General features: G+C 46.2%; 2 protein-coding genes across 3 annotated transcripts in view; one reads left to right on the forward strand and one right to left on the reverse strand.

The window, feature by feature from the left end:
- DOK6 (docking protein 6) overlaps nt 1-13,667 on the forward strand; it is a 471,351-nt gene extending 457,684 nt beyond the window's left edge. Inside the window, exon 8 of the mRNA XM_056131510.1 lies at nt 13,142-13,667. Within this exon, the coding sequence (XP_055987485.1) occupies nt 13,142-13,281 (140 nt within the window). The 3' untranslated portion in view covers nt 13,282-13,667. The remainder of the gene's footprint in view (nt 1-13,141) is intronic.
- Nucleotides 13,668-26,419: 12,752 nt separating this feature from the next.
- CD226 (CD226 molecule) lies at nt 26,420-113,946 on the reverse strand. Of its 2 annotated transcripts, none has more exons than XM_056131542.1 (6): nt 113,845-113,946; nt 113,223-113,561; nt 60,190-60,537; nt 36,508-36,610; nt 31,877-31,928; nt 26,420-26,589 (listed from the first exon to the last, which is right to left on the reverse strand). In XM_056131542.1, exons 1-6 carry the CDS (start codon nt 113,888-113,890, stop codon nt 26,476-26,478), a joined length of 1,002 nt encoding a protein of 333 aa, XP_055987517.1. In that variant the 5' UTR covers nt 113,891-113,946; the 3' UTR covers nt 26,420-26,475. The 2 variants fall into 2 exon arrangements, with proteins under 2 accessions (XP_055987517.1, XP_055987516.1); XM_056131541.1 differs by having other exon boundaries at nt 31,877-31,931.
- Nucleotides 113,947-139,666: the final 25,720 nt, after the last annotated feature.

The following is a 139,666-nucleotide window of genomic DNA, read 5'->3' on the forward strand; positions in this document are numbered from 1 at the left end:
TGTTCTTTTGGCAGACATCTAACAAATGTAATTTAGGTTGTTTTCTCCAACAAAACTTAAAGAAATGGCGAATGGAATTATCAAGATTCGGTCAACAGATAATTTGTAGTGATTAATTCTACATGATTTTTGCCTATGTAAATAAGGAAATTCAAATCCTTTAATACAATATAGTATACTGACTTTTTTCATTAACATAACTAAGTTTTCAATTCTGACATCTAAACCATATTGCATTCAGTTTTATTTTGTACTTGAACCTTATTGAGGTAATTATATTTTCACCCTCACAAATGAGGCTTCTTTTTTTTTTTGCCTCCTTCGGAGGCATATAACAAATTTATTTCATATTACTTTTTTTTTTGGTTTCTTGGGTGTCACACCTGACAATGCATGGGGGTTAACTCCTGGCTCTGCACTTAGGAGTCACTCCTGGCAGTGCTCAGGGGACCACTTGGGATGCTGGGAATCAAACCCGGGTTTGCCGCGTGCAAGGCAAACGCCCTACCCACTGTGCTATCTCTCCAGCCCCTATTTCATATTACTTGGCAAAAAAATATAAATTTAAGAGGATGGAATTGTGATCTTTTTACAAACAAAATATACAAAAATAATACAACATAAGTATAATTTTGAGGAAGGTCAAACACAACAGTCCCTGGGGCTGACTTCAGGCTCTGTGCTAAGCGATCACTCCTGGTTGGTTAGGGTACCACATGGGATGCCGGGATCAAACCTGGGTTGGCTGCATAGAAGGTCAATGGCCTACACGCTCCGACCGCAGATGACAGAATTCCATTTGTGATTTTCAGGATGTTCCCCAGATTTCTGAAAAATCAGTGTGATGAGTTATTGACAGGAAAGCTCTCAGAATGTGAGATACTTATACGCAGAATGATAAGGGGGGAAAATTCAATCTTTTCCAGGTCTAAACACATATCCTCACACTCATTACAGAAGTTAGAGCAAATGAAAGCTATACCGTTATCTATTGCAGAATAAGGTGACTTTTATTATATTAAAACTTGATTCTAAGTTTTAAATAATTTCAGTAACTGTCCTTATATTTAATCTAAGCTCTCTGCAAATTTCCTCTCGTGTAAAATTATTCAGTAACTTCGTGGAACATTTCTGTTGCAGCTCAGATATCTAATTATGCAGGCAAGTCTCATCCTCATAAGAAAGTCAGTGCAGTACTTAATTGGTGGGAGGAGAGATAGTTTGGGTCCCACCTAGCAGTGATCAGGGCTTACACTTCTGGCTCTGTGCTCAGGGGACCATGTGCAGTGTCAGGAAATGTACTGGAATCGCCCATACATCCGCCAAACTCTCTCCTCCGGCCTTAAGTTTTTTAATAGAATTACAGCAAATAAATGTTTTCCCTTTCTCCTGAAGACATCATCTTAGTAACAGTCAACTGATACCTGTTCTTAAACTGACTTGGAGGTTAATGTGAGTTTTCAATAAATTTCAATAAATTTCAATAAATTTAAAAGTGTTTCTCAACCTTCTTCTGAACCGTGACCCCTCCCCCTTTCAGTGTGTTTTTTTTTTTTTGGTGATTCCCTAATCCTACTTGTGGGATCTCCTATGAAATCAAGTCTCCTAGTCTCATGTGATGGCCCCTTGGAATATCCAGGGGGCCCACGGTAGGCCATGGAGCACCTCACTGAGAAACACGGTCTTCGACGCTAGTTACTGCAAAGTCCATGCTGACAATCTTTACTTCTTATGAAAGAAAGTTTCACACTGTTTGCTCCTCTCTTTCTAAAACTGTCTCCTAACACCATGTTCAAAAAGTGGATGCAAAGGTATGGTAGTGTATCATTTTTATTACATTATATTCAAATGTCTGAAACCCTGATATTCCAAGCATAGGGGTTTCACTCAAATGAGAGAAAGAATCCGGAGTTCTGACATCCATCGAGGATCAAGAATCAGGGACGTTGTCTCGTTTGCCAAGGTGTCAAAAATCAGATGGGCTGGTCACGTAATGAGATTTAGAGACGACCGCTGGACTAGAGCTGTTACCAACTGGATTCCACGGGATGTCAAAAGACCGCGTGGCCACCCACCTACCAGATGGTCAGACTTCTTCACCAAGATCATGAACGATCGGTTTGAGGCTCTTCGTGTTCCTAGAGCGAACAGACGCCATTGGGCTACACTAGCACGTGACAGGGACAAATGGAGACGTTACTGGCGCCCGCTTGAGCAAATCGACAATTAACGGGAAGTCAAGTGATTAAGTGATTAAGTCTGAAACCCTTGAAAATAGCAGCAAAATAATTATGGTGCCAAAATTAAATCTCTGAATTTTTGGTATGTTTGTTTGTTTGTTTGTTGGAGAGGGCCCACACCCAGTGATGCTCAAGGATTACTCCTGGCTCTGTGCTCAGGAATCATTCCTGGCTCGGAGGACCCTAAGGGGTGCCGGGGATTGCACCCAGGTTGGCCATGTCCAGGGCAAATGCTTTAACCAAATATCTGAAGTTTTATCAGTAAGTTTTCCTTTCTCTGGTTTTCACATTAGATTGGCCATTTCCTAGAGCCCTTGGTCCTCACAGAATTCTCTTTAGGGCATCCCAATTGAGCACAGGGCCTAAAACCCCTCCCCACCTGCGTCTGCCCAGATTGTAGGTGTGAAGATCCATGCCCAGTCCGCCAGGTTACACTGAGCAGTGCTCCGAGAGTCCAGCCAGTGCTGGGAAGCAAACTTGGGGGTCTCACAAATACCAGGTGTGCGTTCCGCCCCTTCAAGCTGTCTCTTCCCTTCCCCCTCACGGTATTTTTCAATTTAGATGATTCTGTTTTAATAGTTACCATTTTTACTGTTTGCCACAGATTGTTTCTAAACTCATTATTCGGCTGAATTCTGTTCACAGTGAAGAGTTCAGATAAGTTTTGCAAAGAATCTGCAGTTGTAGAAAATTCATTTCCCAGAAAGTAATTAGAATACAAGAGAATTAAATGCAGGCGATAGGACGGAATGCTACATCAACCAGAATAATAGATACATGACATTTTACTTAGAGAGTGTATAAAATGATATTAAAATGTAATTCTGTATGAATCAAATTAAACCATCTTTAAGGCAAATTAAAGTATTATAAACTGAATTATGCCTAGTATTTTTCAGGCTTTGAATGTTGTTACTGGCCCAACAGTCAGACTCTAAGTATATTCTGGCTAGTATTTAAAATTCAAAAGCATTTGCTTTCCCCTTCAATATTTATATTTTTAAATATGTATGTTAATAGTCCACTTGCCAAAGATTCACATTGTTTGGCAGTAAAAATGATGTTTTTACGGTCTTTTTTTAATTGCACTGTCCTCGCATTGTTCATTGATTTGCTCGAGCGGGTACCAGTAACGTCTCACAACAAATTGTGAGACTTGTTGTTACTGTGTTTGGCATATCGAATACATCACAGGTAGCTTGCCAGGCTTTGCTGAGCAGGTGAGATACTCTCGGTAGCTTGCTGGGCTCTCCAAGAGGGGCGGAGGAATCGAACTCAGGTCTGCCAGGCCGGCCGCATGCAAGGCAAATGCCCTACCCACTGTGCTATCGCTCCGGCCCTTTTTAATTGAATAACACTAATTCATAATGGTCTATAAGTTTCAAATTTCTCTACGTACCGGCTATAGAAATTTCCTTGTGTATGTGTGTATGTGTGTGTGTGCACGTGCACATGTTCACAAACACGTATGTGTACACACATATGCGTACAGGTGCATAATCTGGTCTTATTTTGAATATTGTCTTTTATTACCATTAATGTGACAGTGTGGTCCAGTATCTGTATATGACTCAGTATAGATGGTTCAGTCTCTGAATATCACAGTAAGCCCCAAAGTCTAGCTTCCATCCATCTCTGTAGAATTGATCACCCTTCCCCAAACCATCCAGACCCACAGCTGGTCCTGGTGACCGCCAAGCTGTATCTAAGAGTTGTTTTCATTTGCTTTGTTTCTTTATATTCCGAATGAGTGACATCATAGGGTATTTGTCTTTTTCCATTTGATTGACTTCACTTTGATGACTGAACTCTCTAGAGGCACCTATCTAGACAGTCGCCCCAAAATTCCATTATTAAGATGTGTATATATTAGTGAAATGAGAACAAGGGAGAGAGCACAAATGGGAGAAGCAACTCTTTCGCAAGTTAAAATTAGGGTGGTAATTTTTTTTAATTTAATAAGCTTGGAAGGAAAGGTTAAGCAAATCTTAGATCTCTGACAAAGTAAAGAAGCCCAAAAAAAATTAAATAGAGATTATAAAATTATAAGATCAGTACAGCACTTGAACATATTAAAAGATGATCAAGAGCGGAAAAAAGAATAGACATGAAAGTGACAGAGAGAGAAGGAACAGGAAAAAAATATGGAAGGAAAATAACACAACTAAGAAGAAACTCTAATAATAATTCTAAAATATTTTGACTACTGAGACTTGATTTCCTTGATTTAAAAAATCAAATGGTCTTTGAAAAAATACACCAAGATTTTTCAAGCTTCTGAGGAGCAAACATAAAATCCCTGAATTCCAGAGAGAACAGAGTGAACGGATGCATGCCAGAGACTATTGCAAATCCTTTTTTTTCTACCTTGCTTTGGAGCGTGTGAATGTGCTTGTGTGTATGTGTATTTGTGTGTGTATGTGTGTGTACACGTGTGTGTGTGTATACACATGCATGCAGGTGCATAACCTGGTCTTATCACATTTATTATCATTAATGTGATACTCCATTAAGCTACTCTTTTATGTCTTAATGCATTTAATACATGACTATTTTAGTAGAAACCATGTGATCATCACTCCACAGTCCAGGAGCTAAGAAGGAGAGCAGTTAATATGACTTTTCTGATGTCACTCTCCAGTAAAGTAGAAGGGGACAGCTCATACCTGAGGGAAGGAGTCTTCCCTCAGTTCTGTTACCCGTGACACAATAAAGGATCCTAACTGAGGCATGAGCCAAGAGAGATTCACAATGAATCAAAGAGCTGAAGATGCCAAAGGAATTTATGAAACCACAAAGGGAATTTGGAATATTGCAACATTCTTGTGATGAGGATTTATTATCAAGACACAAAAGCCAGAAGCACAGAGATATGACAACACCAAAATTAAATACTGAATGTAGCAAAGGAAATTAAACAAGAATGAGAGGTAATTCACATCCTTCAACTTGGGAAAAAAAATTAATCTAATCTAATATGATCCAGATCTCCTGCATGTTAAGACAGAAAGCACTTGTATGTCTTCTAGGTAGAAATGTAAATCAGAGTGGTACAAACTGACAGTATATCAGTGACATAAAACCATCATGGACAGCTTTCATTTATTTTGAACAGGATGAAGGATGGAAAGTTACATATCATCTGGAATCATCTTGTGCCATCTTAAACCACCTTATATAATTTTACTAACAAGTACAAATATCACCCAGAGAAAGATCAGGAATAGATTCCCTGGGAACAGAAAGTACATCCAGTGCATGATCTAAATCAGTGGTCCCCTGGGCAGGAGAGATAGGACAGCAGAAAGGACATCTTCCTTGCACCAGGCCGACTCAGTGTTGACCCCCGGCACCCTATATGATCCCCTGACCCCCACCGGGAATGATTTCTGAACACAGAGCCAGGAGTTAGCCCTGAGCACCACGAGGTTTGGCCCTAAAATAGATCGATGGAAAGATAGATACCCAGTCCCTAATCCCTTGAATTTGCTGGGTTTTATGGTTTCACCTGTGGATTTCGCGAGGAGATAAGGAGAAAGCAGAGACCCACACAGGGACAGGGGAGATTGTGCTGAGGTCAGGTGCGTGCTTGCTTGAGCCTGGTGTGGATTCGATCCACCTGGCCCCAGAGCACCCGAGTTATGCTCTGGACACCGGTGGCGACCAGTGGCCTTTGAAACTCCTAAGCACCACCAGAGTTCCCCGGCTGGTCTCCGGCACACCCTCCGCCCTAGTGTTGGACCACAGGTCTTTTATTGTCAAGAGTAGCCCCTGGAGCCCCTAAACACTGCTGGGTGCCCCAAACTTATTTTCTGATCAGAACAGTACCCACTTACTTAAGTGTAACTATTTGGAGTGTGACCTCCAGGAGACCAGAGCGGGGAGCACAGAGCCCCCAGGAACTGTGTCCTGGCGAGGAGATGAGATCAGGGAAACCCACAAAGAGCCGGGGGAGACCTGGAGAACCACATCCCCCACCAGGGAGCGAGCCCTCCACAGACCCTGTCTCCCCGCGAGCCTCCAGAAGGCCCTGCCTGTCCCCCACCCCACCCCCCCCAGCACTTCAGAGACCCTTGTCCGTCCCCTCCGCGACCCACGCTGGCCAGCACAGGACAGAACAGTGTCGTGGGGGCAGCCGCAGAGCCCCCAGATCTGCTCTCCTCCTTGGCATTGCTCTTGGCCTTGAAATTTTAGAGGGTCAAACCCAAGAGAGGGGGTCCTGAAAACCACCGTTTCTCTAAGACTCTGCTCTGTTCCAAGAGAGGGGGTGAGTGAGTGGGTGGGATTTGATGAAGGAGAATCAAGCTCTGGTCCAAGGGGCAGCAACCCTGGTTGCCTGAGCACTGCCTGACCCCCCCTGCAGTGCTGTAATCACCTCTCCCCCTCAGGAGAGAGTCCCAGGGGAGGGCCGGCCACTTCCTGGACAGTTGGGCCAGGGCCAATATCTTTTTTTTTTTTTTGGGTTATACCCAGCGATGCACAGGAGTTCCTCCTGGCTCTGCACTCAGGAATCACTCCTGGCAGTGCTTAGGGACCATATGATGCTGGGAATCGAACCCGGGTCAGCTGCATGCAAGGCAAACACCCTACCCACTGTGCTATCGCTCCAGCCCCAGGGCCAAATATCTTGAGGGAACACTTTGGTTTCTCCCCGGACAGAACCTCTGCTCTACTTCTCTCCAGCATCTTCCCTGAATACCTGGCTTCCATTTTGCTTTTGTGAATTAAGCATGTCCGGTCTGATTTTATAGAACCGGGTGAGGCTTTGTCAAGCGCTATCTCTAGGGTGGGGCTTGAGAGGTGGAACCGCCCATAGAACACCTGCTTTGCAGGCAGCTGGCCTGGATTCAGTTCCTGCAGCCCGTCAGCCTCAACAAGGCCACCAGGACTGATCTCTGAGCAGTCAGGAATAAGCCCTGAGCGCTCCGGGTGTGGGCCAAAGCACAAAATAATGATAATATCCCTAGGGTACTAGCATCAGGGCCACGCAGTGATCCCTGCGCAGAGCCAGGAGTAAACCTTGAGCGCCTTTGCATACAGCCCAAAGAACAAAATAATGATACTTTCCCAAGGGTCGTATCATTCCTCCTGAGGCAATTGCATTTTTTGCCCCCACTTGGGTTTTTAATCACTTTGCTATTTAAAAAGAGAATACCCGGTTTTCTCTGCCCTTCAGAAGCCTAACAAACAAGTTAAACACAGAAATTCAAATGAAGTCACTTCCTTGGGCTGTTGGTTCCTACCCGTTTATCAACGTGAGCTTTACTCCATGGGAACCTTCTGGCTTCCTACGGGATCAAGGTCTTCCGGTCTTGCCTGCAGGTTAGAATTGGAGTTGGAAAGGCCAGGAGAGAAGCAGCTAGCAGAGCAGGAAGGAGCAGTGGTCAGCTCTGCACCAGCAACAGTGAACTTAATACTCGAGACAGAGAGGGTAGAGCTGGTGCTCCCTAAGTGCTCCTTACACTGCTGATGATGAAAAGACCACCCAGCGCCCAGCTCTGGCCCTGTCCACATGGCGGTGCCAGGTTCACCCCCTTGTCCCTTGAATTTTTTTTCTCTGGGGACTTGGGTTTTCTCCCAGCTAAAGATGGGCAGGGGAGGGTTGGTGATGTGTCTTGGTGGCCCAGAGGGAGTAGACTCGGGCTGTGTGCTTCTCAGCAGAGAGACAGTCTGTCCAGGTAGAGTCCCACCTTGACCCAAATCTTTGTCAAGGATCAAGGAGGAACACACAGGGTTCCAGCCTCCATAAGCAAATGAATGGCAATTGTTGCATTATTTGAAGAGTTTGGGATCTTTCCGAGCTGGGTCATGTTTACACTGCACTCTAGCTAGAATGGATGGATGAGCCTCTGGCCAAACTGGTTGCCTTGGATATTGTTTCACTCAGTCTATGTCCAAGACTCCTGCAGTTCCTCGGATGCTGCCATTCATTCTCTGGCTTTTCTCCCAGTGCTATGCTCATCTCTGAGCCCGCACCGTGATCGGATCATTCCCTACAGCGTCCATGTCTTTTCTTTTTTTTTTTTTTGGCTTTTTGGGGCACACCCAGCGATGCACAGGGGTTACTCCTGGCTCTGCACTCAGGAATTACTCCTGGCGGTGCTCAGAGGACCATATGGAATGCTGGGAATTGACCCAGGGTCGGCTGTGTGCAAGGCAAACGCCTTGCCCGCTGTGCTATCGCTCCAGCCCCCATCCATGTCTTTCCTAGTTGACCGCTGGTCTGGGCAGTTTATGGGACAACCAGAAAGAGTTCTCTCTAGGGGTCCAGTGAATTCTCCTCTATTGCCCTGTGGTGCTCAAGTTTCCAGGACAGAGATGAGATCTCTAACTTCATCTCAATAAAGCAAATGTCTTCCTATTCAGTTTCTTTGTAGAATGAAATTTTTCTTCTCAGTCTGAGGCTTGGTCTTACCAGGAGGTGAAGTGGAGGGGTGAGCTGGGGAGGGAGTTTATCATATCTCAACCCATCTGTCACTCTCCCCTCACCCCAGATTGTCAAGGCCACCTAAATATCTCAAACACTGTCAAACACTGTCCTCCTGTTGTTAATCAATTTGCTCGAGCGGGCCCAGTAACATCTCCATTGTGAGACTTCTTGTTACTGTGTTTGGTATATTGAATACTCTCGGTAGCTTGCCAGGCTCTCCGAGAGGGGTGGAGGACTCGAACCTGGGCTTGGCCAGGCTGACTGCGTGCAAGGCAAACACCCTACCGCTGTGCTATCGTGTAAATATCTCAGTCGAAAATATTTCAATTAAACAAACATGAACATACAAGGCAGTAGAAAGCAAACTTCTAAAAGATTTTCAAGATAGACTAACAGCCATAAACAACTGTGTTGCTTTTAAATTGAGACATCGGCTAGACCCCCAGGGTCCACATTCATGGAATCTGGAGGGTGATCTGGAGGGAAAGTTTAAGGAGCATTTAAATAGAGTCCTGTGTAGTGGAGTGAAAAAGTTCTGTTCCACCAAGTTTTCAATTTAAGCTACGAAGTTGATTTTTGTTTTGTTTTGTTTTCGTCAACGGTGCCTAGGGGCATAATTCAAATGAATGTTGAGAAAATGCTTAATTATTTCTCCTTTTGTTCTCTTCTCATTGTTGGCAAAATCAAACGGCACTTATTAAGCCTTCATCTGTACAGTTCTGATTGAGGTTATGTTATTTTTGTGATAAGTATTAAATAGCCTCATTTGTGAATCGTCTGTAAAGACATGATTGAGGTGAGGGAAAAAAATCATAATTTCATTTCCAATTAGACTAGAAATTGTTCACAGAGAAAATGAAGAAAGCAATGTTGACCTTGAAGGAAACTAATATTCAAAACCTATCACCGTGAGGGAGGCAGAGCCAGGTGGCTGAAAGAGTCAGGGAACAAAGGAACACCCAGAATAAGGGCCCAGGCAGCGTGGGAGGAAGGGACGAAACGAACACTTACTGGGATCCCACCCTGCCAGCCGTCCTACAAGCTATTGTTTCACTTAATCCTCAGAACCCTTGGAGGAAATGTGTTCGCTCCTTGCAGAAATAAGAGGCACAAAAAGCAATGGTAGGGGCTGGAGCGATAGCACAGCAGATAGGGCGTTTGCCTTGCACGTGGCCAACCCGGGTTCGATTCCCAGCATCCCATAAGGTCCCCCGAGCACCGCCAGGGGTAATTCCTGAGTGCAGAGCCAGGAGTTACCCCTGAGCATCACCGGGAATGACCCAAAAAGAAAATAATAATAATAATAATAATAATAATAATAATAAAGCAATGGTAGAGCAGCAAGGGGTAAAGTAAAATAAAATAAAATAAAAACATTTCCAGTGTACAGGAAGCCCATGGCAACGGTGGTGTCTGCACCCACAACACATACCATACTATGTGTTACGTTTTTATAAAGTTAGTCTCATTGAGTCACTGTGAGATACAGAGGCACAAAGTTGTTCAGGACTGACTTTCAGTCATACAATGTTCCATCACCTGTCCCTTCACTGGGGACGTTTTCCACCAACAAGGTCCCCAGTTTCCTTCCTGAACCCTCAGCCCCTCATTTGACTTCCAAGCATGTTTTCAGTACCGTTAGGGAGTCCAGCTGTTCTAACATCAGTGGCATAACTGAACTTCAACACCAAAGACTCCAGGGTCGAGCCCGTGGACATAGCAAAGATGGCTCAGCACGCTTCAGTCTGAGCACTCCATCCCGAGTCTGAGAATAAGACGTGTACTCCAGCATTACTTTCAGAGTCCAAGTTAGAGAATAAAACCAGACTGACCCAGAACGTAGTCCTAACATTGAAATTTCCAACTGGTTTGTTTACACTGATCAATGCCAGCATCTCCAGAGAGAGGTGCTGCGTCCGGCACTGCGGGGCCGAGCCAGGGGAGGGCCGTCAGGGTGAAATCAGCACTCGAGACACACAGGGCTCCGTCATTCAGGAGATGGCATGAATGCGTGCATTGCATTTATTCAGAGCATAGGTACAGACTTAAGTATGTTTCCACAGCCCACCCAAAAGAAAGGAAAGAGGATGGGACGTGGGAAAGTGGATGGGACAATGAGCAGAGCCATGCACCGTTGGTCAGTCACCTGGTGACCCTTTCGACCTAATGCTACCGGTCGGAGCGGCCTGCTTTGTCACAGTTTTGACATATCCATAGAGACTGTGTTGTTCCTCATACATCATTTACAAATCATTTACAAGGGTACATTTTCCCCAAACTGAAACCACCTGTACTGGGAAGTTGCCCAGCTTTGAGCAGGACAAAGGGGGAATGAAAAATCAAGCATTCTTTTACTTGGTCAGTAGGCAACAGAGAGGAACTGTGAATTATCAAGCTAGCACAGCAGTCGGGAAAGAAAGGCAAAATTGTGTAAGAATGCTTTGTCCCGCATCCGATGACTACCTTAGACCAGTGTCCCCTACTGGAGGCCTCCCAGAAAGACTGTTGAACTATGGCCCTGGGATTCCATTCATGCCTTCTGGTTTTCACACCCATGATCAACCACCTACTACCCCAAACATTCCCCAGAATGAAGGTCCTCTGGCCGGCGAGGGCCTCTCCTGGCGTGTTTCTGGTATGAGTGGCAGGGGGAGCTGCCTGCTTGCTGCTCTTCCTCTGGACCCCACTTCAGCCTCTCTCCCACTGCGCTGCCACTTCCTGGCAGCTCCCAGCCTCACTGGTCCTCGTTGCATCATCCGGGTCCTCCAGGAAAGAGGAGATGCTCTCGGCTGAAATATGGAGCGAATGGGAAAATGCCTCCAAGAGGCTGGAGTAAAGCAAGTGAGCCGAGAGGGAATTTGGAGCTGGCAGGATCAGGAGGCAGCAGCTTTCCCACGCTCCCGCCCCGGAGAGGAAGGGGGCGTCAGGTGTGGAAGTTCAAAGGCAGAAGAACCTGGGAGTGGGAGGAGGGGGGTGGGGGGATCCTCCGAGGCTGTTCTCTGCCTGTACTGAGCCTTTATCAACAAGAGATTCAGATCAACAGCGACTCTGAAATGACTTTCTTATCAGCTAGATTTCATTAAGCATTTTTAATTTTGTTTGGTTTTGGCTGGGGGCACACCCAGCAGTGCTCGGGGGTGACTTCTGGCTCTGCACTCAGGAATCACTCCTGGTGAGGGAGCTCATGGAACCGGGGTGGTGCCGGGGATCAAACCTGGTCAGCCATGTGCAAGGCAGGTACCCTAACATGCTTTAGAATCTCTCCAGACCCTGTTTAGCTTTTTGTTTTCTTTTTCTCTTATTTTTTTTCCTTTGGGTCCCCATCCGGCAGTGCTCAAAGCTTGCTCCTGGTGCTGCACTCAGGGATCGCTCCTAGCAATCTGGGAAGAACAAATGAGGTGGAAAGAATTGAACCTAGGTCAGCTGCTTGGGAGACAAATGCCCCACTCACTGTACGGTTGCTCCAGCCCCCAGCTTTATTTTTAAAAAGTAAATAGACAAGAAATGCCAGCACCTATACTAGCAAGAAAAGATTAAATTGCTTCTAAGGATTATTTTTAAAATTGATAAAGAAAAGAAAGAAGAGAAAGAACGGAGGGGAGGGTAGAGGAGAGGAAAGGAGAAGAGAGGAGAAAAGGGAAGGAGAGAGGAGAGGAGAGGAGAGGAGAGGAGAGGAGAGGAGAGGGGAGGGGAGGGGAGGGGAGGGGAGGGGAGGGGAGGGGAGGGGAGGGGAGGGGAGGGGAGGGGAGGGGAGGGAAGAAAAAGGAGGGGAGAGGAGGTGAGGGAAGGTCTGGGCTGACCCTGAGAAGCTGACTGAAGTCCTAGAAAAAATAAATTCCTCCACATTGTTAGCATTACGACCATGGTTTTAGTAACCTGAATTTTCAATAAGAAAATTTCTCATTTCAAATACGCATATGAACCACCCCAAAACACAGAATTTTCTTAAAGCATGTTGCATGTGATTCCATGTTAGGTCACTTGCATCAGCTTAAAGGTGCATGATTCTGTGTAAGGAGATCCCAGGGTGTGTGCAGTAACACGCCATCAGCCTCAGCCAGAACCTCAGACGTAGCATGGGGTCCTCAAAAAATTGGCTTAAGGGGTCGGAGCAATAGTACAGAGGGGAGGGCGTTTGCCTTGCACGCAGCTGACCCAGGTTCAATCCCTGGCATCCCATATGGTCCCCCAGCACTGCCTGGAGTAATTCCTGAGTGCAGAGCCAGGAGGAACCCCTGTGCATGGCTGGGTGTGACCCAAAAGACAAAAAAAAATTGTCTTAAGATAAATATATGACTTTTTTTGTTTTTTAATCCAAAAAAAGGAGATTTCTGCATTTATTGGGAGCTTAGTATTAAGGATTCTGCCTTGTGGGTTGGTTTTTTTTGTTGGTTTTTTTTTTTTTTCTGCATCCTTTTGCTTGACTGAATCCTTTTCTCAGTACAGCCCTCCTCTGCTTCCTTCTCTGCAGGTCACGGGTTTGGGGCCTCCAAGATGTCACGTGCACAGACGTTTCCCAGCTACACCTCGGAGCAGAGCGAAGAAACCCAACCCACTCTGTCCCGGTCCAGCAGCTACGGGTTCAGCTACAGCTCCAGCCTCATTCAATGACACACAGTCAGTGCTGACCAGAGACAGTCTGCCCTGGATCTGCTTGTGGGGTCACTGCGCCCTCTGCCTCCTGGAAGACCAATTGCAGTAAAAAAAAAAATTGAAAAGGGTCGGGTCTAGCCCCCCTCCCAGGGGAAGGCTTGAAATGACTTCTGCTTCCATGATTCTGTGGCTAAGTCCTTTATTTATTGAATTTCTTCGGGAGAAATCTATGTTTTACAAAAAGTAGAGTCCAAATCGTATGAACAGTTCTTTAAATCCAATTCTTTGGGTGAGAGAGCAGAAGCCCTGGGCTGTGGGAGGGGTGACCCACACTGGTTGGGCCGGTATTGATCCCTTTTTCCATGGCTCCGTCCTCCCGTCTGATGACAGGGTCGAATCTTAGCTGGAACAGAGACCCACCTCTGCTTGGAAGCTTTGGACGGAGACAGAAAAAATCTGGTGAGCTGCATACATGGCATCACAAGGCTCCATATAAATAAGCAAGGGTTTAGGGAACATGACATTTAGAACACACTCATACGCAGGGCCTCGTAGCTCGACTCAGGGTGTGTGTGTACACGTGTGTAGACAAACACAGACATGGATATTACCATATCCATCTCTGTCTTACCAGTATATATCAGTGTTGCTGAGGGTGACAGGATATGCTCACTTAAATTGTCGAATACTGTAATTTGGTGCATTAAAAATTAAGGTTGTTATGTTGAATAGCTATTTTTAAAATAGTGCTGTAAAAAAAAAGGCTTCTTATTAGCAAAAAGTATTTATATCGTCAAGTCTGCTCCTATGCAAATGTAAGGGGAAATGTGAGAAGGGGGAGTTCTTGGAACAAAAAAGAGAAAGAATCAGTACACTGGTCTGTGTCACCTCACCAGCCGTACAGTATTTCTGACTAATGGGACTCTCCATAGGAACTAGTTTCAGAAAGATAAAAATCCATCGAAAGAAAAGCAGCATTTTTGTGCTCAGGAGAAGGTCATCACAAGAGTCCAGAGTTGTAGATATCACCCATTTAAGAGTGGGTTCAGAGGTGCTCCTGGGAGGACCATCATTCAGTGTACACCCAGAATTTCATGGGCTCTCTTTTCCTTTTACTAGACAAGGGCTGGCTGAGACCATCAGAGGAAATGGTCCCATGTAAATGCTTTCATCCCTGACACTAAATGACAGACTTCCGAGTTTTAAAGGGAAGTAGGATTTCCTTGTGAACCAAAAAAGGTTTAGCTAATTTCAGTGAAGGTGAACCGGGAACTTTTGCCCTTAATTTTGGGGTTCACATGGGTAAAAAAATACATTTTGCTCTGCCAGAACTATCTGATGCAGCTGGCCTAAGGCAATCAGCTTTTCAACTCCTCCGAGGTGGATAGGGACAGAGGGCATAAAAGATGAACACCTCATCTTTGTCACATCGAAGAAAAAAAATTAACTTTCAAAAATCAGTCTGTTTTAACGCACTTGTTTTGCTTGATCTGTGAAAATCATATCCCTAGCTTGTGTGTAGATGGACAATTCACTCAGGGGAGTGCCTCTGAATTAAAATGGTTCAGGGGCCTTCCTTGAACATGTCTCACTTAGAGCAACTACCTTGCCTCTTCAAATCTCTCCGATACGTATGAAAATCCCATCAAGATGCTAATCATAAGAGTTAATGTGGCTGCGAAAAATAATTATCTTGAGCTTTCAGGGATAAAAAAGAAAATTACTCAAACTCTCTGCACTGTGAATTCTGCTGACACGGCAGAAGAGGTGTTGAGTGGGTCCAGAGCAGGATGTGGCCTTCTCTGCCACCCCAGCTTCCGGTGTGGAACACCTCAGAATGACTTTTGCACATGGCATTTGCTTCGGAAATGCCATTAGTGAAACTCCCCAGAGCAACTCCAGCTGAGACCACTTAGGCATAAGCTCCCGGTGGGGTCATGTTGGGCGTCAGCCTCTCGCTGGCTCTCTCGGTTGAGCTGTTGCTTAGAGACCACAAGTTTCCACAAGGGACTTATGGGAAAGACCCTCAGGGGTCCTGGTTCTTGTCTCGGCTTTATTCATGTGCCAAGAGCACAGACAGCAAGTCCAGAGAGGCTTCTGCTGACTAGATGAGTTTGCTCTTTTGCCTGCCCGGTAGGAGACAATTGCCGGCACAAAGTTGTTTCACAAACACTATATCGTTGTGTTCTTTATCAGTTAAGGGAACTGAATAAGTATCCCAGATCTGGCATCGTCTTGGGCCAGTTCATTTTGAAAACAATTGGCATTAAAAAGGGTGAACTAAGAGAAATTCCCTTCCCAATTCTGGAACCCAAACACGACCCAATATGAAATCACGCTAAGAAAACATCTCATGGTAGGTTTCTGGAGATTGATGCTAACATCTTCCTCCGACTACGCTTAGAATCGGAACCAAGTCAAAACCACTAAACGATTAAATAAGAAAATCCATGTTAACCTACTATACGTGACATGCGGCAGTGTGTGTTGCAATTAGAATGGCAAGCAGATGAATCTTCCACAAAAACCAAAGAGGAAGGCCACTGTACCCATCTCCTAGATATTTATCAAAACAATTCCAGAGGAACCACTAGTGACCAGAGACAAGATTCAACCCACCGGAGCTCTTGGGATTTTGAGCAAAGTTACCACTACCCTTAGCCAGTCATTTTTCTCCCTTCAGAAATTGTATTATACCGTTGGTATGCACGTGGTATTTTTCACTAGGAGGGAGGCATTATTCTGAACCAAAGACATCTTTTAGACATCTTTAGGGACCCATCCAGATTATCGGGGATGAACAAAGTGTGAGTTACCAGAAGAGATTGGAAGGGAGGAAGGATGAAGAAACCCAATACAAAAAGAAATGGCTCTGCTTCGAGCAGAGAGAGCATCCTGGAGGAACTGCTTGTTTTGCAGAGAGATTCCATGAGACTTATTTTTTATATCCCCAAATTGTTCTTCTGACATTAATTACTACACACATGACCTTTGTATTTAAGATGCTGAAAGATGAAAAATAATTTTAAAAAGGTAATTTTGGATTTACTTTCTGGTAGGGGAAAAGAAGACACATCTTTCACATATTCATTGAATGAATAATGGGCTCTCAGAACGGATTTATTTATGCAGGGTGCAGATATTTATAATTCAACAGGTTCTGGCCACTGCCACAATTTGAACTCAATGAAATATATATATATATATTTACTTATATATTAGGAAAGATACAGTTTGATAGGGCATGTGAAATAAAGTAAGACATATATTCCAAGTAAACCTGAACATTTTCAAATATAATGAGGATTAGCCCTAGTCACTTGTACTCTTTCTGTATCTTCATGGAATAATTGTTTGAAAATAATTTGTTGCCTATGAGATGGGTACCCACTTATATTTCAATCCAATATAGATCAATGGATTGACCCATGTCTTTACTCTGTTAGTGGTTTTGATAGATCCAACTTATTGCATGCTGTATCTTTATCATAAATATTAAAAACATCAAAAAATCGATACCTGTTCCTCATTCTTTGACCAATATCTCAGAAAACTTTCTTTAGAAGTATTATGATCAATTCCCTGGCCTATTTTGGCCATTTGCTAAAATCAGCTATTAATGCTGCAGTGAAAACAAGCTAAACAAATTATATTCTGATTTTTAAAGGAACATTTTTGATTATTATAACAGCACAATGAAGGGAGATGAGATATGCAATATAGCTCGCCTTTGGTATTTTAATACATCATATTTCATGCAAAGTATACTAAAGCCTGTGCAAAGTCCAAGTTATACGTTTTTCTTTAATCTTGCTAATATATCTACTAATACCTTGCCATCAAAATTACTTTAGCAATCATAACATATAATCTCTCAAGCTTGACCTCTCACCATCATAGGAACATGCCACTCCATTTGCATGAATTATTCTCTAAGTGATATGTCCCCACTAATGAATCATGAGCCTATGAAATTCATGGTGTGTCATTTCCCGTGGGAGGGAGAGAGGAGACCAGGAATCGGGAAAGCAATGCTTGAGGTAAAATTGCAGACTGATGAACTGTGTGAAGAAACACAAGGACCCTGATTGCTTAACCTCCTAACCCCAGGCCCATCACAGAAAGAGTCACCTGTCAATGGCTTCACCTGGAACCATGGGAAGAATTTTGAAGTTGTCACTGGCAGGCCATACATCAAGCAGGCTTCCTTAAATTTGGAGAAGATTAGCTGGCATATCGGAATGCTTAGCAAAATCCCCATAGTAAAATGTCTCTTCGGTACCATGAGTATCATTTTTCTATGTAAGTGTCTCTTAGGTGAACTGAGGGTTACCTTTGTGTGTGTACCAGCTCCGTGAATCTCTTACTGTTTGTCCATACCCAGCAGTGCTCAAGGCTTAGTTCTGGCTCTGAGCAAGGGTCAGAGGACCATATGTGGTGCCAGAGATCGAACCCAAGTCATCCGCATGCAAGGCAAGATTCTACCTGCTGTGCTAGCGCTCTGACCCTTTATGAATATTTTTAAAAGATCTGCTCACTATTTTGCTGAAAACCACATTCTTTTTCCTTGAGCCTATGTGTTGGTTGTATCGTGCATCTGATAAGTACAGCTAACTGAAGCATCAGGCCACGGGTAGAGTGTCCTTGATGTATCACGAAAGTTTGGGTGTATTTTCCAGATGGATGGACCGCTGGCTACTCGGGTAGCTACCTGACAGGCCATCCAGAATAAGGTCTCACTTTATGTTCTGCTAAGGAAAACTCTGAAGTCATCGATTTTTTACTTTGTTCAAAGGCAAAGAAATGGTCAGGAATGGATTTGCCTGGTTCCAGGCTTTTGACCCAGAAGCGTTCCCTTGGCCTCATCTGGTCTCCCAGTTACACAGTGGGTGTTCAGAAATACCACGTGGCCCATAATAAATACGCCGTTGTACATTTATGTGTTTCTCCACATAGTTCAGATTTTACTCTACCTCAGCTCATCACAGACTATACGAATAGAGAGGTCTCATGGGACAATTCCTGACTCTTGTGGTAGGTCACAGGCTGGGGGTATGAGTTTTGTCACGAAAATTGTCTTTGTTTCCTGTTGGAAATTCAAATTTACTCATTCTTAAGTGATAAGTCTTAAAAGAAATAGGTGTTTATATTTTGTCTTCCTGCTTAGTCATCCTAATATAGTTATTACTATCATTTAGGGCCTCTTTTACTTGGATGTGCTTTGGGTAAATCATTGATTTGTGTCACAACTTCATTACAGAACATCAGGACTATTTTTTTTTGCATGTCAACAATAAAAAGCTTCCATTTTCAGCTGAAATTTGGGGAATGACTTTTTTTTAATTCACATATCTTAAATACTTTGTAGACAATTGTTCAAATGAACTGAAGTCTAGATAAATAAAACTAAGGTAAAATTACTAATTAATATGAAAAAGACATTTTGCTTATGGTTTTCACTTACTTTTCCCTACCTTAAAACAGAGGAGAGCTACATTGGTACTAAAAATGTCAACTTCTTTGGAATCAGAGCCCAAAAGTACAGCAGGTAGGGTTTTTGGCTGGCACAAGGTTGACCCAGGTTTAATCCTCAGCATCCCATATAGTCCCATGAGCACCACCAGGAGTGATTCCTGAATTCAAAACTAAGAGTAACCCCTGAGTATCTCGTATGTGTCCCCCAAAACAAAATGTCTATTTCTAATAATTCTATTTACTAAGTTTTGTTTGGCTTCATTATTTGTACTTGATCCTAAGTTCATGGGATGGATTTAAGAACGCATATTTACATTTTATAAGGTTACTTGGGTCAGGGTTATGGTCAATACATTCAGCTTGGCTGATTCCTTGCTTCTGAGATAATTTCAGGCTCAGATTGTAAAGTCAAACTCCCTCCAAAGACCCAGAATAGCCCATTAAAGGAGAATTGTGTGCATATTGGAATTTGATTGCTGGCTTTATTCAATGAAGTGGCTTAGAGCCCAATAAAAATCGCTTCTTTCTTGGAGTCCAAAATTTAAAAATCCAAATTCAGGGACACAAAACTGAGGTGATGATTTTCAAAACTTCTTAATCAGTCACTAGCGGATTTCTCTCAAAGAAATTATTGTGAGGTGGTTTTCATGGTGTTCCAATGCCATCTGTCATTTGCAAAAGGGGTTAAAGGTGAAGGAAATAAAAAGTAAAATGATACCATTTTGATGAGTTTAAGGTATAATAGAGATCATGTAAATTTTGATGAAATTCTAATTGGTGTATCTGTTGCCTAATTCAAGAAACAATGCTTATTGTTTTATAATCCCTTCCTCTTCCATTTGTTCCATTTTGTGGTTTGGTCACGCACATGCCAGAAATCTCACACTCCATTGTGGTGCTGAGAATCCCAAATGGTAGCCCCTCAAGGATCATGATTGGAGGCTGGTTCAGAGTTGTCAACTCTCAGCCTTATGTGACCAGGAAAGGCATTTTTGCCACTGATCTCTCCCTGGCCCGCCACGCCTACTCTTTGCTTCAGTAAGTTGGAGGAGGGGAAGAGGGATGCCTCCGATCTTTGTGAAGATAAAAGAGATACTAGATCTTACAGATCAGAGATTCTTTCCAGTTGTAAGACACTACACGTTTAGTTCTGGCAGACGAAATATAAATCACTGAGACAAATCAGTCTGCTCCCTGGAAATAGAGAACTTGGAAACCACTCTCTTCTTTCTGCAGTGGCAGATTTCCTAGGACCTGCAGAGCCCCCCTAAACATACCCCTTCACACACACACACACACACACACACACACACACACACACACACACACACTTTTAACATTTGACCTGCTTTAGATGTTCACTATTGTTATCTTGGTAGGTCCACACACAGAATGATCTTTGCAAAATTCTTCTCCCTATGAACCTTCAAATATATTGAGTTATGTGTTATATATGTTTGCTTTCTGTAAATTCTTTTAAATTAATATATAAACTTTGTGAAGTCTTATACTGTACATTATAAAGGGATGGTCTTTGTCGATTGTAACGTTTCTGATCTTTTGATAAAATAATTTTGGACCCTAGACCACTGTTAAGAAATAAAATACCCATTACAAAGTTGCTTCTCTATTGGAAAATATGTATGACATACTTTATTTTTAATGCCAGTCTCTTCCAGATAAATAATATTTTGGGGACATCTACACTTAAGCAGTAGTTGGGTCACCTTTTGAGATGGAATACAAAGGAATAGCTAGCTGTCCTAAATCCAAGTGTAAATCTGTGTTGGACAGAAAAGAAAATATATAATGAGACAATAATAAAATTAGGTAATTAAACTTTTTTAAATGTCTGTGATTTTCCCCTTGGCAAAAAAAAGTACATAAAATGCATAGTTCAAGAACTTATCTTCTTCTGAATTCATAGTTTCTATATCTCAAAACTTAATAGGTAAACCTACTCTATTGTTATTAATGTCTCACTCATAATTCTAAGAAATTTACAAATGCTATTGTGAAAAGGATAATTTTTATTTGTAAAATATTAAATTTTCCTCCATCATTTGAAAGATGTTCAAAACTACTTTACACCAAAACTTTGCATGACTGAGATTTTGAACATTAAAATTAGTGGTTTTTATCCATGAGTCCTTTACTATTGTTAGTACTGTAAAATTATATTATTTCCTTACATTTTTGTTACCATGTGATGAATTGTACTATGTAACTAAACAGAATTCTGACAATCATATTCTGCTAATCTTTAAAATGTCACTTATCTTTCATTTATTGGCTTGCTATTTTCAAAATAAAGTAGAAAAAAGCCCTTTATTAAATGTAAAGTTACTGAGAATTTACTATATATTTTCAGTTGTTTTTCTAACCCTGTTATAATAAGAATGCTGTTTTTATTTAATTAGGTGAATTTTGGTTTGGTGGAAATATAGACTATTGATCTTGAAAAAAAGAGATCAACATTTTTAATTTGTAGTAGACACCCCAATTTTTAAGTGTCTTTCAATGGTGTCATCAAACTAAAATCAGCTCTTTACCACATTCTAATACCCATTGGAAATGACTGAAAAAGGTACATTTTGGATCGACGCAGCTTTTAACATCACAAGTGGAAATGTGTGTGGAATGTGTAGATTGTGTGTAGATTGTGTGTAGACTGCTGTGTAGGAGAGATTCCTTTATTCATTTCCACCTCATGAAGAGCAGCCTTCCCCTTACACGTAGGCCTCTCTGGAAATCCATGTATGAATCTCCTTTTCAAACATGATGTTTAAGCAGTAGCTGAGCAGGTCTTGCCTTCTAGATTTATTTAGGGAGGACTCATTTTCCCCTTAGAGAGACGTACCTGCACTTCCCTAAAAGCAGAGAAATCAGAGATCAGGGCCTGAAAGAACAAGTCAGCAGCGCTCCAATGTCCATCTGTGGGCAGGACAAACGGAAGTTATGACTTGGACAGAAGCTATGAAAAATACCTGAGCTTCCAAATGAATACAACCAAGCTTTATCGAGTGTTCGAGCGTGCCACGCTGAGGATACCCACTCTTTTTCCTCTTCTTACACACTGAACTTAAAAGGCAGCTCATTCTAGATAGGGATTTTTGCCTGAAAATGTTTGGTGGAATTACAAAGTTTCATACTTTGTACTGAAAATGTACAAAGAGTTGTGTTGAACTGATCAAAATTTTTTCCCTTTCAGTCACTATTACAATCAGGAGAACTGCATCCTGGAGAAAGTATTTTTATGAAGAGGATAAAGGTTTGTATATCCTTAGAGTTAACATTATATATACATAAAAAAAGGACAAGAACCAAACTTGACAGAGCACAGAACAAAACCAGTTACTGTGGTATTTGTCTCATGCACAAAAGCAAAACCAAACCAAATAGATTCCTGGGTTGCCTGCACTGTTCTTATTTCCTCATCCAGAAATATATTAGATAAAGTTGCCTAATTTTTACATCCATATGGTGAATCATTAAAATAAACTTGCATATGGATATGCACCATAAAATCAGCATTTGCACCTGGGTTTCTAAGTGCTCATGGAAATATGAGTTATCTTCATATCTAGATGTTTGTGGAACTTCAACTCTGTCCTCACAATTTATAGCTTCCACCTGTACCTTGTAAGCATCTTACCTCTGCAATAGCATCAATCTTTTAAAAACTTCATGCCACCTGTCTAAAATATAGTACATTATTAGAAATAAAAGAGGAGCATTTGGATCATAGTGATTTTTAATTACAGTGTGGACTCAACCAATTTAGAAAATTACTGTCAAGCATCTGAATTTTTTATTTAATATAGTTCTCAATAAATCAACCTTACCTTGGGTGTTTACAATGGTAAGCCTGAAAAATTTATTTTATTAAATTTTACTTGATCTTATGACAGCTTGCTTTCAATTTATGTGTCATTTAAGTAATAAATTGAACTACAGTATTTCATAAACTTGAATATTTTTCAACTACAAATACAGCCTTACCCACCTGCCACCCCAACCATAAGCACAAATAAAATTTAACATTTCTATTGAAACTTTCCAGCATGCTGATAGGTCCTGAAAGGTAATGTTTTCAAGGTGTCTCTAGTTACAATATAATCAATATCTAGTCACCGAAGGTTAATAAGAGGCATTCTTTCTCTGACGTTCTCTGTGTATTCTCTAATGCCTTTTAACAAACTTACCTATCTTGTCACCAGATAGTCCTTTCAATTTTTTACTCTAATGTATATATTAAAGTTATAAAATTAAAAGGAAGCACATATTTTTATTAATGTGTTAAACATCAATAATTATATATGTAAAAAAGAATCTTAGGGAACATCTTGCAAAATGGATTTAAAAGACAATTTATTTCCAATTCATTTCTGAGCCTTTATTCAGTAAATCTGTTTACATGGTACAAATCAGAATAGTCACAATAAAAAACACATATACACATACACATATGCATGTAGTATAAATATAGAAGACATATATAATATGTATGTATATCTTTGGTAGATCTGCAAAACCCTCAAAAATCAGGTATATTAGTAAAGAACCTACAATGAGAATTCTTTTCTACACATACACATACAGAGAAATAAAAATGAATGAGGAACAGAATTTCATATAAATGTTAAGTGTGTAATAGAACCAGCAGAAAAGGTCAGAGAATTTCAGCTAGACATAGTACAAATTTTCAGATTTAAAACAAAATCCTGAGTCCAGCAGAATAATCTGAAGAAAAAGAAGGGACAGAGTCAAGGGTTAAGAGTTCTCAAAGGTCTTCGGAGCAATAGCACAGCGGGTAGGGCATTTGCCTTGCACGCAGCTAACCTGGGTTCGATCCCCAGCTTCCCATATGATCCCCTGAGCACCTCCACTCAGGTAACTCCTGAGTGCAGAGACAGGAATTAGCCCTGAGCTTCTCAGTGTAGACCCCCACCCCTAAGAAAAGCCAAAAAAAGAGAAAGAATTCTCATAAATATTTTGAGTGGAAACTTGTTTTAAGTGCCCCCAACCCACCCAGAAAACCAAAGGGGCTTCTCCTGACTCAGCTCAAGGATCACTCCTATCACCATATGCAGTGTCAGGATCAAACTGGGTGCAACACACCTTTTACTATCTCTCTGGCCCTACTGAGAAAATTATTTTTAATTACAACGTACATGGGAGAAGATAAACACAAACATTCTATAGGTTTTGCAACAACTCCTGGTTTGCCAAAAAAAGCACCACTGCCCACAGCCATGAGTCAACGGCGACCAGATCGATGACATCCAGGTATATCCTCACATCCCTAATTGTCGTTATCTTTGGTACATGGAACATGTGTTTCCCCACATCACGCCAGGAGAAATATTTTCCTTCCACCTAAGTTTTTCATTAATTTTGTTATCGGAATCTTCCAAGGAAATAATATTTTGGCTATCTTTAAATTTGAAGAAACAAATTTTTTTATCTCTCAAATGCTACCTCTTGCTTTGTCGTGCAAACTAATAGATTCAGCCACCAAATTCTTCACAGATCTGACGGCGTTAATAAAGTAGCAGATGGCACTTCGGAAACTCTCCAGCTTCATTACACCAATGCAGTTCTGGAAGCACTTCGTGGATCTATATATAAAAATCTTTAAGCAAGCCATAAAATTAGAGCTAACTCTATTTTCATGTAAAGATGGGAAATGGTTTTCATTTTTTCCCCTTCTCGAACATGAGCAGTTCACAGTGACTATAATTCACAGAAAAACCTGTGGTTTACATACATGACATTTAACACTCACACGGTCACAGTCTTCCCGTTGTTCATCGATTTTGCTCGAGCGGGCCCAGTAACGTCTCCATCACGAGACTTGTTGTTACTGTGTTTGGCATATTGAGTACGTCACGAGGAGCTTGCCAGGCTCTGCCGTGCGGGCGAGAGGTGCGGAGGAATCGAACTCGATTGACATTTAACACTAAAATCATAAAATACTCACTGGCTTAAACATATAAAGCATAGCTTAGAACCTGTCCAGAAGGTGTAAGGATTTGGTTTGGGTTCACTTAAGGTTATCAGAAGACGCCCACAACTTTGAGACTAACGTGTAGGTTTTTGAGACCCTCCTTTCGGAGGTGAGTCGGGGACATTTGCAACATGAATGATCACTGTTAGGTAATGACTAAACTGTAGTTTCAGGATGTCCACGATGCTTATGGGGGTCACAAGTACTTTTTTCTCCTTTGCCATTTGGACAGTTCAGGCCTGGCACCCAGTTGCTTGGACCAGGGTGTCCTTGGCCAAACTTTGAGGCAAGAGAAATTTCCCTCCAAACTTCTCCAATCCTTTTCCTCCTTCCTGTATACCCCCACTTTCTCCTTTTTTCCTTTTGTACACTACCGCCCTAAAACACTCTATGACTCCTGGGTGAACTCTCAAATCCCTACTTGGCATTTTCTTTGGTAAATGGAACATGAGTTTCCCCATATCATACTTTATTCCTTTCCCACAGATTCCACATCAGTGTTATTTTTTAATACTAATCATGCCTGCATGGGCAACTTTTCTGGGAAAATTTATATATTAAAAATAAGTACCAAAAGCATTAAGTTACTGTCAGACTACCTGCTACAATTGCTCAACGGTAAGTTCAGGGAGTGTGACAAGAATTCTACATTAAATCAGAAAATTTACTTGAGAATGGGAAGGGAGAAGATTTCCCTTTCTTTTCTCTTTTGACCACTCATTTATTCTACCACACAAGTGCATGTCTGGACTATGCTGATATAGCAGATTCTAGAAGAAAGAGGGATAATTTTGATCTGCCCACATAGTTCTATGCACTAACTGGAGAGATGTCTGACATCATTAGCATTGCAGTTAACCATTGTTAGCAGAATCCCCAGTGTCCCATTCCCTTCTCTAGATCAGAGGAGATGGCCAATGTCCCAGTGACACACTTTGGCCCCCGTCTGCCCTGTAAAGAGGAATCTTTAATTAAACCATTTTCTCCTTTCTGACCCAAATGCCTGTTGAATGATGAGTAAATAACCAAATGTTTTGGATCTCTAAGAAGATCAAATCTCTCTCAGATTCAAGAATTATGAAATTCCAAGAGGCATAGTCACAATCTTGCAATTGCCCAGGGGAAAAAATCCTGAATAAAGAGTTCAAACCCAGTAAACAGGGTCAGCACCACGAAGGGGAATCAGAATCTGGTTTATGTCATTCCCTTTTCCAGACATTTACAGAGACAAGATTGTGTGTGTGTGTGTGTGTGTGTGTGTGTGTGTGTGTTTAACATTTTTGGCCCATATCCAGTGGTTCTCCAAACTTATTTCTGGCTCCTTGCTCAGAAAACACTCCTAAGAGGCTCAGGAAACCATCTGGGCTTCTGGGGATTGAACCAGGGTCAGTCGTGAGCAAATTGAGCTGCTTACTCACTGTGCTATGATTCTGGCTCCCAAACAACAAGTAATAAACCCTCATTAGTAACCTGGGTCCAAAGCTTAAGTTCCCCGGCATCATTCTCTTCCATTATCAAGTAAGTTTTTTCTTATATATCAGCCAATTAGGGTCAGCTTGGGGAAATATTTCTGCTCAGAATTTTGTCTAGGCAATTCAGTATTTATTACTATCAAATGAAATAAATTCATCAACCAGTATTCAATATACACAATAAAGGTGGAAAAAAGTTATATAAAGATCCATGTAACATGATCATTATTATTTTGCCTAGATCACGGGGAAAGCTTAGACTCTAGTCTTCGGTCTACGAGAGAAGGTTGGGAAGTTGACATAAACATCCTCTTTCGCACCATCCAGCAGTTGATTGGTTGAGATGGGACTTCGGTAGTTATTGGTTGCCTAGAAAAATAGACGATATCAATTAGCAGTTCACTGAATTTCCGCAGCTAATAGACAGCCAAAAAATAACTCTTCTTTTAATTCAACTACAATATAGTTTGACCTATTACAATATACTTCATCAAACATTCTTGTCATTGTATTAAACTTATGTAAAGAAATCATAGACATGGGGGCTGGAGTGATAGCACAGTGGGTAGGGCGTTTGCCTTGCATACAACCGACCTGGATTTGATTCCCAGCATCCCATATGGTCCCCTGAGCACCACCAGGAGTAATTTCTGAGTGCAAAGCCAGGAGTAACCCCTGAGCATCGCTGGGTATGACCCAAAAAGAAAAAAAAAGGAATCATAGACTTGATTTGCAGAGAAAAATGTAAAAGTTCTATTCAATGACCTGTTGCTATCTTGTGCAATGAATTGCATGTTTAGGTACAAAATTCCCTCTCCCAATGCTAGGCTTTTGTAATTTTTTTTTTTTTGCTTTTTGGGTCACACCCGGTGATGCACAGGGGTTACTCCTGGCTCTGCACTCAGGAATCACTCCTGGCAGTGCTCAGGGGACCATATGGGATGCTGGGAATCGAACCTGGATCGACCGGGTGCAAGGCAGACGCCCAACCCGCTGTGCTATTGCTCCAGCCCCAGAAAAATTTTATTTTATTTTTTATTGAGTCACTGTGTCACCATAATATAGTTACAAAGCTTTCATGATCTTCAGTAATACGATGTTCCAACGTCCATCCTTCCATCAGTGTACAATTTCTACCACCAATATCCCCCCATATCCCTCCTGCCACACCCCCCCCAATACTAGAGACTTTTCTTTCCCTCCCTCCCTCCCTCCCTTCCTTCCTTTCTCTCTTTCTCTCTCTATTTCCTTTCTCTTTTCTTTCTTCCTTTTTTCTTTCTCTCTCTCTCTCTCTCTCTCTCTCTCTCTCTCTCTCTCTCTCTCTCTCTCTCTCTCTCTCTCCCTCTCTCTCTCCCTCTCCCTCACTCTCCTTCTTCTTGGGCATTATCGTTTGCAGTACAGATACTTGAAAGGCCATCATGTTTGGTTGTTTGCCCACTTAAGCACACATCTCCAATCCAAAGCAATCTCTTCCAACTATTATTGTCATAATGGTCCCTTCTCTGTCCCAACCACCCTCTCCCCTGGCCCTTTTGGCAGGCTTCCAACCATGAACCATTCATCCTGACCCTTGTTTTTATCATTAAAAATTATTATCATTTTTATATTAAAATCCTGTTACAATATTTTCCCATGCTTCGTTCCCATTAATTTTTTAATGGATGTCTTAATAAATATGTTAAAAGTTAAACTTTTTTAAAAAGGTCCTAACTTAAAAATAAGCAATTGGACCAAATGGAAAAAATTACTAAGACAATCACATTCCCCTTCATGATGATACTAAACAATCGCTGGTCTCTTCTTTTTTAATAAAATCCGCACTGTCACGTGTTTGTATAGCTGAAAAGACATAAGCAGGAGAGAGATGGAGGAAGGTTCTTTGTGAAATTTCAAAGTTTAGTGTTGCTATTTTCAAGATGAAAATTCAAGAGCCAAAGTTTCTTAGTTACCTTGTTTTAAAAAAGAAGTGAGTTGGTCTGACAACTTTATATTTCACAGCCCAACAGTCCAATTTACCACCTAACCTTCTTACCATCCTTCAAATTTTATTCTACAAAAGTCTGAAAAGGTTAAATAACGGAGGTAGGAAGTTCCAGGAATTCCTTTTCTCATCTGAAGTTCTCAGCAATAAATTCTGCCTTAGATAAGCTTGAGTAGACAACAGTTATGGACTAGAAAGGGAATTAGTACTTGGATATGGAACAGTGATGTTTGACTGCCAGGGTTCTGGAGCACTGGAGCACTGGAGCACTGTCCTCCTATTGTTCATCTTTTGCTTGAGTGGGCACCAGTAATGTCTCCATTGTGAGACTTGTTGTTACTGTTTTTAGCATATCGAATATACCACGGGAATCTTGCCAGGCTCTGCTGCACAGGCGCGATACTCTTGGTGGCTTGCTGGGCTTTCCAAGAGGGACAGAGGAATCGAACCCAGGTTGGCCATGTGAAAGGCAAATGCTCTACCCACTGCGCTATCATTCCAGCCCAAGCTACTGGAGAGAAAGACAAAATAAGCCCAAACTCCTGGCATTTGGTTCCAAATAGAAAGCAACGCATTGGAGAAAGAACAAAAGGGAATGCCCTGCCACAGAGGCAGGGTAGGATGGGGGAGGATGGGTGTGGGAGGGATACTGGGACCCATGGTGGTGGAAAATGGGCACTGGTGGAGGGATGGGTACAGGATCATTGTATAATCGAAACCCAAGCACAAAAATTTGTAAATCTACAACTGTAGCTCATGGTGTTTAACTAATAAAATTTTTTTTAAAAAAAGAAAGCAATGCATTATTAGTGGAGGGATTGTTTATCAAAGAGTAACTTCTTAATAAAAAAAACACACACAAGTTACACTGAGATATTTAAGTAGTCTAAGGCACACATATTGAATTGTCAAACATTTTTTTGTACCGGAGGTTTAGACTATGTGATTTCAACTGCAGATACTTGGAGAGATGGATGTAATGTTAGATTACACTGAGGGACATATTTTAATTTTTTAAACCTTTTAAACAGAACAATAGGTATTCAAAAGACTCTCTTCCCTACAGTGGAGACACACTGGACCTGGGAATAATCATCCCTCATATCTGCAAAGCCAGAGGAAATATTCTACTTTTTCAATTAAACAATTAGGAACAGATGCAAGGTAGAGAGAGTCTGGGGAGAGGTGCTCCAATTCATCAGACTCCACAGCTCATCAGGAAGCGCTGGGGCTCTAGGATGGGAGCTTCCTCTCATTAATAAATTAGTTCAAATGTCATCATGATCACCGATGCCATGCATTGTATCCACCTGTTTGCTATGTTTTGAGTTTTAGGTTTTAATTGAATCCCCATTCTAAATTTAGGACACGAATTCTTTTTTTCCAACGTAGGACCAGAAGTGTGTCCTCCAAATGTCCTTCTCTGGAAAACTCCTCACAAGAGGTTTGTTGTTGACATAGTCCAGAGGAGTTGGACCATTCGACCCAAACTGACTGGTGTGAGGTGCCCAGAAAGTGCTCAGAGGCTGGAGCACATGCCTAGAGCACATGGCAACCTCCTCCCAGACAAGGGGGTAGCTCTCACGATCTTCCTGCCGCTCTGAACTCCAGCAGCATTGTAGGGCCATGTCAGAGCACTGAGCCACACAGACCATTTTCAGGTCAGGTACCTCGTGGGAAGGTCCCTCAAACACACACACACACACACACACACACACACACGCACACACGCGCACCCTTTTAAAAGGGAAGCCACACACACATACACTGGGGAGGTATTGCCACGGGAGAACCAAGGCGAATATGGGAGAATATAGAGTCACCTAACCAAATCCAAGAACGTCCAGCCCCTTCCAGAGGCTGGAAAAAATAAATAAATAAATAAATAAATAAAACAATGAACAAGACCCAGAGACTATAAAACCCAGCTCCCAGAAGAGAACAGCGCAGAGTCTCCTGCCCCCGCGCCTGGCTGTCCTTGCCGGGGCCCCTTGGAGGGGGATGGGTTGAGTTTCCCTCCCCTCCCCGAGCAGAACCCTGGCAGCTGAAGACCTCCAGAACCAACTACAACCATGCTGAGACCACTCTCCACACACATGAAGGTACCGGCAGAGGAACAAAGGCACGTAGGTCCTGGGGCTGAGATCTCCAAGCCTACTCGGATCGAGGCTGAGCATCCTCCACCCAGATCCTCCATTTTCCAGTAGACAGGGGTCACACCCACCAACTGCTCTCCTCCTCCCCTCCCACCCCCCCCCCCATGCACCATGTAATCCCATTAATGGCCAAGACCCAGAGACTATAAAACCCAGCTCCCGGAAGCCTGCGGCCACAAATGAGACATCTTATTTCCTCATTCTTACTTTGGGCTGGAGCGATAGCACAGCGGGTAGGGCGTTCGCCTTACAAACGGCCAACATGGCCGACCCGAGTTCGATTCCTCCGCCCCTCTCGGAGAGCCCGGCAAGCTACCGAGAGTATTCGATATGCCAGACACAGTAACAACAAAGTCTCCAATGGAGACGTTACTGGGCCCGCTCGAGCAAATCGACGATCAACGGGAGGGCCTTTACCTTTACCTTTACCTTTACTTTGGACAACCTGGCAGGCTACCGAATGTAACCTGCCCCACGGCAAAGTCTGGCAAACTCCCCGTGGCGTACCCAATATGCCAAATACCAGTAACAACGATGAGTCTCATTCTCCTAACCCTGAAAGAGCCTTGAATATGGCACTTTTTAAAATCTCAGGGCTAGAACGAAGGAGATGTTACTGGTGCCTGCTCGAGGCAATCGACGAACAACAGGATGATCGTGATCGTGAACAAACGAAGACCCCCAAGGAAGGGCTGATCTTGCTGAGACCTGAAGCTTGGACACAAGCCTCCAGCACTAGGATAGAATAGTTCTGGGCTTTTATATGTTTGTGTGTGCGTGTGTTTCTGGTTTGGGATTTTGGGTTTTGTTTGCAGGCCACACCCAGTGCTGTGCAAGGCTTACTCCTGGGGAAGTGCTTAGGGATTATCCCCTGCAGTGCTCCAAGGACCATATGGAGTGCCAAGGATTAAACTGGGGCTGGCCATGTGTTAGATAAATGCTTTACCCCTATACTCTCTCTCCAGCTGCAAGATTTATTTTAAAAAACCTCTTGGCATGGAGGTATTTTTGTTTTCCCAAGCCTGGAAAACTGTAGACTTCAGGAATATATAATGTTGACTGCTATTATGTCAACAAAATTGCTTGCTTATCCATATTTATGCAGAACCAAGTTTCAAAAGATTTGATTAATAGGAGGATAATTCAAAACTAATTGCTTTATCAAAAAGCTGATACTGTGTGGATTGTAGAGATAGTACAATGGGTAGGGAACTTGCCTTGCATGCAACCAACTCAGGTTCTATCTCTGGCAGCCCCATATGGTTCCCTGAACTCCAACAGAAGTGAACCCTGAGTGCAGAGCTAGGAATAAGCCCTGAGCACAGCTGGGTGTGGCCCCCACACAAAACAAAACAGAGAAAGAGACTGAACTAGAGGCAACTGTATGACTAGGTTATTGAAAGGAGAATGAAAAAAATATATTGCAAACTATATATATAAACTATGTAAAACATATAACATTCAATTATTTCCGTGATAATGCACAGAAAGAATAAACTATAATTGTGGGGAAACTTACCTTATTTTGTGTATCCCAGGACTTCTCAAATAAAATTCTGTTTTGTCGTCGTCTTCTAGAAAAACATTCAGTATAATATTAGGAACTACAAACCAGCACTTGGTTATTTTAAATGTACTTGAGTTCTCCTGTACTCGATCACGGTCCTTACAAAGTAGCATTCATACTGTTTTTGACACACTAACCCAAATTCCATTGACTGAGCCTCTTTTTCATTGTCCTTAACTTCACTAATGAGCTAAAAGCAACCAACTGCATATTCAGTCTGTGTGCATTAGTAACTGATCTCAGTCATTTTACTAAAGATTGGCTCATAGTAGATTATGACATAGACAGCTTACTACCTGCTCCAAATGTTTTAGAAATTTCTCTCTATTCCAATTTCTTTTTAAACACCAACAGTACATAACTTCTTGGATGATTGTGATACTAAACTTTATAAAAAAAAAAAACCCTCCACCTGAATGGATTGCTTTCATTAAAAACTCCATATTGAAGAGGGGAACTGAGGCATAAAGAGAAAAGTTGCATGCAGCCAACCCAGATTCAATCCCCAGCATCCTAGATGGTCCCCTGAGAACCACCTGGAATAATTCCTTTGTGTATCAGCACAAAGCCCATGAGGAATCCCTGAGCATCGCTAGGTGTAGGCAAAGAACAAACAAAAATATAAATAATAATCAGTACACAAATAAAACACAAATCTCTGACTTTTGAGCTTTTTTGTAATTCGCAAAGATTCTACTCATAATCATAGGGTTAGCTGTCCTAAATACGTTCTCAGTTGTGTAAGGATCACAGGTCTAGAATCTACAACATAACGAAGAAGAAACATAACTTGGCATCAGCTGCTCTGTCTTTATCTTGTGCTCTATTGATTTGCATCTCTAAAGTTCAATGTTTTCTGCAAAATAAAGACAGCATACATATTATGGCTTGTTCTAGATTGACCAATTAATGCACTTTGCTTATTTTTAGAGCATTTCCCCAGGATGAGATTTTTAGCACTGAAACTGAGAGATACCCAAGTCTAATTCAGCGTAACTAATACCCCCTGTTATTCGTCTATTGCCTCGAGCAGGCCCCAGTAACGTCTCCTTCATCCTGGCCCTAATTCAGAGTCCACTTGTTAGGAAACTCGAAGCTGAGAACATACATGGAAACAAGTGCCCAATGCTTTCCTCACTCAATCTGGGGCTTTCTCCCTCAGAGACTAGAGCCCTCCTTCGCTCTCCTCAGGAGGCTCCACATAGTAAATGTCACCCTTTGGTTCCTAACCCAGTAAACTACCAACTGATTGCTGAGCAAGAGTCCAGATGTGGAGTCCTAAACCCTGAACATGGGCAAGACCTCGGTCTCACTCAGCATACAGGTTCATCTGGGCTTCTACCTAAGTTGGTCCATCAAAGCCTCCTTGTCAACTAGCTCGAAAACGGAGTTCAGAAGTTCATTGTTTAAGTCCTGGGGACATTTTTTTTAAATAAAATAACCACTACAGATCACTACAGATGCTGGGATCAAGAGAAAAACAAGCTTGGTATGATTTCAATTCCACTCATCCTTTATATCACATTTAACCAAGGGGGATAAAAAATTAAGTCTACAGTTCATCCTAGCTCTTCATGTAAGAGTGATGCATTTTCGGAAAGCCAGTTCCAACATGCTCCCCTTCAGAGCTTCTCTCTCTCTCTCTCTCTCTCTCTCTCTCTCTCTCTCTCTCTCTCTCCTCTCTCCCTCCCTCCTTACCTCCCTCCCTCTCTCCCTTTCTCTCTTTCTCTCTCCTTCTCTCCCTCCCTCCTGAACTCCCTCCCTCTCTCCCTTTCTCTCCCTCTCTCTCTCTCTTACTCTCTCTCTCTGTCTCAGTGTCTCTCTGTGTGTCTCTCTATCTCTTCTCCGTCCCTTCCTCCCTCTCTCCTCTCTCCCTCTCTCTCTGCTGTGCCCCCACTCCTGGATGCTCCCGCTGTCGCACCTGCTCCAGTCACATTGCTTAGCAACCGCTGTGAAACAGGAGAGCACTCCTGAGTGGCACTAATGTCCTAGGTTATGTCCATCAATTTGCTCATTTTTGACCCTGGGGAAGATGGGGATGCCATCTCTGAGAGCAAGAAAGGACAAAGGGCAATTTCCCATTTCACTCAATTAGAACAAGCGCTTACTGAACATCCGTTATTTGGAAAGATGAATGTGAAATGCTAACGTTAATGAGTGAAGCAAACACGACCTGACGTTCTGAACATATGGGACAACAAGGCTGCAGAGGCTGAAACTAGAGAGCAGGAGGAGATGGAAGCGGCGAGCAGCTTGCTGTGATGCTGACGGTGACAGACTGTCTCTTCAGGGAGAGGAAATGGGAACAGCTGCTCAGAGTGGACAGGTGACCCATACCTTGAAGGAAGACTTGGAATCTTGGGGAAAGCGTTTGTTTGCTTACCAAATGGGGAAAGGGCAGGTGTGCTCCCAGAGCAATGGTTTAGCTACAACATTTCCCATGAGATGCAAGGAACATAGAAAGTAGAAAAGTAGGAATGAACATTAGGCTGAATCCAGAACAGGCATCACCTAGAATAGCTCTGATGATGGGGTGAATGACCATCAACATTCTTCTGGGGTCGATGGGTTCGAAATGACCGAGGAAGTCCTTAAATAAAAGTCTATCTGAAATTGGGAGACTAACACCCAAGAATGGCCGAGATAAGTACCAGGAGGTTCACTCCATGACTTGGAGGTCAGCCGCACAAGTTGAGGGAGAAGGCAGCTCAGATAGAGAGGGGAACACCAAGTAAAGGTTGTTGGGAGGACCCTCCCAGGATGAGAGATGCATGCTGAAAATAGACTATAGATCGAACATGATAGCCACTCAATGCCTCATTTTCAAACCACAGCACCCAAAAGGAGAGAGAAAACAAAAGGGAATGCCCTGCCACAGGGGTGGGGTGGGATGGGGGAGGTGGGGAGGTGGGAGGGATGCTGGGAGCATTGGAGGTGGGGAATGGGCACCGGTGGAGGGATCGGTACTCAATCATTGTATAAGTGAAAGCCAAGCACAAAAATTTGTGAGGTCAACAACTGTACCAAATGGAGTTTCACTTAAAAAAAAAAGTCTATCTGTGAGAAGATGAATCAGGAGCATTTGATGGGTTTAAGAGAAGACAGCTGACAGCAGGCCAGTGGGTTGGAGAGAATTTCTAAAACCAGGTGAGCAGAAGCAAGAGTCCCCCAAGGCTGTGGAGATATGAGCGTGACTAATACCCCCTGTTATTCGTCGATTGCCTCGAGCAGGCCCCAGTAACGTCTCCTTCATCCTGGCCCTGAGGTTATATTCAAGGCTCTTTAGGAGAATGAGACCCATCATTGTTACTGGTATTTGGCATATTGGGTACGCCACGGGGAGTTTGCCAGACTCTGCCGTGTGGGCAGGCTACATTCGGTAGCCTGCCAGTTTGTCCAAAGTAGGAATGAGATAATAAGATGTCATAATAAGATGTCATAATAAGGTTCTGGGAGCTGGTTTTTATAGTTTCTGATACCCCCAGATGAGGGAATGCATATGACTGAGTTAAGATGAGAAAACCCAATGGAAACCCTCCTAGTAAAGCAGGCACACTTGAGAATGTGTGTGTGGCCGTTTTGCAGGGGGTAAAAAAGTAGAAATGGAAAGGTTCGATCAAGCCGCAGACACATCAGCGCCTCGGATGTGTCAGAAACGCAAAACGCAGACAGATATCTGAATTTGGGTCTCATCCTTAAGAAGACAAAACTTCAGGAAAAGCATGGTGTAAGGAGTAATTCCGGTAATTCCAGAATGATTATAGCCATATTGCAACAAATCCCCACCCAATAGAGCTGGTAGACTGATGATCATGAACAAGCTAGACAAAGGGAGAGAGTCCAACAATAGTTTTCTAGGGAACTCCCAAGTGTGGTCTGAGAATGTAAAAAGTTGGAAATTTAGGAAAGGTCAGACAAATGACCAAATACTCTCTCCCAGAGATCCCCTTCCAAGCTCTTTCTGACTCACTTAGAAACATCACCTGTATCGCCATTTAAATGTATTTTTGTTAGCTTCTTAGAACGTGTGCTTCTTTATAGCTTGCACTCACCACGATTGCACTAACATTCTGAAGAAGGAATAAATGAAGGTCCTACTGTTCCACCCTTTCTCAGAATGGATTTCTCTCCCTCCTTCCCTTCTTCTCCCTTCCTCTCTCCCTCTTTCACACCCACACATGTGCACATGTGCAGACACATGCATGCACGCATGTACACACAGACACAGGTAAAGACACAGACACACACACACAGAGACACACACCATCCTACAAACTGTCTTCCTTGCATAAGGAAAACAGAGGCAGGAGCAGAGGCATCAGGCAGGAAGCTGACTGCCAGAACTCCACATGGGCGTTTGCTGATCTGAGCAGACAACCAACTCCTACCAACTCCTCAGGGGTGTTCTCTCGCTTCTCGCTGTATCACAGGTACTGCTCTTGGCTGTGGAAGCGCAGCTTCCCGAACATATGTCACCACAGCTGGACCAACTCCTGGATCAAGATGCCTCTCCTCCACCACCATCAGAGTGACTCAGCGTGAACAGTATCACAAGATTTGTAAGCGGACCCCTAAATACTCACCTGTTAAAGGAAAACGTGGTGATTAACGTAATTATGATAATCAACATCAACAATAAAACAGTCCCTCCGGCCACGATGAGGATGTACAGGCTATCATTTTTACCTAGGAGGAAAAAAAGAGGTGAATGGAATTAGGAATCCATCCAAAAGCAGAAACACACAGGGCTGGGGGAGGAAGGAAAGGATACACAGATCAACTCAGATTAACCATTTAAAACCAATAATCGAATAAAAATAATTGGGTGAGATAAGAGGGAAATTTCTTTAGAGCCTTCTAATGATTTGACACTTCAGAGATTCTTACTGATTGCTTGGTTCGGAGTTAAAGAGAAACAGGATAAAAGAAGAAAGGCTGGGGGTAGGTTTTGCTTCATTCTCGTGAGGTCCCACACACACACACAAAACCTGATGTAGAAATCAGAACTGTAGAGACATAAAGTTGGCTGCTTGCATTAATGAGATGCACAATCATGGGTCACCTACATGTTTCTAAGAAGAGTTCTAAGAAATTGTTTCTATGCCATGAGAGTCCGAAACTTAAAACAAATAAAGATACAGGGTGGAAAGGTGTCACTCCGCTCAGCACTTAACTGGAAAAAAAAGTAGTCCAGAACTCAGACATGGTCATGACGCTTCCTGGTTGTCCAGCAGTGGCAGGTCCTGGACTTTCTCTGCTTGGCCCCACCTGCCATGTACTGGGAGGACAATGGGCACAGTTCCAATGACATCACAGAATGTCATTGGAGAGAAGCAGGTGAGGCAACAGTCACAGGAGCAGTGGAGAAGCCGGAAGCTGCCACAGGCCACAAGGTGCCCCACGTGACCTCCTGCAGGAAGAGACTGCACTGACGTGCTCCTGGGAACTTAGGACTAAGCGCTGTGTCCTACTCCTCGCCTGCAGGAAGGGCCACGGGGCCTCACCAACCTGTTCCTCTGGAGAGGAAAGCTGAAGCCTATGTCCCGATAGCACTTGTTCAGAATTCCAGTACAACAACACGATTTTCTCTAGCTTCCTCTATCTTTCCCTCTGTTTTCTTCCTCCACACACACTAGCTGCAATTTTTCACACAGTCAGAGTAGAACCGTTACCTCCACTTGTCCCTTTGTGAGCTTTCCTTGCAAGGAAAAATGAAGTCATGTAATAAACATTTTTTAATTATAAGAAACTTCATCTAGACAGTGACTATGAGGCCTTGAAATACATGGATATTTTAAACACTTTCTTGGTACGGAGGGTCTAGGAATGACTTTTGTCCACTCTGAATGAGGGACAGGAAAGCTAAATTTATCTGAAATAAGAAGGAGACTGTGATTAGGGCTGAAGAGATAGTACAGCCCATAAGGCTGGTTTGCCTTGCATGGAGCCAATTCAAGTTGAATCCCCAGCACCCCATATGGTCCCCCAAGCATGCCAGAAGAAGTGATTCCTGAGTGCAGAGCCAAGAATAAGCCCTAAGTACCACAGGGTGTGGTCCAAAACCGGGCAGGGGGGCGGAGGGGGGGGGGGGGATGAAATACAAGATCATATGATAGAAGGAAAAATCAAATTTTTTCTCCAATAAGAAATGAATCTTTTTGAGTTCCCGACACATTACCACAAATATACCACATTACCACAGTTGGGCCAGGACATAGCTTCAAAGGACAAAAGCATATACCTGACATGCACGGGGTCATGGGTCAGAGCAGCACCGTGCACCTCCCAAGTGCCCTGACCCTGGAGGGCCCTAGCACCCCTGAGGCAGAAGTCAGGCAAATCAGGCAAAAATAATAAGTGACAAACTACCGGAAATTTGTTTGCTTTGTCATAAACCATCAAAGGCTCCTGCTTGGTATACTGAAGTCATTTGAATCTAGGAGATGCCAAGATGTCAAGGTTAAACCCAGCAGGCAATCAGTGAGAAAATCAAAGGGGAGATTGGAAAATTCATTGACATTATCTTGAGAAAGGCATTTTACTACCTTTTTTTTTTTTTTGGCAGGACTGTATAGATTCCTGTTAAGAATAGAGCCAGAACAATAGTACAGCAGGAAAGGCGTTTGCTTGCACGGGGCTGACCCAGATTCGATCCCTGGTATCCTATATTCTTTCCCTAGCACCACCAGGAGTAATACCTGAGTGCAGAGCCAGGAGTAACCCCTGACCATAGCCAGAGGTGTCTCAAAAAGCAAAAAAAAAAAAAAAATGAAGAAGAATAAAAGCTGAATAGTATAGAGATCTATTTTTTCCCTACAAACATTAGAAGAAATTAAGTGAATAGTTTCAATCTCTGGAAAGGAAAATGACTCTTTAGCTGGTCAAAAACAAATATAAGATGAATTAGATCAATAAAGCTATTCAAAAATAATCAAAATTAGGAGCGATAGCATAGTGGTAGGGCATTTGCCTTGTGCGCAGCCAGCCCAGCCGAGCCAGGTTTGATTCCTCCACCCCTCTCGGAGAGCCCGGCAAGCTACCGAGAGTATCTCACCCGCACTGCAAAGCCTGGCAAGCTACCCGTGATATATTCAATATGCCAAACACAGTAACAACAAGTCTCAAAAAATGGAGACATTACTGGGCCCGCTCGAGCAAATCGATGAACACTGGGAGGGCAGACAGACAGACAGCACCCACATATATAGAGAAACCCAAAATGAACTAGTATCTGGGCTAAAACACCCTTGTTATTAATAAAGACAGTTTGAAGATAATAAGATAGACGCGCATCAGCAAAAATGACTTGAAGGTATCTGAAAAGGAAAGTGGAGGGGACCATCTGAGGCCCAAAGGGAGCCCCTCTGCACCCAGACCTGGTCTTCCCCCGATGTGGGCACACCCACCAACTGTTGTAAAGAAAGGCACAGAACATGCTTACGGAACACACACAAACACTTCTATTTCCCACTGACTCAGAGATGTGGCGAGTCCCCGCCAGCAATAGATCAGTGTCTGGGCCCACATCCCCAGATGCTATGAAGCATTTGCATTCCGGGGCCCAGCCAGGCCTCAGAGGAGCCCAGGTGGGAAGGAGGCCATGCCTCTTGGTCCAAACACACTCTGGAGACACTCGCAGAAGGAGCGACACTCTTAACATGTGCCTCTTAACATCTCACCTCCGTTAAGAGACTGTGCTGTCAATAAAACAAAATTACACATTAGCACTTTCTGTCTGTATTTCTATTTTAAAAAATCAAAAAATTAAACTACTGTTATTGTATAAGTACCTGAAAACATATTTTTATTCTTTTGTTACTATAAACTTTTTCACAAAGCATGCCAAACATTTGGATAAAGTGATTTGAATAAGAAAACAACAACAACAACAAAAAAGAGACAGTGCTCTTCACACCAAATCACCCCAAACTCCACAGCTGCAATCCTCACCCGTGAACTGTATCTTAACCATCTCGGGCTGGTCAAACCACAGATCACAGAACCCTGTCCTTTTCTCAGCATTCTTTTCTGTATTGTTGTTTTTATTATTAGGGTTTTGGGTCACACGCAACTGTGTCCAGGGCATACTCTCGCTCTGCATCCAGGGAGGACTGCTTGTGGGTCTTGGGGGACCGTATGTGGTGCCAAAGATGGACCCTAGGTCAGCTACCTGCAAGGAAAGCGCTTGACCCCCAGTGAAGCCCCTCATTTCAGAGTTCCTGACCAGGAAGGTCTAGCGGGGCCCCGTAATTCACATGTTTCACAACATTCGGGTGATGTGGGCCCAGAACCCCTTTTTGAGAGTCACACTAGAATAGTGTGTAAAGAATTCGAATAGGGGCTGGAGCAATAGCACAGCAGGTAGGGCATTTGCTTGCAGGAGGCAGACCCGGGTTCAATTCCTGGCATCCCATATGGCCCCCCGAGCACTGCTAGGAATAATTCCTGAGTGAAGAACCAGAAGTAACCCCTATGCATTGCCGGGTGTGACCCAAAAACAAACAAAAAAAAGAATTGGAATGGGGAGAAGGGGATACTAAAAAGGGACGAGAGGTACTGGGGTCCTTGAGTGAGGCAGGTGGGGCCTGTGCTGTTGGAATTAGTTATGTGCATGAGAAACCATTAACGAAACTGTAAATCACAAAACCCCACTCATTTTTTTTTTTGCTTTTTGGGTCACACCTGGCGATGCGAGCGACACTCCTAACATGTGCCTCTTAACATCTCACCTCCGTTAAGAGACTGTGCTGTCAATAAAACAAAATTACACATTAGCACTTTCTGTCTGTATTTCTATTTTAAAAAATAAAAAAATTAAACTAATGTTATTGTATAAGTACCTGAAAACATATTCTTGAGTGGCTCACACACTCAAGAATCACTCCTGGCGATGCTCAGGGGACCTTATGGGATGCTGGGAATCGAACCCGGGTCGGCTGTGTGCAAGGCCAATACCCTACCCGCTATGCTATCGCTCCAGCCCCCCACTCAATTTTTAAAACAAGTTTTTTTTAAAAGAAGAAGAATTAGAATAGCATGTAAATATCAGATCTAGAATAATCTTTCTCATATGGGATATTAAAAAAAAAAACTTGGAATAACAAATGCCCAAAAGCAACAGAATCTGAGAACTGGTCTTCATTAGGAAGCCAACCACAGCTGAGGACATAGTGTGTGTTGGCACAGGGGGAGGGAACAGGAGACCCGGACACAGTGGTCGAGGGTGTGAGCTGGAATGGTAGTGCACGAAGCCCTGCTGTTAACAGTTTTATAAACCACATTATGCTTATTATCATTTGCTTTTTAAAAATGATGTGTAAAGGATTTGAACATGACTTCCAGGCGTGGTTCCATGGTCGAGGTGCCTGGCTTGTAGGCTTGAGGCCTAGAGTGTCAACCTAGCACTGCCACATGCTGACACCCTCACCGCAGTCATGTTACTCCCTCACTTCCTCATGCTCCTCCCCACTGTTGTCACAGTAACCACAAAGGAAAGAAGAAGGAGGAGGAAAGCTCCAGCAGAAGTGTCAGCTGCTGGAGTCCGAGAGAGTACACGGCTAAGACCAATACCACATAGGTGCCCTAAGCAACACCAGGAGTGGCCTCTAAGCACAGAGTCAGGAGTAACCCCCGAGCATAGCCAGATGGGCCCCCAAACACCCCCTAAAGCAATGACTAAACTGCCAATGAGATAGAGTAAAATCTTAGAACTGGAATTCACATCTTACAGCTCAATTATCGAATCGATGAGTTAGAAGATTCAAAGGGAACAACAAACCCCAAATTTTAAGTGATACCCTCTGGGGTTATCCCTGGGCTTTTTGGAACATGTCCAAGCTTTATAAATGATGGTTTGATTCCAAAAAGAAAAAGCACAAAACTGTAGCGATCTGCAAGCTACGATTATAATAACCCACGGAGATCTTTGGTCGTTCAGAAGCCTTGAGAGTGTATTCCCAAGGGAACAGGAACTAAGAGTCTGAGAACGGGTCTTCCAGCAAAGCTCAGCACAAGGCAAGGGCTGGGGACAGGTGCACTGTGGTCACTCTGGGAGAGGAAGTCCTGCTGGAAGGTGTAAAGTCACAGAGACCGGCTGGGGTGGGGGAAGGAAACTGGGAAATTTGGTGGAAGCAATGGACACTGGGAAGGGAGTGAGTGTTAGAGCATCATACTCCTGAAATTCAGCCATGAAGAACTTTGTAAATCACGGTGACTCCATTTTATTTTTTTCAATTGCCATTCTAAGTGAAACTCTAATTTAGATAGAGCAAGCTGTGGAACCTTCTGGAAAATATGGCCCTTCGCTGCCATAGCTCCTATTCATCTCACCCACCAGCTGTGAATCGGATTCCCCTGGTCAGTTCTCAGACTCAACAGTGTTTTCACAATCCCCTTGGAACTCGGGCAAACACTTCCCTTACTATTTCTGATTTGTGTGAGATCTAACTTGGGGTCGTGATGATAGTACATGAGGGTTAGGACATTTCCCTTGCATTGAACCTGACCCCGGTTCAATTCCCAGCTTTGCGTGGCTGTTCTGTGAATCAGCAGGTACAACCTTGGACCACCCCCCACCCAGGAGCAGTTAGATGGCCCTGTGGCCTCCGAGTATGACAGGGAAGCCTGGTGGTTCCTGCACGATAGGCCTGGGCAATACCACATCCTTCTGCTCTTGCACATAACAGTGCAGGCCCCACTGGCTGAGAATTGCCAGGAGGGATTCCTGGACCCCTTAAGTGGCACTGAGGACCCCCATCCTCCCCCACAAACAAGAGACAACTCAGTCACAGGCGAATGCTGCACAGTGGGACCTAGAGGGACATCAGCTCCCTCGCACACCACAGGGAGCCTCCCTGTTTCTCTGTGGGAGGCCTCCTGACCAACATCTCCCGAGTTCCAGCCCAGAGTTCTCAGAGCACTGTCACTCGGGGTTCTTATGAAAACCACAGTTATTTCTCAGGTGTGATGAATGTATGGGCCATGAGCAGTCTACGCCATTCCCAGCTCCTCACCACTTGGAAAGTAAGGGGGTGGGCTGAAAACTGTCTAGCCCTCCAATTCCATGACTGATTCTTTAAGCAGCTGCCTGCCAATCTGATGCTATCCCAAGCTTTTCAGTCCAGGTAACCTCACTCAGCACAAAATGACTCTGACGCCATGGTTGTTGGAATTATGCACCTGGGGAACCACGGACAGTGGCACCATGAATCATAGCACCTCCCATGAGTAAAGAAACGCTCATTCCCAGGGTCTTAGGAGTAGTTCCAGAAACTGAGACTAAAACCACACGTCAGAGCACAGGATGCCAGCGTCACTGAGGGGAGGGAACTACGGGAAGAAGGGGCCTCGTTCAAGGAACCAGGGGCAGAGACGAACCATTTCTTATCATATCACAGCTCTTGAGCACTTGCTGGTTTTGAAAGATCCAGGGTGGCTAAACACATACACGGACACACGGGGGGTATTGAGGTGAGGGCTGTGTTATGTATCTGAACCACAGAAGCCACAAAGCCAAAATCACGAGATCCCAACGACAGCCACCTATGGAGGAGGCAGGGGACACAGGTGAAGAAAAGTTGACACTAGGAGAGGGATTGGTGCTGGAACTTCGAATATCCGAAACTCAATTTTGAATACCTGTAAATCACCACCAACTGGGAGCTCTTTGGCACTCTTGCGGCAACATGGGAAGATGCGATTGTTGACAACATTGACGAGGAATACAATCGACTGGTTCAGCACCTCCATGAATGTGCGAGGAACGCCAAGAGAGAGATAGCCACAAAAAAAAACACCTGTCTCCGAAAACCCTTGAGCTTATTTGCCAGCGTGGTTTGGCGCATGCCTCAGGCAACTGCAAGAGAACGTCCGAGCTCGCAAAGCAGTGCAGAGATGCGATCAAGGAAGACCTCAAAGAGAGAAGAGCAGAAGTGCTGGTAGATGCGGCAGAAGCCGGGAAAAGTATTCGTAACACCCACCTGTCCTTCGCCAACTACAAGACCAAGATGACTGCCCTCCGACGACCTGATGGATCCATCACATCCTCCAGAACGGCAATGGAGAAGATTATCCATGACTTCTACTCAAATCTCTTTGATAGCCATGTCCACTTGCCGACATACCAAATTCCACAGGATGGATATGTCATTCCCAATGTTTTCCCTTCCGAAATCCGACACGTCATTTTGTCAGTAAAGAAACGAACAGCACCCGGCCCAGACAAGGTCAGACCTGAACACCTGAAGAACCTGCCGTCAGTATTCATCAATACACTGGCTTGACTCTTCACATGCTACATGTCTGAATGCAAGGTTCCATCCCAGTGGAAAACCAGCAGGACTTTACTACTGTTCAAGAAGGGAGACATCCATGACATTAGCAACTATTGCCCAATCTGCCTATTGTCTGTCATCTACAAGTTGTTCACTCGAGTCATCCTAAATAGGATTGGCAGAACACTAGATGAAGGACAACCATGCAAGCAAGCCGTGTTTCACAAAGGATTCAGCACCATTGACCATATCCACACAATAACCAAGCTCATTGAGGTTTCTCGGGAGTTCAAGATGCCACTCTGTCTAACGTTCATTGATTTAAAGAAGGCCTTTGATTCTGTTGAGACGGAAGCGGTCATTGAAGCCCTAGCCAATCAGGGCATTCAAGCTCAATACATCAAGATCCTCCGTGAGCTGTATTGCGGATTCACTACCAGGATCTCACCATTCTACAAAGAAGTAATCATTGATGTCAAGAGAGGGGTTCGGCAGGGTGATACCATTTCACCGAAACTCTGCAGTGCCACCTTCGAGAACATCATACGATGACTGGAATGGGAAGGAATGGGAGTGAAGATAGATGGTCGGCAACTACACCACCTCTGCTTTGCTGATGACATTGTTTTAATAACACCAAACATCAGCCAAGTGGCACAAATGCTGGCTGACTTCGACCGTGAGTGTGGAAAGGTAGGACTACAGCTGAATCTTACGAAGACAATGTTTATGAGAAACAGCTTCGTTCCTGATGCCCCATTCACTCTCAACGGAACGACCATCTCCGAATGCAACAGCTATGTATACCTAGGTCGAGAAGTCAACATGACAAATGACCTGGCACCCGAGCTGTGCAGGAGGAAGAGAGCGGCTTGGAACGCCTTCAAGAGCATCCAAGAAATAGCTAAGAGGACGAAGAACCTCTGGCTCCGGGCACATCTCTTTGATTCCACTGTTCTTCCTGCATTAACATACGCCTCAGAGACCTGGGCCCTACACAAACAGGATGAGAACACTATTCGGGTCTCCCAAAGAGTAATTGAAAGAGTTATGCTTGGAATATCACATTTCACTCAAATGAGAGAAAGAATCCGGAGTTCCGACATCCATCGACAATCAAGAATCAGGGACGTTGTATCATTTGCCAAGGTGTCGAAAATCAGATGGGCTGGTCACGTAATGAGATTTAAAGACGACCGCTGGACTAGAGCTGTTACCGACTGGATTCCACGGGATGTCAAAAGACCATGTGGCCGCCCACCTACCAGATGGTCAGACTTCTTCTTCAAGATCACGAACGATCGGTTTGAGGCTCTTCATGTTCCTAGTGCGAACAGATGCCATTGGGCTACACTGGCACGCAACAGGGACAAATGGAGACGTTACTGGCGCCCACTCGAGCAAATCGACGATTAATGGGAAGTCAAGTGATCAAGTGATAAAATCACCATGCCTCAAAAAAAAAAGTCTAAAAAAATTGTACATGGAGCATGTATTTTAACTGAAACCCAAGCACAAAAATGTGTAAGTCTATAACTGTACCTCATGGTGTTTCACTAATAAAAAAAAAAACAATAAAGGGAAAAAATAAAATAAATAAATAAATAAAAAGAAAGAAGGGAGAAAGCACAGTAATGAGTCGTGTCCAGTGGCCTGAGAACCCGTAACATTCTAGCCCCCATATTGGTCTGGCCAATGGCCAGTGCTGTTCCGACACGAACCCCCTCTGACTTGCAAAGAGGCAGGCTAACCCGCGAAAGAGGGTACCCTCTGGGGTCAGACTACATCCTGAAGGAAAGGCAAGGGAGGCTGGAGGTGTAGAGACGTTCCTCCACAGTTGGCAGCGCTCACATCCCCCTTCTTTCTGCCAACAGTGCTGGGGGGGAGGGCTGGCAACCTTTGGGGCCTATTCTCATGAAGAAACAATCATCCGTTCTCAGCTGCCACTTTTTGCTAATGTCTCTCCAGTTTCATCCCAATGCTGCATTGATTCATCGGAGGGCAAAAGTGTCCTGAACCATAAAGGCAATATTTTCCCTCCCATCAGGAAAGATAAATACAGTTTAAACAATTTAAGGCGCGTCCGTGGGATATATAAACGAATAATTTACTCGGGCTTGTGATCTTTTGGGCTGGTCTCTGCCCGTGACAACTATTTACGGCTGAGTTACAAACCCCTAAAGCAGCTCCTGTCAGAAATATGGCTGGTTCCTTCTCACAGAGCCGGACTATGGCGTATCCTTTATGAGTTTGGGATGGAGTTAGAGAGGGAGGCACTGAGTAACTGTGATCCTAACTGTTCACACACCCAAGAGAAGCTCACTGATCTAGATTCTCTCAAATGCACCTTAGGAAGTCATTAAAAAGAGTGGCAAGGGGCTGGAATGATAGCACAGCAGGCAGGGCGTTGGCCTTGCACACAGCTGACCCGGGTTTGATTCCCAGTATCCCATATGGTCCCCTAAGCACCACCAGAAGTAATTCCTGAGTGCAAAGTCAGGAGTAACTCCTGAGCATCACTAGGTGTGACCCAAAAAGGAAAAAAAAAAGAGAGGCAAAAGGGACTGAGCATGTGGCCCAAGTGGGGAGCGCTTGCACGTGTGGGGCCCTGGCTAGTAACCACACCAAGGTGTGTCCCCAAGAAGCACAGGAAGAGAGAAGAATGTGAATTATAGAGTCTATACATTGGGTTCACCTTTAATTCTCACAAAGCATCTCACTTTTGTAAATGAAAGACAAGTAGAAGCATTGTATATCACTGTGTATACTCCTGGGCAGTCGCTCTAGTCAGCCCTCCGAGGTCATGGCTCCGTGTTGCAGGAGGATTCTGACTTTTGACTTTCTTTTCCGTGAAACACCAGTTTTCAACCTGTGTGCTCACGTAAGGCAAAGCCTCCAACAGAGACTTTGGAGGGGAGTGGAGGGGCCAAGTCCCAGCTTGGCACTCTTCCGTGGAAGGCCTCAGTTAAGCACTTATGATTTCAAATATACTATACCTTTTTTTTGGACAATGACAAAATCAACATCAAGGATAAGTATTCAGGTGGCAGTTGGAAAGATACATAGAGGTGCTTTCAAAGTTTAAATATGCTGTACTGGGGCTGGAGCAATAGCACAGCGGGTAGGGCACTTGCCTTGCACGCGGCCGACCCTGGTTCGATTCCCAGCATCCCATATGGTCCCCCGAGCACCACCAGGAGTGATTCCTGAGTGCAGAACCAGCAGTGACCCCTGCGCATGGCCAGGTGTAACCCAAAAAGCAAAAAAAAAAATGCTGTACTATTATGAATAGGATACTTATATTTTGACATTCAAAATTCGAGTTAAATAAGCATCTTGTCCCAGAAAGATAGCACAAAGGGTAGGGTGCCTCCCCTGCCCACGACTAACCCAGGGTCCATCCCCAGGACCCCCATACGGTCCTCAGTGCAGAGCCATGAGTAAAACCCTGAGAACTGCCAAGTGTCGCCCCAAACAAATAAATAAATAGGCGACTCATTTCTATTCTTTTTGTGGTGAAATTTTATGTTGAACTTGTTATGCATAACAAAGAATGATTACAGCTTCAGTTAGAGTCACGCTTCACAGGAAAGAAAGAGGATGTATGATTAGCAGGCCCAAAGCATTAGGCTTTGGAAGACCACTGGAATTATAGTAGCCTCAAGTCTGTTGAACTTTCCTTCATGCCTAAAATATGTAGCTAGTGGATATTGCTATGGTAATATTATTCCAAGTTTTCAAAGGTTAACTTTCTTTGTGCAAATCAATTTTGTATTCTGTATTTCAGAAACCTTTCCCTGTTCTTTAATACTAAGGTCCAAGGAAATTATTTTCAGAGGATTAAAGGACCATGACATGAAGTTTTAACTTTTCTTCTGAATGAGAAGACATATATATATATACATATATATATTTTAAATAAAGGTAATAGTTTCAGGTTTTTAAATCTTCTCATAGTTTAACTGAGACATCTAAGGAATTGCACTGTGGTTATATAGCAAACCAGTGAAGAAAGTTTTCAATCCAGTCATACAAATTTTATGCAATACTTTTGCCTCTCTTGATGGAAAACAGATTCCCAAATGACTTAAGTACTTTTAGCTCTTGACAGCAATTGAGAAGCTCCAAGTTCTAATGGGCTATCAGTTTTATCACACAATATTGGAGGTGCATGGTGGCATTGTGTAGCATTACGCCCACTTCAGGAATGGTGAACAACTTCAATTCACTACATGTTGTCAAGAAAAACGTCAAGGATGACTGGACCATTATAAATGACTCGTCCATTCTACATGAAATCACCCCCCTAACAAGTCCTGTAAGCTTGGGACAGATAGTCCCCTGGGCAAAATGGCCAAGGTCTTGGAATAAAAAGCATTGCAAATATGCACCCACGAAAGAATAGAACAGATGACATAAATAAGCCCAGAAAGGCGTAGAATAAAACAGTTGAAGGTCTCTGACATAGAGACCAACATGGGCAAAAATGGAGCAGGAAACTGCTATGGCTTTATACTTTAAGGGTGCGTGCTGATTGGCTGAGGAAAGCGTCCCGCCTCTACTCTTCCTGTACCTATTAAATGTGGATGTGCTGAGGATCTGTCCTTAATGTCTCTGCTAACTGAGGCAATGGCTCCCTCCTACTGGGACCCAGCGGGAAGCAACATTGCATTGAAAAAACGGCCACCAGTGAGGGCACTGATGTTGCCCAGGCAAGCCTAAAACTTGGACAGTGTGTGTGTGTGTGTGTGTGTGTGTGTGTGTGTGTGTGTGTGTTAGTCTCATTCCCACTTCTACATCTATATCCCAAGGATATAGAACCAGTTTGGTAGGACTAAACGCATGTACTTCCTAGTCTGATATTTCTTGAGCATTTACCTCAATGTTTTTAAACTTCTCTTACTTAATGGAGACTATATTTGCATATCATAAGTCAGAATGTCCCAAGCTACAGTGTTGTCACCCTAGTGAATTCCTGTGCAGAACATCATGGTCAGTCCAAGACTGTCATTCCGTGGAAAGGCTGCTTGCAAGGTTGGCCCTTGGCTGGCAAGAAGGCACTCAGCCTTTCAGACCATTCCCACCAGTCCCTAACTGACGGAGTCTTAAACAGCCTCTAAACTGTTTCTACAGAAACCATATGGCTTTTTCTAAACACCTGCTTTCCTTCTTGGAGATCAGTCTGTCCTCATGACTTTGTTCCCTGCATTTCTTCCCTTTCTAGATTCATTTCTGTCTATTTTCCCTGTAATTGATGAAAGTCATTCCTTTAGAGGGTAGTCAAAGAGGGAGAGAGGGAACTCTTATCTCCCCATGCTGGAGAGGGCAGGAGTTGACCTCCCAGAGACCTTGTTCCAAGGTGAGAATTAATCTCTGAGAGTAAAGATGTGAGACCTTTAGTTTGCTTTCATGAAAACCACTAGCACGGATGGGAGCAATCGTGGGGACAGAGGTTTAATCCCTGACACCCTACATAGTCCCCCGCAACCCAACCAGGCATGATCCCTAAGCACAGAGCCAGGAGTAAGCACCGCTGGGTGCACCCCACCCCACATATGAACTAATGCCCGGCTGTAAAAAGAAATCTAATAATAATTTCAAAATCTGCCATCTTTAAATCTAGTGTTTAATTGCCCACTTAATTTTACCTTTTAAAAAAAGTTAATGATTTTCAAAAGGAATTTCGACCTGGCTTGATTTCAAAATCAATACCCCTTCTTTACTAAATTAGGAAGTTAGCAGTCAACTAAAAAGCAAAACAATATGTCTTCATGAATGTATTTGGGATTTTGTTTACAGGTATGAGTGGAAAATTGCCCAAACAATTCCATGTCTTTACTGAATATTTATCATATGGGATATTGAATAATGTGTTCGTTTTTCATCCTAACAAGTGTTCACTAATATCCTGACTCACAATTGTGTGTGCACACACATTGAAAGAGTGAAGAATTTCTCTAAGTTCTCTTTCCATGGCAAGAAAAGCTGAATATGCATTAATATCAGGACAATAATCACCAGTTAGAAGTCTCTGTTTTCTGTACCTAGAGACTTGCCTCCCATGTTGCCCAAAGTTGGGGGTCATTAGCTTATCCGTTGTGTCGTTGGCCTTCCTTGATTTGAAAATATCCTACCATTTGTTAATGTCGGGCTGGAGTGATAGCACAGCGGATAGGGCGTTTGCCTTACACGCAGCCAACATGGCCAACCTGAATTCGATTCCTCCGCCCCTCTTGGAGAGCCTGGCAAGCAACCGAGAGTATCTCGCCAGCATGGCAGAGCCTGGCAAGCTACCCGTGATGTATTCGATATGCCAAACACAGTAACAAGTCTCACAATGTTACTGGGCCCGCTCGAGCAAATCGATGAACAACGGGAGGACTGTGACTGTGACTGTGACTTGTTAATGTCATCTTCATATCTCAACATTAATCATTTTTTTTTTTGCTTTTTGGGTCACACCCAGCAATACTCATGGGTTACTCCTGGCCCTGCACTCAGGAATTACTCCTGGCGGTGCTTGGAGGACCATATGGGATGCCGGGAATCGAACCTGGGTCGACCGCATGCAAGGCAAACGACCTACCCACTGTGCTATCTCTCCAGCCCCCAACATTAATCTTTACCATGTCTGTCATCATCATATTTTCCATTTCACTCACTATTCACCTGGGCTGAAACTGTGTCTCACTCTGTATCAATCCAATCCAGAGTATCAACATTTTAAACCATATATTATGCTGCTTCTTGTGAGCCCAATAAAATGCCACTCTTCTCCTTCAGAGATCACGAACACCACAGCTACTTTTGAGTTGCAGTGGAAGTGAGACAGATTGAATTTGTCCTGGAAGTAAACTTTGGAACGACCGATGGGGAATGCAAAACACATTTTCAGTTCTCAAAAAAAAATTCTGTAGAATAAGTGGGCTTTTAAAATGTCCCTGAATCATCTCAGCATAAATAATGACTACAAGTTGAGGTATAATGTAGTCCCCCGCAAACCTCTTATATCATCTTTGAATATTTGTCAAAAGTCAGGTTAGTACATCTTTGAAATACTTCAGTGAGAGTGAAAAATACTTGTGTGACTAATTGGATTGTAACACTTAAAAACTAAAACATTTCTTAAGAATGAAAATGCTATGAATGTTAAAATAAGAACATTTAAAAATTTTTAAAGTAATTTTCTACTTGTCTTTGGGGGAAACTTTACATAATCATCTATGTTCAGTTCCTAATAAGGCTCTGAGAGACAACCACAAGCTGTTAAAAATTCCCAGATGCTTAAAAATGAAAAATTCCATGCACACCCATAAAAGAATTAATGTCGATTTTGCATTTGGAGTCATTAGGCAGGTCTTTCCAATAAGTGAGACTCTGGACTCTAAGTGGTAATAAAAATAGCGCCATTTGTCTGGATGTGAATTCCCCAGCTCCTATGGTGAGGAAAATTTCATGAAAATCGATTGAAATTCAGGTTGAGCAAATGAGTCCAATGAGAGAAGAACAGTCACAGGAATCAACCAACCAGCATTGCTTCTAAAAGGACGGTCACTGAGAACGTACCTTTGGTATATGACCTGATAATATACTCTCAACCATGTCCCTTCTATGAGTGCCATCACTTCAACTTCACATGGTATCATTCAGCAGTTCTATCTCTCTGATATCAGCCTGTCATTATGATTATTCAATTTAACACGTGCCTACCTATAGGCTATATATTCTGATATTATAATTATCCAAACAGAACAAATTATTTTAAGCATTGGCATGGCAATGACCCTGGCAGATTCCAAGGGGCAGAGAGCATCACGAAGAAGCTGAGCTCACTGGCCCAAAGGTAAAAGCCACCACAGAGGAAAAGGCTAACGTGATCAGTATAAGCAAAGAAGTGGTAGACATCAACAGACAAGGACCTGGTTGTGTGAGCAAGCCCATGGAGATTAGACTCAGCATACACCGAGAGGAGGCAGAGGAATATCAGGATAAACTTTCAGTTCCTGTATTGCAAACCATAATGCCCAAAAGGAAAATAGAGTAAGAAAGAGACAGAGACGGAGAGAAACAGAGACAGAGACAGAGATAGAAGTCCTTGATATCAAGGCAGACTGGGAAGTGGGGGGTAAAGGAAGGGAAACTGGGGAAATTCAGATCACAGATCAGATCATCCTGTTATTCGTCGATTGCCTCGAGCAGGCCCCAGTAACGTCTCCTTCATCCTGGCCCTGAGGTTATATTCAAGGCTCTTTAGGAGAATGAGACCCATCATTGTTACTGGTATTTGGCATATTGGGTACGCCACGGGGAGTTTGCCAGACTCTGCCGCGTGGGCAGGCTACATTCAGTAGCCTGCCAGTTTGTCAAAAATTAGTGGAAATTAGGGGAAATTAGTGGTGGAAAATATACACTGGTGAAGGGATGGGTATTAGAAACTCAACCATGAACAACTTTGTAACTGCGTATCTCATGATTCAATGAAAAATAAAATTTAAAATAAATAAAAATAAAATAAAAAATAAAATAAAATTATTCCATATCTGAAATAGATATAAATTGAGGCACTGAACTAGTCAGATTTTATATGCCTTTAGGATTTTCGGGTTTTACTATGAACACTTAGAACTTAGAATTAGTCCAAATGATTTCCCTGTCATCAAGCCATTAAGCTTTTTGAATTTTCTCAAGCTTGGTAACTTGGAAATTAAAACCCTCAAGTCATGTAATAGCAGCATCCATTTGCAATGATCCAGACTCTTTTATTAGACTCTACTTGAGATTAGTGATTATGATATGTGGAAATATTATTAAGAGCAATAATTTTAATATTCTAATTAATAATATCTCTATTACTAATAATCTTGCTCTTAATAATAATTTCTTATTATTTTTAACAATATTTCTCATTCTTTTGCTTTTGCTATGCCTTCTGGATTCCATAGCAGTAGTCCTGATACATTTTCCATCAGCAACCCCTAGGGAATCCCACATGGATGAAGAGCACTCTTGTGATTAAGGGATGCTCTAGACCCCCAGTACTATTTGTCAGCTGGTCTCTTTCCTTTTTGTCCATCTTTGGTGGCTCATCACTCTCCCTCAGTCATGCACTATATTGACTTGCATGATTGTATTCTGATAACATTGTATGATACATTCCCATAATAAATTTGAATTATCATTATATCTGATTGACTCAAGTTGTAAGTAAAACTTGTCCACACACAAATCTCTTGAGATAGACCCTGCAATTGCACTATGCTGTGTGTATTTAAAAAATAAAAGTGCATCACTCATTTGTGGAGTATAAAGTAACATGATAGGAGACTAACACCTAAGGATAGTAGAGGTAAGGACCAGGAGGATCACTCCACAACTTGGAAGCCGGCCTCACATCCAGGAGAAAAGGCAGCTGAGATGGAGAAGGGACCACCAAGTACATGATGCTTGGAGGACTCGGGATGGGAGATGTGTTCTGAAAGTAGACTATGGACCGAACATGACGGTCACTTAATACCTATAACTGTAACACCCAAAAGGAGAGAGTAAAAGGGAATATGCCTGCCACAAAAGTGAGGTGGGAGTGGAGGGGTGTTGGGGGGCGGTGGGGAGAGATACTGGGAACATTGGTGGTGGAGAATGAGTACTTGATCACTGTATGACTGAAACCTAATCACAAAAGTTTGTAAATCTGTAACTTGTTTCACACAGTGATTCATTAAAATATATATATATACATATATATATATATATATATATATTTCAAAGTGAACACAAAAAAGCCTGCTAGGATTTTGTGCTTTAGAAAATATGAATAAATAAGCATATGTGGTGTTAAAAAACAAAATAGCTGACTGACTGCATTTTTGTCATGCCACAAATCTTGCAAAAGAACTGATGAGGGCAAATGCAACCAGTGAGGGGAGCTACAATGACAGGTTGGGTCATGACGGAGTAATCCACTCACTGGGACACATGAACAGTATTCCACAGCTGGATACCCACTTACCGTTCTGAATTCTAAAAGCACAGCTAAATGGGGCGAAAAATTGTTGATTCATTTCAGTAGAGGACATTTAATTCAGGAGCAAAGCTACTGCAACCCTATCATATCATTCATGTTAAGATGGTGAGAATCTTGAACTTACCTATCTAGAAAACATAAAAATAAAATACATATCATTCCCTTCTATGGAGAAATACTAACATATGAAGAATCTTTTCAGAGGACTTATTTAGCCTATTATAAAAAAGAGTTTGGTAACTCTGAAAAACAAAAAAGGGAAAAAAAACACATCATAGGGGCTGGAGCGATAGCACAGCGGGGAGGGTGTTTGCCTTGCACACGGCAGACCTGGGTTTGATTCCCAGCATCCCATATGGTCCCCTGAGCACCGGCAGGGGTAATTCCTGAGTGCAGAGTCAGGAGTGACCCCTATGCATCACTGGGTGTGACACAAAAATGGAAGAAGAAGAAGAAGAAGAAGAAGAAGAAGAAGAAGAAGAAGAAGAAGAAGAAGAAGAAGAAGAAGAAGAAGAAGAAGAAGAAGAAGAAGAAGAAGAAGAAGAAGAAGAAGAAGAAGAAGAAGAAGAAGAAGAGACATCAATCATAATCTCTACAGGTAAGGCATCTGCCTTATATGCGGCCAACCTGGTCGACCCAGGTTCAATTCCTCTGCCCCTCTCAAAGAATCTGGCAAGCTATTGAGAGTATCTCACCTGCAAGCTACCCGTGGCATATTCGATATGCCAAATACAGTAACAAGTATCACAATGGAGATGTTATTGGGCCCACTCGAGCAAATCGATAAACAATGGGAGGACAGTGACAGTGAACAGTGACAGTCCCTAATCTCAAGCAGTTTCTAATAGAAGACTCAAGACTACTGCAAATAGATGCTGTTTTTACATGACTTGAGGCTTTTAATTTCCAGGTTACAAAGTTTGAGAAAATTCAAAATGCTGAAACGTTTGATGACATGGAATTCTTTTGAACTAATGTAGAAAAATCACAAAGCAGGCGGGATCTGACTGAGGCACTAACAGAAAGGAGGTAAATGTGGAAATGAGTGAGCTGGTCGGGAAAGGAGAGAGCAGAAAGGCCGAAAAACTCTAGGTGGTGGCAAGCACAATGATATGCTCGGCTCATGCCAACAAGCTTCCCTCTCCTCTTCTGCAGACCAGCTGTGGGCAGTCAAAGTGGGCAAGGAACCTGTGACCTGTCACCAACCTGAGTGCTCCCTTGCTCACATCAGCCCAGAAGAAAGCACCTCTTTCTAATTTGTCCACTCAGAGAAGACATCATCCATACTATGCAGCTGTTAGGAGAGATGAAGTCATGAAATTTGCTTCTAAATGGATAGACATGGAGAGCATCATGCTAAGTCAAATGAGTCAGAAAGAGAAGGACAGACATAAAAGGACTGCACTCTTTTGTGGAGTATAAAGCAACATAACATGAGGCTGACACCTAAGGATAGTAGATACACGAGACAGGTAGATTGCTCCATAGCTGGAAGCCCGCCTCATGAGCAAAGGGGAGAAGGCAGCTGGAATAGAGAAGGGATCACTAAGAAAAACACGGCTGGAGGAATCGGTCGGGATGGGAAATGTGTGCAGAAAGTAGACGAAGAACCAAACATGATAATCTCTCAGTGTCTGTATTGCAAACCATAAGGCCCAAAAGTAGAGAGAGAGTATGGGGAAACATGTCTGCCAAGGAGGCATTGGGAGAGTGGGAAAGGGGGGGGGATATACTGGGGATATTTGTGGTGGGAAATGTGCACAGGTGGAGGGATGGGTGTTTGATCATTGTGTGACTGTAACTCAAACATGAAAGCTTGTAACTATCTCATGGTGATTCAATAAAATTTAAAGAGAGAGAGAGAGAGAGAGAGAGAGAGAGAGAAAGAAGGCATCAACCATAATTTTTCAGGAGACACTTTCATGTGTCAAAGACCCAATATGCAATGGCGCTAGCCTGGACAGAGAGGTCAGTTTATGCCTTGTTGATGGCAACTGAAATTTGGGTTTGTTTACTTTTTTCCCTTTCTTAAAAAATTGAATCACCATGAGATACACAGTTGCAAAGTTGGTCATGATTGGATTTCAGTCATACAATGCTCCAAAACCCATCCCTCCACCAGAGTATGTGTGCCGTCACCAGTGTCCCTAGTTTCCCTCCTACCACCTGCCACCTGCCTCTATGGCAGGCACTTCTCTCTTTGTCTCTCTCTCTGTCTCTCTCTCTGTCTCTCTCTCTGTCTCTCTCTCAGGCCTTAAGATTTGCAATACAGATACTGAAAGGCATATCAGTACTTGTCCAGAGTGGCCATTTCCAATTATTGTTATCATATGGTTTCCTCTCAATCCTAACTTCCTCTGATCCGCACATACTTGTGGCAAGCTTCCAACCGTGGACCAGTCCTCCTAACCTCTGTTTTCTCTGTCCTTGGATACTAGTCTCCTACTCTGTATTTTGATATTTCACAAATGAGTGATCATTCTATGTCTGTTCCTCTCCTTCCAACTCCTTTCTCTCAGCATGACGTTCTCCGTGTCCATTCATTCATTTATAAGCAAAGTACATGACTTCATTTTTTCTTGTGGCTGTGTAGTATTCCACTGTGTAGATGTACCATAATTTCTTTATCCGATTGTCTGGCAACTAAGTATTTATTGCTCATTTGTCTGACAATTAAGTATATTTTGCTCATTCTAGATTCAACTCTGACTTTCACTTTATTGATTGCCATTGTGTCATCTTGGATCAGGAATTGATAATGATTTTCAGTGGCATTATATGAGATACAGAACATCAGTGAATTATCATTTAACTGAACCTAACTCCTTCTATTCTAAACCAGAACCCATAATCTCAGTATATGCCTGGTGTTTAGATTGCAATCACCTACACACACACTTCCTAGTTCCCCCAGCCTCCATCCAATACATCTCACGTTCCTCTCTATGGATATATCTCCGTTCTCATCAACAGTGCTTCATTTGTAACTTGGCTCACCTGAATGGCCGCAGTAGTGACTGGAACTGAAGAAGGGTATGAGCAACTGGACTTCTCAATTGGGAAGGTTGGGTTAGGGTTAGGGTTAGGGTCTCATTCCCCTGACCCTGAAAGAGCCTCCAATATGGCACCATTCGGAAAGATGAGTAAGAAGACCCTGCTAAAATCTCAGGACTGGGAGAAATAGAGACATTACTGGCGCCCGCTCGAGCAAATCCATGAACAATGGGATGACAGTGATACAGTGATACCCTATTTTTCATCATCAACAAGCTCATGAAATAATAGTAGACATACATCATTTTATTAATATTTAAATGCTTCGTAAATTTGGGGGGAACCCCCACAATTTTTTTATGAAAATCCAGAGGCTATCAAGAGCCCAACCCCATGTCGGTTTCTGCTAGTCTACATGCATTAGCCCCTGGGCCTTGCACCTGTGGTCTAGAGAATCTCAGATTCAGAAAATTCCATCTAAAACTATTCCGAGGTCCTGAGCACAAAGACAGGAGAAAGTATTGCTTCTCATTCAGCAAAGAAAGTCAATAGTAAATTTAGGTCTGATTCCTGCTACTGCCACCTTCTCCCTCTGTTCAATAAATCAAGGCCTGGCTCTATGATGGATTGGTTGATGTCTGATCTTCTGGGTGACCTCGGGTGCCTGTCTGAGCATGAAAACAGGCGGAGAGCTGGCGGTGAAGAGTCCCCGTGTGTACGGACTAGGAGGGTCTGAAAGTGTTCGGAACCCTGTACAAGGAAGTAGCAGAAGGATGCATAGCAGTTTATAAAATTCGTGTCACAATTGCCTTTCCCTTGACAGTTAAAATAAATTAAATCGGCTCCACATCTTATACCTGTCTCTCTGCTTTAGTCCTATATTGATTTTTAACCAGACATCCGCAAGATTTGAAGTAATCAAGTTCTATTTGAAAAATACATAAATGATTCTTGTCTTTCACCTGATTTGTCTTCATAGTTCATCTTATGAATATTTTTTAACATGCAATCATCTTTTGTCAACATTGTACTAACAGACCCAGTTGCTATTCTTTAAACTGCCAATTGACTGTCAAAAAAAAAAACCTTCATATTTTGAGTGCCCAAAACTAACAATAGTGACCATCACCTTAAGCTAGCCTTATTTTATGGACTGCTTAGAGCTTATATTCAGAGAAAGAGCTTTGTTTTAAAGATCTTTTAGCAAGAAGCTTAGTCACATCTCAGCAAATGAAAGAGCTTTATTAATTTTAAGAGTTCAGCAATTTATTCTACAGTATTTCTCCTTATCAGTTATGATGTCTATAATTACTTCTCCACCATACATTGAACAAAATTTAATTTCATGTGCTTGGGATTTTGTTGTTGTTGTTGCTTTTGTTATTGTTTGGGGGCCTCACCTGGTGATGCTTAGGGGTTATTCCTGGCTCTGTAATTGAGAATTACTCCTGGTGGTGTTCAGGGAGCCATAAGGGATGCCAAGGATTGAACCAAGGTCAACTGTATGCAAGACAAACTCCCTACCCTCTGTACTATCGCTCCAGCCCCTAATTTCATGTGTCTGAAAATGATTGTCTATGACATTTTCCTGAACTTCAGAAATTTATCTTTCCTTGGTCTTTGAGAAAAGAATAGTGATTATTTTTATTCTTTTTCCTGGCCACATTGTCAAAAGACTTCCATAGCGCAAGGGTTCTTTTTAAGAAAAAAAAAACAGTTTTCATACATATCTTAAGGACTGAAATCAGTAGTGAAAATAAAGAAAGTTCATTTTTCTCACCCAAAGATCCTACCAAGTCCCAAGAACAATGGATGTCTCTGCCACAGCGGTCCCTCTGGGAGAACAGAGAAGGCTTGACACGCGTGAGGTGGTTACAGATGACACGTGCCATCCATCACAGCACAGCATCTTTCCCAGACACCTGCTGCTGGGCACCTGTATGCACAAAGCCCGTCCTTCTTCCTGCCCACCGCAAGAAGAAACATGAGTTTGCAGCATTATCAGGCCAAGTCCACAGCTGGGTGTGGCCTCCAAACAAACAACAGAGAATCATCAATCTAGAGAAGCCTTGTCCCTGAGAAGCTACACAAACCTGGGTAAATGAGCCCTCTAGAAGCAAAGGAAAGAGAGTGAAAGAAGAAAGAGAATGAGGGAGAGTAGAGGTAAATAAACATGTTGGCAGCTATTTTATCAGGTCATAGGAAGTCCCACACCACCTTCTTCCCACCCAGAGGTCTCTGCAGATGTCTACAGACCCTCTCTAGAGTGCTCTTCAACAAGTGGAACGTCCTGCGTAGGGCTCTCGCCTGAGTTCTGTGAGGTCTGAAGCTGCCATCACGGAGGGCTAAGTTGTGAGCTGGGAGCCACTTGGTAAGGGTCTGTCCCCAACCCTCCAAAGTATTATTTGAAAATTAGCAGCAACATTATTGAATTTCACTCAACTCCACACTGACTCGTCAACTACCAATCTGTCACTGTCATGCAAGAGGGACATAAGATCTATTCAGCTAAAACTCAGAGGCTGTGGGAATCAGAGAGCTAGGAATGAGGTAATCCTCTTAACTTGCATGTGGCCAACTCAGGTTTGATCCCACACACCACATATGATCCACTGAGCACCAGCACCTGAACACAGAGTCAGGAATAAGCCCTGAGCACAGCTGGGTGCACCCCCAAAACCAAAACAAATGAACAACACAAATAAAACTCAGAGGATATGAACACCATGTATATTTTAGACGTGCTGATTTTTGTTTTTCTTTAAGAATTAAAATAATGGGGAGGATATGGTGTAAAATCTGTGGTCACTGGACCAGCAGAAAGAGACAAATAGAGGTTACTATTCGATTATCGATAACAGACCACATTTCAAACACTAAAAAATCTTTTGTGCAACAGGATGATGAAACCGACAGCAAAAAAAATAGCTCGATTATTTTTTTCAGTTCTGACATTGGAAGCCCCCATCACTACTCACCATACGCTACTGTCAATCTTATCACACAGGTTGCATTTTCCACTGCCAAGACGTTGAAGTCACAGCGGTAAAGTCCCGAGTCAGACTCTGTGGCCTGGGGAAGGGTGAGGGAGCTCTCCTGCATCCCTGGGCTGCAGGAACTCCATAGCTTCCTGTGGTACTTGGAAGCGCAACTTCTCCCTTGGGAGAGGTTACAGCTGGTTAGGAGGTCGATCTGATGAGGCTGGATCTTCTCCCAGGTAATTTTTTCTACTGGCCATTCCACAGGCAGCTGACAGGTGAGTGTGACATTTTTTCCAGGTGCCGAAACCACCGGCTGACTTGGTGACTCCACTATCTCAAAAGCATCTGAAAAGGAAAAGTCAATGATTACATTGTGGCCCTCAAATTGGTGAAGGTAAGGTAGAAGACACCCCCACAAGTTTCTATCATACTTTCATCAGTTGGAAAATGATATCTTTAGATTACATTTTGTGAGAACAAATGTCTCTCCAAAGAGGCTGGTGTATAAAGAGAAGGAAGGATCACGGCTGATCACACAAATTCTGTTGGTTAACCAGATGACAAGAAAGGTAACTGAAACTCCTGGTACTTTTTCGCAGTTGGGATCACATCAAGAGGGTGAATTTACAGATCTGTTCTATAGAAATACTAGGATCGAAAATCAAATAGTGATCACAAAGATTAAGATTTAGTTTTCACACTACAAAACGCTACTTCAGGAAACAAAAGAGGACATGAGGAAATGGAAAAATATCCCCTGCTCATGGGCCAGGAGACTTAACATTGTCGAAATGGCAATACTACCGAAAGCATTGTATAAATTCAATGCAATCCCTATAAGGATACCCATGACATTCTTCAAAGAAATGGAGCAAACACTCCTGAAATTTATATGGAACAATAAGTCCCCACGAATAGCTAAAGCAATTCTTGGGAAAAAGAAAATGGGAGGAATCAACCTCCCTAACTTCAAACTTTACTACAAAGCGGTAATAATCAAAACAGCATGGTACTGGAACAAAGGCTAAACTGCAGACCAATGGAACAGGGCTGAATACACTGACATATCCCCTCAATCATATGATCATCTAATCTTTGATAAAGGTGCAAGTAATGTGAAATGGAGTAAGGAAAGCCTCTTTAACAAAGTGTGCTGGCAGAACTGGACGGCTACATGCAAAAAAATGGGCTCAGAACTCTGCCTAACACCATGTACAAAAGTAAGATCAAAATGGATTAAAGACCTCAACATCAGACCAGAAACCATAAGGTACATTGAAGTCAAAGTTGGCAAAACCCTCCATGACATTGAAGCTAATGGTATCTTCAAAGATGCCACGCCACTGGCCGAGCAAGTGAAAACAGAGATAGATAAATGGGACTATCTTAAACTAAGAAGCTTCTGCACCTCCAAAGAAACAGTGACCAAAATACAAAGACAGTCTACAGAAAGGGAAAGGATATTCTCCGAATACACATCTGACAAGGGGTTGATATCCAGGATATACAAAATACTGGGTAAACTCCACAAGAAGAAAATATCCAACCCCATCCAAAAATGGGGCAATGAAATGAACAGAAACTTTCTCAAAGAAGAAATCCGAATGGCAAAAAAGCACATGAGAAAATGCTCTACATCATTAATCATCAGGGAGATGCAGATCAAAACCACAATGAGATACCATCTCACTCCTCAGAGACTGGCCCACATTCAAAAGAACAAAAGCAACCGATGCTGGCGCGGATGTGGCGAGAAAGGGACACTCCTTCGCTGTTGGTGGGAATGTCGACTGGTTCAGCCCTTCTGGAAAACAGTATGGAAGATTCTCAAAAAATTAGAAATTGAACTCCCATTTGACCCAGCAATACCACTCCTGGGAATATATCCCAGAGAGGCAAAAAAGTATAGTCGAAGTGACATCTGCACTTGTTTGTTCATTGCAGCACTCTTTACAATAGCCAGAAACTTGAAGAAACCTGAATGCCCAAGAACAGATGACTGGTTAAAGAAACTTTGGTACATCTACACAATGGAGTACTATGTAGCTCTTAGAAAAGATGAAGTCATGAAATTTACATACAAGTGGTACAACATGGAAAGTATCATGCTAAGCGAAATGAGTCAGAAAGAGAGGGATAGACATAGAAAGATTGCATTCATCTAGGGGATATAAAGTAACAAAATATGAGATTAATACCCAAGAATAGCTGAGATCAGCACCAGGAGGATTACTCCATAGCTTAGTGGCCAGCCGGGCATTCTAGAGGAAAGGGCAGCTCAGATAGAGAAGGGAGCACCAAATAAAGGGTGTTTGGAGGATCCTCCCAGGAGGGGAGATGCATGTCGAAAGTAGACTATGAACTGAACATGTTTGCCACTCCATGCCTCTTTTGCAGACTACAACACCCAAAAGTAGAGAGAGAACACAGGGGATTGCCCTGCCACAGAGGCAGGGGGGATGGGGGGATGGGGGTGGGGGGATATTATCCATGGTGATGGAAAATGGGCACTGGTGGAGGGATGGGTGTCTGATCATTGTATAATCGAAACCCAAGCACAAAAAATTGTAAATCTACAACTGTACCTCATGGTGTTTCACTAATAAAAAAAAATTTTAAAAAAAGATTCAGTTTTCACACACACACACGTGCGCACATGAAGTCAAGCATCTCTGCTGTGCTGCAGATAAGATCATTTTTCAGTTACATAGGTTGTCTTATGCAGGTGTCAGTTCTTCGATACCAAGAAAGTTCTCTCATATTTTTCATTTCTCCTACCACAATAGGTGGAATTCGCAGCATAGAATACTTGATGGATAATCACCAAATATCTGAATCTGCGTGACCCCCGCCTAGAGCAGGTCCCTGCTGTAAGACGGGGATCTGCTCGAGGCAATCGACGAATAACAGGATGGTCGTGATCGTGATCGTGATCTGAATCAGTATATGCCTGATGTTCTAAAGATATTGAAAGGACCCTATGCCTCTCGGAAATCTGCAGGGTAGATTTGTCATTTTAGGATGTAAATTAATTTGTTCACTCTTATTCAGTAATAATATATATCTGGGGGCTTGGAGAGATAGGACAGTTGGGGAGAATGCTTGCCTTGCACATGGTCCACCCGGTTGAATTCCCAACACCCCTTATCCCCTCCTTTCCATCAGTCTCACCTGAAATGACCCCCGAGCACAGAACCAGGAGTAATCCATGAGCATTGCTAGGTATGAAACCCCCAAAGATTTTATATATATATATATGTATTTTGTTGCTTATTCTAATAGGCTAGGAATGTGTACATATATATATATATATACACACACACACATTCCTAGATATATATATATATACACATTCCTAGCCTATTAGAATAAGCAACAAAATTTTGTAGATCTGATGGCTGCTAGGATATAGTCTTGTAAATTCATCCTTTAGATTTTTCTCAACTTTAATTTCTAATACACTAAATATTTACAGACATAGCCACGTAACAAGTACTCCTTAGAATTCCCATAAATTTTAAGAAAATGAAGGATGAGATTGAAAAATTCATATAGAAACCCTCACACACACTTGCGAATAGGCAAAACAAGCTGGAAAAAAGAACAAAGCTGATGCCATCACCTACTCTGATTTCAAAGTATACTCTAAAATTAGATTCAGTTAAACTACCGAATGGGACAAGAGTACAGATACACAGATAAACGAATGGGAGAGAAAAGAAAACCAAGAAATAAATCCACCTGTATCCAATCACTGATACTGAGTAAAGGTTCCAAGAACACACACAGTGAAAGGATAAACACTTCAACAAATGTTGCAAGAAAACTGGATAAACATATTCCAAAACAATGAATATGTGTTCTTACCTAGACCATACATTAAGCAGAGAAACCAACTCAAAGTGGATCAAAGACTTAGAGACATAAAACTGTAAGACTCCTAAAAGGCCTCAGGAGAAAGTTTTATGGTGTTGGCCTTGGCAATGATCTCTTGGATATGAAGCCAAAATTCAGACAGCAACAGTAGACAAGTGAATTAAATCAAACTAGAAGGTTTCTGCACATCAATGGTAAGGGGAAAAAAACCTACAAGATGGGCAGAGATTTTTTTTAATCACATGTCTAATAAGGGATCCCTTCCAAAAACAATACCTACATTCTGGCAAAGAAACTGACAACCTTATTTTAAAAATGGGTTTAAAGATCTCTAGACATTTCTTAAAGAACACATTCAATGACCGGTGGATAAATGAAAAGAGGCTCAATGTCACTTGTCACTAATCATCAGGGAAGTGAAAATCAAAACCACAATGAGATATCACACCTGTTGCAGTATTTTTTTTAAGACAATTGTTTGTTTGGGTTTGGAGGTCACGCCCAGTGGTGCTCAGGGCTTACTTCCTGTTCTGGGCTCGAGAATGTCTCCTTGTGGTGCTTGGCGAGCCAAGTGGTGTCACGAATCAACCTGGGTTGGCCACCGATTAGATGAGACTCTGACCCACTATACTATGTCTTCAGCCCTTCTCCTCAGAAAAAGACAATTGTATGTGGTTACCTCAAATATTTGTGCACTATTGATGGGAATATAATACAAAATGGTGAAGTTCTAAGAAAATCGATCTGGAAGTTCAAAATGACCATATGTTCTAGCAATCCCACTTCTGGGTATTCATCCCCCCAAAAAAACCACACACACACACACACACACACACAACAATGGCAATCAGGATCTAAAGCAATCCTGAAGCCCTGTATTTATCATTTATTCACAAGCATTGTCTCCAAGCTGTGGAGACCATCTAAAGGTCTATTGATGGATGAAAGTAGAGAGCAGATGTGGCACTTAGGTGCCCGGAATACTATGCATACTTTAAAAAGCAGGAGAATGCTGGAATGCAGGACAGCATGAAAAAACTGGAGGATGTTATGCTAAATGAAATGAACCGGTCACAGGATAAACACGGCATGAAGGACAAAAGACATCTGATGGTTGTCAGGTTTGGGTGGCAGAGGGAGAGATGGAGTGTTGCCTGTTAACGGGTTTAAAGTTTCGATTCAGCAAAAAGAAGAAGTGCTAGAGATATGAACCGTAATACTGACTTTAAAATCTGCTGACTTTAGAGCTCATATTAAATGCTGTACTACATTTTAAAAAAATAGAATAAAATAAGAGTACACAGGGATCTTGGGACCAAACGGTTTAAGAATGTGCTCGAGGGAATGAACGTGTTTCTCTAAATGAGGAGAGTGATCGCATACCCATCTGTTTAGTAGTTACCAACTGACAGTTTTACCTCTACTGACAAGAACTGCTGACCGTTGTTTAAACAGGGAAAGAGGACTGAGGGAAGAGCACAGGGGTCAGGGCAGCTTGCCTGGATTCCTTGACACCACACGCTGCCCCTGCCAACATCGCCAGGTGTGACCCGGTCACCCCAACACCACAAGGCCAAATCAACTCTGCATCCTCGAGTTCATGAATTGAGACTTCTGGTCTCTGACCACCCCCCTCCCCCAGAACACTGCTTGGGAGGCCCAATACATAAGTAAATAAAAATAAAGTAAACTTTTTAAAAATTAAGTAAGCAATGACAGTAATGGGGTCATCGAGAGTACATGTGGAGCGAAAGGGCATGGATTACTTTTTGTGTGTGAGTGATGGGCTTAGGACTGGCCTGTTGTCACGTTCTTGGCTTCCCATGAAGAAGAAAGGAAGAGAGGAAAGAAGGATAGGGAAGAGAAACCTCACCAAAAAAGAGAGAAATCAGCGTTGCCGTTTTCTCTCTGTTGAACCAGAAGACCTTCGCTTCATCTCCACTGAGTGAAACGCTTCTTCAGGAAGCGGTTCTGTGTGTCAAAATGCTGGAAAGGGAAAACCACGGCACTTGGAGAGTTTCGCTCACAGCCAAACAAGTTTTTACCACAGTTAACACCTTACCCAACACATACAAGCACACAGGAAATATTTTATCTCTCAGTCATAGGCCAACCCAAGGAGGGGTTTCATGAAGAAGAGAGAATGAAAAAATAAAAGCTCAAAGGAAATGAAGGAGACAGTAAAGGCAAAGTGTAAGGCAGGAAAAAAAGGCAGGGAGGAGAAAAGTCGCTAAAGTGAGGAATGGTATAAATCAAAGATGACCTCAGAGGAAAGCCCAGAGGGTGGAGAAAATATAAGAACCAAGAGCAATGAGAAAAAAAAAAGAAAAAAGAAAGAAATGAATGTCCCTGTGAGCAACGCTGGAACCTGATTACTAAAGCAGGTTGCGCCATCAACGGGAACAGGAGAGGAGATCCTCTGCCCGTTTCCCCCAGTCTCCGGTAACCCAGGGATCACACCCACAAGCCACCTCCTGTCAGTGCCAGATAATCTCATCATTGTCACCATCGAGATCACATGGCCCTTTCTCCCGGAAGAGAGCATAACATGACACCCACCATAGCCAGGCCACCAGACTCTGTGCTAGACTGTTTCACTCAGGGCGCCCCAGAGGGGGACAGGTGAGAGTCCTCCCTCCCCAGGGGACCCAGACCCAGCAGCTAAAAACCTCCAGAACTCCTTAACCGCTGCCACACTCAAGGCCGCTCCCCACACACTCGGGCCAAACCTCATGCATGAGTGAACATTTTCCAGGTTCATGAGGCTGCAACACACCATAAGACACTCCCTACCCATACTCCACAAGTACCACACCATATTTGATGGTGTTCAGATAGTAGGCAACAAAGCACAGAGGGAAATATATATGCATATATACATTTTCTCATATATATATATACACGAAAGCCCACATCACTCAACCTTTAATGTTGATTGTTAGTGATGTCCTAAAGAATGTCTTAATGGCCCCTGCCAAAATAGAACAATCTTCTTCACACTGTTTCCTATATGAATACTTTTTTGTAAGCATTTCCAGTTGTTCTTCATAACAGACAATACAAAACACGTTATTTTGGTTGTGCTTTGGGACCGGGATCAGGGCTTGAGATGGAAACATCCCGAATTGGATGGTGGGAAGGTGTAACGGTGGTGGGATTGGTGTTTGAATATTAAATGTAATCAAGTATTGTGAACTATCTTATAAAATTAAAATATATGAATACATACATAAATAAATAAACAAATCAGGTCATGCTTACTAGCTGTCAGCTGGCTGCAGAGCTGGCAACCCGGACATTGGGACTCGGCTTGGCTTGGTTTGGCTTGGTTTGGTTTGATTTGATTTAACTTGGTTTGGTTTGGTTCAGTTCAGCTTGGCTGAGCTTGGTTTGGTTTGGTTTGGTTTCGTTTGACTTGTCTTGGCTTAGTCTGTTTCGGGTCAGCTTGGCGTGGTTTGGTTCAGTTCAGCTTGACTTGGTTTGGTTCATTTTGGTTTGGTTTTCCTCTGTGGATGTTTCCCCTCCTCTAGTCTCAGAAACCTCCTCTACTGGTCCATTAAAATCAAACCTAAACCTGAACTTTGGAGATTTGGAAGCAACACCCTACTGAGCAGGGTAGAAGGAGAGCCAAAGGGTTCTCTCTTGGGAGCGTGCATATGTGAACTGAGGGCTATTGTGGAGAGCAAGGGAGACCATCTCCAGTGATGAAGATATCTTTCAGGGTGCAGAGGATAGTCTTCAGCACAAACTCCACCTAACATCCCAGGCCCACCACAGTTTACCAGGACCCCATTCTTCTCTGCTGTGCAGTCTATTCGTTCAGACAAATGTATAGTGACTATATGCATCATTCGTGTATACTAAAGACTATTTTCGTTGTTGTAAAAAAAATACTCCATCTATTTTTTCCTTATTTCTGGCCCACATAACCTTTCACTTTATCCATCATTCTATCTTGATCAGATTGTCAGAGTTGGAATCCTACATAATGGGTCTTTTCAGATTTTTATCTTTCACTTAGCGTGGTGCATTTAAGTTTCCTCCAAATCTTTCTTGTGATTTAACAGCTTATTTCCTTTTATTGCTAAATAATACCCCCCATTGACTGAGTGTACCACCATTTATCTATTCGTTTGCCTGCTGCAGGATGTCTTGATGGCTTCCAACATCTGACAATTATGAATAAAGCTTCCATAAACATCTGTGTGCCGGGGTGGGCGCGTTGTGTGGACATAAAGCTTCAATTCCTTTGGATAAATACCAAAGAGTATAATTATTGAGTCCTCTGGTAATAATTATGTCTGTTACAGAAGAAATTGCCAAACTGCCCTCCAAAGTAGTGGCACCATGTTCCGTTCCCATCAGCCATGAAGCAGTGGAGTTGCCATTCAGTGGAGTTGCCGATGTGCTGGTCACATCCAACCGTTACCTTTGCATTGACTCTGTCTATTGTCCATTTGCTCCTCCAGGCCCACTGACAGGTGGAATCACCAGTATTCGTCTTTCTCCTCCTGGAGTATTTCGCTCAGCATGACCCCTCCACTTCCACCCATATTCTGGAAAATGGTGAGATTTCATCTTTTCTAGTAGCGATGTATTACTGCATCTTGTATTTATGCTATATCTCCTTTATCCCTCCGTGTGTCACTGGGGACTTGATCATTTCCTGATGGTGACCATTGTTAATGGTGCTGAGCTAAAATAGGTGAGCATGGGTGTGTGTGTGTGTGTGTGTGTGTGTATGTGTGTGTGTGTGTGTGTGTGTGTGCGCCCATGCGCGCACGCACCCGCGCATGCATAACCCCTGAGAGGGGAATTGTTGAACTGACTCTAAGTATTTTTGGCATAGTGAGAAACCTTCAACCCACCCATTCTGCTCAAGGTCACCAGTGTTCTTTACCCTGAGCTGTGGTTCCCCATCCTCCCAATGATCCAGTGTCCTCGCCAACGTGGTTTTTTTTTCTTTTTGGGCCACACCCAGCGATGCACAGGGGTTACTCCTGGCTATTCACTCAGGAAATAATCCTGGCGGTGCTCGGGAGACCATATGGGATGCTGGGAATCAAACCCGGGTTGGCCACGTGCAAGGCAAACGCCCTACCCTCTGTGCTATTGCTCCAGCTCCCAACGTGGTTCTTAACTGTCTCCCCTCTTTCCTCACTCCGTGTCCCCTGTAGGGGTTCCTCTATTCCTGCTGGTGTGTTGAGACTTCCAGGACTTGGGTGATGGCTCCCTGGCTAAAACTGTCCACGTTGCAAGCATGAGGCCATGAGTTCGATCCCTAGTCCTGCTCCTATGCCCCAAACAACGTCCCAGTGGCCCCCCCAACAGAGTGTGTAATCTCCAGTGCATGGCCAGTGTGTTAGCACTGAAGCTTGGGTCTCTGAGAGCAGGATCACTAAAAATGAAGCAATCACCAGGCACTCATTGGCCAGGCAGGCCCCACAGCCACATGTCTGGCCCCCTCAGCCATCCTACCAGTAACGGCAACTAACGGAAGGAGGGGAGAGAATGAAATGAAACGAAGGGACATGCTGCTTCCCACGACACCGGGGCCTTCCCCCTCCCTCGACTCCCACGAGTCAAGCGCCTCTGATGTGCAGACGCAGAGCACAGCCGTGTCCTGGGCTTGGTCAGGTCTCCCCCCCCCCCCCCCCCCCGCCCACCCCACCCAGGGCTTCTAAAGATTAACGATTCCTTGTTCTTCTGATGTTCAAAACAGGCTAAAATTCAGACAGCACTGCCTGAGGCTGTCTGCAGGGCTCTGCGGGCGCGAGGGCTCACAAGCTCCTGTGGTCCCAACTGAACCTCCAGAACGTCTGGGCTCCCTGAGAGCCGGTCTAAGAACTCCTAATGGTGCCCCACAAAAGCACAGACTAACACGCCAATAGCAGAAAGTTCAAGGAAGTATTTTAATGGGACCTGAGACGTAGCTCTCAAAACAGAAATAAGCACAGTGAAGCCTCAATCAAAGGGAGATGTAGAGGAGAGAGGAAGAGAGAGAGAAAGAGAGAGGAAGAGAGAGAAGAGCAGAGAAAGAGAAAGAGAGAGGGAGGGAGGGAGAGAGGCAGAGAGGGAGAGGAAGGAGAGAGAGAGCGAGGAAGAGACAGAACAGAGAGAGAAGAGCAGGGGGAGAGAGAGAGAGAAAGAGAGAGAGAGAGAGAGAGGCAGTAGAGGAGAGAAAGCTCTTTAGCTTTGACGAGAGCCTCATTGCTTCCTTCAAGGTTCTGTCCAGGAAGGATAAACTTGACAGTCGTTGTTTGAGGTCTCCATGGCTCTGGCTGGGTGGGAACTTTCTCAGAGGGCCTGTGCTCAGGAACCGCCTGTCCACCCACTCCCCATACACCTGGAAACTCCCTGTGGTGACATGAGGTCATGTCACTATTGCCTTGACATTTCTCTTAGTGCGTCAGAACGGACCTGGACATCCAAGCTTGGGAGAATTCTGGATTCAGCAGGGTCTCCACCACGACTCCCATCTTGAAGTCCGCCCACCCTTAGAAGGTCAGTTTCTTTGGAGACAGGGTCACTGCAGATGTGACCCAGTCTGAGATGCATTTCTAGGCTCGAGAGGGACTCGCTCCTGGGCAGAGCAGCCCCCAAGCAAACTGAAGTGGCGGGTAGCCGGGGAAGGCCCCCATGGCAAGGAGTCCTGGGAACTAATAAAAGCAACGAGCCCAAGGCTGTCGAAGCACCCACCCTGCACACACGGGAAGTAAGACCTTAGTAGGACTTTTACCTGGTGCGGCCCAGACCCAAGGAAGACCGAGCCTCCTCCAAGAGGCTCCAGCACGAACACAGGCCAGGAAAGGATATCCAAGAGCACCCACTACCCCCAACTCTCTCTCTCCTGGCAAGCACCATTACGTAGGCAGACAGCCCCATGTGGGGAAGCTGGGGGAAAACCCTCTACAGCCAACTTGAGCAAAAAGCGTGTGCATTCTGAGCACGTGTCCTAGTGCTGAGCACGTGTGTCGCCTGTATGTACCCTCTCGAGGCGTGTACTTTCATAAATGTCATGTCTAAAGCTGGGATATGTACTAGGACTCTCTCCACTCTGGAGAAGCTCACCTATCTCTCTCTCTCTCTCTCTCTCCCTCTCTCCCTCTTCCTTCCCCCCACCCCTCAGTACTTCCAAATAAACCCTGATATACTCCCCTTAGACTTCACTGCTTGTCTCCCCCTGAATTCCTTTTCTCTGTGCAGAGGTGAGGATGTGAAGGGCCAGAGAAGGTGTAGGCTTGACTTCTCTTCTCTTCCTGGAGGCCGGCTCAGAGCAGACCCGATCCTAGAGCCTAAGATCTCCCCCACAAGGCCCCTGGTGGTGGAGGCAGATAGAGAGAAAACAGTAGATTCCCTCCTGGCGGCGACTGCCTCTCTCCTCCCGACTTCACATAAGTCACCCGGGGACCCCACCAGCATCAAAACCAACCAGAACTGCAGGCTCCTCGGGCAGGGCCCCAAACTCAAGCCAGCTCTGGGCTTCTCAGCCCAAACGGGTCTGACTGTGAGGCCTGACTGCTCAAGCGCCAGCTTCCTTTTCCTTGTTTCTTATTCCCTCAACAGTGTCAAAACATCTGGCCTTCGAGATTAGTACCAGGAATTATGTTCCATGGCTTGGAGGCCAGCCACACATGCGAGGGGAAAAGGCAGCTCAGATAGAGAAGGGAGCACCAAATAAAGGGTGTTGGGAGGATCCTCCCAGGATGGGAGAAGCATGATGAAAGTAGACTATAGACAAAACATGATTGCCACTCAATGCCTCTTTTGCATACCACAACACCCAATAGGAGAGAGAGAACAAAAGGGAGTGCCCTGCCACAGAGGCGGAGGGGGGGATGGGATGGGGGGGAATACTGGGATCCGTGGTGGTGGAAAATGGGCACTGGTGGAGGGATGGGTACTCGATCATTGTATAACTGAAACCCAAGCACAAAAATTTGTAAGTCTACAACTGTACCTCATGGTGTCTCACTAATAAATTTTTTTTAATTATATAAAAATTTTTTAAAAAACTGTAGAAAAAAAATCTGGCCTTCAGCTTCACATGCTGGGGGAAAAGGTAGATCAGATGGAGAAGGGAACACCAAGTAAAGGATATTGGAAGGACGCTTTCAGGTTGAAAGATGCGTGCCAAAAGTAGACTATAGACTGAACATGATGGCCACTCAGTACCTCTATTGCAAACCACAACACCCAAAAGGAGAGAGAGAGAGAACAAAAGGGAATGCCCTGCCACAGAGGCAGGGTGGGGGGGGTGGTGGGGATAGGGTGGGGGTGGTGGGAGGGATGCTGGGACCCTTGATGGTGGAGAATGGGCACTGGGGGAGGGATGGGTGCTCGACCATTGTATGACATTGAAACGCAAACATGAACGTTTGTAAGTATGTAACTGTACTTCATGGTGATTCACTAATAAAAAAAATTTCAAAAAAAATTAAAAACCACATCTGGCCTTCTGCCCAGCCTTGAGCTCTGAGACAAAGCTCCACCGGAAGTCCTGAGTAGGGCCAGCGTGTCTGCCTTATGTCGTCTCTTCATGCTTACGTAAAGCTGAGGTCACCCCGGTGCCCTTCTAGAAAAGAGCAGGGAGGCATCAAGAGACTCACCACACAGGGGAAGGGTCGGATGAAGGTGAAGGAGAAGCCAGAGACTAGCACCCAAAGGTGCTGTGAAGCCTTGAGGACACAGGAGTCCCGTTTGGAACTCTCCAGAAGGCTGGTTTTGGAGAACGCTGAGCCCTCCCTCCCCCTCTCCCCGCTGCACTGCCATTCTCCTCCTTCATCTAAAGTGCAGTGAAAAGGTAAAGGAACCAAACAAGATAAAAATAAACAAAAAGATCGCTCTGCTGAAAGGCACAGATAAAGCAGGAAGAACAGAGCTGCGGCGGGGAGATAAGAGCCAACCAACCTGACAAGGCCGTGATGAAGGCCGTTTGTTCAAATGAAAAAAGCCACAGCATCTGCCGGGCGGGTCCTGCAGGGCAGAGAGGAGGCCGGAAGGCACAGCGTGAGAGGGGGCGCCTGTTCCGAGCACCCCACCACCACCTCGTCCGGGGGCAGAGGAAGCCGAAGTCAGTAAGGCCTGACTCAACTCTGCCTTTGAAGTCGGTGGCCCCCACGGGGGGCTTATGTGAGGCAGGGAGGAGAGAGACTATGGTCTGCCTCTGCCACCCGAGACTGGCTGGGGAGGCGAGGACCGAGGGTCTGCGGGGGACCCCTGCCCAGCACGGGCCAGAGCCCCCCAGCCCCACCAGCCGGCTGCCAAGTCTCACCTGATGTCCCTCTGTCTTAGCTCCGGGGAACTGATCTTTGCAGGAAGGGAAAGTCAGCCCCGAGCCTGGCCCCGGTTTCCCGGCACTTTGTCCTGTCCTGTCTCACAGAAGAGAAAGTCAGGAGCAGGGAAGTACAAAACAGATTTTATTTGGAGGTCTTGAGGAAGAGGAAGGAGGGAGCGAAACGGCGGGAGGAATGCGCTCAAGAGAGAACAGGGTTTCTCCAAAGGCGGGGAGAGAACCCATGGCACAGCTGAGGAGGGGAGATGTGGATGCCGCATGTGCTCGGGTGCCATGTGGGTACAAGCAGCCCCTGGGCTCAGGACACTTAAGCACTTGCTTCCTTAATTCAAGGTGGCTTTTTATAGGGTTTCTCCAGTCTGCCCCATATGACGCTTTCTAGCTAGGTAAGAGTCCATTGCTAGGGTGGTTGCCAAGAGGGTAGAGCTTGGAGTGGTCCTCTTTGAAATTCCTTTCCAGGCCTTTGTTCCTGCTGGAGCTTCTCTCGGAGGGGGGTCCAGTCTGTTCTAGGTCTCTTAGTGCCAGGTGAGGGTCTTACCAGGCCTTAGTTCCCGTGCTCACAGGTGGGTCCTGATGGCCTTAGGGCTGGAATTCCCCAGGAATCCCATTAACACAGTCCCTTCCCTGTCACCTGTCTACATCACCTTGACCCGAGAGCCCCCACTCCCACCTCCCCCAAGTGCCTCACAAAGTCCCCAGAGCCAAAGAAGATTCTCGCCGGCCTCAGCTTCACCTAGTTCCTTTGCAAGGAGTCTTTTTTATTTCAGTCAAAACCATCAGTCGATTGAAGCACACGAAGAAAAATCCAACTTTCAGGTCCTGAGCAATTGGACAGCAGGTAGGGCGTTGCCTTGCAAGAAGGGCATCCGAGTTTGATCCCAACACCCCAGATGGTCTCCTGAGCACCACCGGGAGGGATCTCTGAGCACAGAGCCAGGGATAAGCCCAGGGCACTGCCAGGTGTGACCCACAAGCCCACCCCCCCCCAAAAAAACTGACTTCTGAGTTGCTGTGTAGTTTCCTCCACCAGGAAAGAACTCACGGTAAGAGGAATTTCAAAGCATGCTTCTGAGACCCTAGCAGGCCAAAGGCCGCCCACCCACAACTACTCTGAAATGCCAGGGCTGGGCCTCCCGAGTTTGGGACTTGTATGCTGCCTGTCTGCCCAGCAGAGCTTCACAGAGAAGGCAACAAAGACGTATCCCATCTTCAGTCACACCTACCAGAGACAGACAGTGTGGCCAATTATCATGGAGGACTGCCTAAGCATTTGGTCCCCGCTGAAATGCTTTCAAGATCATCTTAAAAGTAAAGGAACGTCGCCCAATGCCAGCATTGAGTGTCTGACCTATGCTAACAGTTAGTCCTCAGACAACTGGAAACAAGTTGCCAATAGAGGAAACGGCCCAGAAGGCATTGCCACATGCCAGAGACTCATGGCTGCCCGCAACCTGTCACCGACCCCATGAGATGGGGAAGGGGGATGTGCTCCCTCTCTGCACTGGGTCCATTTCCCAGATGCCAGGACGCCCCTGCTCCCCCAGGCCTTTCTCTCGGGAACCTGCATTCTGGCATAGGAAGTCCATTTCCATACTAGACCTTGTTCGAATGAATTGAACTACGGCGGCTCCTGGCAGGCCTGGACGCTGGGTGTGAAATCATCCATTCGATTGTTCTCTGAGGGGAAGGATGGGAGTGGGTTCTCCCAGGCCAGTGACCTGCGCAGAGCAGTCACAGCAGAGGCGAAGGGAGCCAGGCTCCTACCTGCCTTGTTACGGGTACCAGGGAATGAGGGATCAGGAAGAGGCATGAACAGGAGGTGCGTGCAAGCACGGGCAGGAGACTACGAGTGACTGAATCCACAAAAGGGGCAAAGAAGGGGTTCCGTTTCTCTTGTTGACTCCTCTGCCAAAGATGCCCAGGTTTTGACACAGGTGAGCAAAACCCTGAGCTGCTGGATGGGCACAAACATGTCATGGCACACAGAGGTCCTGGAGAAACTTCCCGGAGAAGCCATCTGTCCACAGACAGCCCAGGAGAGGACCATGTGGCTGGATCCTCAGTGCAGGAGCAATTGGTTCCTGGCTGACTCCGGTTCACCAAGATTAGCCAGATCCTCAGGTTGCACTGAGATCACCCCAAGACAGCCCGAGGAGGGCTCCCCAGTGAGTGACCCAATTAACTAAGGATCTTCTGCAGTTGCCTCCCGCCAATGGTATTTTCTGCCTGGGTGTCTGGGTCTGGGGCGCAGAACCAAACGCGTGGGAGCCCATGGCCCCTGATGCCCCCACACCCCCATAAACAGTCCAGCAGGCACTTCCGGCCTGAGAACGGCAGGCTGAAGCCTAGGGTGACCCCATCTTGCCCGCTCTGGCCAGATGTTTGCCTTTGCATTAACCAGGGACAGTTCTTGGATGCCGCCACTTGGTTTTGTGGAGAGCAAACACGAATTTCTGTTAGGTCGTAAGAAAAATGGTGAAGCCATTGGTAGAGTGAAGCCATTTGGTATATTGCCCATCCCCCCCAAACCCCCTCCCCCATTCTCTGTGTCCATGAGACACAGACTCGGTTGCACGTATGTGGGCATGGGGAGGCATGTTGCATACAGCCAACCCAGGTTGAATCCCAACACCTCCTGGTCCCCTCAATGTCTGAAGTACAGCCCTGGGGCCCACACAGCATCTCTGAAGCAGCTCTGGAATTCCCCCAGCCATTCTGGGTGCAGCCTGGGGGTCCCCACACTGCCAGGGTAGCACAGTTAATCCCCAGTACCCCACAGCACCACGTCCTGGGACCCAAACACTCCATCACTGGCTCAGTTGGCAAAGAATTAGTAGACCAGCCCCTGGGCCTCCCACACGCAGTGCTCAGAAGACCCAACACACACACACACACACACACACACACACACACACACACACGTGCTTAGCTGCTAACGAGAGGACAGACTTCATCCTATTCCCTGAATAGCTCAGCAAACTTTCCAAATCTGCTACTCAGAAAATTTATCCTGGGGCTGGAGCGATAGCACAGCGGGAAGGGCGTTTGCCTTGTACACAGCTGACCCGGGTTCGATCCCGAGCATCCCATAGAGTCTCCCGAGCCCTGTCAGGAGTAATTTCTGAGTGCATTGCCAGGAGGAACCCCTGAGCATCACCAGATGTGATCCAAAAAGAAAAAAAAAGAAACAAAGAAAGAAAATTTGTCCTTTGCAATTTTGACCAGCGTGATTCCCATCCAATGCAATTTGCTGTGAAAATTGGCAGAAGGTTTCTGCAGCTTCTGTGGACAAAATGTGGGGCTTCCAACAAAGCATTTTTGAGAAGGAAGGGGCAGTCTGTAGCCCCAGGGGCACCTCCAGAGCAGCCGGGCCCAAACTTAGATGAGGCCCCGACAGGAGTCTCCTCACAAGGCACACCCTTGGGCTCTGGCTTCACCAAGACGCACTTCTCCAGGGGCTTCGCTCCTCAGGGCACATTGGTGGTCAGGGACTCAGGCCAGCGAGGATCAGGGATAGCTGGTGCCCACCTCCACAACCAACATCCATCAGCACTGGCACTGTCAGGCGCCCCCCAGCCAAGCTCCCAGGGTCTGAAGCTGATGGGCCCTCAGCTTCCAGAGGCTTCCAGAGTTCCTCGGCAGTTCTCAGGTCTGTCAACCCCTGAGCAGGCTTCTTATAGCCCAGATCCTTATTGTCCAACCTGGCCCCCCTAAGTTCTCCTGCAAATGGTTCCAAGTTTTCGCATCTCTCTTTGGGAGAGAGGGCTTGCTTCGGGGGGGTGCCTGAGGAGATCTGGGGGTCGGGCCTCCGCCCAGTGAGTCCTCCAAGAGACTTCTCAGTGGCATGAATGCAGCTGCTACAGATCTTCCTTCCTCTGCACTCCATCCTGGCCCTCTCCTGCTCAGTGTGTGGCCTTAGCAGCTGCCTGCTCCTGCCCACGGCCAGTCCCCAGCCACCGCACCCTGGACACAGACCCACCTTGCGCCTTTGTGTACAATTTCATGGGATGATCGGCTCCCCCTGCAAAAGGGCTGTGCGTGTGTTCTATTCTTTAGGGGATGTCTTGCTTTCCTCAATTATGCTGAGATCCTTGAAGGCAGAAATCACTGCTAAATCATTTGTATGGGGCTTGTTATTCCACTTGGTCCTGAAAGTTTTGCAGGTCTTTGTACCAGGAACTGTGCTTATTTTATCCTCTGAACACCTTTGGGGACCATAAATACTTACACCTGTTCATAGCTGATTTAGGGAGGAATCTAGTTTCCCAGATAGTCAAATGAGGAAGGAGCAAAGCTGTGCCCTACACACACACACACACACACACACGCACACACACACACATATACACAAACTCCTCACCCTCTAAGCATCCTTGAGGTTATAGGAGAGAAATTCTCTACACACACACACACACACACACACACACACACACACACACACACAAACTCCTCACCTTCTAAGCATCCTTGAGGTATAGGAGAGGAATTCTCTACACATACACACACACACACACACACACACACACACACACACACAAATTCCCCACCCTCTAAAGCATCTTTGTGGTATAGGAGAGGAATTCTGCCAGATGCTTTTTGGAAATGTATTGAAATGGTTGTTGTTGTTTTTTTTTATCCGCACACACAGCTATGTATAAATGCATCCACACCCCTGCATTCCAGAGATGAGCTCTGAAATGTCAGCTGTGAGCAGAACGTGGAGTCACTTTATAATCAGTTATTTGTGTGCGTTTGCATTTTGATGATAATGGAGCCCGTGAGCTGTGTGGCCGGGGTGGCAGGGTAGCAAGTTTGGGCTCTGCTGAAGGAGTAGAAAGAGAGTGGGATGGGGGCTCCAAGAGACAGAGTGGGGGTCTCAGAGAAGCCTGGAATCAGGAGGGAGGAGGGGGCCCAGGGCACCTGAAGTCCCTCATCCCGCCCTCCCCCCAAGCACAGTGTCCTTAAGAAATCTGACTGGGGCCATTTGTCAAGCAAGCCACAGTCCCCTCTGAGGCCTCACACCCCACCTGGAGTCCCGGGTGGACACCTCTCACCCCAGAGGTGTGGCAGGCAGGTAGGACGGGGCCGAGGGGTCTCGGGAATGGAATATGCTTTCCTTCAAGGAGCTGGACCCCACAGACTCAGCTGAGCGCAAGGCCATCCCCACTCACTCCACAGACGCCCCTGGGCCTTGCACTTTGGGGGGAAGCTTGTCTCTCCTGCAGCTGTGAGGTCCAGTGGGCATCCCAGGAGCCCATCCTGCCTGTCCCTGGGGGTGTGTCCCCGAGAACAGCTGCAGGACTCTGTCCTCTCCCTGGGGCCCAGCCCAGCACCCAGACATTACAAAGAAGGAGCCAGCCAACCCTCCTCGCCTTCCGCGGGGTGGGAGAGAGAGCTGGAGAGACGGCCTGCCGGAAACCCAGCAGCGGGACCATCAACGAGGCGCAGAGCTCCAGCCTCTGGTCACTTCCTGGAGGACAGCGGGAATCAGGAGGGAAGAGGGGGCTCAGGGCACCTGAGGTCCCTCATCCCATCCTCCCCCCAAGCACAGTGTCCTTAAGAAATCTGACTGGGGCCATTTGTCAAGCAAGCCACAGTCCCCACTGAGGCCTCACACCCCACCTGGAGTCCCGAGTGGACACCTCTCACCCTAGAAGTGCTGAGTGGGCAAGATTAGGTGGCCCTGAGGTGACTCCCAATGGGCTGCCGTGGCCACACCCAGAAAGCTAAACCAACCTTTTCCTCCTTAACCAAGTTCTTCCATCCAAGCGGAAAACTTGGTGCGCAAACCGCCCACAGCAACCCTAGCATAGCGTTCATCTGCAGGGGCATTAAAGCGGTGATGCAACCCCCAAAACCCCTCGAAGCCAACCCAGGAAACCTGCTTCCTGCCCTCCCCCACCCCCGCCACCGTGAGAGCTGTCACCAACTGCCATGGGGGCCACAGCCCACCAGGTGCCTGGGGCTGGCAGCTCAGAGACAGCTGCCTGGGCCTCGGGGTCCCCGCAGAAGCTCTTGCTGTGGAACCGGCCACCCAGGATACCCCCAGGCAGGCTCAGAGGACTGGGGATTGGTGCCAGCCTCTGGGAAGGGAAGGGATGGGAAGAAGATGCTACTATCAAGTGTAGGAAGAACCAGACTTCCGGGCCTTTCCTGCAGTTCCTCCTGCTCAGAACGATGCTTCCAGAAGCAAAGGGAGCAGGGGAAGACAGCACCACTGTGGGTGAGATTCTTCCACTCGGAAGTCTCCTCTGTCCCAAGATGCCTGTCTTGCCCCAGCAGTGTTCCAGGGCCGTGAGGGAAAGTGGCTGTCACATAGCCTGCCATCTCGAAGTCTGGTTTGCAAAGGCTGACCCAGGAAGAGGAGGGTTTCTGTTTGGAATCAGAAATAATTTTCTGCTGCAATACTTCAATCGGCATAGTCAGAACAGGTCTGGGGCTCTTAGAGGGCCTCGTCCTTAAGCTCACCAGCAGCTGTCTCCCCAGAGAGCCCACGAGTTTGCTGGTCAACCGCCTAGTAGCAGTGCCCAGGCCTGAAGGAATGAACCAGGGGAACTTGGTTGATCGTCATCACCGTCGGAAATGAAAGTCACAACAAACACCCTTCGCCAATATATTCAGCAGGTTGATGGACCCAGGGCAAAATATTTCTTTCAATATTGACTTGAACCTGTGATTGGAAATACCTTGAATGGCTCTTTCAGTGTGATTTTTCTTTTCTTTTTTTTTTTTTCACTGAAAAGCAGAATTTAATATCCTTGACCACGTCTCATATATTGCTCTTTTAGAAAACCGTTTCTATCCAAAGAAATTGAAAACAGAAGAAAGGGCAAGATGGAACGGACTTTGGCCCTCCTTCTAATGAGGCTGACGGACAAAACCGTTCCAGTTACACTCAGCTCGTTCTGTTCTTCCCAGGAAAGTAGAAGTGGCCCTGCTCCAAAGTAAGAAGCACACGCAACACCAACAGCGGGAGGCCCCCTGTGTCGTGGACAGCGTTTGGAAATCTAGATCTAGACCAACTAGCCATCAAAGAAATTGCAATTAATAAGACTCATCAGAAAATAAATTGGGGGGCTGGAGCAATAGCACAGCGGGTAGGGTGTTCGCCTAGCACGCGGCCGACCCGGGTTTGATTTCCAACATTCCATCTGGTCCCCCAAGCACCGCCAGGAGTAATTCCTGAGTATATTAGCCAGGAGTAACCTCTAAGCATGACCGTGTGTGACTCAAAAAGCAAAATAAATAAATTAATTGATACAAGAAAATGTCAGAGAAATTTTTCTGACCCACCTAAGCATTTGATTCCTGCTCAGTCGGCTTCACAGGAAGATCTCACCTTGAAATTTTAGAACATTGTTACTGTCAGGGGTCTCGTTGTTGTTTGCAAGTGACCCAGGGGCTTACTCCTCCTGGCTCTGTGCTCAGAGACCACTCCTGGTGGTGCTTGAGGGATCCTATGTGGTAGAGAAATAAAATGACCATATGGAAGTCAATTTCTCTATATTCTGTACGATCTCTCTAGACCCAGTTACTTTTATCGTTAAAATAAATAGGGGTTGTTCATTTTGCAAACAGTCTCCTTGATGACAAGGTCACTCAGGATAATCGGGTCTTGGTGGCACATGGGTCTAAGTGCACTTGATTACTTGTTTCATTGCATCTTCTCATGCAACAGTGCCTCAAGGTTTAGATATCGAAATGCAGACCAGCTTCCTCGAAGTCACTTTCTTGTTACCTCTCCATTACAGCACACTTAGGACATTGCGTTTATAGTTTGAAATTCTATGCAGAAGTGGTTTGATTACCTCTGAGTATGATTTCCAAATAACTAAAGCAACTTGTAGCATAGTTATTATGAGAGAGCATTTTGATCTAGATTTAGAATCACTGCTGGCTTTGATTTCTGAAGTAGTAGTAGACGTGGAAATAAACAGAAATGGAGAGACACCTTAAGCACTGATCAAACAGCCTCCGTGATGTATAATAACCCCAATGAGCTAATGCCACTAACCAGAGACCCCTGGGTGCGTCTGTTGTGCTAGCTTTCATTTTGCTCAAGCTCAGCTACGAACCACATTAAATGCATCAACACTGCAAGCTAAGACAAAAGGGAAATCGAGAATTCTCTTTCAGGTCACAGCTAATTCTCAGATCTACTCTTAGAAGCCAGGGCAGAAGCCGTAGATGCATTTGCCTCTTGGGAACACGCATGTCCCATTGCAACGGGTAGTTTTTAAAACGCAGAAACTAATTGAAATGTTACCTTCAAAATATTTAAGTACAAAGCTTGCCATTCTCCCCAGCATTTTTATCTCGCTGTAAACGCTTTCTCTAAATTAGGGCTGGCTTCCATTTCCCTTGCACAGTACACATTTCCTTCCCGCGTCTGCAATTTAATTTCCACCTCCATAATTTTAAATATTCTAAAGTCATCATTTTGCACTCCCCATTTTCCTCTAAAATTGCCTCCAGTAATGGCTTCCTAACTCCATTATCCTGGATTTACATTTATCACATTTATGGGTTTGCCGCTTAAAAGCAAAACAAAACAAAAACCCATAAAATTTGGGAATCTGGTCTGATCACAGGATGCATCAAAGCGGTGGTGGCAATTTCTAATAGATCCTAATGGGTTTCAATCAAGGTGAGGTCTATCATACTCAGGCTGTATCATTTCACTGCTGCATTATGTAAAGGAATCGCTTTGGAGGATAAAGCATTCCCCCCCCCCAGCACCACCACCTTCAATAGACTCAATTGTATTCAACAGCAAAAATAATTTACTCACAGGCTTAAATTAGCCATCTAAGTGATGCAGATAAATAAATGACTGTTGGCTCGGGGAACCAAAGAAAACCAACAAAATGGTGAGTTTTCTGTAATGCATTGCAAATAAAATCAGAAACCTCGCTCCTTATTTCAGTGAAATATTAATTTACTGCCAAGAAACATATAAAACCAGGTAAGGTCAATAAAACAAGACCAATTTGAAATAATAGAATTTAAGAATCTCCAAGCCCTAGGGAGTAATTGATCGCAACACTCAGTATCCACCTACCATCCACTTTCTTTCTTCCCAAATATTATTTCAAGTCTGAAAATGAAATAGGTATTTTCAAATTAAAGTTCAAAAATATCGGCTATCAGACTAATTCGTTTGAAAAGAAGTGTTTTCCAGAAAACCATGACTCAGAACACTGATAGCCTCAACTAGAAACAGTGATAAGTGTGAGTCACAGAGTAACACACTAAGTGCATTTTCTTGACTTTTAGACAAGGGTCAAACCACTCATTGGTATTTTCTAATAATCCACTCACTTCCAGAAACTAGAGCTCTCACTCCGTTTTCTGTAACGAGTAAGTGGTTCATCAGTGACCTATAAACTTCCTAAGGGCAAGAATATTCTGACACCACAAGGATTGACTGTTAAAAGTGGTAAGGAGATGTACTTGATACCTTTCAGTTTCTGTACTGCTAACCGTAATGCCCAAAAGGAGAGAGAGAGAGAGAACAAGAAGGAAAGAAGGAGAGAGGGAGGGGAGAGAGAGAGGGAGGGAGGAGAGGGGGGGAAGAGAGAGGAGAGAGAGAGAAGGAGAGAGAGAAATGCCTGCCTGAATGAGTAGAGGTGGTCCAGAGGGGAACTGGGAACTTTGATGGTGGGAAATGTACACTGGTGATGGCACAGATATTGGAACATTATATCACTTAATCACTTAACTTCCCGTTAGTCGTCGATTTGCTCGAGCGGGCGCCAGTAACGTCTCCATTTGTCCCTGTCGCGTGCTAGTGTAGCCCAATGGCATCTCTTCGCTCCGGGAACATGGAGGGCCTCAAACCGATCGTTCATGATCGGTGAAGCCTTCAGGGTCAGGTGAATGAGACCAGTTGTAGTTACTGGTTTTGGCATATCGAATACACAGCGGATAGCTTGCCAGGCTCTTCCGTGCGGGCGGAATACTCTCGGTAGCTTGCCAGTCTTTCCGAGAGGTATAGAGGCTTTTGGGGTGGCCTCTAATCACCCTTGTAGGTGTTACCATATTTGAACCCTATCATTATATAGTTGAAACCAAATCATGAACAACTTTGTAACTGTAACTCACTATGATTAAAAATATAAAAATAAAAAGCATTCTACCACATAGGAGAGAACTGTTGAGAGTATCTTTATAGTCAGGACATGCTCCCAGTGAACACCCTTCCTCTTCTTATCCACAGTGCTCACAGAAAAGTTGGGATACTTGTAGTTATGACGCTTGCTAAAAATGGTTAATCTGGCCGTAAAGAACCAGGGTAAATTGTGTATGAAAACATGAACATGATAAGATATTCGGGACTAGAGGATATCTGGATCCTCTAAGGAGTCCTCATGCATTGATTGTGCGATTAAATACACCTAAGGATCTTACTACCTTTACTGTAAACCTCTATCAATTAAAAGCAAAGGAAATGTGAAAAATCAAAATGAAAAAAAGTGTTGGGAAAACAGCTGGAACTTCCTGCAGGTGGTTTCTGGACTGAACCTCTCCAGGACATGCTCCTTCAGATGTTTCAGCTTGGTACACGGTCTCCCAGGATCAAAGACTTTAGTCTCCCCTTCGCATGGACACCAAGATGAGGAGCCTCTTCCTTGGCCCGCGTTCTCGTGGCTCTCGGCTCCAAGTAACAGCTTGCTCATGAGTCACTGCCCTCGGACCTACGCCCTGTATTCAGCCCCACCAGAGAGCCCGGGCAAGCTTCGGAAGACGCAACTCTGGCTGCTGAATCCCTCACGTGAAGATGTCCAATGCTTCCCCAAAGCCTTGCTGACAAGTGGTACTACATGGAAAGTATCATGTTACATGAAATAAGTCAGAAAGAGAGGGATAGACATAGAAAGATTGCATTCATCTGGGGACATAAAGTAACGAAATAGGAGACTAACACCCAAGAATAGCTGAGATAAGTACCAGGAGGTTTACTCCATGACCTGGAGGCCAATCACACATGCTAGGGGAAAAGGCAGCTCAGATAGAGAAGGGAGCACCAAATAAAGGGTGTTGGGAGGATCCTCCCAGGATGGGAGAAGCATGCTGAAAGTAGACTATAGACCAAACATGATTTCCACCCATTGCCTCTTTTGCAAACCACAGGACTCAAAAGGAGAGAGAGAACAAAAGGGAATGCCCTGCCACAGAGGCAGGGGGGGATGGAGGGATGGGGGGTGGGAGGGATACTGGGACACGTGGTGGTGGAAGGTGGGCACTGGTGAGGGGATGGGTGTTTGATCATTGTATAATTGAAACCCAAGCACAAAAATTTGTAAATCTACAACTGTACCTCATGGTGTTTCACTAATCACGATCACGATCATCCTGTTGCTCATCAATTGCCTCGAGCAGGCACCAGTAACGTCTCCTTCACCCTAGCCCTGAGATTTTAAAAAGTGCCATATTCAAGGCTCTTTCAGGGTTAGGAGAATGAGACCCATCATTGTTACTGGTATTTGGCATATTGGGTACGCCACGGGGAGTTTGCCAGACTCTGCCGTGTGGGCAGGTTACATTCAATAGCCTGCTTGTTTGTCCAAAGTAAGAATGAGATAATAAATAAGATGTCGCACGGCCACATCGGGAGCTGGGTTTTAGAGTCTCTAGATCTTGGCCGTTGACGGGATTACACGGGGCCATGGGGCCAGTTGGTGGGTGTGACCCCTGCCTACTGGTAGGTAGAGGATCTGGGTGGAGGATGCTCATAGTGTTTCACTAATAAACATATTTTCACTAATAAATTTTTTTAAAAAAAATGCAGACTTCTGTGTGCTCATTGCAAGGCCTGACAGCCTTAGGCTGTCTTTGCCAAGAATCAGGTCCAGTGTGTCATTTCCCACAGCCCTGAGCTCGACACCCCCAAAGACGCGGGCTTCTCTCAGCCTGGACAAGGTGAGTCTTTGCCCTGGCACCACCTTTCCCTCCGTTCTGCCCACCTACCACACTGGCCTCTAGAAACAGGAGTGGATTTTTCTCTCAGACTTTTTCCCATCACTCCTCAGACGAGGAGAGGCACCTCCACATTCAACGCCTCAGTTTGAACCTAATTTGACTTCTCTTAATTTGACTTCTCCGGCCAACCCGGGTTCGATTCCTCCATCCCTCTCACAGAGTTGTTGGTTTTTTAATAACACAGAAGGAGTTATGTGCTTTCCCATCCAACTTAAGTTTACTTTTCCAAATGGTTGGGCTGGAGCGATAGCACAGCGGGTAGGGCATTTGCCTTGCACACGGCCAACCCGGGTTCGATTCCTCCATCCCTCTCAGAGAGCCCGGCAAGCTCCCAGAGAATATCCCATCCCCACGGCAGAGCCTGGTGAGCTCCCCGTGATGTATTCCATATGCCAAAAACAATAACAACAAGTCTCACAATGGAGACTTTACTGGTCCCCTCTCGAGCAAATTGGTGAACAACAGGAGGACAGTGCGGTGCTTTCCAAATGGTTATTTCATTTCTTCTTTATTATCCAGATCATCAGGTATGCCCTGAATCATGTGTGTTAAAAATATCTCTAATTCTTTTGACTTGGGGAGGAAATGTCAATGAAAAGGATCAAAGACTGGGGTTTACAATAGGAGAGAGAGAACAAAAGGGAATGCCCTGCCACAGAGGCAGGATAGGATGGGGGGGATGGGGGGTGGGAGGGATACTGGGATCCGTGGTGGTGGGAAATGGGCACTGGTGGAGGGATGGGTATTTGATCATTGTATAATTGAAACCCAAGCACAAAAATTTGTAAGTCTACAACTGTACCTCATAGTGTCTCACGAATAAAAATTTAAATTAAATAAAATAAAATTGCCATTGGGCTACACTACCACGCAACAGGGACAAATGGAGACGTTACTGGCGCCCGCTTGAGCAAATCGACGACTAATAGGAAGTTAAGTGATTAAGTGGTAAAGGTAAAGGTAAAGGCCCTCCCGTTGATCGTCGATTTGCTCGAGCGGGCCCAGTAACATCTCCATTGGAGACTTTGTTGTTACTGTGTCTGGCATATCGAATACTCTCATTAAGTGAAAATAAAAATGCAAAAATAAAGACTGGGATTTAGTTAATAATCGGTCACTAATCTCTGAGGTAACTGAGGAAGATTTGATTAAAGAAAATATAAGTAACTGAGGCCAGAGAGAGCGAGGATGGAGCGGACAGCATTCCCTTCGCATGCAGCTGACCCACAGTTCCCCCAAACCAGGGAGACCCTGGATTGCAGAGCCAGGAGGTAGCTCAGCAAGTGAGTAAGCTGGATGCGATCTCCCCAGAAAATAAGCAAACAAATAAATGAAAAAAGGGGGACTATGAGCAACACTTGGATCCCCTCTGAAAAGGGGCAGAGGACTTCAGAACAGAATAAGTGAGAATCCTGGGAGCAAACCGCTCTTGGCTCTCGGCACCCGGCGGCCCAAGGCAACCAACCCCAGCCTCACCGAGGCTGCACCACAGCGGCCAGACTCTGCAGAACATCAAGGCAACTTCAGTTCAGTCCAAGCAAAATCAGCATGCAAGAGCACAGTGTGGGACCAGAAAGGGTTAGGGTGGTGGCCTTGCAGGTGACCAATCCCAGTGGGATCCCCACCACCATAGGTGACCCCCTGAGCACCGCCATGGGTGACCCCTGAGCACAGATCCAGGGATATCCCCTGAGCACCACCAAGTGCGGTCTAACCTGTCCAGCCACCCGAGTGCAGTTCTCTCTCCTGCAGAGACAGTGGACACCCAGGGTCCAGCCCTCCCCCAGCCCTGCATCTCCCAGGGTTCCCTGTAAGTTCTCTCAGTTTCCCCTTTCTCTCTGCCTCAGTGCCCTGGGTCCACATCCAGGTTCTCCCTGGCCTGTAGAGGGGGACGAGGGCGGGAGATTGTGCCCAGAAAACCCTGTCGCCAACAGTCCTATACAACAGGATAGCTAACGTTTTTAAATAAAAAGAAATTGAAGCAAGAAAGGTTATTTCAAGGTCAAAAAGGTCTTAAGTGAGAAATGAGTCAGAAAGAGAGGGACAGACATAGAAAGATTGCATGCATCTGGGGAAAATAAAGTAACAAAATCAGAGAATAACACCCAAGAATAGCCGAGATCAGTACCAGGAGGTTCAATCCACGACTTGGAGGCCAGCCTCATGTGCTGGGGGAAAAGGCAGCTGAGATAGAGAAGGAGCACCAAATAAAGAGTGTTGGGAGAATCCTCCTAGGATGAGAGATGCATGCTGAAAGTAGACTATAGACCGAACATGATTGCCACCCATTGCCTCTTTTGCAAACCACAGCACCCAAAAGGAGAGAGAGAACAAAAGGGAATGCCTTGCCACAGAGGCAGGGCGGGGTGGGGGGATGGGGGGTGGGAGGGATACTGAGATCATTGGTGGTGGAGAACGGACACTGGTGGAGGGATGGGTCCGCAATCATTGTGTAATTGAAACCCAAGCACAAAAATTTGTAAGTCTACAACTGTACCTCATGGTGTTTCACTAATACTTTTTTTTTAAATGGCCTTAAGTATAGGCAGAGTGTCTGCAATGTTTTACACTCTAAACAGACAGGGGTGGCCTGTGAGGCCCAGACCAGGCCAGGGTGCAACCATGACAGTCAGCAGAAATGAGAAAAATCAACTGGGCCGCAGGTTCGGTTCCTGGAACTAAAATAGACTTAGCTTCCCAGCAATGAAACAACGTGTAACTGGCCAACCTGAACCCACCTGGGAAGTTCTTGGGCCCAATAAATGCTCAATCAATCACTATGCCTCAGTTATAATGCCCCAGAAACTATCTTTTGTTAACCATAAGGAATGGGTAGCCTATATAATCATAAAACTATCAGTGTTATTGGAAACTATTGTTCAACTGTTGCCTGATTCCTGTTACCATAGTGCTTGTTTAACTTTGATATTTTGAAACCTATATAAACCTGAGAGGAGTCAGGGTCCTTGTCAAGACTCCACCCTGTTGGATGACACTTGGACCCTAGCTCAAGCTACCAATAAAATTACTTTGCAGGGCTGGAGCAATAGCACAGCGAGTAGGGCATTTGCCTTGCACGCGGCCAACCCGGGTTCGATTCCCAGCATCCCATATGGTCCCCTGAGCACCGCCAGGGGTAATTCCTGAGTGCAGAGCCAGGAATAAACCCTGTGCATCGCCAGGTGTGACCCAAAAGCCAAAAAGTTCTTTGCTTTTGCATTATCGTGCATGGACTTAGTCTCTCCGCAACTGGGGATCTGAAATTCGGACCCAACAGGGCCAGACAAAGAATGCAGGGATTAAGGCACTGATCTGGCTGTCAACCCTGATTCTGTTCGGCACCCAAGGGGTCTCCTGACCACCACCACCAGGGGCGATCTCTGAGCACAGAGCCAGGAGTAAGCCCTGAGACCACTGGGTGTGATCCAAAAATGGAAAAAGGTTAAAAGTAAATCAAGCAACCAGGTTGAAGGGAAGAGTGGGTGCCGGAGGGCTCGGGGGGTCCCTTTAGAAATGCTGGACTTGGGGGGGAGGACTTCGGATCCGTCTCTGCACCTGGTCCCTGTCACAGCCGAGACAGAGAGAGGCAAGGTGGCCATGCTGCATGCGGGTCCACCCACCCACAGCTCACACACAGCTCCGGGTGATGGAATGCTGGCAAGAGAAGCTTCGAGAACAGTTTGGCGGGAGGACAAAGAGGTGACAGTCACCCAGCTACAGAGCCCAGGCAGCCGGCGGAGGACACTAATGCTTGTCTGAGTCACGCCCTGCTGACCCCGTGATTTTTCATGTCTCTGCAAGGAACTGCTCAAATGTTCTTTCTCCCTGTCTCTCCTCAATCGCTCAGGCCTTTAATAAAAATGTGCTGTTCCCCTGCAAAGTCTTCGACCGCCCCCACCCCTGCCTTACCCGGGAATTGGCCAATCGAAATCCATAACTTTATCTCCACAAATCCTAGAGGCCTAAAAATTTTTAAGTGGATTAATGGGAAGCTTGCAAGAAAGTGGCAGGCTTGATAGAAGTGACACATCTGATTCAGGGTGGAAAGAGGTTAATCAATACAAATCAACGGAGTCTTGTGCCATTGGATTGGAAAGAAATGTTTCTTGAAGATAAAATACGGGTTTGTGTAGACGGGACAGCGTGAACATGACCAAACCCACAACCGCTGCAAAACTTCATGTTTTCCCAACGGTGGACACAGGCCTCGTGGGATGCTCTCTACAGACTCAGGACTAAGGGAACTTCCATAGTTCGAAGAGATTGAAATGATTAACGGGTGAGCTTCTTAGCTTTGCCTTCCCTCTCTGGGGAAAAAAAGCCTTTCAGCATCCTTGGCTGAGCTTGCGTGGGGTCCTGCAGCCATAAGAAATAACACCGAAGGGCCAGGCAGATAGTACCAAGGGGGCAATGCCAGCCTCGCACTTGGCTGTCCCAGGTTCCATTCCAGGCACCATCTATGGTCCCCCCAGCCCTGCCAGGAGTGATCCCTGAGCCCTGAGCCAGGAGGAAGCCCTGAGCACCGCAGGGGGTGGCCAAAACCCACCCCTCCAAAAAAAAAATACAGCTTAAAAAATTTTAATGAATAAATAAAATGCAGCAGCATTTTCGCACCCATGGAAGGAAATGTGGACTCGTGGGTTTGGAAGCACGTATTCCCATCCAAATGACTAAAGGAAGTTCTTATTAGAATGACAAATATTTTTTTTCACTGTGTATTCTTTTTATTTGGGGGGTTGGTGGGTTAGGCCACATCCTGTTGCGCTCAGGACTTAATCCTGGCTCTGTGCACAGGTATCACAACTGGTGGGTTTCCAGGACCATATGGAGTGCTGGAGATTGAATTTCTGTTGGCTGTCTGCAAGGCAAGCATCTTACCCTCTGGTCTATCTCTCCAACCCTCATTGTGTATTCTTTTTTTTTTTAAATAATTTTTATTAGTGAAACACCATGAGTTACAGTTGTAGACTTACAAATTTTTGTGCTTGGGTTTCAGTTATACAAGGATCAAATACCCATCCCTCCACCAGTACCCATTTTCCACCACCATGGGTCCCAGTATCCCTCCCACCCCCCATACCCCCCATACCCCCTGCCTCTGTGGCAGGGCATTCCCTTTTGTTCTCTCTCTCTCCTTTTGGGTGTTGTGGTCTGCAAAAGAGGCATTGAGTGTCAATCATGTTTAGTCTATAGTCTACTTTCAGCATGCTTCTCCCATCCTGGGAGGATCCTCCCAACACCTTTACTTGGTGCTCCCTTCTCTATCTGAGCTGGAGAATGGCAAATTTTTAAAAAAAAAAATTATTGGAAATTGTACATAATTATAAGTGGAAATGAAAACAAAATGGAAATATTCTCACCTGAAAAAAAAAGAGTTGTAAAGGTAAAAATCTCCCACCCCAAAACGCCCTCACACTACTGAAAAAAAACAGCTTTCTGAAAGTCCAGGGGAGAGAGAGCGCACAGGGAAGGGGCCTGGAGCAGGCATGAAGCCCAGCAGCTGGGCTGGCAGAGGCAGGACACAGCAGAGGGGACCCCACACTCACCCGGCCACTCCCCTGAGGCAAAGGGCTTTTAAAGCCCTGCTGGGTGCATCCGGAAGAGCACTGCAGAGCATCTGGAAATCGCTTGCAAAAGACACCAAAGCAAATGCTGGGAAACCCTCCACACCTCCAAGCAGAAAGCAGACAGGATGGCATTAGAACCAGCCCTCGCAGTAAAGTGCTCCAGGGGCACGGAGGAGAGCTTCGGGGGTGCTGAGTGCCGCCACCAGGGGAGCAAGGTAACAGGTTTCTTGAAAGAAATGCGAGCACTTGACCGAATTCAGGAGCACTCAAGTGGCCTCCCCAGGAGCCGGGAAGCTACTCCAGGCTTCCACAGGTGCTCCAATTCGTTTGCCAGTACCGGCGTCTGGAATGCACAAGCAGCTACTGCATGTCAGAGCGTCTGTCAGGGGGACCCCAGGCACCAGGGCGGCCCTGGCCAGGGCAGGGCGAGATGTCAGTGAGGCTCACGCCAGTCTAGGAAACTGGCTGCACGCTCCAGGCTCTGGAATGGGCAGGAAGTACTCTGCCGGGAAACCAGTTAACTTGCCTCCGGGGGCCGCCCAAGCTCAGTCACCAGGTGAAGGGGAACCAGGGGACACACCTTCACTGGATGGTAAAACATTTTTCCGTTTTAACCAAATACCAAATGAGCATCCTCCACCCAGATCCTCCATCTTCCAGTAGGCAGGGGCCACACCCACCAACTGCCGGGCCCCCCCTACCCCACTCTCCCCCCACCCCGGCGCCGTGTAATCCCATCAACGGCCAAGACCCAGAGACTACAAAACCCAGCTCCCGGAAGAGAACAGCGCAGAGTCTCCTGCCCCCGTGCCTAGCTGTCCTTGCTGGGACCCCTTGGAGGGGGGTGGTTGAGTTTCCCTCCCCACCCCGAGCAGAGCTCTGGCAGCTGAAGACCTCCAGAACCAGCCACAACCATGCTGAGACCACTCTCCACACGCATGAAGGTACCGGCAGAGGAACAAAGGCATGCAGGTCCCGGGGCTGAAATCTCCAAGCCTACTTGGATTGGGGCTGAGCATCCTCCACCCAGATCCTCTGAATTCCAGTAGGCGGGGGTCACACCCACCAACTGGCCCCCTGGCGCCGTGTAATCCCATCAAAGGCCAAGACCCAGAGCCTATAAAACTCAGCTCCCGGAAGCTGACATCTTATTATCTCATTCTTACTTTTGGACAACCTGGCAGGCTACCGAATGTAACCTGCCCACACGGCAGAGTCTGGCAAACTCCCCGTGGTGTACCCAATATGCCAAATACCAGTAACAATGGTGGGTCTCATTCTCCTAACCCTGAAAGAGCCTTGAATATGGCACTTTTTAAAATCTCAGGGCTAGGGAGAAGGAGACATTACTGGTGCCTGCTTGAGGTAATCGACGAACAACAGGGTGATCATGATCATGATCGAACCAAATACGAGGTGCTTAAAGTTCACAAAAGGCATCATTGCAATTGGCTAAATTATTCATTATTTTGGTAAAATATGAAAAAAATGAATGAAATTTTTAGCCATTTTTTCACCAGTGTAGGTGGTCTCTCCCACCAATGTATCATGGTATCACTGTCATCCCGTTGTTCATTGATTTACCTGAGCAGGTGCCAGTAACGTCTCCATTCGTCTCAACCCTGAGATTTTACCAGCCTCTCCTTACTCGTCTTTCCCAACGCTGCCATATTGGAGGCTCTTTCAGGGTCAGGGGAATGAGACCCGTTATTGTTACTGTTTTGGGCATATCGAATACACCACGGGTATCTTGCCAGGCTCTGCCATATGGGCGGGATGCTCCCTGTAGCTTGCCGGGCTCTCCAAAATATATATATGTATATATATATATATATATATATATATATTTCTCTATGATTTGCTGCCTACTGTCTGAACACCATCAAATATGATGTGGTAATTATAGAAAATGGGTAGGGAGTGTCTCATGATGTGTCGTGCAATCACTTTTCACCAACGTAGTTACCAATGTAGTGAAAAGTAATTAAATGGTTCGTAGAAACTCACCCTGATAGCTGAGAGGCCTCACATGGCTGTGCGCTGGAGGTTGGACTCCGGTTGGGAGAGGAGAGTGTGGTGGGGTAGGGGTGCAGTCAGAGGGTTCGAGGAACTAGAATAGAGCAATAAGCGGCTCTGTGGCCCAGAGCCCCTTCCCAGCGTGGACCAAGCTGAGCTGACACAAGGACCACCCCAGCTGGCAGCCTTGTGGCTGCCTCCTGCCGAGACATTCCGGAAGGGTCCTTCCCGGCAGGAGGAACCGGAAGCAAACCTGCCCCGTGCACATCATGAGAGAATGAGGCAGAGAAGGATCCAGAACCTTGGCAGAGTCTGCTCCTTCTGGGATTTCAGCCTCAATCCCCACGGGCAAGGCACATGTCCGAGACAACTCTGAAGGTCCCTAACCTCAATTCCCGTGCGGATGAAGCTCCTTCCTCCCAGGCCTCTGGGGGTTCCTGGGGGCGGGGCACAGCCCCAAATAACCACAGCCATAAGGAAATCTGAGTACGCACAGCAGGAGGGAAGCAGATAGAAACTGAGGTACATCGAGGCTAAGTGATATCAGATTAGGACCCTGGGGCCGTGAAGATGGGAAGATGAATATCCCAGAGCACCGAAAACAATAAATTAGGGTAAGAGACAGAACCGAGGAGATAATGAATGAAACAGCGGGGTTGCAGGGCAGAGGCTTCCTGCCATTTCTGAGGCCAAGAGTGGAGCCCCCTCAGCACTGCCTGTACAGACCTTCCGGCCCCTTGGGTGGGGACACAGCACGACAGACAGTCCAGCCTTGAGGCGTGTGGGGGCCAGAAGCACCAAGCCCCGTCAGCAGGAAACCCACCTCTATCTTGGGACGCTCCCGACTCATCTTGGGACTTTCCCGATGCGTCTCCTGGCTGAGGGCAGGAAGACTAGCCTGGAGTACAAGTCGGCCTTGAGCATTTTCCCGGGCGTATGTGGGGGTTACACCGTATCCTTAGAATAAGCAATGTTCGAGTAAGAGAACTTTATTGAGAGACTTGCAAGGAAAAAGGAAAGGCATCCAGGTGTTGGAGCAATCGATAGTACAGTGGGTAAGGCGTTTGCCTTGCACACGGCCAACCCGGGTTCGATTCCCAGCATCTTGTATGGTCCCCCAGCACTGCCAGAAGTAATTCCTGAGTGCATGAGCCAGGAATAACCCCTGAGCATCACTGAGTATGACCCAAAAAGGAAAAAAAAAGAAAAAACATCCACAGGACTGACCTGTGTAATCAGGACTCATCAGTGTTGCAGATAACCTGCATCCAAGTAGACTCTTAGAATCCAAAATCATGCCATGCTGAGTCGCCCAGAAACGTTTCTCTTACTCCAGTGCTCTCAGCTCCCCCAACACTGCCCTAGCTCCATGAATGCCTTTCCTCTCTCACCTGACCTGTGGCTCTCACCCCGCCACAGCCCGCGAGGGCCACCCTCAAGGGGACCAGCACCGAGACCAGATAACTTCACTGAAATAGGTTTTCTCACAATCCCAGCGGCCAGAATTCTGCAATCAAGGTACCAGGAGGCTGGATTCCTTCCAAGGCCCCTCTCCAGGACTTGTGCATGGTTCTCGCAACTCCTGAGCACCAGCAAGCTTGGATGAGCGTCTCCTCGAACTGCCTCCTTCGAAAGCAGTTACACTTTTAGGACCTTCATTCCCAGTCCAGTTCTCTTCCGGGGTCTGGAAGTTCGTGAATGGGGGTGCATGGGGGGGGGCACTCAGCCCGACTTGTCTCTCTCTGTTTTCCCCGGGGTAGAGTTCTGGCAGAGGACTCAGCTTAAATGGTAGACCATCTGCCTAATCAACTTCCGAATGCTCCCCGTGGCCTCGGGAATGAAGACAGAACAACTTAGATTGTGTGCCTCGGCTGTAGCACAAAGATGCACCTGGGGAGAACCTGTACCTCCCCCCCCGCGACACCCCCCACTACCTCCAATTAAGACAGCAGAACAGCAGCGATGCCAGCAGCTCCCAGCAGTGCCCCCTGCGATCGGAGCAAGAACAGGAGCTTGCGAGGCTAACGCAATTTCAAGTCAAGTCTTCTGAAACTTTCCTGTCCACATTCTCAGCCCAAGCAGGCAGCTGCCGCGCTTGGCCCTTGGGCTCCTCCACCTCCCCTCCCCCACCTTCACTCAGCTCCTGCTCCCACCTCCTGCCTGAACGAATGTCCACTCCAGCCTTGCCAGGCGTCCTGCAGCTCCCACGGAGGCCAGCCTCGCTTGCAGAGTATTGGAATGGTTGCCACCAACCGGGCAACTTCTAATCCTCCCTCAAGCATGAGCTCGGGAGTCGTCTGCCTTCTTGCTTCCTGAATGAATGACCCGTTTCCCCTTCAAACAACCACCACCCCCCACCACCACTACCATCGCTCCCCACCACCACCACCATCATCATGTTGTATCGCCCAGTGCACAGCCAACACGACCATCCTACAGCAGGTGGGAATCTCCACCTCTCATCACCCTCTGCCACTGTCCATGAAGCTGGACTTGAGATCACAGGCATGGACACGCCTCTCCTGTCCTCTCGGGATCCACACACCTCCATCCCCCTGGGCACAGTCTACCATCAACATGTTTATGGACTGAAAGGGAATTTGGACAGAGGAACAGAAGGGGCGGGTGCTTCGTCTGTGTGTGACGGAGCAGGCTAAGCAGAGTCTTTGCAAAGATCACCTGGGCTGGAGGCAGCCTGGGGGAGCCCCTTCTCTCAGGTCTCTAGACTTCTCTCCCCTGTTTTCTCTTTTCCCGACTTTCTTTTTCTCTCCTCTGATGAGTCATCACACCCACAGTGGCGAGGGCAATGGCTCGCGTCAGGGCTGTAATCAGGACGAGTGTGACTTCCACTGTTTGAAAAGTAACCTCTGACGGTCCCCGTCGAGACTTCCCACACAACATCCTTCCCCCAAGCCTCTGAGCAAATGGATTTTTCACTCTTCTACTGCGAGGCGCGTTTTCTTTACGGATTGTGGCCGGATAGGTTTGTGGGAAACTCCTGCAAGAAGCAAAAGAACGCTGCAAGAAAACTACCCAAGAATATCTCTTGTGGGGCTGGAGCGATAGCACAGCGGGTAGGGCACTTGCCTTGCACACGGCCGACCTGGGTTCGATTCCCAGCATCCCATAGGGTCACCCGAGCACCGCCAGGAGTAATTCCTGAGTGCAGAGCCAGGAGTAACCCCTGTGCATCACTAGGTGTGACCCAAAAAGTCAAAAAAAATAAAAAACTCGGGGCTGGAAAGATAGCACAGCGGGTAGGGCATTTGCCTTGCACGCAGCTGACCCGGGTTCAATTCCCAGCATCCCAGATGGTCCCCAGAGCACTGCCAGGGGTAACTCCTGAGTGCAGAGCCAGGAGTAACCCCTGTGCATCGCCAGGTGTGACCCAAAAAGCAAAAATAAATAAATAAATAAAAATTAAAAACTCTTGTGCTTAAATGAAAACAAAGGCGTCTGGGGACTGCACCCTGGACAGCTCCTGGGATGGGCTTTCTGATAAAGAAAGGACTTTCTAAAGCCAGTTCCAGACTGTGACATGCTTAGGAGGTAGAACCCTGGCCATACTGTATTCTTCTCCTGAATCTGAAAATATAGATGAACATGCCTTGGTTGCATAATTAGACACTAATGACACAAGAAATATGAGCTGGCAGATACTGTTGACACACACGGATCACTTGTCAGCACTACCTTATCACGTGATTGCTGCTAAACTTGCTGTCCTCTCTGAGCTCGCTCTCTCCCCAAATATCTCCCCCGAACTCCCTGAGAGCTACTGCACCTCAGGTGTGCTCTCATCTCTTTATTAAATACCTCTACTATTATCTCTCCTGCATTGTCTGTGAACTCTTCCTCTGACAAAGAACCTGGTTGTTGGCGAGCAGAGCACTTTCATATTCTTTTCTAGATCTGAAAGAGATATTCCAGCATAAATTCCATGGCTCCCCTGAGATTCAGGGTGGGGGGGGTGGGGGCAGGGGTTAATTCCCAAACTGAGCAACCCAAGTGGATGTAGGTGTGGTGGGTAATTGCCCGCGTCACTCAGGAACTCATCCGCGTCCTCCCTCCTTCTCTTTGAGGTTCAGGGCTGAGCAGGTACTTACCCTGATCCTCCCATACTATCTCCGGGCCTCCCCCAGACACTCCCTCTAATGAGAGGTTTCCAGCTGCCTGCCTTCTAGGATCAAAGCAAGATTTAGTGCAGTCACCTCTCAAGTCCCCGACACTTCCCCCTGCGGGTTCCAGGCTTCATATTTTACAGAGAGGACAGACCCCTCTTAATAAACCCTCTTAGAGTATTAAAAATAAAGGCCCTCTTACTTGTTTACTTTCCTCTAAGTGCTATGTGTGTATGTATTCAAAGAATTTAGAGTTTACACAATTGCTTAAATGAGTTTTAGGAATATTCATCCAGTCAAATAGACTGTAACACCTCAAAGTGCCATTTAAGCAACCAGGTTTGATCTGGTTTCCCTTGCATTCAGTTCTTGTGTGTTGACTTAAAACATAACAGTCAGACTGTATTAAGACAAAAGTCAGGGTCTGGCAGGAAACACAGAGACTGAGATGCTTGCCTTGTATGTAGCTCACCCAGGTTACATTCCCGCCACTGGACATTATTCCCCGAGCACAGGCCCCCCAGGAGTGATCCCCATGAGTGCAGAGCCAGGAGTAAGCCCTGAGCATAGAGAGGTGTGCCAGCACAAATAAAAAGAATAAAAATTTATAATAAAGTGCATTAACTATACATCAAAGCCAAAGTTGCCGTTATTATAACCACATTAGCTGAACTGCTGGAAGACATCGAAAGCCAGAAGGAGAATGAGCAGGGTACGGTCACTTATAGGTGGCATTTAGAGTAACCGGATGAGAGAATGCGGTGGTTTAACGGGAGATGTCTAGATCACCCTTGGCCCGAGAGTATAGGAGGAGAGGGAAAGAAATTAAGGCGGGGGAGGGCTGTGGAGAGAAAGAGACAGATGAGAAGGGAGGGGGGACAGGGGTAGGGGCCAAGGGGATGCAGGTACGTGCATGGCGTTAAGGAATGATAGAATCAAACATCCAAACCACAGACTCAGCAACACCGAAATCATGAGACTCAAACTTTTAACAGCCAGACTTAAAAGGAGCCTGTCATGATGTTAGGCTGGGGGGTGGGGGAAGGGAACTGGGGAATACGCACGCACACACACACACACACACACACACACACACAAGCGCACGCGCGCACACGCACACACACACACACACACGGGTGCGTGCGCACGCACACAATGTGTTTCTGGAAGTGTCATATTAGTAGTAGATAGAACTCAATGCAGCCTGATTGGCATTGGCAGGGGGAAGTTGACGCTGGTGGTGGGGTTAGTGTTGGGAAATTGTATATCTAAAACTCAACTGTGGCGAATTTTGTAAATCACAGTGCCTTAATAAAAATTTAAAAATTTTAAAAGACAAAAATAAAACGAAAATGAAAACGCTAGATTAGCTCAAACCAACACAAGGCCAGTATTTGGAAATGTTTCCGTCTTCCAAACCATTCATTATTTTAGAAACCCTTTCCAGGGTTTAGGAGGAACAGAAGGAAGAAGTAATGAGTCCTCTGTTAAATAAAACATCTTGATATTTATTCGCTTGTTTAATGAGCAACTGTTTCTCTAAAGATAATAAATATCTTGAGAAATAAACCAACACACTGTGGTAGGACAGACAAAAGGATCTCTAGTCTAAGAGACATAATTAAATCTCTGCTGTTTTCCAGATGAAAAACAACATGTATCCAAATGTATCATCCAGGTAACAAAGAGGGGAAAAAAGCACGGAATCCATTAGGAGGAAGGATTAGGTGGTAGACGAACTAAAATAAGAACTAAAATTCCCAGGATCTTCTTACTTAAGAAGGAAATTGTTCCTTATAGACTAAGAACACACACACATACACACAAAAGCACACACATGCATACACACGCAAACATACATACACACACACACACACACACACACACACGATGTGTTTCTGGAAGTGTCCTATTAGTAGTAGAGAGAATTTAATGCAGCCTGATAAGAAATAAGACAAAGACACTAAGAAGCATTCCCAGAGCCTGTCCATTGGAGAGAGAATGTAAAGTGCCCCCAGCAATCACGCCTGAGCCTAATTCTTTGCTTTCCCATGTGGCCGGATGCTTGGAGCTCAGTGCTGGCGGGTGATGGGAGCTCACGGTGCTTTTCAGGGCAGTGGGATCTAAGTGCAGGTACTCACACGGGAGGGCATGTCATTTATCACTGAGCACCTTCCCTGGCCCACCAACTTCTTGCTGATGAAATATTAGCATCATACCACGAAAGACAGCGGGTCTGACACCTCTGGCACCTACCAGCACCCCTATTAAATACGAACATGGCATATCACTGGCCCACCCTGGGGAGCCCTAGAACGCCTCTCTCTCAGCCTTCAGCAGGGCATGGACCTTGCCCTCTAGACAGATTACGAAGACAGCTAAAAGATGGGGAAGGGGTGTTAGACAGCTTACATCAGGGACATTTCCTCACTTTGATATTTATTCTACTGTGAAAAATATCTGGGGAGGTGAATGCCACAAGGCCCGAGGGCTCCGTCAGCTTGTGGTACCCAGGGTGGGGAGAAGCAGAGATGCCAGGAGCAGCGGTCTTACACAGATCCCCACGGGGTGTGACTTGATGGTCTCAAATGAGCTGTATCAAGCTGTCAGTGTCTTTAGAAGTGTAGTCAAGGCGAGGAAAGGCCATGCAGCCAACCCCGCACACATCAGCACACACAACAGAGTCCAGACACGGCCGCTGCTGGGAGCAGAGGCCCCGTCCCGTGGCCTCTGACCTTCCTGACTGCTTATGGAACGATTCTTTGTTGGAAGCAGTTCCTCTCTATTTGTTATTGAACATCCCACCTCCAGCATCCGTGTCTTCGAACACAGGTCAATGTCATTTCACTGCCAGAGCTGGGATCCCTCGAGGGTCCAGAATGAGTCTAGGGGGGGTCATTGACGCCCACCTGCTTATCTTCTAGAAGTTTCTGCAGAGAAACCCCCATGATTTGGGGAGCGTCCTCACCATATAGGAAGCGGGGCGGGGGGCTCGGTTCTCTTGTCAATCAAAGCATCATGATCTACAAAGCGATTCCTAGTTGAGTTCCAGGCATCCCTCCCACCCCCAGGGTCAACTTCCCTCCACCACCGCCCCCAGTTTTTCTCCTGCCCCAGCCTGCCCCCTCGACGGGCTCAGTTTTAGGTTCGGCTGCTGTCGCTTGGATCCCATGCTCGCAGGGCTGCTGGCTCTGTGGTTTAGACGTGCCCATTCGCCTCACCTCAGCACCAGTGATGGGGTGTGTGTGTGTGTGTGTGTGTGTGTGTGTGTGTGTGTGTGTGTGTGTGTCTGGGACTTCCTGCCTGCCTCTTCTTACTTCCGCCCGCCATTTCTTTCCACGCTTCTCTTTCTCCTGCTTAGACTCTAGGGTCAGGGGTGATCTAGGTGCCCCTCCCCACCCCAGAGGAGAGGGATCTTTAAGGAGAACCAGAAGCCCAGCCCAGTCGGGAAGGAGACTCGGGCTGTGTGGGTCTGACTCTGACTCATAACGGAGGCCACAAGGCATGATGCGAGCACCCACACCCCATCACACCCCATCACACCCCCTCTGCAGAGGAAATGTATGTGTCCCATGGGGGGGAAGGAGGCCCCTGCAGGGCTGGGGCTGGGGCAACTGCCGTCACTGAAAGTCTGGGGGAAAACCGACGCTCCCAGCAGTTGCCTCAGCCTCAAGAGATAACGTGTCCGTCACCGACTGCTGTGGGCCTCACTCCATGCAGCCCAGCCAACGTGACCCCAGCCCGCCAGATGTCGTGGAAATAAAGACAAAGTGTACTCCAAAAAGAAACAGGACAGAGGCAGAGCGGGTGGAGTCCCAGGGCCTGGGTGCAGACCCAAGTTGGGCTTGGATAATGTCCGACAGGAAAAGTTCAGGTGCCTTGGATAGAGCAACGGGCAGTCAAGTTCCTGGACAGGGCCAAGAGTGGTTGAGTCCCAAGAGCCACTGGGAGCCTCCAAAGCCCCCGGCAGTTACTCAAGCACTAGGAACCCCGTTACCATCCAATGGTCACGTTCATGTGGGGGTATGAGTCCAGCATTGCCTTGTGTTCAAGACATTTTCTTTCTTCTTCTTTTTTTTTTTTTTTTTTTGCTTTTTGGAATCACACCCGGCAATGCTCAGGGGGTTACTCCTGACTCTGCACTCAGGAATTACTCCTGGTGGTGCTCAGGGGACATATGGGATGTTGGGAATCGAACCTGGGTTGACTGCATGCAAGGCAAAAGCCCTACCCACTGTACTATCACTCCAGCCCCTGATTTCATTTTTTTAAACTAGCTGGTCATAGTATTAATCTTATAGTATCAACCTATGAAATTATTGCGTCTCACCCCAACAGTGTGCCCCTGGCCCTCCACCCATGTCCCCCAGTCACCTCGACTGTGATCTTCACTCCCTCCTACCCTACCCCCCCCCCCACACACACACACTGATTATAAATGTCAGACAGTTTTGGGCTGGGGGTTTTACACCTGGTGGTACTCAGGGCTTGCTCCTGACATTGGCTCAGAGATCACTCCTGGCAGTGATGGTAGGTGGTACAAAGCATCAAACGCAGGATGACTGAGTGCCAGCCAAGCACCCTACCTGCAGTACTCTCTCTCTCTGGCCCAATTTTTTTATTGCTTTTTGGGTTACATCCGGCTAGGCACAGGGGTTACTCCTGGCTCTGCACTCAGGAATTACTCCTGGCGGTGCTCGGGGGACCCTATGGGATGCTGGGAATCGAACCCGGGTCGGCCATGTGCAAGGCAAACACGCTACCCATTGTGCTATTGCTCCAACCCTATTCCGGCCCAATTTTTTAATCAGAATCTTTGGAGAGGATCCCTTCTTCCTTCCGCCACAGTGCCTGGGGAGACTATTCTTGGACAAGCAGCTTCATTGTCCCCAGATTCTTGGAAGCATCCCCCGTCCACTCTCACCAACCCCAGCATCATCCTCCAGCTGGCTTAGCAACGCTTGGCTTTCCCTTCCCCAGTCCTGTCAAGCAATCCCAAAACCCAAAAATCGGGGTTCAGTCCTCTGTCTCCCGGGATCTGGACAGCGGCGCTCAAGATGTCTGGCAAGAGAAAATGCTCAGTGACATAGCCTGGTTGGTAGGGACGGAATGAAGCTGCCCACCCATCTCTGGGCAGACAGTGCTTGGCTCCCCCGGGGCTAAGGTGAGAGCCGCCCCTGCAAATGGCAGAGGACGGAGCCCAGAACCCTGAAAGCGGCTATCAGGAAGCAATCATCTGCTCTGCCTTCTTTCCAGAGATGCCTAAGCAACCCAAGACCCACTCGGAAAGCTGTAATAGTAGTTCAAAGTTTCTGGAAGGTTCTATATCATGTTGAAATGTGCTTCCTGGCTCAGTCAAAAATTCTGCATTTCTTTTCTGGCCCAACTCAACTACGAGGACAGGGAGCAGGGAGCAGGGAGCAGCCGGGAGAATCCCGGGAAATGCATCAGACTCAGAGGCTATCTGGGCTTTCCAAGGGGCTGTTTCAGGAGTGAAACTGGAATTGAGAAACCGCGACGGAGGCAGCCAGGTGAGTGTGGGAGGGCGAAAACCGCAGGTGGCTCTGTGGCACCTACCCGAAGGCCAGAGCTCAGTTCGCCCCTCGGTGGACGCTCCTTAAGAACACAGTTGACCTACGATGGCTCTCCTTGTGGACTCTGATCCTTGGGAAACGTCTGCAGAAGAGACTATGGAAAAACTGTTCGACGGGATTGCAAACAGTCCCTAAGCTTATTGCCCATTTCAGCGTCCTGCTTATTATCTGGGCTTCATTAGGTGTGTGTAAGTGCACAGGTACAGGGGTGAGTGTGCGTGTGTGTGGATGTGTGTCCCGGGCTGCATGTGAGTGTGTGTCTGTGTGAGTGTGTGTACGTGAGTGAGGGAGTGTGTATGCGTGTGCTTTAGTGTGAACGTGTGCACGTGTGTGTCTGTGTGAACGCAAATATGTCTGTGTGTATGCCTGTGTGTGTCTGTGAATACATGTATGCGTGTAGGAGGCAACGCGCATGAATGTGGGTGTATGTGAGTGTGTGCGTGTATCTACGTACATATGAGTAGGTTGTGTGAGTATGCACGTGTTACTGTGTGACTATATAAGTGAGGGTGCATGCATGCGACTGTGCATGTCTAATGTGTGTCTTTGAGTATTGGTGTGTGCATGCATGTAAGAGTGTGAGTGTGTGCGTGTTTGTGAGAGTGGGTACAGGCATGCTTCAGTGTTTGTGAATATGTGTTTGTGTTGCATGTTTGTGAATGTATGAGTGTGTGTGTGTGAATACATGTTCCTGTATGTACAATCGTTGTGTGGCTGTGTTTTTGTGAGTGTGTGTGCATGTGTGTGTGAATACATGTTCTCGCATTGTGTGAGAGTATATATGCACATGTGTGTGGCTCTATGTATGTATGTGTGTGTCTGTGAAAACATGCTCTTTCATTGTGAGTTGTGTGCATGTGTGTGCATGTGTGTGCGTCTGTGAAAATATGTGTGAGTATCTGAATACATGTTCTTGCATTGTGTATGCATATGTGTGGCTCTATGTACACATGGGTATGACTACATGTTCTTGCATTGTGTGAGAGTATGTGTATATGTGTGTAGCAATGTGTATGCATGTGTGTGAATGCATATTCTTGCATTGTGTGAGAGTGTGTACGTGTGTGGTTATGTGTCTGCATGTGTGCGTGTGAATGCATGTTCTTGCATTGTGTGAGTGTGTGTGTTGTCAGGGATGGAGCCTGAGGAGTCTGCTCCACTCTCTTCCTCTGCTCTCCTCTCCTCTCCCTTGCCCCCCCCACACATCCTTTTTAGAGTCAGTGCCCACCCTCAATAAAACGACTTAGCTTCATGATCTGTCTTCTCTAGGGAGAAAAAGCGAGAGAAAGCAAGCCTAGACTGAAAGAAAGAGAAATGCCAAGGAGAGTCAGTGAGAGCCAGGAGACAGCATGGCCGAGGCCGGCCCCTCCCCAGGCCGCCTGCAGCGGAGCCACCCCTGCAGAGAGCCCCCCACCCCGGCCCGCACCTGTCTCTGGAGGTAAGGCGAGGAGGCACCGCGGCACCTGGTTCCCTCCCTCCTTCCTCCTGCACTTGGAGACACAGAACAAAATCAGCGCTGGAAGTATGCAAACATCTTAAAAATAGAGTCTCGGCTCTAATTGCAGGACACACCTGCGGCCCCGGTGCCTTTCGAGGCATCGAATCCTCGGGCGCAGGCATGTCCAGCGAGGGCCTATTACCCGGGGAAACTGCACGGTGATCAATAGCAGGAGTTGGCTCCTTCGGAAACTAGTTGCAAACTTTCCTTAGGCGTGAAAACGCCCCCAGAGAAGCACGCACGGGTTCAATGGCTCTGCTTTGCACACCGTCTCCAAAGCAGGTCTCCTGCAACGCTTCTGCTCCTCCAAAACTGCTTCTCTTCCTCCGAGAGTGCCCATGAAGCCCCCTTCATAAGGAACTGTCCCTGAAGTTAACTTCTAAGATATAATGACACCTATTCTTTGCTTTAAATTCTAGTCTGCAGGGGTCGGAAAGGTAGGACAGCAGGTGAGGCACTTGTCTTGCACACGGCTGATCCAGGTTCCAAGCCGGTACCCCATATGGTCCCCTGAACATCAACAGGAGTGATCCCTGAGTGCAAAGGCAGGAGTGAACCCTGCGCACCACTGGGTGTGGCCCCCAAACAATCAATAAATCAATCAATCAGTCGCCCTTTCCCCCCACCCCCACCCCCACTACTCCGCAAGGCTCTTTAAAACTAAGCTGCATCTTTGTGCTGAAAGTAGACTATGGACCAAACATGATGGCCGCTCAGAACCCGTACTGCAAACCATAATGCCCAAAAGGAGAGAGAGAGAGAGAGAGAGAGAGAGAGAGAGAGAGAGAGAGAGAGAGAGAGAGAGAGAGAGAATGTGCCTGCCATGGATGTAGGGGATGGGAAGGGGTGGGGGGTGGGGGAGGGATACTGGAGCATTGGTGGTGGAGAATGGGCACCGGTGGAGGGCTGGCTACTCTATCATTGTATGACGGAAACATAATCACACACGCAAGTTTGTAAGTCTGTAACTGTGTCTCATGGTGATTCATTAAAAATTTTTTTTTGAAAAGTAGAAAATTAGGGGCTGGAGCGATAGCACAGCGGGTTTGCCTTGCACGCAGCCAACATTGGTGACACAGGTTCGATTCCCAGCATCCCAAATGGTCTCCCGAGCACCACTAGGAGCAATTCCTGAGTGCATGAGCCAGGAGTAACCCCTGAGCATCGCCGGGTCTGACCCAAAAAGCAAAAAAAAAAAAAGAGTAGAAAATTTAAAAAAATTAAAATAAACTGCATCTTTCTATCATCCAAATCACAAACATTATCTCAGAGGTAGACAGTGATGCAGTGATGAGTGAATTCAGGGACAAGCGTGCTCCGTTCTGCACAAATCAGCATCCCCCTTATCCCCAAGCCAGAAATGCTGAGGACCTTTGAGACAATTGGGGAGGAAGAATCCAGTTGCAGAGAGGCCCCAGGCGCCAGCACAAGGTCCTTCCCTTCTCCCTTCCCATCAGGCTTTGCAGCTCGGGCTTTCCTGAGAGTCTAATCTCACTTGTTTCCATTGAAAATAACACATGGTTTGGACTTCACTGCTCCAAACTTTAAAGGAAAGGAATGATACCATGGGGGTCTTCTTTGGTCACACCCTGATTCTCTTCTCTCTTGCTTTTCTCCTCTACTGTGATGCTGCTGACTGTTATCCCCATTGTTGACCAGTGGTGACTGTTCGTTCACGTTAGCCGTGTGTAATACCCTAGTTCAGGAATAGACCCTCCATGCGTTTGCTCACCCTATTCTGATGGCTGCCTGCTACTGTGGCCACTGCTGCTTTAAGTATCCATTCTCCGATAGGTGACAATCTCTCGGGTACCCGGCACTGTAAAATGACTGAATCACCCTTACTAGCTAATGCCACATCGCTTTTTTTTTCCCTTTTTGGGTCACACCTGGCAGTGCACGGGGGTTACTCCTGGCTCTGCACTCAGTAGTTACTCCTGGCGGTGCTCAGGGGACCCTATGGGATGCTGGGAATCGAACCCGGGCCGGCTGCGTGCAAGGCAAACGCCCTACCCGCTGTGCTATCTCTCCAGCCCCCATCCACATCACTTTTTCTAATAAAGGTGATGGTCAGTTTTATATGTTGATTCGGACTGTGGTTTGGAGTGAGGAAGTTATCTTAGCTGGAGGAGTTTGGGTGACCCTTCCATAACACGTATGGGCGCATCCCGTGAAAAGAAGGAAATGACTAGCCAGAGAGGATTCCCCAGTCACCTGCCTTCTAACTTCTCCAATTCAGAGTCCCCAGTCAGATGGCTCACAGTGCAGACTTGGACTGACCAGTCTCTGATCACATGAGACATAACCAATCGTGCTCCAGTCATGTACCCTGCATTAATCCTGTTCCTCTGGAAAACCCTGATTATCAGTGCCATGAATACAATAGACTAACTTACTCCCAATTCAGCGGGGGTAAGTGTTTCAATCCACATTTCTTGACCACCCTATCCCTAATCCTCTACATGGTTGCCATTTAGAGTCAGTCTCCTAAGTGGTGAAAAGGACTGGTTAGAAGGAGAGAGAGAGTAAGAGGGAAGGTGCCTGCCACAGAGGCGGGGGTTGGGGGGAAGGGGGTCATGGATGGGAGGGATACTGGGAACATCAGTGATGGAGAATGGGCATGGATGGAGGGATGAGTACCCAAACATTGTATGACCAAAATGTGATCATGCGAGTTTGTAAGTCTGTAACTGTATCTCACAGTGATTCATTAAAAATAAAAACAGTGGGGCTGTAGCACTGTAGCACTGTCCTCCCATTATTCATTGATTCGCTTGAGTGGGCACCAGTAACATCTCACAACAAATTGTGACACTTGTTGTTACTGTGTTTGGCATATCAAATACGGCACGGGGAGCTTGCCAGGCTTTGCCGTGCAGGCGGGATACTCTCGGTAGCTAGCTGGGCTCTCCGAGAGGGACGGAGGAATCGAACCCAGGTCGGCTGCATGCAAGGCAAATGCCCTACCCGCTGTGCTATCACTCTAGCCCCAAATAAATAAATAAACAAATAAATAAATAAATAAATAAATAGAGAAAAGGACTGGTTAATTATGTATTCCTCTAAAGGACACCCCCTGACTTCCAAGGTCAACATCACAGAGTGAAGGTCAACAGGGTCCAGCCAAGTCTGTGTGAGCCAATGGTCAAGCCCAGGATCTGTGGATGACTGCAGTGACAATAACAACAGTGGAAAATAATCAGTGAAATTTAATACCACCAATGGTCAATCTCCCACACAAACAAAAAAGTAAACAGGATTACCCTTTAAAGCAAAAAAACAAAAACTCCTCCCAAATCTTCTCTGTGTGGTACAGCTCATTCTTGAGCATCCTTGTTACTTGGCAAAGTCAAACCTCCTCCGTTGGCTTGCTGGCCTTCGGAAACTTGGACCGATTTCACCCACCTGCGACTTGACAGAGCAGCAAACCTGAGTGAGTCAAAGACCCTGACTCTGTTTCTGTAGGATGGGAACACATTTCCCTGTGGTGCTTCCTAAGTACTAAGGAGATGGCATTTATTCATCTCATATGCCGTTGACACCCCAATAAAAGTTAGGTGGTGGAGTTTGGGAGGTAAGTCAGACATTTGGCTGTGCTTGAGAGGCGGGGTTACCATAAACATAGCTACATATTTTTTAACTGACTAGAGTTAGGGAGACAAAGGAATTTTCTCCATCACCCTTCTGCTGCTACACATTTTGCCACAAAAAGGCTTTTTTTGGGAACGTTGACTCCCTAATCTTCTCGCATTATTTTCCCATGAGACAGCAAAATTATTGCAGCTATTCTTAGCATGGATGTTCTGTATCAGTTACTAATTAAGAAGTTAAGAAGTGTCCCTTCTGAAATGAACACGCCTCTTAACTTGATTTTGCACGGACAAAGCCATTTATCCAGAGTAAGACATCAAATTTGCTCTTTAAGAAAGCCTGAGGTGGGGGGGTGGGGGGCGGCGAGGGGCAAGTTGAGAGGACATGTAAAGTTCATGTCTCCTACCTTGAGGGCCAGGGGCTTCTATGACCCTCAAGTGGTCACTTTTCATCTTCTAATTGCACCTTCCTTCGATGGGACTTAGATGAAGTCTAAATTTGGACCAGTTACCAGACTATTTCATTGTCTTTACCTGCAAAATCAAAGCTGTCTCCAAAGTCCGGTGTAGTGGGGTTTAAATGAGAAGACCTGAGTGAGATATGCCAAAGCTCCCCTGACATAATCAACTCGAAGAGGAAAAATCTGTGTACTGACATGTCTTAAATGAATTAAAACATCAAGACGATTCAACTAATTAATATGTGTGCACCCAGTATTGGAGGAGATAAGTATGTTAGACAAATTGTCACATCTGAGTGAAGTAAGTAAAAGTAAAGTAAAGGCCCTCCCGTTGATCGTCGATTTGCTCGAGCGGGCCCAGTAACGTCTCCATTGGAGACTTTGTTGTTACTGTGTCTGGCATATCGAATACTCTCGGTAGCTTGCCGGGCTCTCCGAGAGGGGCGGAGGAATCGAACTCGGGTCGGCCATGTTGGCCGCTTGTAAGGCGAACGCCCTACCGCTGTGCTATCGCTCCAGCCCATCTGAGTGAAAGGATAGCTAAAAAAAATAATAACTGTAGAAAATTTTAATGCCCCATTTTCAGCAATGGATAGATCTTTTAGAAGTACTACACCACTCACCCTCTTTCAGTTCTTCCAATTTATTGTACAAATGAGGATTTCTGGATTCTAAGTACATTTTCTTTGCTAAGTAGATCATCCATTTCCCCTTAACATTAAATGCACATCTTATTTATAGATCCTGATATGTTGCTAATAAAGTGAATAAAGAAAATGAAATATATTTTACATGAATTCTGAAATATAGTAGCTATATTTTTAAAAAATTCACTATCATTCTGAGTTTGAACAAAGTGAAGCTCACCAAGTCCCTTGTAAGTGAAATAAACTCACTGGTCTGTTAATACAAGTCTTAAAATACGAAACCAAAACTAACAAAGCAGTTTACTATCATGACAGATTCAAACTGCACAGAGGGTTGGATGTCTTCTCCTGCTAGTACTCTCACCATTATGTGTGCAAAACCCAGGAAGCGAAGATCAATCTTCCCCACCCTTAAAAAAATAAGAAAAATCATGCTGATCAAAATAGAAAAATATTGCCAACGTTGATGACACATGAGGTTAAAAATCCTATCTCCAAGGGTCAGAGAAATAGTATAGCAGGTAAGGCAGCTGCCCTATACGCAGCCAATCTGGGTTCGATCCCTAGCTTCCCATATGGTCCCCTGAGCCTGCCAGGACTGATTCTTGAGTGCCAGCCAGGAATAAGCCTTGAGCACCGCTGAATGCAGCCTAACCTCCCCCCACCCCACCAAATTCTACTTTAATGTGGCAACCACAATTGCTACCTCCATGAGTGTGCAACAATTTGGCTCCATCTAGTCTAAACTTTCAGAAGACGTTGAGCTATTTGCTTTTAATAGAACTTGTACATATGTCAAACATACCATATGATTGCATGTAATATGTAAGATACAATATATAAGTGATTCCTAGAGTCCTATAGTAATACTAATGTAGTAATGCTAATGTAATTACACTAATCTTTTCACATCCTAGATTTCTTTGGGGGTGAGAGTATCTGAAATCTAATCATGCATTTACTATAAAATTATCGACTGGGGGGGCTGGAGTGATAGCACAGCGAGTAGGGCATTTGCCTTGCACGCGGCCGACCCGGGTTCAATTCCCAGCATCCTATATGGTCCCCTGAGCACCGCCAGAGTAATTTCTGAGTGCAAAGCCAGGAGTAACCCCTGAGCATCGCCAGGTGTGACCCAACAAGCAAAAATAAATAAATAAAATAAAATAAAATTATCAACTGGGGCCAGAGAGATAACATAGCAGTTAAGGCACCTGCCTTCGATGCAAAGACCTGGGCTCATTCCCAGGTATGAGCCCTGAGTGCAGAACCAGAAGTAAACCTGGACACAGCCAGCTGTGGCCCAAAACAAAAAATAATATATAATTAATTAATTAATTAAATTCTAAACTAAGCCCATCAAATTATACTTTAAATTGGTAGGTTAATTCACTCTATATAAAAGCAATTTTGTACCCATTAACCGGAAAAGGACTCCCTAGCTTTCTATGCCATGCCCTGTAACCACTGTTCCACCTGTTTTCAATTGTTCTTCCGCAGAAACTGGCACAACTGCTCTGCGTCCAGCAAGCCCATCAGCTCCATTTTCCAGCCATGTGTGCTCACTTCGCATCTCTGTGACATATGTTGGTGATTCGGTGCTTCCTGCTCTCTCATTATTGTCGTGATGATTGTACATGTTGTGGCACTCTGTAACCTGTGATCGATGATCTTGGATGCGACTGCTCCAGTTGTTTGGGTGGATCATGGACCACCCCAGAATGAGACTTATTTGGGAACCTTGTGTGTGTTGCAACAACTCCACTCCAGCAACCTCGGGCTCTCTCTTTCCCCTCCAACCCCCGGATTCCCTGAGACACAACAATATTGAAATCAGGTCCGTTAACAACCCGACAAAGAGACTGCTCATTCTGTGGTCCAGTGAAATAGAGTCGCGCATTTCTCACATTAAATTGAAAGATCAAATAGCTAAGCTTAGTGAAAAAGACATCTTGGAAGACAAGACGGCCCAGAGCTAAACCTCTTGCGCCAATCAGCACATAAATACAAAGAAAAGACGTTGAAGGAAATTAAAAGTGCTACTCAGTAAACACATAACTGATTTTTTTAAAATAAAAGCAAAACACACTTATAATGAAGAAAATGTGAGTGAATCAAGCAAGTCGCAACAACCCCTTAAGACAAGGCTCGTCCAAGGTAAGGACCAAATGCTCTTTGATTCTGTGAAAGCAGAGAGGTGAGAATGCTGTGGAAGAAAAGTGTGATGCTCACAGAGATTGTTTTGTGAGGTGAAGTAACATCTCAGAAAAGAAGACTGTAAGGTGAGTCACAGAAATGGAGGTAGCAGCTGCAACAAGTAGTTCGAGAGATCAAGCTTAGATTATTGATGAAGGCGGCTACACTAAATGATTGGTTTGTTCGATATTATTTTTACGCTTGAAGGTAACACCCAGTGGGAGTTGAGAGACAAACATTTCACCTGGCAGTGTTCTGGCGCTACTTGGTGCCAGGGACGGAAGCCAGCATCTTACGCATGCAAAGACATGTGCTAGAGGGGCTGGAGCAATAACACAGCGGGTAGGGCATTTGCCTTGCACGCGGCCGACCGGTGTTCAATTCCCAGCATGCCACATAGTCCCCTGAGGACTGCCAGGAGTAATCCCTGAGTTCATGAGGAGCAATCCCTGTGCATCGCTGGGTGTGACCCAAAAAAGCAAACCCAAAAAAAGACATGTGCTATAGACCCTAGAACTGCCTCCCTGATAAACCATCGATTTCCATTATAGATCAACAGCTATCTTAGACTTTCATAGCTATAAAGCAGAAGTCAATGACTGATTTCCTCATCAGGGACCACTGCAGCAGGTGACTTGCACTTAAAGCCAATGCTTATTTGCCATTCTGATCATCTTGGAACCTTTAAGAATGATACAAAGTCAACCCGTGCTCTGTTAATGAAATCACAAAACCATTTTGAAATAAATGATTAAATATGTCTATACCATGGTTTATTGAACATTTTTATTCTACTCTTAAGACCAGCGTCTCAGGAAATAAAAAGAATTTTTTACAAAATATTACCATTCAATAAATAGTGCACCTGGTCACCCAAAACTGCTGATGGAGTTTACAAAAAAAAATAATATTTTGTAAGTTCTAACAAAACACCTATTTATGCAGTCTATGGATTAATAAATTATTTCAGATTTCAGTAGTTATTTTTAAAATACATTTCTTAAGGTGGTGTTTGCTATGGATAGTGATTGATTGTTATGATGGATTGGGAAAAGTCAATAGAACACATTAGGGAAATAATACACTATTGTAGATGTCATCAAGAATGGTTTTGAAAATGCTGAGAATTTGTTGAAATGACAAAGAGAAAAGGATTTAGAATACTATCTAAACATTGTTGATTATGCAGGCGCAGAATTTGAAAGCATTGATTGACCCCAATTTGAATGAATTTCTTCTCTGGATCAAGCTCTACCAAGCAGAGTAGCATACTCAAGAGAAATAAATATTTCATGAAAGGAAAAGTCAATTGATGTGGTAAACTTCACTGTGGTCCTATTTAACAGAATGAAACCGCCACTCACCCTTGAGCAGCCAATATCCTCACTATGAGTAGCCATCAATACCAAGACAAGACCCTCCACCAGCAAAGGGACTCACTGAAGACTTTTTTTGGACATAATGCCAAGGTACATTTAATAGACCATGACATAGATAAACATAACGTTTAGATACACTGGGAAGCTAATAGTTTTATTTGATTTGCCTTATTACAATATTCATTTCATAGTGATGGTCTAAGACAGAACCCATATGAGCCCCAAAGTTACTATTCATCACTAGGGTAAGGGTCTGGTCAACATCAACTTAATCAAGACTCAAGTTACGAAGAAAATACAAATCTTGTTCTTTCTCCACCTGTGTTCAAATTTGTAAGCTTCTTTGTTAACTCAGAAACATTAACACATTAAGAAAAACGAAAACAATTTGCCATAATATTTCTCTGAAACATATCAGAGTATCTAGAGATGGAACTGGAGATGCCATGAAAATCACAAATCACAAAACAACAAATCACAAATCATCCTGTTATTCGTCGATTGCCTCGAGCAGGCCCCAGCAACGTCTCCTTCATCCTATTCCTGAGATTATATTCAAGGTTCTTTAGGAGAATGAGACCCATCATTGTTACTGGTATTTGGCATATTGGGTACGCCACGGGGAGTTTGCCAGACTCTGCCGTGTGGGCAGGCTACATTCGGTAGCCTGCCAGTTTGTCCAAAGTAGGAATGAGATAATAAGATGTCATAATAAGAAAATATGACAAAGCATCTTTAAGGTTCTAGTTGGGCTTTTAAAACTCAAATGTCAAAAACAAGGTAAAAAGGGAAAAGAATATTCACTCACCGAATGAAACCACCCGGACTATCTTCTCCCAATGTCCATAAGGGAAGGTGTGAAGGGAGCAGGAATAGAAGCCAACATCAGCTTCAGAGGCATCGTGAAAAAACAAGGTCATATCATTGGGAGTCCCAGTTACATTTAAAAAGGAAACCTTGTCAGTGTAACCTTCTCTAATGTCCATGCCGTGGGTTGGGTTGAAGATCGCTATGGACTCCTTCTCCGTGGTGTTGATCTTGAACCACTCCATCTGGGTTAAGGTGCCCGCTGATGGGTACACACACTCCAGAGTCATATTCTCAGCAAGTCTGACAGTTGTATCCCAAAACATCTCTCTACATAAAGCTGAAAGATACAGCACATTGATTCCATCAGCCAGACACCAGAGCACCAAACAGTTATTTTTAGCTTATTCTAAGATTCCTCAGATATACAGATACTAAACCGGGATGCTGGTTAAGGCTCCCAGCTTCTTAGTTTGCAACGGTTTCCACTACTGATCAATGGAAACTGAGTTTCTCTGAATAAGTAAGGAAGGATCTAATCCCGCTAAAGAGCATCATAAATACTGAATGAATTATAAGATGAAAACAGGAGTTCGTTTTTAAAATGAAGACATTATCTTTACCTTTGTGTGCATGAAGGATTGTCAGGAGGACAGTAAGGTAATCCATCTCTGGAAATGGTTTTGGAGCCCTGCTCGATACAAAAGAAAATTCTTTTGTTACGAGCAGAGGCCAGCACAAGGAACTGTTTCCTTCCTCTCCGATGGTATCAACAGTCTTGTCTTTCTAAAGCAGAGACAAAGGAAAAAGAGGTTTTGGTTTCAAAATCTGGTTTTCTCTCTCACAGGGAGGGCAGATTCGAATTATTTCTCTCTCGGGGAAAGAGCTTATTCTCCAGCTTCCAGCTTCTATGAAGATTCATTCATTGAGCAAATGTGGTTTGAGAACCACTCTCTACTGTCAGCGGTGAAGAGCTGTCGGTCCGTTGTTTCCCAAGTCCTCGCCATGGAGGAGCGTCTATGGACATGGGAGGGGACAGGAACTCAAAGAAGACAGAACCGGGCAAGGGGACATTGGTAAGCGCACGGAAGCAGGAATGTAGAGAGAGGGAGGAAGACAGTGTTTTGCTTTCGGAGAGAAGCCAGGAAGTCTTTCCCCAACACACAAGACAAAAAAATACAAGGGGAGGGGCCTGCAGCTGGTGGGGTGGGGGTGGGCGTCCTTGAAAGAAAAAAATGTGAGACCACGTGGAGCTCTTAGCAGAAAGAAGTGGGGAAAGGGTATAGGTCAGCCAGGTTATGAGTCAACTGGACGGCGAAGGACCAATTGGCTGTATGCAATGTACTTAAGGCAGTATACTCTTAAGATGAAGGCTGGAGTGATAGCACAGCGGTAGGGCGTTTGCCTTGCGTTCAGCCAGCCCGGCTGAGCCGGGTTCAATTCCTCCGGCCCTCTCAGAGAGCCTGGTAAGCTACCGAGAGTATTTTGCCCTCATGGCAAAGCCTGGCAAGCTACCCGTGACGTATTCGATATGCCAAACACAGTAACAACAAGTCGCACGATGGAGACGTTACTGGGCCCACTTGAGCAAGTCGATGAACAACGGACGGCATTGTTTGTGTTGTTTGACTTCTAAGTGTTCATCTGACTCTTGCAAAAATGTTACAATATGATGGTTGGAATCTACAACAAGTGCATGTGGGGTGGAGGGTAGGTAAGATAGAGAAGGGACCGATATGACAATAGTTGGAAATGATCATACTGGATAAGAACTGGGTAGTGGCTGGGGCGATAGTACAACAAGTAGGGCGTTTGCCTTGCACACGGACAACCTGGTTGGATTCCAGCATCCCATATGGTCCCCTGAGTACCGCCAGGAGTAATTCCTGAGTGCATAAGCCTGTGCAACTCCGGGTGTGACCCAAAAAGAAAAAAAAAAAGAACTGGGTGTTATTAAAAGTAGGTAAAAATTAAGTAAAGGGATATACGCGACAACATTTCAGTATCTAAAATGCAAACCACAATGCCCAAATGGAGAGAGAAAGAGGGGGGATAGAGTGAGGGAAAGAGAGAGAGAAAGACAGAGACAGAGACAGAGACAGAAGAAACGTTTCCTGCCATAGTGGCAGAATAGGGGGTGGTCCGTGATGGGAGGGAACAGCTTTGTAAGGGTCTATCTCACAGTGATTCAATTAAAAAATTTTAATTAAAAAAGTTACAATACATTGCTTCAATAAAAATAAGAAATATTGTCTTATGTCAACTAATCATTTTAATCAAGACAAAATTCAGGTGGGGGACCATTAGGAAATGAAATGGCTTAGTTCCTCAGAGGAACTGACTGAAACGAAGTTGGTGCTGGCTTGGACGGAGATCCCAAGGGAAGGGAGGCCCACCCTGGCTGTTGGAGACCACAGCAGTCGCTCCGGCTGCATCATGCACGGGCCTGGGATCCCCTTGAGAGGAAGGAGCCCATCTCCGACAGGAAGAGTCTGGACGGGCTGGAAGACGCAACTGAGATGAGTGAGGAACAGAAAATGCCAGACTCGGCTGTTGACGGGGGCATCCCATGGCCCCAGGAGGCTTTCTCTTGGTACTCGTTCCAAGAGCGAGTACCAGCTGGTCACCATCCATGGCACATTCTGCTTTCAGTTCTTCCAAATGGAGCTGTGCTCACTCCCCTTCCCACCTACAGGAAGCCTCCTTTTGTTGAAGTCCTCATTGTCCCAGGGATGTGATAACCACCTACAACCTCTGCTGTTCTGTGGTCAACTTGACATAGACAGGAAGTGAGATAGGGAAGGCCCCCTCCCCAGGCGATGGCAGTAAATTTCCTAGGAAGTAATAGCTCTGAAGTTTTGAAAGCCAACCTGGCAGAAAACAGGAACTAAGGCCTGATAAGACCCTCATCTTGCTCCAGCAACAGACCCTGAGGAAATTGGACACCTACTCATGAAGGAAATTCCTCAAATACCCTCAAACCTCTGCCTTAATCCGATGAACTTTAGTGATTCAGTCCAGAGAAGACTTCAGAACATTCCAGACCAAGACATCCCAAAGAGATACTTTATAAGGTCACCTTGAACAAAGGAAGGGCGCATGTGCTGCCTGAGTCCATGTGCTGCTTGTGCCCACATGGCTGAGCACATGTGGGCTGAGCACATGTGTCGCCCTCATCTCCCCTCTTGAGATGGGTACTTTCATGCTTTCATGTCTAATGCTGGGATGTGTGCAGGGGTCTCTTCGCCCTTGGAGAAGCCCGGGCTCTCTCTTGAGCACGTTACTCTCCACTCTCTCCCACCCCTCCTTCCCTTCAAAACCTCCAATAAAAACTATGTAATTTCACTTCTTCTCTACTCCTGAAATTCCTTTCTGCGAGGCGAGACAAGAACCCAGTAACCCTGGGTCCAGGATGCCAGAGGCGGATCGGGAGAAAGTGATGGTCTCTCTCCTCCCCACTTCATATGACCCACCCGTGGACCCCCCACCCCCCACCTCGGACATCAAACTGTGCTGACCTGGGGCAGTGAAGAGCAGGACTGAAGAACCCAGGCATGGCCCGAGCTGGCCCAGTTAGATGAAAGAAATGATGAAAGAAATGATTTCTATTCCATGTCAGGGTGACAGGTTCTGTCTCTCGGACACTTGCTCCCCTCATTGTATGGCCAACTTAAAAAGCAAATAAACAAAAACATTGCTCAGTTCCTGCAGACAGAGTTGCCCGGAAGGAAGCCAGGCTGAGGGCAAGGAGGGCTGGGAGACGGGAAGGGGTCCCAGTCTGGGGGCACTGTGTGGGCACCCCGAGTCACTGAATCCAGCAAGACTGGAGGCAGGGAGGATTGAATGAAAAAAACAAAGCTTCCCTGTACCCTAAGTCAGTTAGAAAACGGGGAACCCACCCCCCATAACCCATCTTCTGCCACTCTTCACAACACGAAGGAACCTTGATGGCAAGCTTGCATGAAAGGCTACTTGCTGTGTGGAAGAGAGGGTGGAGGGATAGCAGAATCCACACACAGGGCAGACCTCAGGCTGCAGGAGCTGGGGAAACGCCTGAGGTGGGGTTTCCTGGGGTGGCGGTCAGCATGAAACTGAGAAAGATGGTCGTTGTTAGCACATTGCCAATCTCTGTAAATCTCTCTGCAAATGACCGTAAAGATAACGCATACTTGTAAACGCTGGCTTGTTTGCAAGTATGCTGGCTCAATGAACACAGGTTACTGTGTGTGAACAGGAAGAGCCCACATTTGCCCCACCACCACCTTCCCAGCAGCAGAAGCCATTCCCCTGGCCTTGGCTCGGCCTCTCTGGGCAACACTCCGGATCCCACGCCCTACGGCGAATGCAGATGGTGCCTCCAGAACTGCCCGGGAGGGATCAGTGGCCGACTCCAGGGCACAGCTTGAGGATAAACCGCTGGCCATAAATACTGCAAAAGAGCTTAGTCCGGGTTGTCAGACTAATGATTTATGACATCAAAGAGCATTAAGTCCTTATTAAACAAGCACCCGAACATATGATAGATAGAGGATGCATCTGTGTGTGTGCACAGGTGTGCCAGCAGGCGAGCGAGGTGGCACACACAGGTGAGAGTGGCTGAAGGACAAAGCATATGTCTGCTCAGCACCATGGGCAGGCAGCGGGCTGCCGCGGACGGAGAAAGCACAGAGAGAAGCCAGTTCTTTTCACGCCCTCCTGGGGTCCCCTCCCCCTGAAGCTCAGCATCAGCCCAGTGGGAGAATTCTAGAGAAAGGGGTTCTAGAATTAAGTTGGGATTAAGTCAAGTTCTGGGGGACAAGGCCGTTGGGATCGAGAAGGATAGAAGGATGTTTGTATAGTATGATAAACACAGTTGGAAAGGATCACTATGGATAGGAACTGCATGCTGAAAGTAGGAACTGCATGCTGAAAGTAGGAACTGCATGCTGAAAGTAGGTAAAGGAACAAACATGATAACCTCTCAGTATTTGTGTTGCAGACCATAATGCCCAGAAGGGGGGGGGAGGGGAGAGAGTGAGAGGGGACAGAGAGAGGGGAGGAGGGGAGAAGGAAAGTACCTGCCACAGAGCCACAGAGGCAGGCTGTGAGAGGTAGGGTGATGAGAGGGAAACTGGGGCCATTGGTCGTGGGAAATGGACACTGGTGGAGGGATGGGTGTTGGGTCATTGTACCACTGAAACCTCATCATCAACAGCTTTGGAACTGTGTCTCTCACAGTGACTCAACTAAAAACATAAAATTTTTTTTAAAAAAATGTTGGCGTAAACCCTGAATCTCCAAAGCCAACTAAGCTGAGAGACAAAGAGAACAGGACCGTACATGTCTCCAGGAGTGTCTTCAATTTTTTTTTTTTTAATTTTTATTAGTGGAGGGCTGGAGCGATAGCACAGCGGGTAGGGTGTTCGCCTTACAAGCGGCCAACATGGCCGACCCAAGTTCGATTCCTCCGCCCCTCTCAGAGAACCTGGCAAGCTGCCGAGAGTATTCGATATGCCAGACACAGTAACAACAAAGTCTCCAATGGAGACGTTACTGGGCCCGCTCGAGCAAATCGAAGATCAACGGGAGGGCCTTTTATTAGTGGAACACCATGAGGTACAGTTATAGACTTACAAATTTTTGTGCTTGGGTTTCAGTTATACAATGATCGAGTACCCATCCCGCCACCGGTGCCCATTCTCCACCCCCACCAATCCCAGTATCCCTCCCATCCCCCATCCCCCATCCCCCCCCCCTGCCTCTGTGGCAGAGCATTCCCTTTTGTTCTATCTCTCCTTTTGGGTGCTGTGGTTTGCAAAAGAGACATTGGGTGGCAATCATGTTCGGTCTATAGTCTACTTTCTTACAAGGACCTCTGTGATGGCTGGAGTCCGAGCCCCACCTCGGAGGCATGAGACCCCCAAGTCCGATCCTCGGCCCCACCCCACATGTTGAGTTCTCTCCGAGAAGAGCTGTTGTTTGGGACCCCCTAGCACCCACACAAAGTTTGTGACTCCTAGTCGCCGAAACAGCCCAAGGGCTGCGTTCGGGATTAAGGAAAATAAAAATAAATAATGCCACAAAATGAAAGGGGGCCTGAGGTCACAGCACCCCACGAAGGGCGCAGAGGGCCGTGCGGCTGCAGGTCGCGTTCGGCTGCCAGAAACGGGCTGAGGGTGAGCGCGATTTATCAACATCCACGCGGAGACAAACAGACAGCGCGCGCCCCACTCGGGGTGCGGAGGCAACCATTGTTTGCATGATTTATGAAGAGGTTTCGGCTTGAGGTTTTTTTCCTAATAGAGCTGTCGGTAGAGAAGAGTTTCATCCTCAAGGAAGTCATTAATCAAAACATTACTGGGTTTCTCTCCCATGGAGCCTCACGTGCAGGGACTCACCGAGCAGCCTTCGGGCTCCAGGTGAGAAGAGGTGACACCTGCAGGCTCGCTGTCCCCCACCCCCACCCCTCCGCAGGTGCCAGTAGACGAGTGCCTCTGCCTAGACATTACTGCTACAGATGTCTCCATCCTTCCGGAACCTTCCCCATGCCCACCTTTTCTCGCTACATAGATGCGAAGAATCTGCCCTGACCTGATCCCTCACTAGCTTGGACAGTGAGAACCTGCCCTACACTTGGAGACCCAACAACCCCTGCTGGGAACATTCTAGGGAGGGGTGGGAAGCTGCCTCCCCTTTTTCTCAGATACAAGAGTTGGTGCATTCTGGCTGCAGTTTGGTGGCTCAGAAGAGCACCCTGCTCTCGCTTTGTGCTCCTGACCTCAATGCCTCCTTGAGAGAAACTTCCCACGGAGGGACCCACATTTTCTCTCGAACCATGATGTCCTGAAAAATGTCCCAGTTGGTTCCTTGTCCCACGGCACTGCAGGGGAAGCTCGCTTTGTTCCAAGCCAAATTCAGATTCCCTCTGGGGAACGGTTCTGCATTTCTACTCTGCATTTCAGGACTGAAGCTGCCTGTGTTGTGGTGGCTGCTGGCAGCTCAACCAGCCCAAGTCCCGACTCAGTAACTTGGTGCAGCCTTGATGAGACACAGTCACGCATTCAGGTGACTTCCCAAGCCACTGATGTTTGCTCTCTGAGCTATCTGAGGAAAAAAACAGGCCCCAGATGGAGTCCTTCGTGCCTGGCCCCTCCCAGACCTACCTCTAACCGCTCGGCAGTTTCAGCCTCTCCCCAAAGGCTGGTTTTTGAATCAACTTGGAGTTTCCAGAGCAGTCCAGTCAGATGATGATCTGCAAGGTAAGACCCGGCTCCTTTGCCTGTGGAAAGACTCTGCCTGAAATTGCCTTTGCTTTCACTGATAACCCTGCCCCAGAGCCCTCAATCTGCAACTGTAAAATCTTTCACTGGGTGCGAGTCCCCTGCAGCGCCTCAGGTGGGCGGATGCAGACATTCTTGAGTCATTTCATCCAGCCAGTGGAATCTTGGAAGGAATTCTCATGGGTCTTATTTTTTTTTTAACCTATGCCTTCTAGGCAAAAGGCGCACCCACCTTTTGTGAGAAGTAAGTACCTGTTCTTCTTTTGTTTTCTAATTTCAAATTTTATTCAAAAGCCAGGAAGCAGTATAATGCTGACATCACAGCAGAGACAGAACAGAATCAAGAGCCCAGATATAAACCTTTGTATATGCTATCAACTTGTGTTTGACCAAGGAACCTAGAATATTGTATGGTGGGTGGTGGGGAGACGCGGCTTCTCCTCAAATGGGTGCTGACAAAACTGGACATTCCCATGCAGAAGAGGGGATTTTCCCTTATTTTACAGCACAGATTATTTTTCCTTTTTTCTTTTTTCTTTTTTTTTTTAATTTTATTGAATCACCATGAGGTAGTTACAAGCTCTCATGTTTGGGTTACAATCACACAATGATCAAACACCCCTCCCTCCACCAGTGCACATTCCCCACCACCAATATCCCCAGGATAACCCCCTTTCCCACCCTCCCCCTGCCTCCATGGCAGACAATTTTCCCCATACTCCCTCTCTACTTTTGGGCATTATGGGTTGCAATACAGACCCTGAGAGGTTATCATGTTTGGTCCTTTATCTACTTTCTGCACACATCTCCCATCCCAAACGATTCCTCAACCCAGCATTTTCCTAGTGATCCCTTCTCTAGTCCAGCTGCCTTCTCCCCTTTTCTTGTGAAGCAGGCTTCCAGCTATGGAGCAATCTATCTGTCCCGTGTATCTACTGTCCTTAGGTGTCAGCCTCATGTTATTCTATACTCCACAAATGAGTACAGTCCTCCTATGTCTGTCCCTCTCTTTCTGACTCATTTCACTTAGCATGATACTCTCCATGTCTGTCCATTTATAAGCAAAGTTCATGACTTCATCTCTCCTGACAACAGCATGGGTATTTGTGTTTCTTTTTTTGCTTTCTTTTTTTAATTTTTATTTTTAAAAAGTTGTTCACAATGATTTATTATGTTCAATATTCCAGTACCAAACCCACCACCATTACACCTTTCCACCACCATTATTTTGAATTTTCCCACCACCACCTATACCTGTCCCCAGAACGGGTCCTAAACAATTGATTTTGTATTGCTTGTTAGGATAGTCCAACTTGGGGACTATTTTGGATTTAAAAAAAAAATCCCAAAAAGTACCCTTAGAGGAAAGTGTGTGAAGACTGTTGTATCTCAGATATTTGTGTTTCTTCTTGAAGGCCGGAAGGTTGGGCTTGACAGGCTGCTCTCAGTTCAGTGCTCTTCATCTGACCTACTCTCAGACCATCCCTGAAGTGATTCTAGCCACAGACACTCTACTCGAAACCACACCTTTCCCTCAACCCTCTCCCCTTGTCTGCAGAGCACTCCCGCCCTGAGCAACAGTGCTCACCCTACTTCTTCTTCCCCTGGTCTGCCTACTGTTCTACTGTTCTGAGCACTGTGCCAACTTGGGGGCACTGTCACTTCCTGTCTTCTTTCCCTGGGTGCCCTGACTCTGAAGGTGAGAACCCTGGCCCCTGGTTCCCAGCCTGTGATGTCTGAGCTCAGAGCTTCCTGTTTCCTGTGGCCTCTCCGTCAAACCCCCCAGGCCACACTCTGCACGGGCCTCGCCCCTGCTGTCTCATTCCTCGGTGCTTGAGAAGCACAGGGGCTTCCGGCTGACTCTCCCTTGAGCTCTTTCTTGAGCTCTACTCTCCAATTCTTCTTCAGGAGCAGTTGAACTGAAGCTCTAATGATCACTAAGCAGACGCCACTTTTTAAGAATTAAGCCCAATGAAGCCCCAGACTCACTGCATAGAACTGGAGGGATAGTGCTAAGTGAAATCCCAATAAACCCCCAATAAGCCCAGTGAACCCCCAGACTCACTGCAGGACTAGCCACAAAAACCTACAACAAGAGATCGCCCAAAAGTCCACAACAGATGGGTGGATAAAGAAACTGTGGGCTGGAGCCAGAGAGATAGTGCAAGGTGCTTGCTTGGCATAGAGTAGACCAAGGTTCGATTTCCAGCATCCCATACGGTCCTCTGAGCCCATGAGAAGTGATCCCTGAGCACAGAGCCAGGAGGAAGCCCTGAGCACCGCCAGGTGTGGCCCCAAAACAATAGCAGATGCTAAAATCTACAGAGATGCGTGACATCTCCTTATATACAAAGTGATCAATGGAAAGTAAATCATCCAACGTTTCTCCCTGAAAATCAGACTTAACTCTTTTGCAAACCACAACATCCAAAAGGAGAGAGAGAACAGAGGGGAATGCCCTCCCACAGAGGCAGGGTGGGGTGGGGAGGATGGGGGGTGGGAGGGATAATGGGATCCGTGGTGGCGGGAAATAGGCACTGGTGGAGGGATGGGTATTCGAAATAAATAAATAAAAATATATAGAGAGAGAGGGAAAAGAAACCATGGTCTATGTACACAGTGGAATACTACTCAGCTCTGAGAAAAGATAATGATACAACACGATAGAACTGGAGGGATAGTGCTAAGTGAAGAAAGGTCAGAAGCACAAACATCACACGGTGTTTATGAACCCACATAAATGCAAACTCTGAGAGTCTCACAACAAAATGGTGGTTTCAGAAGGGAAGAGGGTTGGGGGGGGGGGACGGAGAGGTGATGGGTGTGGTTTGAAAGGATGAAACTCCCCCAACTGACAGTCTTGTCGCCGATGTCCCCTCAATCAGAGCAAATGAAATCAATCAATTAAAAACTTTTAAAAAGCCCAGAAATATACCCACTTCTGGAAACAACATAGCCAAGTGTCTAATGCGTTCCAGACCTGGCGCCAGCTCTCCTCACTCTCATGTCCTTGAAGGCTGTGCCATTCGGGAGAACGTGCAGCGCCTCCTTCTAGCTCCCAGCCACACCACGCACCAAGACGCATCACGTTGGTTTCCTCGCCTCTTCTTCCCCATTTCTTTTCTTGCCCATCAAAGCACTTCCTGGGTTCCGGAAGCCTTCTTACCTGCGCCGATGTCTGAGTTCGCGTCCACACTGCCCTCGATTTTGAATGAACACAAAACCTTTTTTCAGGTTTGATTTGGCAGGTCTTGCTTCCTCTGATACCGAAAGCGCACACGAGGCCAGCGGATGCCCCCAAGCAAAGTCCCCCCTGTGCACGCCTGAGACCAAGAGTGCAACCCTCAGCCTCACCTCACATGTGCCCAGCGCAGCCCTGGAGTCACCGCTCTGGGGGAACCCCTGTGCTCCCACCCAGTGTACGATCTCTGGGACAGCGCCACCAAGCGTGCACAAATGCTGCCACAAAACAGCTCAACCCCCAGAGACAGCCATAACCACAGAAAGGAGAGGGAGTGAGAGCAAGAGAAAGCGTCCACGGTGTCCCCTAAGGACCGTCCCCTCCAGCTGGGCAGCGCCAGACCCATAGAAACACAGTCACTTGGGGCTAGAGCGATAGTGAGGTGGGGAAGGCGTTTGACCCGGGTTCGACCCCTGGCACCCCATTATGGTTTCCCGAGCTCTGCCAGGAGTGATCCCTGAGCACAGAGCCAGGAGTAAGCCCTGAGCACTGCCAGATGTGGCCTGAAAACTACAAATAAGTAGCAGCACAATGGTCTGCAAGCTGTTTCAAAGCACAGCCAATAGGCTCCCTGGTAAGCCCCCTAAGCCCGGGGGGTGGGGTGGGCGGTGACAGCGACTCAGCCTACCAACTTCATGCACTAAACCCCAATCCAAGGAGGACACGGGAGCACAGACAAGGGGCCCCAGGCTGCCCTTCACTGAGCTAACCTTGGCCTCCAGCAGGCCTTGTCTGTGTCTGAGAAGGAAGACGTGTTATCTTTCACTGTACAGATGTCACTGAGCGTCAGTGTGGGCCACAGGGAGCTTTCAGAAACAGCCCCCTTCTTCCCCCCCCCCCACACACACACATACACCAACCCAAACAAGAGGGAGTGCTCTCAAAATTTAAAAATAGAGCTGCCATCTGTTCCAGCCCTTCCAGGCCTTAGTATCATGCCAACGGGCACAAAAACACAAGGCAGAGAAAAAACGGAGGAACCAACGAGCATGACTGTGCTATCTACAACAGCCGAGACCCCTCAACAACCCCAGAGCCCAACCACAGATGAGTGGATAGAGGACTGGTGTCTGAGAGGCGTAATATTCACAGTAGAACACAACCTCGCTGTAAGAGAAAGTCTGGCCTTTTGCTAAACACAGGCGGGACTAGAGAGCGTCATGTTAAGTGGGATGTGATGGAGGAAGGAACGACAGACGCCAGGTGTGGGAATGAACACAAAACCAGTGAAAACAAACCCATGGACTCCGACCACAGAACTGAGAGGGCGATAAAAGGGAGCTGAGAGAGGGGAGGGGGCCCAGTGGACACTCCAATAGGGGGGCGAAGTATAGTCAGATTGCACTCATAAAACACCCAGATTCATGCAAAGAAATATTACCTTAATCAAAATTAATTCAAGAAATTTAATTAATACTACCTTAGTTAATATTGATTTTTAATTCATCACCATCACGACCATCCTGTTGTTCGTCAATTGCCTCGAGCAGGCACCAGTAACGTCTCCTTCGTCCTAGCCCTGAGATTTTTTAAAAAGTGCCACATTCAAGGCTCTTTCAGGGCTAGGAGAATGAGAGCCATCACTGTTACTGGTATTTGGCATATTGGGTACGCCACGAGGAGTTTGCCAGACTCTGCCGTGTGGGCAGGTTACATTCGGTAGCCTGCCAGGTTGTCCAAGAATGAGATAATAAGATGTCGCACGACTGCAAATGCGGCCGCACACTTCCGGGAGCTGGGTTTTATAGTCTCTGGGTCTTGGCCGGTGATGGGATTACACAGCGCCAGGAGGCCAGTTGGTGGGTGTGACCCCTGCCTACTGGAATATGGAGGATCTGGGTGGAGGATGCTCAGCCCTGATCCGATTTTTAATTAGAATTTCAATAAATAAAATTCATTTCAAAAAAACAAAGCTAGGCAGGGCTGGAGCAGGCAGTGTGTTTGCCTTGCACGCGGCCAACCCAGGTTCGATTCCCAGCACTGCCAGGAGTAATTCTTGAGTGCAGAGCCAGGAATAACCCCTGTGCATCGCCGAGTGTGACCCCAAAATCAAAAAAAAAAGAGAGGATCGTGTTTGGGCGCTTGGCCTTGTAGTGGGTTCAATCTGCAGCATCCCATATGATCCCCAGAGCACCACCAGGAGTGGTCCCTGAGTGCCAAGGCAGGAACTGGGTGTGGCCCAAACTTACCTCCACCCCCCCCCCCAAGAAAAGAATAGGGCAGAAAAATCAAAAAGACAGAGATGGGGAAATTCAGTGTGTAGAAAATACCCAAACCCTACAAATACCCCTAATAGAATAGCCAGGAGACATTAGACAGCAATTTCCCAAGGAGAGAATACAAAGAATCAGAAGGAATGCAGTCCCACTAGGAACCAGCAGTGAGAATTAAAGCGAGGCCACGGTGGCTTGTACTTAGCCGCGGATTTTGCAGACGCCGGGAAAGGATGACAAGGACCCTGCTAAGAGGCACGGGTGCAAACCCAGCCCAGGCGCCGGGAGCTCGCCCGTAGGCAGGCGGGGAAGAGAGCGTTGGGCACTGGCAGGAGAAATTTCATCCTTGCAGCTCACCACCCAGCACGGTTCCTTCAAGATATTTATCTGAAGGGAGAATAAATTCAGCCAATTTAGCGAAGATGTGAGTTTTAGAGCGGAGAACTGCTTAATGCAGGATTATTCTTATCAAGAAAGGATAACACACTGCACGCCAGCCCGGGATGCGATGCTCCGTCTCTCTGCAAAGCATGTACCGCCGGTCCTTAGCCCGCCGGAAGACTGACAAGCTGAGCGCAGAACTTTTCCGCACGCAGACGCATGCAGGGGACCAAGCGTTCTGCAAAGCACAGTGTCCCCCCGCCCCCTCACCTGAGGGAGCCCGAGCACACAGCAGGAGGCGCAGCCTCCGCCACTGTCCTCTTCTTCCTCCTGCTCTTCCACCCTGCCCTCTCCGGACAGTCTCCAGGAGTCCGGCTGGAAGGTAAGTGTTTGCAGGAGCACGCTCAGGGCGTCTGACCTCAGTGTCATGCCCGCTTGGCTGCCTTGGGCTTCCTCTCTGGGGGTCCGTCCTAAATGGCCCCAGGAAACAGCAGGCAGCCTGCCCGACCAGTGTCTGCTTATCTCTCCTCCCAGCCATCCCCTCGGCCCTTGGCAGCCCGTAGCACAGTGTCACTCTGTGGGCGGCTGCTGGACAGTGTCACAGAGTCATTCTGTGCAGGGAAGGGGGAGAGAGGCAGAGAGAGAGACAGAGACAGAGACAGAGACAGAGACAGTTCATCAAATGCAGCTTTGCAGAGACTTGCACTCAAGTTCTGATCCATTGAGCGACCTGGAGGAGGGTGGCCAAGGTCCCCCATATTTGATGACTCTTGGGACCCTACCCAGTGCATCACCCAGAGACACCCCCCCCTTCACTCAAACTACCAAAGCCAAGTGCACTGCAGCCCCGAGGCCCAGCAGGGACTTCTCAGGACCCAGAGAGCCGCACCCTTGTCCTCCATGTGCCACATGCCATGATGCTCCACTGACAGATTGGAAGGTGCCTTGGGAGGAAAGCTGCTCCCAGCTGACCTCCCTGCACATCTCCACTATTCCCTCCTGGCAAGGGACTCGCTCCCCTGTTTGCTGGTGCTCTGAGACAAGCTTCTTCGGCAGCCGGCAGTGTGGTTTGCATTCGGGTGGCTTGGCTAACGCTGATGCCAGCCGTGGACCCCACAGTCCATTGCCAGGGCCTGGGGTGTGGTTCAGGGAAAGCATCTTCCTGACCTGGAGCTGGGAATGCATAGCTCAGAGGTGGAGCAGTCACAGCCCTTGGGCCCCTGGTATGGCCCCGGGCTCTCTGGGGACAGTCTTTCTTGTCATGCTCGGGAGGGTCTCAGTCTGGATGACAGACTCTGTGGTCCCCCACTGCAGGGGAAACGGGCTTTCCCGGTTCCAGATCCCAGGAAATGCTTCAGCCTAGGATAGCGGGTTACCACTGACACAGCAATGACCAAGGCCATGTGAGTTCCCTGGCCCATTCGCCCACATCTGAAGCACCTGGTCAGCTCATGCTGGGGACTGGGGACATTTTCCCTCCCTGTCCTCCTCCAGGCTCCAACAGAGGCTCCCAAGATGCCATCTGGGGTGGGGGGGGATCTCCACGCTCCCATTCCTATGCATGCAGCTGGCTCTCGACACCCGAGTCGGTCAGAAAAATAAATGCTCTTTCTAGTCCTCAATCCCTGGCACAGTGTCTGCAGCACCCTGCATCCTTCAGCTCAAAGAGCCCCTCCCAAAGCACAATCTCACCACCGGCGTCAGCCTCTCTCCTCCACTGGGTATGGGAGGAAGCAGCTCTTACATCAAATAATCTAATGATAGGCCTGAGAGATGGTACAAGGACTAAAGTGCTTGCTTTGCAGGCGCTCGATCCCAGCACTGCATATGGTCATTCAGGGAATAGCCAGGAGTGACCCTTGAGCATAGAAGTAAGCCCTAAACACAGTAGGAGGGGGGGCAAAAAAGTAAGAAAACAAACAAGAGGACGAAGCACAGTGCTTTTGAGAGAGAAGCAAAGGCAGCACCATGACAGGCTCATAAAGAAGCCAGAAGAAGCTAGGTCTAGGCTTCCATCCCAGAAATCCTGGAATTGAGCACAGATACTCAATTGAGTCATGATTTCCCCAAAGTGAGATAGCCATCGTGAGGTCAACTAAGGGTTACCCATCAGATGCAGGTAGGGATGATCCCTGCTCTGTAACCCTTCTGCAACCCTTATGTAACTCCAACTTATAACCAATCATCTAAGTGCAAGCTGTGGAGAGCCCCTCAGACTGCAGCCAAAAGGGTGGTCCACGGAAAGTCCCTGTTATATAATGCTATGGTATAAAAGCCCCACACTTATGAGACTCGGGGCTGCTCGTTCCAAGAAGGCTGCCACTGTGTCAATGAGTTGGACGAAGACCCTATTTCAAGCTAGCCGAGCTAGCCAATAAAGACCCTTTGCTTATTGCATTGCAACTTGTCTTCATGTGATTCCTCTGGGGAGAGCTCGGCCTGATTAACACTTTAGTGCATATTCACACAATGGCGCAAATGCTTAGAGTCTCTTCTATTTGCACTACACTGTGTCTGCCTCTGGAGCTGCCCCTGGGTGTGGAAGTCTCGCGGGCAGGAGCCTGTTCCCTATAGCCTTGGGGGTGATCAGTTGTCCTTCTGGGTCTGGGCCCAGGATATTTTTCATAACACAGCTCATGGAGCTTTGGGTGTCAAGTCCAGCAGCAGCACAGGCCAACTGGGGAGGTGGGTGGCCTCGGTCTGTCCCACTCCAAGGGCCCAACTGGTAATGAATGACAAGTGACTGACCCTGAGCAGTTTCCAGGGCTCAAGCCTTTGCTTTCATAGTGCCACATGAAAATTCCTAGGATAACTGGGTAGCAGAAGTCTTTATTGGTGGCAATAAAGCATCAGTTGGGATGTTCTTCTGCCAGCCAGGCTGAGAGTAAACTGAAGATGAGGAAGGCCTGGGAGGGGATAGCTTTAGGTCAAGTGGGGTTGGATGATGCCACAGTCTGGGAAAACAGCAGGACTTTATTCTGCTGCTTTTTTTTTTTTTTTTTGCTTTTTGGGTCACACCCAGCGATGCACAGGGCTTCCTCCTGGCTCTGCACTCAGGAGTTACTCCTGGCGGTGCTCAGGGGACCATATGGGATGCTGGGAGTCAAACCTGGGTCAGCCGCGTGCAAGGCAAACGCCCTACCCGCTGTGCTATCTCTCCAGCCCCCTCTGCTGCTGTTTTCTGCACTGTAAATCTGTGTACGCTCTAGTCTTTGTCAGGGACAGGCAGACACAGGGTGTAGACAGACACCCACTGGGACATCCGGCTCTGTGAAGCCTGCATGCCAGCTTGAACTTGGGAGCTGTTCTTCCTTCACGCCAGCTTCCAGGCCTGGCTCCCAGCAGAGACCTAATCCTCCCTCCTAAATCCTCTCCTGCCGAACTGTCCACAGTGATTTGTAAACCCTCCCCAAGCCCCACCTGACAGGCCAAATGTGGGCTTTTTGCTCGCTCTGCTGGTAAAGAAATGTCCCTCAGCCTCCTGACCCAGAGCTGACCACCAAATGCGATCTGTCTCAGCCTCACATGGCCTGTTAGAGCTCTTACCAATAAGTAAATAAATAAATAAATGAATGGCAGAGAGATAAAGAAGAAGGGGGAAAAAAAGCTTAGCTAAAGTAAAATAATCCACCAAGGCCCACGTGCACACATTAAACATGTTAGGGACTAAAATACTCATTCGTTAAAATATGGCTTGTGCAAATGTTTCTGGACTCATTACTCTCTGATAATGGTGTTCTGGTTCCCGGTGGGTTCCAAGGGTTACGGTCCGAAAATGAGCTCCCAGAAAATGAGACAGAAGATAAAAACACAATCAAATTTCAAGCCCATGCCTAGGTATGCAGAGTGTGTCCGACATGGAGGATGGGGCTTATTTTAAATCATTTCCTCGAGTTTCCCATTTGTTTAAATCTTCTCCGCTGTTGAAGTCCTGTTGCCCTCCTCTCCCTGAATTTAATTTATGCACGTTGACTTCTCCAGGGACCTTTCTAATTTTTCCTTCTTGTATTGTTTCCCTGCCTCGTCCTGAGCTGCAGACGGTCTCTCACTCCTAATTTCCTCTCCATGGGGCCGTTCCCTCACTCCAGTGCCCTAAATAAAAAGCTGAGATGTCCTTCCAGTTCAAAGTTGCCTCCCTGGCATAATTTCCTCGTAGCACCACACTGTAATCAGGTCAGACCTTCATCAGCATGGAACTCGTTTCCAACTTGGTAATAAACACGCACTCATTGTTTTCAACTGCATTTACTAAAGCCAGAAATGAAAATGCCTGATTTTTTTTTTTAACTAGAATGCTAAATTCCATGACTTTACACCTGAATTTCTGGCCAGCTTTTTCTGTGGAGGCTATAAAATCCATAACTATAACCTTCGGGCTGGAGAGATAGTGTGGGGATTAAGTCACTTATCTTGCAAGGGGTCAAGATAAGTGCCTCGTCTCATTCGATTCCTGGCATAGCATATGGTCCCCCAAACCCCACCAGGAGTGATCCCTGAGCACAGAGCCAGAAGTAAACCCTGAGCACAGTGGGTGGCCCAAAACCAAAAATAAAAATTATAAAGTCCATGTCCTAAACTGACCTTGGTGTCCTTCGGAGTATGAAGGCCATACCTAGACATTTTTAGGGGCCATTCCCAGCTCCGTGTTCAGGGAAACAGGCAGTGCCAGGGATTGAACCCAGACTCCTGCCTGCAAAGCACATGTTCAACCTGTAGAGCTTTGTTCCTCTCAGTGTCCTTTGAGTCAACTATTCAAAGCTGTGCAACATTATTTTCCCAAGTTCCTGTCCTGGGAAGTTTCTAGAGGGGGGCTGACCCGGATGCCTTGTACTAGTTGGCTAACGGCCAAGACTCATTTCACTGTCTGCAAATCGGAAGAGGAAATTCAATCCCAGGTGTTGGCAAGAGGGTGATAGACTCAACCCCCTGGACTCACATGGGGTGCCCTCAGGATATATATTGAGGGGAAAATCATACACACAATGTGTGGCCCTTTTTATAAGAAAGGATAATCGTAGTTTTTAAAAGTTATTTTTGCTAAAAGAAGCCGAGAACGGGTCCCTCAGAAATCAGTTGCAATATTTCTAAAGCAGGTGGAGAATGTGGTAGGAATGGAAGTTCTCTGAGGATACCTCCTTAAGGATTTAGACTTGTGAGTAACTTACATAGTCACAAGAAAAAAGATATGTGAAAGGATTTTTCAAAATCAAGCTGAAATTGATTGCAAAGAAATTAACCCGAGTATGGAGACGTTACTGGGCCCGCTCGAGCAAATCGATGAACAACGGGAGAACAGTGACAGTGACAGTGATGCTTCAAATACACAACAAGGGAAGAAGGAGGGGAATGAATTACGGTCACCTTAGTACTCAGTTCTACTTGCTCTCAAGCTGTTTTCTAAACTCAAAGACAGTTGCAAACAAAAACCCAAAAACCCACAACATTTTGAAAACTTACCTAGAAGAAGCCAAATAGCACTGACACGGTGGTTCTTGGGGTGCTTTGACAGAATGGAAGCGCCCTGAGTTTACCCCACTGGGGTATGGGGAGGCGGACCAGGAACATAGGAGCAAGCAAGGTTCTGGGCCAACATTAAGCATTCCGTGTAAATTCATGCGTTTTCAACCTTTGTTTCCTCAACCCTCCCCACATCCCAGCCCTAGCCAGGAATGAAGGAGTCCTGGGATGACAGATTTGAGTCCACGCAACCCTCCTCTCAGACCCAAATGCAATTCCCGAGCAAGTGCTGGGATCATGCACCCCTCCTCTGGCCACATCCGACCCTCTGCTCTCCCAGAGGTACCTCCCACCATGAAGACACCAGACCCTGGGCCCAGGAAAGCTCCCACTTCTCTCAGGATCCCTTAAATCCCACCTCAAGTCTAAGTTAACCTTGATACCAACCCAGGATGGCCCACCCAGGGCATATCACAGAGCAAATCTGTCCTTCTGAGCTGAAGTCAAATGTGTGAGCAACAGTCAGAGCTTCCTGCTCCCTTCAGCACCTAGAGGAATGAGAACTTGGGGGTGTGACTTTAATATGGTTCTATTCTCTCTCCTGGAAGTCTGGGCCCCTATCCCATTCCTTGGCTCAGGATAAAAACCCTGGGGTCATCCAGTCACTTTCCAATGGACATCCACGCCCGTTCTCCACCCGGATACACTCTCCCACGAGTCTGTCTCTGTGGTGGGAACTTCCTCCCCAACTAAGACACAGCAACCCACCCACAGTGGCAGTGTGTGGTCACCCGTGCAGCAACAGCATCAAAAAGACCAACTCTCTTGCGTGTTAAGTGGGGCTTCGATCTTCAATTGGGGGTGTGAACCCCTCCCTCCCCACCCACGCAAGGGAAGCCTGTGTTGACGTGCTAGAACACTCGCTGTCCATGGCTGACGGGGACACATTACTAGACTCTTTTCTCAGACCCAAATTCAACCCAGAGAGATAACTCAGGACCCTTTTCTGCTGTGTCTCCCACCTCGCCTGGTCACCCCTGGGCAGCTGTTCCCATTGAGTGTGCTGTCTTCCTCAAGAATGCACCCTTGGACCACCAAGTAAAGGGTGCTAGGAGGGCCCACTCGGGATAGGAGATGCATGCTGAAAGTAGACTATGGAGCAAACATGATGGCCACTCAACACCTCTATTGCAAACCACGACACCCGAAAGGAGAGAGAGAGCAAAAGGAAATGCCCTGCCACAGAGATGGGGTGGGGTGGGGGGAACGGGGTGGGAGTGGTGGGAGGGATGCTGGGATCATTGGTGGTGGAGAATGGGCACTGGTGGAGGGATGGGTACTCAATCATTGTATGACTGAAGCGCAAGCACGAAAGTTTTTAAGTCTGTAACTGTATCTCACGGTGGTTCACTAAAAAAAAAAAGAATGCACCCTTGGGTGGGGAGATAGTGCAGTGGGAAGGGCACTTGCCTTGCATGAGGCTGACTTGGGTTCAATCCCCAGCATCCCACATGGTCCCCCAAGTACCACCAGGAGTGATTCCTCAGCACAGACCTGGGACTATCAAGTGTGGCCCCCAAACAAACAATTTTTTTAAAAAAAGAAAAAGAAAAAAGAATGTACCCAGACTTGGTCCTGACTCCTTTTTCAAACTCCATGTCCCGCCTTTCCCGGGCATTTTATCTTTGACATGGGATTTTTTTTTAATTCAGAGGAAGGCAAAATGGTGATGGCTTGGTTCAACATGCTCAGACCAATTCCTTTAACTTTGGACCTTCTACCTGACACTTCACTCTGCACCCAATTTAACATCCACCGCTGATGGGGACAGACTTTCTAACCATCTGCATCCTTCCTCGGCTCCCCCATCGACTCCCTCCTCCTGTCCTGCTTCCTGCCACCCATCCTCATTACAGAGGTAAGGCTGGTCCTCCGTGTGACATCACTATGACTCTGGCAATGTGGACTGTCCCTTCCTCACACTGCCACGTGACACCCTCGCTCCTCACACATTCAAAGCCCCTGTGTCTGGACCCTGGGGCCCTCAGTGTGGAGCCTTGCACTCTTGGTCCCCCCGAATAATGTCCCCAGGTGGCTTTGCAGTCCAGCCCCAAGGCCTGGTGATGATGGGAATTCACCAGGGTGACCCACTGACCCACAGAACATCCCGGAGCCCCTGCAGAGAATAGGGACAACCCAGGATAGAGCATATGGACGTGTTCATCTGTATCTGATGCTTCCAACGACTGCAGTGCAATCGGATTTTCAAAACAGGGACCCACCATTGAAAGTCTGACCTTCTAGGAGACATTTATTCCTTCCCTCCTGTCATGATTGACTAGACATGCCATTTATTCTTTCCGTCCTGTCTATGGTGACAGGTGACATTTGTTCCTTCCTTCTTGTCATCCATTGGGTGGAGTGACATCCATTCCTCCCCTGTCTGGTTACCAATAGATCAAAGAAAAAGGCCTGCACCATTTTTCTGTAGACTGCATAGGTACAATTTTACCTTTATTTGGGGGCACTTGAATTATATCAACAATAGTGCATATTTGATGATATAAGGACTAACTTCCTTTCTCTTCAAAGTCTTACTGAATGAGGTAACTTTCCGAATCTAATGACCCTGAGGAGGAAGTGGGGGTAGAAACTTGAAACGGAAGAGACCGTTTCTTAGAATTTGAGCCCTTAAGAGATTGGCAATCATTTTAGAAGAGGATTTACCGTGAACTTCTAGGAGCACGTTATCGTCATTTTCTAAGTCTACAATTTATCTCTTCATGATTCCCTAGTACACACAGTTCCCCATAAACATTGATATACAGGAAAATGAAAAAGCTTAGCTCATGGGCCCTCTGCAGAACCCAGGTACCAGCGATACCCACTGAGATTACTGGCCAGTGACCCAAGACTCATCACTAGGTACTCCTCAGGGGTGGTTGCTGGCCAGTGGCCCAAATATTATTATGAGTCGGAAGTCAGATCTGGTTGTGGTGGTGGCCCCTGTGTCACCACACTGGGTTACACTAGGCTAACAACCCTAGTGTAGCTGAAGATCGGAACTCATGTGCGGTGTGTGGCAGACCCCCAGTGACTGCATTGGCCAACCCCAGCAGAGGCAGTTCCAGAGGAAACAGCTCAGGGCAGGGACATGGTGACTCTGATTTCCCTGGGAATGGGGGAGCTACATCGATCCAAAGGGGTGTGAGAGACCGGAGCAAAGGGGGCCAGGTGGACAGTGGGGCAAGGAGGAATGGGCTGTGTGTTGTGAAACAAAATAGACAACAACCTGATATCAATATGGTCCAGAGATGGGAGGAGAGAAGGCCAGGTACCGGCCAACAGCCCTCAGCTCATGGGAACCACATGCCCCGTCCCCCGAGGTAAGGCCCGTTCACCCACACAGAAGCAAGAAGGTCTCCCAAGGAGGGGCCAGGGGCTGCAGACTTTGGTTCCAAGGACATCCGGGTAGGTCTGGGCAGGTGTTACCCTCTCTTCAAGCCCCTCCTCCTGCTGCCTGTGTCTGGATAAAACCCATTTGCTGTTGGGGTGAGTTACTGCATGAGTATAACAAGGTTTTCCAGGCTCCCCTGGAAACTGAAATTGGGGAGATGCCGTGCCGTCTCGGGGGGGAGAGCTCCCATTACAGGGGGCTGGAGGGCTGACCATAAATAATCCCAACTCCAGATGCCCACAGGGCCCCCGAAAATCCCAAACGCAGAGCTGATGCTTCAAATTCTCAGAAGTGACAACTCAGAAGAGGCGAGGGAAAAAGTCGGAGCAAAAATGCCAGCTCTGCCCCGTGTTCAGCTTGGCGATCAGAATACTCGCACTACCAGAAATGCGGAGTTTCTCCTCTGGAAAACAGCCCCAGTGAGGTGTGCCGAGTCCGAGGATCTGGAGAGTAAAGACCCTCTCAGAATGCTGCAAGAACGAAACGGAGTTTCCTCAACACACACACACACACACACACGCACGCACGCACGCACACACACACACACACACACACACACACACACAGAACCCCAGGCAGAGGAAACGTCTCCTCTGATGAGCCAACCAGGAGCCCTTGACTGATACTTCCAAACTCCTTTGTTCCATAGCGGAATGTTGTGGGCCGGAAGCAGAGAGAACTGACAAACGGTTAGGAGTGAGGGAGCCCGAAGGGAGTGGGCAGGAGGGGGGAGGAGCAGAAAAGGAAGGGGGTGGGGGTCAGAACCAATAAGGGATGATCTGCACAAGGGCCCCAAACCCGCCCAGAGCAGGGGTCTGCAAAGGTGACTTCAGGGGCCTGTTTGCAGTGTTTGTGCCTGCGGGTACCTGCATCTCTCGTACCATCCTAAACCCTGGTGCATATGCCGATCACAAATGTGGGCACATGTCTACATGTGTGCATGTGTGTCTTTTGTGCAGAGTTGCCTAGACACTGGGGCTCAGTTCCTATAATCCCAAGTCTACACAGACCAACTTCTTTCCTCTTTTGGAGTTTTTACACCTTCTGTGGGTTGGGGTTGAATTGGAAGTCAAATCTTTTATTTTTTAATTTTTTAATTTTTGGTCACACCTGGCAATGCACAGGGGTTACTCCTGACTCTGCACTCAGGAATTACTCCTGGTGGGGCACGGGGGACTATATAGGATGCTGGGAATAGAACCTGGATCGGCCGCGTGCAAAGCAAACGCCCTACCCTCTGTGCTTTCGCTCCAGCCCCAAGGAAATCAAATCCTCAGACTTTCCAAGTTTCAGAAGGAGCCCAGGATTCATCTTTAGTATGGGATTCGCAGCACCAGTTTCTTCATGTTCCTCGAAGCAGAAACTGAAGACATCGTCTACAGATCCAGTGGGACCAAAGGCTCCACAAAGTGCCTGGTGTTCCAGATCACTGTGTGGAAGGAAGAGAAGCATCAACACTCAAGACTCCATCCTTGTTTCAGCCAGAGCCCCTTGGCAGGCTCTGTAGGAGGGCGGCCACCCCGTTGGCCAAATCCAAGGTTGGGATAGTGAAGAAACAAACGTGTATCTCAATGACACAGATGACTGAAGTTCCTGCGTGTCTTCTCGTGCTTTGAGGATACGGGGGGGCTCAGTTGGATTTCAGAACTGGGGGTGAGATGGGCACCTGATGATTTTAGCCCATGGTTGGAATTGCTCTGGGGGAGCACAAGCGGAGCTTGATTCTAGGAGCTAAAGAAAATCAAGCAGTCCGGAAGCTGGATGCCCCATGACTGGGACTTGGATGCCCGCTGCCCTGCCTGGCGTTTCCAAGGCTGGCCCGGTCCTGGCCCTTGGGCTCTGCACTGCCCCTGTCAGCATCCTCTTCTGGTGTTTGGACGGTCGTCACCCAACCATATTCCCATCAATGCCCCTCTCCACACTCCTTCAAGGAGTACAAAGAAGCTGGTAAGGCAGTTCCCATCCATCTGTTCTTTGGGTTTGTTTCGTGTTGGGAACCACCACCACCCAGCTGTTCCTGTCACTCGGGAAAGAGCAGCAGCCTCCCCTTCTCCTTGGGCTCCAGTATGGAACAACCTGCCTCACTGGCTGAGGGTCCCCGGGAGGGTTCCCCGGAACTCCTGATCACTGGTTGAGAGCCCCCTCCCCCCGAAATAAAACGCTTGTGTTTGCTCTGTGGGGAGATTGGGTTGTTACCATCACGTCCATTTCTTTAATAGCTACAGGACCGTCGAGGGCTTTTACTTTTGAGGTCATTTCTAGTAAATGACTTTTTTCTAAGAATTTCTCCATTTCATTTATGTGTTCACATTTGCTAACACCGACTGTTGACACTATTCTAGCAGTATCTCTGAAACTCCTGTCCCGTTCGGATTTATGTCTCCCTTCACAAGCATTAGAGGCCAGTGCTCTCGCTTTCTCAGTCGATCGTTTGGGCAGAAATTTGTCTAGTTTTTCAATAAGCCACTTTTGGCTCTACGTACTTTCTGCATTGTGATACCTTTGAATTACTCTATTAGCTTACAATTTTTGGAAAATTATCCCTTCAGCTTGATGTAGGTGGATTCTGTCATTATTTTTCTGACTTCTGAAGGTAGACCTTCGGCTCATTCATTTGGAGACTTTCTTATTTAGACATATGTTAAATAAATTTTTTCTCCCGAGGATATAAAGGTGAGGAAACTTTCACTTTTGCTGTCTCTGCGGGACTCTGGGTAGAGTTTTCATTATCATTCAGTAAATTTCCACTGAGGTTTTTGCTTGAACTTGTGGTTTATTTAGAAGTGTGTCTTTTCATTTCCAATATCCGAAGATACTTATCTTTTTGTTTTTAAATTTTAACTTAATTACGAAGTTCAGGGTTTATGGAGACCTAATTCTTCTTTAATCCACTGAGATTTTGATCGTTGAGCTGATGGTTGGTTGACTGTAAAGGGGAAATGTGTTTTCTCCAATTCCTGGTTGCAGGACTCTGTGTCCATCCGGTAGATCAAGGTCATCGATTGTGCTATTACGATTTTCTTCTGTCTGAGTCCATGCCTGCCGGACCCATTACCTCCACGGTCAGGATTGTGGATGCTATTCTCATGGTGCCAACCTATCGATGTATTCTCATAGCTTAGACAATTTTGGCTTCATATATTTTAAAGAGAACTTTTTCATCTCTACATGCCTTTTACCTTTCTAAAAATCACAGTCAATTTTGTTCTGCATTAATACTAATTTTATTTTTTTACATTTGCTTTTTCAACTTCTTGACATCCTTGCCAGGGAATAGCACTTATTTCTTTAATTCACACTTTCCACTTCCCCTCCCTGGTGAATAGTCCATTGACTTAATTGCTTTATTTGGAATGTTCTTCTCATCTTAGTCTTTCAATTTGTCCTCCCTCCTCCTCTAGTGTTTTTTTTTGGGGGGGGGAGGCGGTGAGGGGTCCTTTCTTATAAAGGTATATTTTTATTCTAGACCTCCTGTCCTGGAAACAATATAACATCTCCTACATCTTCCGTTCATGCTTCACCAATGTCTGTCCTGCTGATGAGGCATGAATACAGATCTTTCTTGGGTTTATTGAAGAAAATGCTGTGTAGAGTCACATGCACAATTTTCACAACACTTCACAGGTGTCTCCTCCAGCATAACCCCCCAGAAGTTATCAACTGGAAAAACATTATCATTCAACAATTAGAAGCCTCAAGTCTGTGCTCTCTTGAACACCTCTGTCACTTGCTTGTCTTGGTTGCTCTGCTGACTGGTGTTCTCTCTTGAATACATTTCTCCTCTTTTTCTATTCTCCCATCTTTCAAAGCATGTTTTTTCAATAAAACTGCCTTGTTTTACAAAAAAGAGAGAGGGAGGAAGGAAGGAAGGAAGGAAGGAAGGAAGGAAGGAAGGAAGGAAGGAAGGGAAGGAGGGAGGGAGGGAGGGAGGGAGGGAGGGAGGGAGGGAGGGAGGGAGGAAGGAAGGAAGGAAGGAAGGAAGGAAGGAAGGAAGGAAGAAGGAAAGAAGCAAAGAAAAAAGAAAGAAAGAAATAAGAAAGGAAGAAAAAGCAAGCAAGGAAGGAAGGGAGAAGGGAGAGAGAAAAAGGAAGGAAGGAAGGAAGGAAGGAAGGAAGGAAGGAAGGAAGGAAGGAAGGAGGGAGGGAGGGAGGGAGGGAGGGAGGGAGGGAAGGAAGGAAGGAAGGAAGGAAGGAAGGAAGGAAGGAAGGAAGGAAGGGAGAAAAAGCAAGGAAGGAGGGAAGGGAGGAAGGAAGGAAGGAAGGAAGGAAGGAAGGAAGGAAGGAAGGAAGAAAAAACAAGGAAGGAGGGAAGGGAGGGAGAGAAAGAAAGAAAGAAAGAAAGAAAGAAGAAAGAAAGAAAGGGAAGAAAAAAGAAAGGAAAAAAGAAGAAAAAGCAAGGAAGGAAGAGAAAGAGGGAGGGAGGGAAGGAGCGAGGGAG

This window comes from Sorex fumeus, unplaced genomic scaffold (genome assembly GCF_029834395.1).
Source record: "Sorex fumeus unplaced genomic scaffold, SorFum_2.1 ptg000092l, whole genome shotgun sequence".
Taxonomy (NCBI): Eukaryota; Metazoa; Chordata; class Mammalia; order Eulipotyphla; family Soricidae; genus Sorex; species Sorex fumeus.

Excerpts from the sequence above, each read along its gene's own strand:
- CD226 (XM_056131541.1), bottom strand. The coding sequence starts at position 113,890 with ATGGATTACCTTACTGTCCTCCTGACAATCCTTCATGCACACAAAG. Across the intron at positions 113,562-113,844 it reads AATCCTTCATGCACACAAAG|CTTTATGTAGAGAGATGTTT; the intron begins GTAAAGATAATG and ends TGTATCTTTCAG. Across the intron at positions 36,611-60,189 it reads AAGATTGACAGTAGCGTATG|GTAAAAATGATAGCCTGTAC; the intron begins GTGAGTAGTGAT and ends TTTTCCTCCTAG.